Source organism: Equus przewalskii, chromosome 2 (genome assembly GCF_037783145.1).
Source record: "Equus przewalskii isolate Varuska chromosome 2, EquPr2, whole genome shotgun sequence".
In the NCBI taxonomy this organism is placed as follows: Eukaryota; Metazoa; Chordata; class Mammalia; order Perissodactyla; family Equidae; genus Equus; species Equus przewalskii.
In genome coordinates, this window is record NC_091832.1 from 22,222,467 (window position 1) to 22,363,927 (window position 141,461).

The 141,461-nt window shown below is 49.1% G+C and overlaps 4 protein-coding genes and 1 long non-coding RNA gene across 11 annotated transcripts; all 5 read right to left on the bottom strand.

Annotated features, from left to right (window-relative positions):
- Positions 1-24,847: 24,847 nt before the first annotated feature.
- Positions 24,848-27,554, bottom strand: GJA4 (gap junction protein alpha 4). Of its 2 annotated transcripts, none has more exons than XM_008533440.2 (2): positions 27,443-27,554; positions 24,848-26,395 (listed from the first exon to the last, which is right to left on the bottom strand). In XM_008533440.2, the coding sequence occupies exon 2, from the start codon at positions 26,376-26,378 to the stop codon at positions 25,377-25,379; it is 1,002 nt and encodes a 333-aa protein (XP_008531662.1). In that variant the 5' UTR covers positions 26,379-26,395; positions 27,443-27,554; the 3' UTR covers positions 24,848-25,376. The 2 variants fall into 2 exon arrangements, with proteins under 2 accessions (XP_008531662.1, XP_070451054.1); XM_070594953.1 differs by having other exon boundaries at positions 27,439-27,554.
- A 7,410-nt stretch (positions 27,555-34,964) lies between these two features.
- On the bottom strand, positions 34,965-46,348 carry GJB3 (gap junction protein beta 3). 2 transcript variants are annotated; one of them, XM_070610366.1, is made up of 3 exons: positions 46,059-46,348; positions 38,861-39,145; positions 34,965-35,936 (listed from the first exon to the last, which is right to left on the bottom strand). In XM_070610366.1, exon 3 carries the CDS (start codon positions 35,899-35,901, stop codon positions 35,086-35,088), a length of 816 nt encoding a protein of 271 aa, XP_070466467.1. In that variant the 5' UTR covers positions 35,902-35,936; positions 38,861-39,145; positions 46,059-46,348; the 3' UTR covers positions 34,965-35,085. The 2 variants fall into 2 exon arrangements, with proteins under 2 accessions (XP_070466467.1, XP_008531661.1); XM_008533439.2 differs by lacking the exon at positions 46,059-46,348 and having other exon boundaries at positions 38,861-40,843.
- A 10,270-nt stretch (positions 46,349-56,618) lies between these two features.
- Positions 56,619-60,694, bottom strand: GJB4 (gap junction protein beta 4). 2 transcript variants are annotated; one of them, XM_008533436.2, is made up of 2 exons: positions 60,488-60,694; positions 56,619-59,181 (listed from the first exon to the last, which is right to left on the bottom strand). In XM_008533436.2, exon 2 carries the CDS (start codon positions 59,092-59,094, stop codon positions 58,294-58,296), a length of 801 nt encoding a protein of 266 aa, XP_008531658.1. In that variant the 5' UTR covers positions 59,095-59,181; positions 60,488-60,694; the 3' UTR covers positions 56,619-58,293. The 2 variants fall into 2 exon arrangements, with proteins under 2 accessions (XP_008531658.1, XP_008531659.1); XM_008533437.2 differs by having other exon boundaries at positions 60,112-60,535.
- Positions 60,695-61,765: 1,071 nt separating this feature from the next.
- GJB5 (gap junction protein beta 5) lies at positions 61,766-65,390 on the bottom strand. 4 transcript variants are annotated; one of them, XM_070610362.1, is made up of 3 exons: positions 64,988-65,294; positions 63,915-64,153; positions 61,766-62,929 (listed from the first exon to the last, which is right to left on the bottom strand). In XM_070610362.1, exon 3 carries the CDS (start codon positions 62,903-62,905, stop codon positions 62,084-62,086), a length of 822 nt encoding a protein of 273 aa, XP_070466463.1. In that variant the 5' UTR covers positions 62,906-62,929; positions 63,915-64,153; positions 64,988-65,294; the 3' UTR covers positions 61,766-62,083. The 4 variants fall into 4 exon arrangements, with proteins under 4 accessions (XP_070466463.1, XP_070466464.1, XP_008531657.2 ...); XM_070610363.1 differs by having other exon boundaries at positions 64,556-65,124; XM_008533435.2 differs by lacking the exon at positions 63,915-64,153 and having other exon boundaries at positions 64,988-65,390.
- Positions 65,391-65,564: 174 nt separating this feature from the next.
- LOC139081942 (uncharacterized) lies at positions 65,565-79,294 on the bottom strand. Its single transcript, XR_011537472.1, has 4 exons — positions 79,192-79,294; positions 74,246-74,317; positions 71,843-72,022; positions 65,565-65,645 (listed from the first exon to the last, which is right to left on the bottom strand). It is a non-coding gene; the product is annotated as an uncharacterized lncRNA (long non-coding RNA).
- Between the last annotated feature and the right edge of the window lie 62,167 nt (positions 79,295-141,461).

Genomic DNA, 141,461 nt, shown 5'->3' on the forward strand with positions numbered 1-141,461 from the left:
ACATAATAAGCCCAACAGATTGTAACTAATGTTAATACAAGATTGTTGCCATTGGTATTATTGTCAATGTGTGATTTAGAGGAGGTTGTCACAAGATTAGTAGTAAGAGGTCTATAGTTTTGCCTCCGTGGGTGCAGGAAGAGAGGCTGAGCAGATGCTATCCCTCCAGGAGTGCCTCACCCCCCCCCCCCCCCACTCACAGCCTCTGCATTATGGGTTGGCTCCTGGGAGCCTGGTCAGCTGTGGTAGCCCCTCGGGCTAAGGAAAGCAGTTTTGGGTCTCCTGAGGGACTTGTGTATCGGGCCATGCCGGCCCTTGCCATCCATCACCTAGTTTAATCTTCACAACAACCCTGTGAAGAAGACATTATTACCCCCATCTTACAGAAGGGGGCACTGAGGCTCAGAGAGAGAGAGTCACATGGTCAAGGTCACGTGGCTGGTAATTTATAGAGAAGTTTGGATCCAGGTCGTAGAAATGCCAATTGTGTTCATTCTGTTGTGCCTCACTGCCTAGAAATAAAGATGTGCTAGTTAAAACCTTGAACTGTTGGTGAGATTTGGTTTATCAGTGACTTTGGAAGTCAGGGTGGAGGTTTGAGCATAGAGCTAGAGATGGAGACGGAAGAGCTGAGCCCAGCATGAACTAGGGCTCTTGGTGGGCTGTGTTCAGAGTAACAACAATACCAACAACAGGAAACCACCCATGGGGCCCACCCTGTGGCCGAGTGCTTAAGTTCGTGTGGTCTGCTTCAGCGGCCCAGGGTTCGCCAGTTTGGATCCTGGGCGCGGACCTAGCACCGCTTATAAAGCCATGCTGGGGTGGTGTCCCACGGAGTAGCACTAGAAGGACCTACAGCTAGAATGTATAATACAACCTTGTACTGGAGGGCTATGGGGAGAAGGAAAAAAAAAAAAGATTGGCAACAGATGTTAGCTCAGGGAAATCTCTAAAAAAATACCAGACAGACAAAACCCACCCAGCTCTCTAAGGCTTAGTACACTACAGGTTTATTTTTTGTTTATTTCATAGTCCAGCCCAGTGGCCAGGGGGGAGCTCTGTTCTATGCAGTCATTCAGGGACCCGGGCTCCCTCCAGGTTGTGGTTCCATCATCTTCTCAGGTCTCAGAGTCCTCCACTGGATCCTCTCCACCCTCCAGCAAACAGAGAGAGCAGGGAGAAGGCAACCCACTCTTAACCGCCTTGTCCAGAAGTAACTCATATCACTTTCATCCACTTGCTATTGGTGAGAACTAGCTGCATGGTCCTACCTAGATACAAGGAAGCTAAAAATGGGGTCTAGCAGTGTGTCCAGAAGAAGAGGACAACATGATATGGGTGAGCCCTAGCAGGCTCTGCTACAAAAATGTTGATAATTTAAAAAATATAGCTAACAATTATTGAACTCTTTCCATGTGCAAGATATTGTGCTTAGTTCCCTGTAGAGGTTATCTCATTTAATTCTCACTTAATCCTTGCAACAGCCCTGTGAGGTAGGTATTAACAGAGATGACTCCCCACTTTACAGCTCAGGAAACAGGCAAGCATTAGTGTGCTTTCTGTCACTGAGGTTTTGTCTTTTCTAGAATTCCACATAAATGGCATCATATAGTGTGTATTTTATGTTTGGTATTTTCCACTTAGCATGTTTTTGAGATTCACCCAGGTTGTTGGTATGAGCCGTGTTTTTCATTTAGCTTTTCTAGTGGGTTTTATGGTGGTATTTCATTATGGTTTTAATTTGCATTTCCTTAATTACTAATATTGTTGAGATATTTTCATGTATTTCAGTTATTACTTTTGATGAAGTCACATTTATCAATTTTTTCTTCTATGGTTTGTGCATTTTTTGTTCTATCTAAGAAATCTTTACTTAAGCCAAATTCACAAATCTTTCCCTAACCCAAGAATTTCTCTTCTTTTTACTTCTAGAAGATTTATATGATTAGCTCTCATTTAGGTTTTTGACCTATTTTGGGTTAATTTTTGTGTATGGTGTGAGGTAAGGGGTCAGGTTCCTTTTTTCTTCCTCCATATCCAATTGTTTCAGTACCATTTGATGAAAAAACTATCCTTTTCCCACTTATTTACCTTGGCCTCTTTGTAAAAAATCAACTGACCACACATGTGGGGTGTTTTTCTGGACTTTCTGTTCTGTTCTGTTGGGCAATGTGTCTATTCTTATACTGATACCACACCTTTTTGATTATAGTAGTTTTATAGTCAGTCTGAAAAACAGGTAGTGTATGGTCTCCAACCTAGTTCTTTTTCTAGGTATGTTGCATTTTTATATTAGTTTAGAATCAGCTAGTCAATTTCTACCCAAAAAGCCTGCCAGGATGTTGATTGTGATGACATTTAATCTATATGATATTTAACTTATGCTGTATTTAATCTATAAATCAATTTCAGGGGTATTGACATCTTACAAACAATGAGTCATTATCTGTGAACATGGTATACCTTTTGTTTACTTAGATCTTCTTGAATTTCTCTCCACAAAATGTGGTCGTTTTCAGGGTACAGATCTTGCACATTTTGTTCAATTGATCCCTAGTTTTTCATAGTTTTGATGCTATTGCAAATGGTACTTTAAAAATTCCAATTCCAATTAGGCTTTGTGAATCTAAAAATAAAGTTGATTATTGTATATTGACTTTGTAAGTTGAGATCTCATTAAATTCACTTTTTAGTTCTAGTATCTCCTCTTTGGGCAGATTCCTTAGGATTTTATAAACAATCATGTCATCTGAGAATAAAGACAATCTGACTTTATTGACAAACATGTATCTCTTTTGCTTTTTCTTTCTTGTCTCATCGCGTTGGCCAATAAAATGTTGAATAGAAGTGGTGAGATCAGACATCCTTGCCTAATTCACCATTAAGTATGATGTTAGCCGTAGATTTTTTTTTTTTTTGAGGACGATTAGCCCTGAGCTAACTACTGCCAATCCTCCTCTTTCTGCTGAGGAAGACTGGCCCTGAGCTAACATCCATATGCCCATCTTCCTCTCCTTTATATGTGGGATGCCTACCACAGCATGGCTTTTGCCAAGCAGTGTCATGTCTGCACCTGGGATCCGAACCAGTGAACCCAGGGCCTCCAAGAAGCAGAACGTGAGAACTTAACCGCTGCGCCACTGGGCTGGCCCCACCTATAGATTTTTTGTAGACACTCTTAATCAGATTGAAGAAGTGCTCTTCTATTCTTAGATTACTGAGAGTTTTAAATTATGATTACATACTAAATTTTGTTTTTTTGGTGAGGAAGATTGGCTGTGAGCCAACATCTGTTGCCAATCTTCCTCTTTTTTTTTTTTTGGCTTGAGGAAGATGATCACTGAGCTAACATCTGTGTCAATCTTCCTCTACTTTATGTGGGATGCTGCCACAGCATAGCTCGATGAGCAGTGTTAGGTCCATGCCCATGATCTGAACCTGCAAACCCTGGGCTGCACGAAGCAGATCACGTGAACTTAACCACCATGCTACTGGGCCAGCCCCCACATGTTGAATTTTATTAAATGCTTTTCTTATGTCTGTTAAATGTTCACGTGGTTTTGATTTTCTAATGTTACACCAAACTTGGATTTCTGGGATAATGCCCACTTAGGCATATTGTTCTTTCTATATGTTCCTAAACTTTTGTTAGGGACTTTTGTGTCTATGTTCATGAAGGGTATTGGTCTAGCCTTTCTTTCTTTCTTTTCTTCTTTCCTTCTTTCCTCCCTTCCTTCCTTCCTGAATGGTTTTATCCATTATTTTTATCAGGGTAATTTTTGCTTCATAAATTGAGCTGGGATATATTCTCTCCTTCTCTGTTTTCTGGAATGTTTGTGTAGAATTGTTAATATTTTTTCCTTATGTGTTTGGTAAAATTTACCAGTGATGTCATCTGGGCCTGGAGTTTTCTTTGTGGGAAAGTTTGAAACTACAAATTCTATTTCTTTAATAAATATAAGGCTGTTCATGTTCTCTCTTTCTTCTTGAGTATGTTTTGGTTGTTTGTGTCTTTCAAGGAACCTGCCCATTTTATCTAAATTGTTGAATTTGTTGACACAAATTAGTTCATAATATTCCCTTATCATTCTTTTAATGTCTGTAGGATCTCTGGTGGGGGCCACTCTTTCATATTGGTAATTTCTGTCTTCCTCTTTGTCTTGATCAATCTGGCTGATGGTTTATCAATTTTATATGTCTTTCAAAGAACCAGTTTGATTTCATTGATTTTCTCTATTGTTACTCTATTTTCTATTTCATGGACTTCTGATCTTATCTTTATTATTTCTTTTCTTTAATTTAGGTGCAATCTGACTGTTTCCAGCTTCGTAAAGTGGAAGCTTAGATTATTGATTTTAGAACTTTTTCTTTTCTAAAAGAAACATTTAAAGCTACAAATTTCTGTCTAAACATTGCTTAAGCTTCACCACACAGATTTTATATTGCATTTTCATTTTCATTCAGTTAAAAATATTTTAAAAAATTCCTTGTGACTTCTTTGACCCTTGGCTTATTTATAAGTGTGTTATTTTCCAAATATTTTGGGTTTTTCCAGATATCTTTCTATTGTTGTTGTCAAGCTCAATTCTATTGTGGTCAAATAACTTATTTAGTATGATTTCAATCCTTTAAAATTTATTAGGATTGGTTTTATGGTCCAATATATGGTCTATCTTGGTGATGTTCCATGTGCACTTAGAGTGTGTATCCTGCTCTTGTTAGGTGGAGAGTTGTATAAATGTCAGTTGGATCAAACTGGTAGATATATTGTTAAAGGCTTTTATATGCTTACTAATTTTTTGGTCTATTCTGTTAATTACTGAAAGAGAAAGATTGAAATCTTCAGCTATAATTACAGATTTATCTAATTCTCCCTTGTTAACAAACAACCTTCAACTGAGTAAATTTTAAAGATCTTATTGGCTTTATTTAACAATTCATGAGTTGGGCAGCATCCAGTCTAGCAGATAAAAAGGAGCTCAGAGGAGCTGTACAAAATGAAAGACTTTTATAAGCAGAAGGGAGCAGGAACAAGGAAGTTATACCGGGCAAAAGAGCAGGTTGTTTATTGCAAGATTTCTTTTCTTTAGCGGATGACAGGGGTCTACCAGGCAGATTACCTAACTAGTGCTGATCAGGCGATTCCTGATCGACTGGCTTAAGATTCCATTTCTGGAAGAACTGAAACTTTAATTAAGTTAAGTCTCAGTTTGGTGATGTGGGGCTCAACCTAAGTTACTCCATCTTGGGCCTGTTGTCTTGTTTTTAACACCCTTCAATTCTATCAATTTTTGCTTCGTGTATTTTGACTCTGTTACTAGGTGCATGCATACCCATTTAGGATTGATGTATCTTCTTGAATTGGTGCCTTTATATTATAAGATTCCCCTCTTATCCCTAGTCATATTCCTTGTTCTAAAGTATATCTTGTTTGATATTAATTTAGCCAGTCACTCTCTGTTAGTATTTGCATGGTATATTTTTGCCATCCTTTTTAAAAATATAGACTTTATTTTTTATAGCAGTTTTAAGTTCAAAGCAAAATTGTGCAGAAAGTACAGAGAGTTCCCCTATGCCCCCTGCCTCCTCCTCTGCTCCCACTATCAACATCCAGTACTGGAGAGGTACATTTGCTATAATCGATGAACCTACATTGCTACATTGTCATCACCCAAAGCCAGTGGTTTGCATTGGGGTTCATTCTTGGTGTTGTACATTCTGTGGGTTTTGACAGTTGTATAAGGACATGTATCCACCATTATAGATCATACAGAATAGTTTCAGTGCCCTAAAATCATCTATACTCTGCCTTTTCATCCCTCTCTCCTCTCTAACTCCTGGCAACCACTGATTTTTTTATTGTCGCCATAGTTTTGCCTTTTCCAGAATATCATATAGTTGGAATCATACAGTATGCAGCTTTTTAAGGTTGAGTTCATTTACTAAGTAATATGCATTTAAGGTTCCTCCAGGCCTTTCCATGGCTTAATAGCTCATTTCTTTTTAGTGCTGAGCCATATTCAATTGTCTAGATGTCCCACAGTTTATGTATCCATTCACCTACTGAAGAACATCTTAATTGTCTCCAAGTTTTGGAAATTATGAATAAAGCTGCAATAAACATCTATGTGCAAATTTTTGCGAACATAATTTTCAACTCCTTTGAGTATGACATTGAAAAGGTGTGGTAAGGGGACATCCTTGCCTTGTTCTTAATCTTAATGGGAAAGCTTCTAGTTTCTCACCACTAAGTATGATATTAGCTGTAGGGTTTTTGCAGACATTCTTTATCAAGTTAAGGAAGTTCCTCTCCGTTTCGAGTTTACTGAGAACTTTTATCATGAATGGGTGTTGGATTTTGTCAAATATTTTTCTGTGTCTATTAATATGATCATGTAATTTTTCTTCTTTAGCCTGTTGATGTGATGGATTATATTAATTGATTTTTGAATGTTGAACCAGCCTTGCATACACCTAGGATAAATTCCATTTGGTCATGGTGTATACTTTTTTTAATACATTGTTGGATTTAATCTGCTAATATATGTTGAGGATTATTGCATTTATGTTCATGAGAGATTTTGGTCAGTAATTTTCTTTTCTTATATAATGTCCTTGTCTGGTTTTGGTCTTAGGGTAACGCTGGCGTCATAGAATGAGTTAGCAAGTATTTCCTCTGTTTTTATCTTCTGAAGGAAACTGTAGAGAGTTGGTATAATTTCTTCCTTAAGTGTTTGGAATAACTTACCAGTGAGCTCATCTGGGCCTGGTGTTTTCTGTTTTCTGTTTTGAAAGTTTGGTGTTTTCTGTGTTGATTCAATTTCTTTTATAGACATAGGCCGTTCAGATCATCTATTTCTTCTTGTGTGAGTTCTAGCAGATTGTATCTTTCAAGGAATTGGTTTATTTCATCTAGGTTATCAAATTTATGGGCATAGACTTGTTCATAGTATTCTTTTATTATCCTTTTAATGTCTGTGTAATCTGTATTGATGTCCTGTCTTTCATTTATGATATTAGTAATTTGTGTTCTCTCTCTTTTTTTCTTAGTCTGGTTAGAGGCCTATTGATTTTAGTTAACTTTTCAAAGAACCAGTTTTTGTTTTGTTGATTTTTCTCTCTTGATGTCTTGTTTTCAATTTCATTGATTTTTTTTTTTGCTCCAATTTTTTATTATCTCATTTCTTCCGTTTACTTTGGATTTAAATTGCTCTTCTTTTTCTAGTTTCCTTATGTGGAAGCTTAGGTGATTGGTTTTAGATCTTTCTTCTTTTCCAATAAGGCACTCAATGTTATAAATGTCTCTCTAAGTGCTGCTTTTGTGACATCCCACAAATTTTGGTAAGTTGTGTTTTTGTGTAGTTCAAGATATTCTTACATTTCTCTTGAGATTTCTTTGACTCATATATTATTTAGAAGTGTGTGTTTAATCTCCAGGTATTTTGGGATTTTCCAGCTATCTTTCTATTGTTGGTTTCTAGTTTAACTCCATTGTGTCTGAGAGCAGAAATCTTATGATTTCTATTATTTTAAATTTGTTAAGCTATATTTTATGGCCCAGAATGTGATCTATCTTGATGAATGTTCCATGTGAACTTGAGAAGAATGTGTTGTTCATCTACTGTTGTTGAATGAAGTAGTCTATAGATATCAGTTATATCCAATTGATCGATGGTGTTGTTGAGTTCAACTATGTCTTTACTGATTTTCTGCCTGCTGGATCTGTTCATTTCTTTTTCTTTTCTTTTCTTTTTTTTTTTTTTGAGGAAGATTAGCCCTGAGCTAACTGCTGCCAATCCTCCTCTTTTTTCTGAGGAAGACTCATCCTGAGCTAACATCCGTGCCCATCTTCCTCTACTTTATATGTGGAACGCCTACCACAGCAGGATGTGCCAAGCGGTGCCATGTCTGCACCCGGGATCCGAACCGGCAAACCCCGGGCCGCCAAAGCAGAACGTGTGCACCCCACCGCTGTGCCACTGGGCTGGTCCCTGGATCTGTTCATTTCTGAGAGAGGGGTGTTGAAGTTTCCAACTGTAATAATGGATTCGTCTTTCTCTCTTTGCGCTTCTATCAGTTTTTGCCTCGTGTATTTTGATTCTCTGTTGTTAGGTGCTTACACGTTGAGGATTGTTGTTTTCTTGGAGAATTGGCCCCTTTATTGTCATGTAATGCTTCTCTTTATTCCTCATAACTTTCCTTGCTCTGAAGTCTTCCCTCTATGAAATTAATATAGCTACTCCTACTTTGTTTTGATTAGTGTTAGCATGGTGTTTCTTTCTCCATCCATTTACTTTCAATCTATGTGTGTCTTTTTACTTAAAGTGGGTTTCTTATAGACAACATATAGTTGGGTCTCATTTTTTATCCACTCAGACAATCTCTGTCCTCTAATTGATGTATTTACACCATTGATGTTTAAAGTGATTATTGATATAGTTAGGTTAATATCTTCCATATTTGTTGCTCTTTTCTATTTGTTGCCCTTGTTCTTTTCCTTATTTTTGTCTTCCACTATTTTTCTGCCTTTTGTGGTTTTAACTGAACATTTTGTATGATTCCATTTTCTTCCCTTTCTTAGCATATCAGTTATGTTTCTTAAAAATATTTTTAGTGGTTTTTCTAGAGTTTGCAACATACATTTACAACTAATACAAATCCACTTTCATTGCTTTCGCTCATTTCACTTATACATAAGTGCACACACTCACACACCTCAAATATATATTTGCTATTATTTTTGAACGAACTATCTGTTAGATCAACTAAGAATAAGAAAAGTAAAGGTTTTAATTTTGTCTTCATTTATTCCTTCTCCGATTCTCGTCCTTTCTTTGTGTAGGTCTGAGTTTCTGATATATATCATTTTCCTTCTCTCTGAAGAACTTCTTTTAACATTTCTTGCAAGGCAGGTCTACTGGCAACAAATTTCCTCAATTTTTGTTTGTGTGAAAAATTCTTTTCTCCTTCACTTCTGAAGAACAATTTTTGTAGGTACAGACTTCTAGGTTGGTGACATTTTTCTCTCAACACTTTAAATATTTCACTCTACTCTCTTTTTGCTTGCATAGTTTCTGAGGAGGAGTTAGATGTAATTCTTATCTTTGTTCTGCTACAGGTAAGATGTTTTTTACCTCTGACTTCTTTCAGGATTTTTTCTTTATTTTTTATTTTGTGTGATTTGAATATGATATGCTTAGGTGTAGGTTTTTTTTTTTGGCATTTATTGTGCTTGGAATTCTCTGAGCTTCCTAGATCTGTGGTTTGGTGTCTGACACTAATTTTGGGGAGATTCTGAGACATTATTACTTCAAATATTCCTTATGCTCCTTTCTCTCTCTCTTCTAGTATTTCTGTACGTGTATGTTATACTTTTTATAGTTGTCCCCCAGTTCTTGTATATTCTGTTCTGGTTTTTCTCATTCTTTTTTCTTTTCAGTTTTGGAAGTTTCTGTTGAAATATCTTCATGTTCAGAGATTCTTTCTTCAGCTATGGCCAGTCTACTAATAAGCCCATGAAAGGCATTCTTCATTTCTATTAGAGTGTTTTTCATCTCTAATATTTCTTTTTGATTCTTTCTTAGAATTTCCGTCTCTTTACTTACATTGCCCATCCATTCTTGCATCCTGTCTACTTTATCCATTAGAGCCCATAGCAATTTAAATTCCTAGGCTAAATCCAACATCCCTGCCATATCTGTGTCTAGTTCTGATGTTTCCTCTGTCTCTTCAGACTGTGTTTTTGTCCTGTAGTATGCCTTGTAGTTTTTTCTTGATAGCTGGTCATGATGTACTAGGTAAAAGGACCTGCTGTAAATAAGTCTTTGGTTTTGTGGTGGTAAGGTGTGGGGCAAGGGAAATGTTTGATAGTCCTATGATTAGTCTCAGCATTTTAATGAGCCTGTGTCTCTGTACTGTGAGCTTCACAAGTGCTTTTCAGGTTTTTCTCCCCTCCCCAACTTAGGTGGGACAAGTTGGCTATAGTGGGCTGGAGTTGAGTATTTCCCTTCCCCCAGGTCAGTTAGGCTCTGATAAAACTTTAGCAGGTTAGGCTATGGTTAAATAGTTTCTCCTGAGGACAGACGTTGCTAAGAAGGTCAGAATGCTGAGATGTATTTAAAAATGGCTACTTTCCCCCTCCCCCTGCTGGAAGCACGAGGGGATTTTCCTCTGATATTCACTGTGAGAACCTAGTTGAACTCCTGAAGGTAAAACTCACATAACTGTGAGGACCTCCCTATGACTGGATTCCCCTGGAGTGTTCAACTCTCAGACTTGCCCCTTCTGAGACTCCAGGGGTTCACCAATTACAGTTTAGGTTTTCCTACCCCAGCACTGGTTCTCTCAGAGGTTTCAGCTCACGGGTCCAGTATGTCGTGATTTTCTATACTCGCCTGTTGGTCTCTCGTTTTTGGGGGGCCGTGGTTTGCTCTGTGACCTCACTTCTCTTACAGATCCAAGAAGAGTAGTTGGTTTTTCAGTTTGTTCAGTTTTTACTTGTTGTTTGGATGGAGTGGCACCCTAAGGTCCTTACACACTAGACTGGAAACTGGAAGTCTCACTTTCATTTTTGAAATATATTTTCCCTGGGTTTAGAAAACATCAAAAATATTGCTCTATTTTGTTTCCACTTGCTTAGTTTTTTTTTTTTTTTTGAGGAAGATTAGCCCTGAGCTAACATCTGCTGCCAATCCTCCTCTTTTTTTGCTGAGGAAGACTGGCCCTGAACTAACATCCATGCCCATCTTCCTCTACTTTATATGTGGGATGCCTGCCACAGCATGGCTTGCCAAGTGGTGCCATGTCCACACCCAGGATCTGAACTGGCGAACCCTGGGCCACCATAGCGGAATGTGCACGCTTAACTGCTGCACCACCGGGCTGGCCGCTCACTTGCTTAGTTTTTGATGAGACGTTTTCTCTCCTTCTTTCTTCCTCTATATGTAATACTTTTTCTTCTTCTTTTTTTTTTTTTTCGGTAAGGAAGATTGGCACTGAGCTAACATCTGTTGCCAATCTTCCTCTTTTTTTTCCTCTCCAAAGCCCCAGTACATAGTTGTATATCCTAGTTGTAAGTTATTCTACTTCTTCTACATGGGATGCTGCCACAGCCTGGCTTGATGAGCAGTGCGTAGGTCTGTGCCCAGGATCTGAACTGCTGAACCCCAGGTTACTGAAGTGGAGCATGTGAACTTAACCACTTGGCCACAGGGCGGCCCCTGTAATGCTCCTTTTTATTCTGGATGCTATTAAGATTTTCTCTGTATCTCTGTTTTTCAACTGTTTGATTAATGTGTACCTTGGTGTGATTATATTTACTTTTCTTGAGTTTCATTGAGCTTTATCATTGAGATTCTGTGAGTTGATGTTTTTCATCAAATTTGAAATTTTTTCAGCCATTTCTTTTTTAAAATATTTTTTCTGTCCTCTCTTTTATCTTACTACTTCTGATATTTTCCCATTCATTTCTTAGACTATCTGATATTGTTTCATAGGTCAATGATGCTTTGCTCATTTTTTTTTCAGTTTTTCTTTTTGCACTTTGTTTTGGATAGTTTCTCTCGGTATATCTTCAACTTTACTCATAATCTTTACTACAATGTCTAATCTGATGTAAATCTCACCCAGTGCATTTTTAAATTTCAGATATTGCATTTTTCTCTGTGTAAGTTCCATTTATCTTTGACCATAATTTTTTAATATATAAAATAACTTTTTAAACTTACTTTTTTGCTAATTTCATCATCTCTATCATTTTGGGGTCTGTTTCTATTTGTTAAATTTTCTCCTGGTTATGGGTTACATTTTCCTGCTTCTTTGCGTGCCTGGTAATTTCTACTGAGTGTTGGACATTGTGAGTTGTACATTTTGGATGGTGGATTTTGTTGTATTCCTAAATGTTTGAATTCTTCTAGCATGTAACTAAATTACTTGGGATTGGTTGGGCCCTCTTGAGGCCAGCTTTCAAGTTTTGTTAGGGTGAGTCAGAGGATCCTGTAGCGTGTGGCCAGTTTAACCTCACCGCTACATGATACTGTTGTCAGGACTTTATTCACTGCCCATGTCTTATGTGGTTTCTCCACTCTGGCAGGTGGGCACGTGAACTATTCCCAGACCTCTGGAGCTCTGGGATTTTTTTGGTTTATAGTTTTCCAATGATTCTTGCCATGTCTTCCTGGAGTTTCACTGTGGACTGAAGGGGACTCTTCTGAGGATCTCTGGAGCCTTTTCTCTGTGCAGTTCTATCTTCTGTGGCACTCTGCCCCAGAAAGACTGGTTTTCTTGGCCTCCTTGAATTCTGATCTCTTTCTCTTCAATTCAGCAAGACTTCTGGTCTCTGTTTGGGTTCCTTCCCTGCTCTGCAAACTTGAAACTGTTTCCACACAGTAAACTGGGGCAATTGTAGTGCTCACCTAGTTTATTTCCCTTCTCTCAGGGATCATAGTCCTTCAGTGCCTATTATGCAATGTCCAAAAGGTGTTGTTTCATATATTTTTTCTTGTTGTTTATGATGGGAGGGAATTTTTCATAGCAGTTAATCCTTTGTGACTAGAAGCACAATTCTCCATTATTTTTTTAATGTCAATAACTTCTAAAAAATTTCTAGAAGTTCTATTTAGTTCTCTTTCTAAAGTGCATGGACCTTTATTTCTTAATAATAGATTTTTTTCTCACCTTCGATTTGCTTTTTTTTTCTGAATCATTTTAAGTATACTTTTTCGTATCGGTTAACTAGTCCCATAATAATATTGTGTAGCAAATCACCCCAAAATATAGTGCCCTAATACAAAAATCACTTACTCTTATGCATCAGTTGATTGGCTGGGGCAGCTCTGTGGAACGAAGTTAGGCTCAGTTGGGAGTCTCTGTTTAAAACTGTGGCAGCTGGTGTGGCTCCACTTCTCACTGGAGATCTGTGGTCTGCTGGGACAGTTCTGCTTCTAGACTGTTCATTCAGATCCCCAGCCAAAAGGGCAGCAGTCAGTCAGGGTTCAAGATCTTCTCAGGATGACTGCAGAAACACAAAAGAGCAAACAGAAGCACTTGAGACTTCTTAAGGCTTAGTCTGGGAACGAATCCATGGTCACTTCCTCCCCATGCCACTGGTCAGTGCAAGGCATCTAGCCACGCTCTAGGTGAAGGGATGTGAAGTACACTCTGCCTGTGCTGAGGCCATGGGTGTGGCCTCATCATAGGGAGTGGATGCAAGGAAGGATAAGGTTTGTGGTCCAGGAAGTTAATCTATCACAATTCAATCTACTGAACCTATCCAATGGTTCAATGATTTGAAGTTTTTTGAGGTCAAATTCTTCTGTGTTTTGTTTTGCTTACTCTCTTTCATGGTGCGTTTCCTTATGTGTTTTGTAATTTTGGATTGTGTGTTCGTATATGGTGGGGCCTTTTCTGCGGGACTCCCAGACTTTCAGTTTCTTTCAGGTGCCCTAAGGTTCACGTTAGCTAAGGACTACTTATTACGTTAATTTCTTAGCTTGAGGGTACCTGGACATTGCAAGGAGCAGAAATTCAAGCCCCATACTCATGTGAGAACAAGTCTGTGATTACTAAATCTCAAGGGGGGCATTTTCTTTTTCCTACCAGCACCAGGGCTGAGAGACAGAGTACTGGCTTTCTGCAGGAGTCTAGTTCAAACTCTCTTCCGCAAGTGGGCCCAAAGCCTTGTCTCTTATTCCCATACCATCATTAAAAGCCAATCTCCTGTTACCAAAAGCAGGACAACCAAAAGCATCGGTACCCACATACTCACTTTGGTTTTTCATTTCCTCTTTAATTTTGCTGTCTCTTCTCAGATCAACTATCCACTTGAAAAGTTGTTTGTAAAAACAAAAATTCTGTTTTGTAGAGGGACGTCTTTCAGATCCTTGCATTAACTATATTGCCATTTTGTACATGCTTTTCTCTTTTCCTGGATTCCTCCTTTCCCCCTTCCTCAAATCCTTTGGCTAATACCCTTTTATCCCTCAGGGTTCATTTCTTCTGAAACCTCCAGTAAATAAGGTATCCTTGTTATTCTTCCTTACTAGAAAGTTATTTTCCTTTATAGCATTTACAACAACTTATAATCCTATTGCTATATTCTGTATTTAATTTGTCTTCTCCATTAGACTGCAAGTTCCCCGTGGACAGAAACTAGATCTATTTTATTTTCACTGATCCTAGAGCTTAGTATAACGGTTAGAATACAGCAGGCCCTGGATGAATATTTGTTGAATGGATGGCCACAGTATTTGGAATACCCTAGGTCATTTACGTTGTACATGTGATATTACGTTAGTCAAAATAATTTCCAGAATGTTAACCAAGTGTGGTTTCCCAAAGCCTGAGAATGTGAATGAGGGAGGGTTTCAGTCAGGGCTCTGCCCTAGACTGTTCTGGTCAATGTCTTAACCAGTGATTGGAGGATGACATCTATGGAGTGTGTCAGAGAATATTATACCGGCTTTGTCAAGACTCTTGGTTGAAAGCAACAGAAATAGACTCTGGTTAATTGAAACAGAAAAGGAATTTAATGAGAAAGGTATTAGACAGCTCATAGACTTGACCCAGAGGCTGAGAACTGGGCTTGAATGGGAACTAAGAAAGGCAAAGCCTAGCCAAGATCCCAGCATGGAAATGGATAGGACCTCCCGGCTGGGCATGTTGTCAGTGGACACATCCTATCATGTTCTTGAATTCTGTGGTCCTTGGGAACACACCATCTGCTAAGGACTGAATGTCTATGTCTCCCCAGAATTCATAAGTTGAAACCTTAATCCCTAAAATGATGATATTCAGAGATTTGGCCTTGGGAGGTGATTAGGTTGTGAGAGTAGAGCCCTCGTCATGGGATTAGTGCCCTTATAAGAAGAGATGGGAGAGAGCCTGCTTACCCCTGCTCCCCCTCTCTCTGCCGTGCGAAGAAGCCAGGAAGAGGCTTCTCACCAGCATCCGACTATGCTGGCACTCTGACCTCCAACTTCCAGCCTCCAGAACTGTGAGAAATAAATGTTTGTTGTTTAAGCCACCCAGCTTATGGTATTTTTGTTCTAGCAGCCTGAGCTAAGACACCATCATACCACTGGGCTCATCTCTAACTGTCCTGTGTCTTGGCAGCACTTCCTGGAGAGTCCTGGGTAGAAGCATCTGATTGGCTGAACTTAAGCCATGGGCCCAAGGCCTGGTTGCAGGGCTCCAGGGAAAAGGTACCATCTCCTTATTGCAGCTTCCATAATGGGAGGTAGACCCTGCCTTCAGTTTATCTTAGGATCCCCTCCCCACTGAGAAGGGGTTCACATGCCCGCTCAGAGACAGTTGCTAACCCCAGAGAGGGGACTTCTCTTCTCTGCCCGGGTCTCTGTGTGCCCCATGTGCCCCACCCCTGCCTCGAGCTCCGGGGACGTAGCTTCGTTTCCTTTCCTTCTGTGACACTCACCTGTCTTCCATGCCATATTTTGGAATTCTCTTCTCCTAAATTGGTTTTGGACAGGGTAAGTCTCCCCGGCTCTCTTCTTCATATTCTGCAAATAAGCTCGTGGACTTTACTCTTTTGCAAGTATTCCCTGCTGAGCCCTGTCAGTATCTCTGAGTTCAGGTCAATTAAATTCTACAAGCTTTAATGAACGCATTTTTCTGGTTCAGAAAATGGTGGCCCTTTGTAGGATTTCCCGGTTCTGGGTGTTGGGGATGTGCAGCCCAGGCCCTCAGGAACTCGTGGTCTAGTGGGGGAGACCTAGAAACCCAGACTATCAATATCAAAATTCTTGGTCCAGGTTTCTGACTCTTTTACAAGCCTTTCACATGTTGAAACGCTTGGGCTGCTTTCATTTTTTGAGGCTCTTGCTATATTAAATAATGAAGAATTGTATAGACAGAGTTACAAAAATTGTGGTATGTTTCAAATATGTGAATATTAGATGCTTTTAAACACACACGTGCAAAAAACAATTGTATGTGTAACCTCATTTGGAAATAGTGTCAAAACTCTGTTGATGTTGCTGCTGGATTGGTAGAATTCTTGGTCTTGGTCTGTCCCTTCGTTCTCTCTACTCCAGGTATGTCCGGCTCTGATACACCCTGTCTTTCTCCTCAGTGTCTCTAGAGCCAATCCTGGGAAGCCATCCAGGCTCCCTGGCTTACCGTGTTCTGTTCTCGGGAGGATCTGACTACTGTAAGGCTAAGAATGGTTCTTGCCATGGATAAAGCTTGGCTTGTGCCCATACTGTCTTAACCGAATGAATGCGCACCTCATTTTGGGAAGTTGTTGGGCCCTGTGCTGGGCTTGGCTTCCTGTGTCTGCCTCTCATATCCCTTTCCAGGAATCCACCCCCCGCCTCTCCACCCTCGAGTTCCTGTTTCTGGTTTTAGAGATCCCTCTGGGTCACAGCTGAACTGGACTGACGAGGTTGCCTGAGCTCAGGGCATGGCCTAGGCAATCTGGTCCCTTCACACCTTCAGGTTCTCTGTGACACTTGCTCTGCGGCCTCCCCTCCAGTGGAGTGGCGTGGAAGAAGGCATATGGCCTTTAGAAAGAGTGTTTGGCACTTAACAAAGACCCTGAACAGGCAGACTGGGAAAGAAACATTGTCTCCACTAGGGAAGACCATTTAATTGCATTAAACTCAGATTTATCGGATAAGGATAAATCCAATTTATTGAAGCTAGCAGTGCTAATACTGTGGACGACAGAATCCAGATTTAAGAGGATGGTTCTTGTCAGTTGGAACAATGGGCTAAAGTGGACATGATGGCATTTCACTGGTGCAGATGTCAGATTTGTCACTTTTATTGCTCCAATTCCCAATTACATAAGCTCATGCTTAGTAATAGCTTAGTTGCAGCCCACATGTAAAAGGCTCAGGGATTTTAGCTGCAAAGCTTTCCAATTGCTTTTACCAAATGAGCGTAACTCTGTTTACAAAACGTCTCCACATGGCACACAAAGAGGCCCAGGGGCAGTTTAATTTAGGGCTTTTCTTTGAAGTGTAAGCAAAGTGAGACTATACGGTGTGATGACATGTAAGGCTGCCACACTTAATTCAAATAGGCAATTTTTTTTAGTAAGATTCGTGAAGAAGAAAATTTGAGTAGACAAATCGTTGCTGAAGACAGTGAAAAAGATTTTGAATAATGACATAAAAAAGGCACCGAGTCTAGATGGCTTTACAGGCAAGTTTGTTGAAACCTTCAAGGAATCATGCTCTTAAAACAATTGCAGAGTGTGTAGTCTACCCTCCCACTTTAATTGGTCATCGGCCTGGGTATACAATTCCAGGTTGAAAGTCACTTTGCTCGGAGTTTTGAAGGTGTTGCTCCAGTGTCTTTAGCTCCCGGTGTTGTTGCTGCACAGCGTGATGCTGTTCTGATTCTTGAGACCGTCTATGGAGCTGTGTTCTCCCTCTGGAAACTTGTGGGCTCATCTCTTTGTCTCCTGTGTTCTGAAAACTTTCAGTTGTTTGAATCCACATTTGTCGGTTGGGCCGGGCACTCAGTGGCCCTCTCAGTCTGGATTTTTTCTGACTATATCCACTCCCGTTCTTTCTCCTCCCTTTTCTAGAACTCCTGTTACTTGGACCTCTTGGACCAGTCCTCTAATTTTTTTTTAACCTTTTTCTGATATCTACACTTTTGTCTTTTACTCTGTTTTCAGGGCAGTTGCCTAGCTATCTTCCAAACTTTTTTTTTCATATTTTAATTATTTTATTGAGGTCACATTGGTTTACGACATTGTGTAAATTTCAGGTGTACGTTCTCATATTTCAGCTGCTGTATAGTCTGCATTGTTTCCGGCACCAATAGTCTAATTTTTATTCATCACTATGCATACATGCCCCTTCACCTCTTTCACTCTCCCCTTACCCCTAGCCCCTCTGGTATCCATTACCTTACACCATACACAAAAATTAACTCAAAATGGGTTAAAGACTTGAAGGTAAGACCTGAAACCATAAAACTCCTAGAAGAAAACGGAGGCAGTGCATTCTTTGACATCCATCTTAGCAGTATCTTTTAAAATACCATGTCTCCTCAGGCAAGGGAAACAAAAGAAAAAATAAACAAATGGGAGTAAGCAAAAAGCTTCTGCACGGCAAAGGAAACCATCAACAAAACAAAAAGACAACCCACCTACTGGGCGAAAATATTTGCAAATCATGTATCTGACAAGGGGCTAATTTCCAAACTTTTTATTGAAGTTTTCAATTCTGCTATCACGTTTTTCTTTTCCAAGTCCTTGGTTTTGTTGTTGTTCTTTGCATATTTCTTTCTTAGAGCATCATTTTATTTCATAGATACAATCCTCATTTTTATCTTTCTGAAGAAAGCAGTAATAGTTTTAAAAAATGTTTTATTCTCCGTATGTAACCTCTATTTCCTCTAGAAAGCTTTAGTCTGTTTGATTCAGGCTCTTTCACAGAAGGTACTTTCCTCAAGTGCCCGGGGTCCTTGGCCGTGTGCTCATATGTGAGAGTGGGTCCCTAAAAAGCTGTTATGCTCTGAGTGGGTGGGTGGGGCTCCTGACTGGTCTTCAGTGTGTGGCCATCTCGCTGTCTATGTCCTTGGGGAGCCCCTTGGTGCCCATATCTTTAGGTATTTCCTTTTGGGTCTGTCAGATTCCACTGAGAAGACTCTTTCAAACACCTGCCTAGAAAATGTAGACCTGGCTTCCAGAATTCTCAAAAAAAGTAAAAATAATAAGGGAGAATGTATTCACAGGATAGTAAAATGTGTTACAAAGCTACACTACTGAAGAGTGATGGTATCCTATAAATCGGTAGATCAATGGGATAGACTTTTAGATAGCCCAAAAATAGACTGTTTTATGCGTAAAAATGTAGTATATGGTCAAGCTGATATCATGAACTAGTGTAGGAAGGATTATTCAATAAGTGGAATCATTAGTTTTGGGGAAAAAAGCATTTCACCTTACATTATATACTAAAATTAATTTATTTGCTCATTCTTTTCTTTAGTCACAATTATTTGTCTCCTGTTATGTTTGAGACAGATTAAAGTATTGAATATATAAGATGAAAAATAATCTTAGAAAGGGAGAAACAGTAAAGGCATAAAATGATTGGAAAAGAAAAAATCGACAAATTTGAGTACATAGAAATTAAAAAAGACAAGATAACACACTGAGAATCTTTTTTTTTTTTGGTCAGGAAGATTGGCCGTGAGCTAACATCTGCTGCCAATCTTTCTTTATTTTTTGCTTGAGTAAGATTGTCTCTGAGCTAACATCTGTGCCAATCTTCCTCTAGTTTTTGTACATGGGGTGCCACCACAGCATGGCTTGATGAGTGGTGTGTAGGTCTGCACCTGGGATCCGAACCTGTGAACCCTGGGCTACCAAAGTGGAGTGCGCGAACTTAACCACTATGGCACCAGGCCAGACCCTGAGAATTCTTTTTTATAACAAATAGGCCATTTAAAGAGTTTTATCTTTATGGAGAGATAAAAGAGCTCTATAAAGAGCTTATACAAATTGATCAGAAAACACAAAAACCTGAGGAAAAAATGGGCAAAAAGAAAAGTACAAAAGAAACATAAGTGCTGAGGAAGTATATGTTAAAATGTCTAGCCTCATTAGTAATCAAGGCTTATTCCTTGAAAGGTGATACCATATTTTTTGCCTGCTTAATAATTAATAAACAGAGGAATTTAAAATGTTTAATAATACTAGTGTATTATGAGTATAATAGTGCCTTCAAATGGGCACTTTCATACAATGCTGTTGAACATACGAGTAATTTTTTCTGGAAAGCAACTTGTAGTTCATATCAAGAGCAACCCTGAGCAATGAATACATTAAGTCTCTTCCCTTCTTCTTCAAAGCCTTGGAGGATGCTGATCCTTCTGCCTGGATGCTCTTCCATCTCTTCCCTGGAGCATTCCTCCTCAGTTTTCAGGTGCCGAAGTTCACATCCTCAAGGCAACCTTCCACGGCCTACAGTCTAGATCAGATCTTCTTTTTGTGGCCTCGTCTATCAACCAGCATTGTGGGAGCCACTTAGGGGGAGAAGGTTGAGGGTGTCGCTGTTCAGTATGTGAACTTCACTCCACTCCTCTGTGTTCTTTTTGGTTCTCCCACCGTCTGCTCTGTGTGGCATTTCCCCATCCATCTCTGTTGGATCCTCTCTAGAGAATAAGCTCCGTCCGTCCACAGGGTGGGGGAAGGGTGGCCACCTGGCTGCGCAGAATGGAGAAGGGGATCCGTGGCCAACGGCGTCCGGTCAGCTCTCCTGTTTTCAGCTCCACGTTCTCTCTCACTGTCAGAGGCAGCTGGTGCCTTCACTTCTTGTCATTTGCTTTTGCTTTTTTCCATTTCTAGATCATCCACAGTGAATAACTTTCACAATCAGAAAAAAAACCCCTAACTTTTTAAAAATTGAGCATTTCATACCTTTTGACCCAGTAACTTCACTTCTTGTAATGTCTTTCTTTTAAGGCAATCGGCAATTTGGAAAATATTTATGTACAGGCATCTATACCACAGTACAATTTATAACAGAGGATAATTAGTTGCAAACAATCTAAAAATTCAATATCAGGGTCATGTTTAAGTAGATAATGATAAACTCTTATGATAAAGCCATTAAGTGATGTTTCCAAAGATATTTGATGACATGGGGAAAAGGCTTATGATATAATGTAAAATGAAAAAAGCAGACTATGAAATCATAGGTACACCTTTACTCAGATTTTACTTAAACATATGCATGGAAGAGGCTGGAAGGAATTACTTTTGAATATCAACAGTTGTTACCCTGGGATAGTGGGATCTCATTGCCTACAATGATCATCCATGAACTTTATAATCCAGAAAAAATTTCTGTATATGGAAAAGAAAATAAAATAGAAAAGTTAATGTAATCCTAGGTTGCTGTAATGGAGGTGGAAGTTTTGAGGAAGAGAGGTGATAATCTGGATTCTGATCCCCTGGAGTATCGTGTCTAGGAGTATCACGTCTAGCTCCCAGGGGAGGTTGACCCATGTTAAAAGGAAAGGAGATGAACTCCGGGTTGGCCAGAGGCTTCTGGAAATCAGAGTCAGCTGGAGGAATGGCAGAAGAGCAGGCTCAGGGCCGGCCTGGTGGCTGTCTGGATGTGGCTGCAGTGCTGGCATGGGAAGGACAGAAGAGTTGAGCCTCGTGCGGCCCTTGGGGTCAGAGCCAGGGCTAGTGCGAGAGGCTGTAACAGGGAGAAAGACGTTCCAACAGTCCTGTGATGGATACCTCTTCCTGCAAATGTCAACGGTCATGCTGAGGTTAGGGTGAGGGGGAAATGAAGGACTCCCAGGCAAGGCCCTAGAGGTCAGTGGTAGAATCATGAGGTCAGCAACCCAGTGGTCAGGGAGCCAGCACGTTAGATTGGGAAGAAGTTTTGACATCACTCAGCCTGACAGCTCTCTGCCTTGTTTATATGTGGCTCATGATGTCCACATGCTCCCATGGGTCACAGATAAGATGACCTCAGTTTATGCAGAATTCCCACTGCACTCCACATAACCCCATCCGTTTCTTTCCTACTCAGAAAGGCAATGTGAATTCAAGGATCGGGGATCGGCCTCATTCTAGAAATAATGTTCACTCCGTTCTGATTCACGAAAAACAGCCCATCACTTATGAGCTTCAGATCGGTGATTAGTGATGTTACTCCGTGACGTCACTCCACGACGTCATACCTAATTGACACCTAATTACTGGTGACGTTACATACCTAATTGCCACAAATCTGTTTCTCATCCGACCTTTTCATTTCACAGTGGGGAAACTGAGGCCCAGAGAGGGGAAGGACAATAGCCAAGTGAGTGGGAGGGGTGGGAGGCAAGAGTCAGGCCTCCCGTGGCTCCGTGTGTGATGAGAATTGCCTGTTGCCGACTTGGATTTCGGTGGTGGTGAGGGATAGATTGAGGGGAGGAAGAAGGAGGCGGGAGAAGTGAGATGTCAGTCTGCTGTCTTCCATCCAGGCCACGTCACCAAGGAGATGCCCCGGTCCCACATATACTTAACGTTTTCCTTGGCCTCCCCAAACCAGTGATGGAGGTGAGGTGGGGCCAGTAGGGTGGTGGTATGGGTTGAATTGTGTCCCCTCAAAAAGGTATGCTGAAATCCTAGCCCCCAGTACCTCCGCATGTGACCTTATTTGGACATAGAGTCCTTACAGAGGTGATCAGGTGAAAATGACATCATTAGGGTGGCCCTAATCCAATGTGACTGGTGTCTTTATAAAAAGTGGAAATTTGGACAGGAAGACAGACATGCACACGGGGAGAACGCCGTGTGAAGATAAAGGCAGAGAAGGGGGTGAAGCTCCCGTAAGCCAAGGAATGCCAAAGGTCGCCAGCAACCCACCAGAAGCCAGGAGAGAGGCCTGGGACAGTCGCGCTTACAGCCCTCAGAAGGAGCCAGCCCTGCAGACCCCTGGATCTCAGACTTCCAGCCTCCAGACCCGTGGGCCAGTGACTTTCTGAAGACACTTAGCTTGTGGTTCTCTGTTCTGACAGCCCCAGGAAGTGAAAGCAGGCGGGATGGAGCTCACAGCCCTCTTCACTGCACAAATCTTTACCCTACCCCACTGCCCCCACCCCACTCTGTGTGGTCCCGTCCCCACGACTCTATTCTCACCCTTAAACCCCCAGCCCATGTACCCTTGTGTTTGTGTGGCCACCACTCTAGGACCCAGCCTTGCCAAAGTCAAGGCTCTGGGCCCTGGCCTGCCCCAGCCCCAACACCAAGCTCAGAGCAGGTGGGCTTTGAGGGAGGCGAAGGATGCCTCCTCACTCCGCTAATCCTGTCTCCTCCTACCTTTCCAAGCGAGGGCAGGTAGGGAACACCAGAAACTCAGGCTCCCAGGGCCTTCAGGTTGGGCTGGCTCTAGGAGACCAACTTCTAACCCCCAGGTCTGGCCTCTCACCCTGGCTGGGGAAGAATCCCTTGAAAGAGGACCTCAGCCTCCTAGAGTTACGCTCCTCCAATGCGTGGACAGCCTACTTTCTACCCAGTCTAACTCAATCCCTCATTTCATAGCTAAGTGAATGCAGGGCTAGGCCCATGGGGAATAAAAGTGTCTCCTTGGCGATCCTTAGAGACTCCCTGGGGAGATGAAATAGGCTCATACCTAGCAGTGGTCCAGATTCCTAAGAGGTAGAGATCACTACTGGAGACTCGCTGGACAAGTCAGGGAGGGCTTCCCGGAGGAGGAAGGACCTATGACAACCTTGCTGGAGAGGGCGAGCTGAATTTCGTTACGTGACTACGAGGAGCCAGGCACACTCAAATACTTTCTCTTATTTTTATTTCTTGTCACTTGTGAGACAGACGATGTTATCTGCATTTTATAGATGAGAAAACCGAGACTCAGAGGAGTGAAATGTTTGCCTGAAGACCACATGACTTTGTATGTGTTAGAGGCAGCCTTTACATTGAGGGCCCTCTGGTGTCGAAGCTCGTCTGACTCTTTCTTGGCACTCAAGCTCCGCCTTTTCCAAGGTGCAGTTCTCTTTAAAGGACCGGTGGGGTTTGGGAGGTTGGGGGAAGGGCACTCCCTCACCCAGCTCCTTCCAGGCTGGCAAAGGAGCAGGGTGAGAACACAGCAGGTGACCTTGGGGAGCCAGGAGGAGGCTGGTCTGACTGGATCTCAGGGATTCAGAGGGAACCCCGGGAACCAAGGCTGGTCAAGTCAGAGGGCTGTGACTTGTCAGGCTGAGCATCCAGACCTGATGGGCATGGAGTGAGTGAGTGAGTGAGTCCTGGGATGCAGGCTACAGTGCTGGTGTTTTAAAGGTCGGTCCTGATGGGAGAGGGGCCAGGTTGCCCACGTGCCGTAAAGGCTCTTAAGGAGACGCATGTGGCCACGTGACATGGACCTATTCCCTCCCCCAGCCCCAGCCCCAGGTAGCCCTGGGTAGGGGAGGACAACCAGCTGGCCTCTGAGGGCCACTCCCTGAGTGCTCCCTCCACTTGGAGCACGTTTCACACGGAAAATCAACTCTGCCAACCCTGGGCTCATCCTCGGCCAAAACTCCCACATCCTAGATGGCTCATCAGGCCCTAAGCACCCCCTCAACCCCCTGACCGTTCCCTTCCTCCATACCTTTGCACGAAGAGTTTTCTTTGCCTGAAAACCTGTCTTCTTCCACTCTAGAGCGAACTCCTATTCATTTGTCAGGATCCAGTTCAACTGTTCCTTTTTTTTCTGCAAACTTTGTGACTCAGAGACAAGATTTGGTCCCTCCACTGGACCCTAACTGTCCCTTCCACCTCTCTATACTGCCAGTCTGTTCTCACTGTATGAGTTTTAGGTGCATGGCGGGGAGACAGGATGCAGGCACTTGAGTTACTCCTTCTGGTGGGCAGACTACAAAGGGCCAGGGTAGGAGAGGGTAAGTGATCTAGACCTGCCTCCCCAAATACCAAGGGGTCCAGGACGAGGTGGGATGGGGTGGACTCTGAAGGGCTTGGCTGGCAGGCAGGCTTGGGGAGCAGAGCATCCAGAAAGGAAGCCCACTGCAGGGGGCAGCGTGGCCGGGGCACTGGATGGCCGTGGGGCAGGAGGGGGACAGACACTGCCTTGGCCACTGATTAGTGGGCAGGTCGAGGGGGCTGGGGCAGTGTGGAGGGAAAGAAGAGGGCCATGCCTGAGGCATTTAAAGAGGCGGAGTGCTCAGGACCCAGGGCTGCTGAAAGGCAGCATGTATGGGTTTGAGGGTTTAAGGTGCTGGCTGGAGTTGGGGTTGCAGAGGCCAATGAGAGAGGACGCACGACTGAAAAGAGGAGCAAACCCAGGCAAAGCACCTGCACCCCCACCCCCCGGCCCGAGGCACATCATTACAGCATGAGGACACACCTAGCTGGTGATCAAGTCCTATTTATTTTAAAGCATAAAGAGTGGAACTAGCCAGAAGTGATGACAAGACGACACCAGTCCCCTTGACAGGGCCAGATCCAGCACAGGCTCTGTCTGGGTGTGTGATCAAGGCCAACCCAGCAGCCCCCACCAGCCTTTTCCTGTGAGGACAGGGTGTGAGGACACCGTGGGTGGAGGTTAATCTTCCACGAATGTGGGATGGGGCAAGTTGTCTCTGGGTCCCTCTGAACCAGGTGAAACAGGCAAGAGGGTGCACAACACTCTTGGCCCATAGCACCGCGAGCTGGCTCTCTCTGTGCCTGGGGCAAAGCTGTGTTCTGGAAGGGAAACTGTGGTTCCCTCTGGCCACTAGGAAGACTCCAGGTGTTCAAGATCAACCTGAAATGAGGCCCTCTGGCCAGCAAGCACCCATTCTCCCACCCCAGTCATCTCTGCAGAGCCTTCGAGGAGAGTGCATCCGAGGCAGCCCGACTTCCCGGGGCCCCACTGTTGGCTGACACAAGCCCCAAGTCCCTACACATACTGCTTCTTGGAAGCAGAGCTGTCGGGGCGTCTGGGGGATTTCTGGCCACTCTGCGGGGATGGGTCCAGGAAGAGGGGGGGCCCGGAAGAAGCCAGCCCCTCCTCCGTAGTCAGGTTGGCCCAGATCTGTTCATCGGACGAGAGCCCGTTGTAGGTGGGGCATGGGGGGGACGATGGCCCCTCGCCCATGGGGAGGTAGAAGAAGACCTGGTCTGCATAAGGCTCCGAGGAGGTGCCCTGGGCTGGGGGGGCGTCCTGGCCCTCCCTGGCCTTCATCCTCTGGCTGAGGGAGCGGCACAGCAGGTGCGCCAGCTCCAGCACGTTGAGCACCAGGGAGATGCATCCGACAACCAGCATGAAGATGATGAAGACAGTCTTCTCTGTGGGGCGCGAGACGAAGCAGTCTACGAGGTGGGGGCAGGGTGGGCGCTGACACACAAACACGGGCTCCATGGTCCAGCCATAGAGACGCCACTGGCCATACAGGAAGCCGGCTTCTAGCACACTCTTGCAGAGCACGCTGGCCACATACGTGCCCATCAGCGCGCCACGGATCCTCACGCGACCATCCTCCGCCACTGAGATCTTGGTCATCTGATGCTCGACAGCTGCCAGCGCCCGCTGCACACGCGGGTCCTTGGCTGACAGCGCCCGCAGCTCCCCCTCCTTCTGCCGCAGCCGCTCCTCGCGATGAGACAGGTAAATGACGTGGCCCAGGTAGACCAGGGTGGGCGTGCTGACGAAAAGGAACTGCAACACCCAGTAGCGGATGTGGGAGATGGGGAAGGCCTGGTCATAGCAGACATTGGTGCAGCCGGGCTGGGCCGTGTTACACTCGAAATCCGACTGCTCGTCGTCCCACACCAACTCGCCGGCCGTGCTCAGGACGAGGAAGCGGAAGATGAAAAGCACCGTCAGCCAGATCTTGCCCACCACAGTCGAGTGCTCCTGGACCTGGTGCAGCAGCTTCTCGAGGAAGCCCCAGTCGCCCATGGCTCCCGGGCCTCCGTCTGCAGGGAGAGAGAGGACACTGTCAACGTGGCATCCTTATCGGCTGTCCTAACAACAAGTGCAGAGAGGGTGGTCACGCCCATTTTACCTACAGAGAAACTGAGGCTCAAGGATGGAAAGGACTGGCTTGCGGGCTCACACCCAGCAGAGTGGTCAGGGCTAAAAGCAGATCTTTGGATAATGGCTGCTAAGCTTTGGCAAGGTTACAGGTAGGGTCCCCGTCTAGTCACACATCTGTGTCCCTCTTGTTCCCAGTCAGAGTCTCAGGATGACCACAGCCCAAGGAGATCTGGATCAAGTTGAGGCTCCTGAGCCCACGGGAACAGAGGTTCCACAGTTGTGCCATGGCCCTCCTCCCTTTTGCCCACGATAGGCTGTCCCCAGACAGTGGGGGTGGTGGTATCTTCAGCTTCTCAGGGGGCCCAAAGCCTCAGGTCCCTGCTCCCCTCCACATCATATCTCACCCAGCTGGCCTCACTCTAACCTCTGAGCTTTTGGTAGGGGTGGGTGGGAGGGTGTGAGGCGCCAAAGGCAGCAACCTGCACTAGCTTCACGTGTCAGCAATAGTGACCACCTGCAACTTAAGTACAGACACTTGACCCTGTCCCTTTTCACCATCCCTTGCAGCCAAAGCGGTTGCTGCCAAATTCTAGATTTTTAAAAGGACTAGTCACAGCAGGGTGAAGGCACAGGCCACTAAGTTCCCAGAACATCTGCCCGGGGGTCAGAGGAGGTAGGGGAAGGGGGAGGGGAGGAAAGCTGTTTAGAGCCAGGCTCTGGAACCAGACCTGGGTTCAAATCCTGACTCTCTCTCACTAACTGAGACCTGGGATAAGTGATGACCTCTTAGCACCCCAGTCTCCTCGCCTGTAAAATGGAAATAATAATATTCCTATCTCCTACGGTTATAAGGATACAACCAAAGAAGGTAGGAACCTCGCTTAGCATCAAGCCACTAGCAAACCTCAGCCCCTGGAGACTGGACCGTGTGCCCTCCCATCTCGTCGGCTGGCAGGTGGCGCCCCGCCCCACCAAGCCCAACTCACCGCCTGCCTGCCTGCCTGCCTGCCTGCCTGCCTGCCTGCCGGGCGGCCCAGGTGGCAGTGGGGACGCACGATGTCCGAGCGGCGCCGACTGAACGGCACCCCGCCGCCTTAAATAGCGCTAAGGGGCGGGGAGGTGGCAGGAAATGGATGGGAGGGCGGCGGGCGCTGGTCAGAGGGGGGCGGGGATGGGAGCTGAGGCTCCCCAGACCGCCTCTCAAGGAAGGGCCCGGGAGGTGGCCCTGGGAGCTGGGGGTACAGGGGACAGAGAAGCCCCCTGCCTTCCCCTCCTTCGCTCCCTGCCTGCTATTCCAGCCGGTAGACTCTCCCAGCCTTAGTTTCTTCAGCTATGGAACAGCAGTTCTCCAAGGCCACGTTTTTTCAGGGCAGCTGGATTTGAAAGGATTACAGGAAGAACTTGCTGATCACGGCAACTGGGCTGAGGGGCTGTGAGGGATGGGCAGATGGGGATGAGGGTATGCGGGTCTCCAGAGAAAGGCCTTTCCTTGACCTGGGGGGGGGTCTACTGCCCTTGGCGAGAAGAAAGAACCACGCTGTGCCCCACGCTGTGCCCGGACTTGGCAATCAAGGCTCATTAGGACATGGGGAATCACACAGAGAGAGAGGGGTTGTAATCTGCCCTCCCTAGAGTCTGGGGTGGAGGTGGGGGTCTCAACCCAGCTGGGATGCAGAAGTCTCAGACATCTGCACGCCTGGGCGGGCTACACAATCAGAGGTCACTCAGCAGCTCCCACCCACCACTTGAGACAGGCCATGGGGGACTCTCTCCACCTTTAGCTTGGATCTCATTCTCATGCTTCTAAATGGGGGGAGGGGGAGGAAGGCATCCAAAGGAATTAAGGGGGTGGGCAGAGCCCGCCGTTGTTCATTCAGGCATCACCCCTTCAATGAACATCAGTGAGAGTCACTGCGCGGCAGGCATTGTGTGTGGAGCTGGGGGCTGACCATAAACCAGCCACATGTGGTCTCTGGCCTCCAGCTCTCACTGGCTGGTGCAGGAGGCAGGAATCAAGCATTTTGGCCCTTGGGTAAGAGTAAAATTATAATGCGGAAAGTTCTCCTGAGAAGTACAGGTGACTCCCAGGAGACTGGATTAGGAGGGTTTCCTAGAGGACACTGCATTAGCCAGCCGGGCGGCAGCATGATATAGGCAGGAGGAATAGTGTGAGCAAAGGCCCCAGGACCTGGGCTGCGAGGCCTTGAGACCTTGGCCGCTGCCCCCAGGGTGCTGAGACTTCACTGCCTTGATGGGCGGGCACGGCAGAGCCCAGAAGTTGAGACTTTGCTGTTGACCCCTGTGTCCTTAGGCAAGTTGCTTAAACCCCTGTGCCTCAGTTTCTTCGTCTATAGAGTGAGATAGTAACAGTTCCTACTGTGTAGGGTTAATGGGAGATCCAGTCAAAGCACATAGCAGCATATTGGTACACAGGAAGTTTTTAAGTGAGTGGTGGCTAAGAACATTGAGACTTGGGCTGGCCTGGTGGTGTAGTGGTTAAGTTCGTGGGCTCTGCTTCAGCAGCCCAGGGTTCACAGGTTCTGATCCTGGGTGCAGACGTACGTACCAGTCATCAAGCCATGCTGTGGCAGTGTCCCACATACAAAATAGAGGAAGATGGGCACAGATGTTAGCTCATGGACAATCTTCCTCACCAAAAAAAAAAAAAACCCACAACAAAACAAAAAACAAAACCAAAAATAAAAATACTGAGACAAAACATTTATGACAAAAAGGGTCTGTGGGGGGTCTTGGTGGGAGCAGAAAGGGCTGAGGGGGAGGAAGCTCAGGGGCCTAGTGTGGGTGGAGGGATGGGGCAGTAAGGAAAGGGAGGGTAGCAGGTGGGGGCCAAGGCCTGGGGTTGGTGGCATAAGGTCCCTGTTTGTCCACAACAGGATTCAGTCCTTGGACTCCCAGTGGCCCCAGGCGGGGTCCCTGAGGGTCCTGCCTTCAGCCCTAGCGGGAGGACGTCTGGGGCAGTGAGTGTGGTAGGCTCGACTCAGACCTCAGAGCTTCAGGATCAGGCTGAGCCGGCTTCCCCTTCCAGGCCTGTCCCTCAAGGCCGGCTCAGCTTCCTGGATTTCTGAAGCTGACAACTGGGCCCCCTCAGTTCTGACCCTGAGGGCCTGAGACTGGAAGTCCCTAGGGACAGCTTCTCACCACACCCCCAGGCTCTCCCAAAGCCTTTCTGATCCCCTCTGCTGGGAAGAGGGGAGGAGCCGGTGCCGACGTCAAGGCTGCCGTCACCCTGCTCTCTCGCCTTCCTCAGGGCCTCCGGAGGCCAGCGTCTGAATGACCCGGCCCCTTCCCAGGAGAAGGAGAAGCCGGATCAGCCACATCCTGGCCATTCCACCTGGGACTCAGCCCCAGAGCCCCACACCTCCCTCCATTCCCCTTGCCCTGACCCAGATTAGGCAACCCTCTCAGTGGCCTCCCAGCTGGTCTCCTGGCCTCCAGCCCCACCCCTCCAACCCAGCCTCCACCCTTCCCCAGAAATAGGACCACAACACTACTCTGCCTAAACCCTTCCATGGCTCCCCATTGCCTCCTGGCCTCGGCCACTTCTCCAGCCTCATCCCTCTCCCCCTTCACTCCATGATCCAGCCACACTTAATAACTGTGGTTCCCTGTGCACTCGGCCTTTGTCATGCTGTCCCCTCGGCCTGGAGCACCCTCACCCTTCGAGGTGTTCAGGAGTTTGCTCCATGTGGCCTTCTCCCGGAAGTTCCCTTGCTGCCTCCACTGGGTTAGGTGGGCCTTTGTGCTCTCAGCCCCTCAGGCTGCCCCTGGGCGTGTTGCTTTTCAGTTTTATTTTTAATTGTGGTGGGGAAAAACACATGACATAAAATTTACCATCTTAACCATTTTTAAGTGTAGCATTGAGTAGTGTTAAGTACATTCACATTGTTGTGCATCAGATCTCCAGAACTTTTTTATTTTGCAAAACTGACACTATAGCAATTAAGCAACTCCCACTTCCCCTCCCTGACCTCGGGTGCGTCATTTACTTGTCTTTTCCCCTCGCCCATTAGACTGAGATCCTCTCGAGGGCAGGCAGGTGGGTCTGGTTTCCATGTCCAGCGCCCAGCAGGGCACCAGGGCCGTGTATGAATTTACTATTTAGTGAGCACCCCCGGCACTGTGGAGCTGTCCTGGATGCTGGAGCTGAAGCAGGAACAACAGAAATCCCCGTCCTCGTGGATTTTACATTCCAGCTGGAGGGAGACAGATGGAACAAAAGATGGACCCTGTTGGGTGGTGATAAATGCCATGTGGGAAGTAGGAAGGGAGAACTGAGGGCGCAGGGGCTGGCAGTCTCAACTCTGACTAGAAGAGAAGAGCATTTCTCACTAAGCAGTTGACATTTGCCACAAGTCCTGAAGGAAGGGAGGGAGCCTGGTGGCTCTCTGGGGGAAAGAGCATTCCAGACAGAGGGAGACAGTGCAAAGGCCCTGAGGGAGGAACTGTGCCTGCTGTTTCCTGCTTGGGGAATAGCAAGGAGGTCAGTGTGGCGGGAGTGAAGTGAGCAAGGAGAAGAGATGAGTTCAGAGAGGGAAGGGAACAGATGGGGTAAGGGGTGGGGCTGGTCTTGTAGGCCCCTGAAGGCCTGTGTGAGATGCATTTGGAAGTTGTGGGCAGAGATGTGACATGGCCTGACTTAGGTTTTACAGGGTCACCCTGGCTCCTGTGTTGGGAATAGACTGTGGGGTGGGTGGCACACCTAGACGCCCCTCTGCCATGCAGGACTTGCTGCTCAGCTGTGCAGAGTCTGGTCAGCTTACAGCCTCCAGCGGTCAGGTCTGCTGCAGCCGTCCAGGTGGCCAAGCTCTGCTGGGGTGGCTCCAGGTGACGACTGAGCCAAGTGGTGGTCAAGGGCCCCGCCATTTCCACCCAATGGGACTCCTCTAATGGACAGTCTTTGTCTAAGGGACACAGAGCTCCCTGCAATGGTCTTGTCACTCAGCCCTCCTTCCTCTTCTTCCCATTCACCTGTGTTACTCCCCAGTGCACCCTGTGCGCTCTCAGCTCTTCCTCGGCGTCTGCTCCCCAGCGTGGGGGCAGCCAGCAGGGAGACAGACGCAGCAATCCAGGTGACAGGTGATGGGGGTGTATTAGTCAGCTCGGGCTGCTATAACAGAATACTACAGATGGGGTGGCTCACACGGTAGACATTGATTTCTCACAGTTCTGGAGGCTGGAAGTCCAAGATCAGGGTGCCAGCCTGGTCAGGCTCTGAGTGGGGGCCCTCTTCCTGGTTTACACAGGGCTGTTTTCTCATTGTGTCCTCACAAGGTGGGGAGAGAAAGATCGTCCCTCACGTTTCTTCTTATAAGGGCGCTAATCCCATTCATGAGGGCTCCACCCTCATGACCTAATCACCCCCAAAGGCCCCACCTCCTAATACCATCACATCAGGGGTTAGGATTTCCACATAGGAATCTGGGGGGACACAAACATTCAATCTATAAGAGGGGGCTTGGACCAGGGTGACGAGTACAAAATCTGCTGTTGACCTTGGGCTGCAGGGTGGCTGTTACATCACACAGGAGATGTGGACTTGAAGGCTGTGGATTTGACATCTAAATCTATCCTATGCGTGATTGAAGGAAGCTTACAGTGAATCCTTGCGCGATGGGGGAGGAGGCAGAGCCTGTGCTCTGAGAAGAGAGGGTTAAGGGATATGAGAGCCACCTTGTGGTGACAGTGATGTGCACTAGGGACTCTGGGTGGTGAACAGTGGCCTAACACATACAGGGTGAGAACGGTGAGCTGCACTGCTCAGAACAGCTCTGGGCCAAAGGTGGGACACAAAGGGCTGGAACATTCCCTCATTCATGGTCCTGACCCCCAGCCTGGAGAATTGGGGCCAGGATTAGACACCCAGTCCGTGCTGGGATAGCTGACGACATGCTCTGCTCGCCCTGACCTCTAAGCCACCCTGGACCAGGCAGCGGAACCACCCTGGAAGATGCAGGCACGCGTGGTAGCAAAGTAGATGGAGACCACCCCTCCCTGGGACCTTCACAACCATCTGGTCCAAGCTGGGCTGGGGTGCAATGTGCCTGGGCAGCAGGCAGGGGCTTTCCTAGGCACGGCTGTGCCTGGATATTGTGGGACACATTAGCACTGTACTAATGTGTTACCCACAGCATCTCCTTTGATCTCTGTAACCATCCTGGGAGGAGGCACTGTCCTGAGTGTTGGGTGAATTTGTTCCCTTTGTCCCTCAGATTTCCTCTCCACAGTGCTCTGTGCCCTGGGAGGCTGCCCCCTACCGACTGCCTCAACAGGCTGCCTCGGCCTCTGGCTTCTGGTGGGGTTAGGTCACTGGGACCACTGGCAGGCAAGCAGGAGAGGGAGAGTGAAGTTGGGGTGTTCCTTTGGTCACTGTGGTCGGATGCATCCTTGCAGCTGCTGTGTGGCAACCCTGTCCACTGCTGCCCTGGTACCAGCCCCTGGGGACTGCAGCGCCCTTTGTGGGTGTCCTTAGTCATGCCCGTATCTTTTCAAACAGTTCCTTGAGGAAACTCTTTAAAGTTACTCGGTTCGAGTGTGCCATCTGTTTCCTGCCAGGATCCTGGTTGATATAGTTCCCGTTGTACTGATGACAGGGCTGAGGTTCTGAAAGCTTGCCCACGGTGCAGTGTGGTGGAGCTGTCATGAAGTGGTTAAGCTGTGATTCAGACCTGGGGGGTGGTGTCATGAAGTGGTCAAGCTGTGATTCAGACCTGGGGGGTGGTGTCATGAAGTGGTCAAGCTGTGATTCAGACCTGGGGGGTGGTGTCAGCCCAGCCCTGGGCCCTTTAAACTTGGCTGGCTTATTCACCCTGCTAATGGCCGCACGAGAGAGCAAAGGTGAGTTTGAGCAAAGTCACAACCTGTTCTGACTCCACGGTGACCCGACCTCTCCCTGCCTGCACTGGCTCTTGGCTCTCTGCCTCCTGCATTCTGGCTCCTGGCCTTAGCTTGGACAGTCATTAAATGTTCCTCTGGGTCAGGAGAGCCTTGCACCTCCTTTTGTTTTTCATTCCAGTCTGGCTTGGATGTTTGTGTCCCCGAAATTTCAGGTCACCGCACGGTGCCGGGAGTGGGGCTGTGAGCCAGGGGTTGGTTAGTCTTCTAACCAACAGAAGTTAGTGATTCTGTTCCCCCAGGCTCTGAGCGCTTCGGGCTCAGCTCCTGCTCCCCTACGTGGTCCCAGCCTCCTGCCAGGGGCCTGGTGTGGAGAAGAGGCTCAGGGAAAGTGGAAGGAGCTGAATAAGGCTCGGGCGAGGCTGGGACTGTGTGCCTTTACACGAGACGCTGGCCTGTGACGAGCACACGAGGAATGAGAGTATGAATAATGGGTTTTGTGTACACAGGGTGGGGACGCAGGTTGTAGATGACTAGGTTACAAAGGAGGAGGGAGTGTGGTTTGTCTACAATGTGAGGATAGTGTGTGTGTGCGCACAGGGCAGGGTCTCCCCGTAAACAGCTGGGAGCGCTGTTGTAGCGGGAACACAGCGCCCTCTTGTGACCTCATCTAGAATCACAACCTTATCTAGACTCCAGATCTAGAATCTCAACCTATCTGTAGGGTCCACCTCCTGCCTCCACTTCCAAGCCCGCCCCAGCTCCCACCTTGGTCAACCCCAGCCCCCACCTAATTCAGGTCCAGCCTAAGTCACAGCCCCCACCCTCGCTTCACCCTCAGCTGTGGAGCTCTTTCACCTCCCGAGGGCTACCCTCCCTGCCCTCAGGGTCTTGCGGGTGGCAGTGTGGGAGGACAGAGGACGGTCAACCTGTAACAACACAGTCCCCTACCCTGGACCCCCGTCTCTCCATCCTTCGGCCAAGGGGACTGCTGGAACCATCTCCCGCGGTCCCCCATCCTTCCCTTCTGAGCTGCTCTCACAGACCCTATCAGCACATCCACCCCGAGTCCCTGGGAGCTGGCACCCCAGCACATTTGGGGGAAGAAGATGGAAGCAACGCTGCCTGAGGCTGGGGGAGTAGGGCTTGGGGGTGGGGGGGCCTTCCCCTGAGGGCAGTGGTGACCCACAAGATCCCTGGGTGTCCTGAGCAGGGGCTGGTGTCACCAGAGCCTCCTTCTCCTCTTCCCAAGCTCGCTCTCAGGCTCCAGACCTCCCTCCCACTGCTGGGAGAGTACTTCCTCCCCACCCGAGGACTCCTGAGGGAACGAAGATTTCCTTGGGTCTGGTGCCCCCAGCCCAGGGCAAGCATCTCTCTTTTTGTGGCCTCTAGGCTTCCACACCTGATGTTTTTTTTCTGCTAGGAAGCACTTCTCACCTCAGTTGAACATTATTTCCTAAGGGAAGCCTTGCCTGTCACCCCCTCCCGGGTTCGGGCGAAGCCCTGCTATGAGCCCCCTAAGGGTCCCCCTGCATGCGGAAGTTAATTTGTTTGTTTCAATGTCTGTCTCACCCGCTGGCTGGCGCTGGGCCTGTGGTGTGCCCTATACCCAGGTAGACAGCACAGTGCCCAGCGCTCAAAAAATATCTGCCAAAATGAAACTGGATAGTTTAGTGAATTTAAAGTGGTGGCGCCCAGTACCTCTAGGACCCTCCACCAGCATGATACCGCCCCGCCTGTCTCCACTGGCAGCCCAGTCTTGCTCCCCAGCCCGTGGTCAGATGGGGGTCATGCTGGGTGCTGAAGCACACGGCTTGTCACTGCCGGGGTCCAGTTCCAGCTCCCCAGCCTCCACCAGCAGCTTGTGGTGGCGGTGGCAGGTGGAGGCCTGGCTGGTGGAGGACGCAGGGCTGTGGCCCCCTGGGGGCCTGTTCTTGCTCCTGCCTCGCAGGATCCTGTGGAAGATGAGGTAGCAAATCTCGCAGATGGTGAGCACGATGCAGACGGCAGAGGCGCCCACCATGAAGTAGGTGAGGACCTTCTTCTCAGTGGGCCGGGCGATGTAGCAGTCCACAGTGTTGGGGCAGGGGGCCACGTTGGTGCACTGCACCAGGCGTGGCATGCCGAAGCCGTACCAGAGAGTGTGCAGCAGGTAGAGGAAGAGGAATTCGATGATGAGCTTGAAGATCAGGCTGAACAGGTAGGTCCACCACAGGCCGCCGTGCTTCTTGCCTGTATTGTCGTACAGCTTGGCGCACTGGTCACCGTGTTTCAGGCGGTGCTTCCTCTCGCGCTCCTCGCGGTAGGCCACATGCAGGATGACCAGCAGTGAGGGACATGTGACGAAGATGAGCTGCAGGGCCCAGAGGCGGATGTTGGAGATGGGGAAGAAGTGGTCGTAGCAGACGTTGGTGCAGCCCGGCTGCTTGGTGTTGCAGTCAAAGTCCTTCTGCTCGTCCCGCCACACGCGCTCCGCGGCCACCACGTACACTAGCACACGGAAGACGAACACCACCGACAGCCAGATGCGCCCGAATGCCGTGGAGTACTTGTTCACACCACTCAGTAGGGCCTGAAATGTCTTCCAGTCCATGGTGCCTGGTGGGGGGGGCCGGGCGCCGTGCCCACCTGACACAACAATAGGAAAAACCAGGTTATTGAATCGGTGACATTTACTGAGGATTTACTATGTACCAGGCATTGTTCTGAGTTCTTTATGTGGATGGATTTGTTTGATCATCACAACAGTTTTACCAGCTCAGAACTATTCTTCTTCCTAAGCTACCGATAGGAAACTGAAGCACAGAGAGGTTAAGTAACCTGCCCAAAGTCACAGAGCTAGTATGCTGGAGGGAAGGGACTGTGCATTTGCTGATAATAACAATGAGCGTTTATTGAGCATTTCCTATGAGCCAGGCACGGAGCTGAAGACTTTATGTGCAGGATCTCATTTAATCCTTATAACAGGCCCAGGAGGTAGACACTATTATGTTCCCCATTTACAGATGCAGAAACTGATAATCAAATGAGATAATGGTTGCCATGGAGTACACACTAAGTGCTCAATAAATGGTTGCCGCTCTCTGGGAAATTTAGAGGTCAAGGCACTCATCTAAAACTAGAGTTGCATTTGAGGCCAGGCTGTCAGGTCCAGGCCTGTGCTCTCTTCTACCTCCTCTCCCCTTCTCTGCTGGATGCCTGCCCCAGCAGGTTCTTGCGTTGATGCCTCGTTGATCCTGTGAGGTTGGGCCCATGAGCCCCATTCTATAGAGAGGAAAATGAGGCCAGGAGAGAAGAAATGACCTCCCCCAGGTCTCACGGCCAGCGGGTGGTGAAGCCGGGAGACCAATTCAGATTGGGGGTGTCTGGCAGGGTAATGGTCTGGCTCCTGGGGACACCAGATCCAGGGAAAATCTAGGGACAACTCCCCCCTCCCTGTGCCAGGGCCTGGGGGGAGCCCCAGCCACCCCAGCCATGCTGGGTGCCAGGGCTTTTTGGTGGGGAGACAGGCTTTGCTTAGGCTCTGGACTCCCGCATCTTCCTGACCGTCTCGGAGTGACTCAGAGGGTGTGGACGGGTGGGTCTGCCTGAGTGTACCTAGTGCCGGCACACTGCCCTGGGTGTGGGAGCCTGCACCTCTCCACGTGCATGTGTGGGCCTGCGGGCACATGTGGGTGCTCCTGGAGCTGGGGTTGTGACTCGGAGCATGCAGGAGCCTGCGGGGCCACCCCCTGCACCACCGCTTCTCACCCCTCCACTGCCACCACCCTGGTCCAAGCCCCCGTCGCTGCTGCCTGTACTATTGCCACGGCCTCCTCAGTGGCCTTTCCCCGCCAGGTCCTGCACCTCGAGAGTCCATTACATCGGATCATGTCACTCCCTTGTTTAAAACTCTACTCACTTCTCATTACGCTTAGACTTAAACCAGATGAATGAAATTAAACCAGCTTAAACTAGATTCTTCCTTCTCACCCTCCTCTCTTACACTCTCACCCTACTGCTCTCTGCTCCAGCCACCCTGGGGGCCTCCGGTGCTTTGTAAGTATTCCTGTTGCCTGGAATGCTCTTCCTCCAGAACCTCCCATGTCTGGATCCTTCTCACCATTCAGGCTTCTGCTCAAATATCTCTCAGGTCTCCCCAGATAAACCGGAATCTGGGAGCCCCTGCCCTCTCAGTCACTCTGCTTCTGTCCCCTTTATTTCCTTTATAGCATTTAATCACCATTTGAAATTAAAGTATCCGTTTATTTTTTTGTTCTTATTTATCGTCACTAGAATGTCAACTCTGTCGTGCTTACTGCTTTATAGTCAGTGTCTAGTGCTTGGCACACAGGAGGTACTCAATAAATGTTGAACGAACAAATAAATGAATGCGGAATCCAAGAGGCAGCTTGGAGGGAGGGGCTCTGAGGTGCCCCCAGGAGCCCCAGGGGGCCGTCTGGACCAGCCTGCTTGGGGGAAAGACTCAGCAGCTCTGGAGAGAGGGAGAAGGTGTCGTTCCTTTTCAGCATCTCAGCCCTCCTGATGCCTCTTCTCTAGGAATCTAGGACAGGCTGGGGTGACAGAGGAAGACCCCGTCCCTGGAGACCCTCCTCTTCTCCCCGACTCGGCTCCTCCTAAGACCTGGCCTTGGGGAGCCGTAGTGAATGTGCAGTGAGCGTGCAGTGGCATCTGGATTCACACCGCGGCTATGCACTTAGTAGCTGGGTGAATACCAAAAGTCCCTCCTCTCCTTGACTTCTTTTCTTTATTTATAAAGGGAAATAATTCCTACTTTCTTGAGCTGTTGTAAGAATCTTAAGAGGCCATTCCCTCCCCAGCCGGCCACTCACCTGGTGAGGGTTCAAGAACACTGGAGGGGAGATTGGAGCCCTGCCCACTAGCCCCGAGGAGGAGGGGAGGGACCCTAAAGTGTGCTTCCACGTCCCACGGCAGCCCACCTGGGTGCAGCCCCCTCTTGGGCCCCCGCCTTCCACCTTGCAGTCCTGTCGGCTCAGGCCTGTGTGACACACCCCTGGGACGCGACTCACCGGCAAAGAATTCCCTGCAAGACCAGCCCGGGACTGGTGGAGCCGGTTCTGGGTCCCCCTGGAGTCTCCCAGCACCAGCTCCCAGCCATCCGCTTTTTCCCAGCCCCGGGACCACGCCGCGCCCAGCTTTCACTCCCACTTCCAAATGCACCTCCTGGCCCCGCAGGACAGAAGTCCTCTTCCTCCTTTCCGTGTCCCCCCGCCGCCACTTAGTTTCCCTGCATTCCAGGCAGCTCCGGAGCTTGCAGACGTGGGGAGGGGGGTAGGGGTCCGGGAAGCTTCCAGTAGTTGGAGCTCCCACCCTGCCCAGAATCGAGGGGCGAGAGGCAGTGGTGGGGTTGGTGGCGGAGGTCCCTCCACCCTCTCCCTTCCCCGCGCCACCCATCCTCAGCCTGGAGGGGCAGGCGGGATCAAGCACCGGCCCCGCCGCCGTGGGTCGCCCGGGAGCGCTCAGCGTCCGGGGAGCCCACCCCGCCCTCGCCCTTGTCCCTGCCCCTCTCCCCGTCCCCGCCCGGTGCTTACCTGCAGCGGCGCGGCCAGCGCGGGGCCGGGACCCCGCGTCCCTGAGGCCCGCGGCGGTGGCGAGCGAGGCGGGAGCGGAGCTCCGCGGTGGCGGCGAGGCGCTCCCCGGGGGCGGTGAGGAGGAGGGTCGGGGGAGGAGCTCGAGACCCCGCCGGCGGCCGAGGGTCGGCTTCTAGGCCCCACGCAGCCACGGGTTCCCGGGGCCGCTGGTGGAGGGGCTCGTCGCTCGTCTCAGCCTCCGTGTCTTCAGGTGTGAAATGAGGGCATCGGTGGCCATGGGCAGGGCTGTGGCAAAGTCTCCAATGAGATTAGGGGCGTGAAGGGCTCTAAACTGTTAAGTGCCGTCGCCGAGGGCCGGACTGCAATCATGAAACTGCCTACACTCGTTACCACGGAGCCCGTGTCCGCGCCCTGCCCGTCCGGTCCCCGCCTGCAGCCCGGCCTGGACCCCGCAGAGGGGCGCTCCGGGGGGTCTGCCCTTCCGCACGAAGGGCCGTCGATGGCGGTGCCATCGGCTCCAGCATGGGCTCGGGCACTGCATGCGTCCTCCAAGGAGGCGTGTGCCCTTTGGAGAATCTTGTGTCCACAGAGGGAAGGGGCACGTTGAAACTTGTCATTAGAAAGGAGATGGAGGGGATCCTTTGTCCGCGGGTCGGGGCAGGATGCGGGGAGGTCGTGGCCTCGTGTTACTACAAGGTGCAGATCCCGGGGGAGGGATTTGAGGGAGGGTGTTGCGAGGGTGGGGGAGGTGGGGGGGGAACCCCTAGAACCCCTGCGAGGGGAGGTGGGCCTGCGGCTGGCCCGGTTGTGGGGACAAGGACGAGTGCGCCATGACTAGGAACCTCATGAGAGCCCCTGGTGCTCCAGCCTTGTCGGGAAACCCCAGGGTTTCCCATCTCCCTGGGAGTGCCAGGATCTTAGTCACCACAGGGCCTGAGCCCGGGCTGTCTGGACCGAGACGATGTGCTCACGCAAGGGTGACTATACGTTGCATTTTCCCAGGACTGTGCCAGTTTACCCCTGGGGCCCTGATATAATGAACAGCACCCCCTTTTACTCTCAAAAGTGGCCCCAAGCTTGGGAAGATCAAGTCACCCTGTCACCCTACCTGCTATTCGTGGTAGAGAGCTGACACTGCTTTGGGAGCTTGGGGACGTCTTTGTGCCAGAGACTGTTCCACGGGCTTTATTTCATCTCACAGCCCAGATGAGGAAGGTATGACCCTTCCTGCTTTTATGAATGAGGAAACTGAGGCACAGAGACATTACGTGACTTGCCCAGGGTCACACAGATAATAAGTAGCAGGGCCAGCTCTGGAGGCCTCAGCCATGTTGACTTTCTGGATGGGGCAAAGCCAGAGGGCAGATGCCGTCTTATACTCGCTGGGTCATGGCCCTTGAAAATCGTTGCTGAGACTCAACAGCACTGGGGTTGTCCGGGTGCTTCTGTGCATGTGTTGACGTGTGAGTATGACAGTGTCTTGTGTATGGGGGGGGGTCCACGAGTCTGCCACCTGCTCCCTACCACCTGCCGCTCTGCTGCATTTCAGAGCAACACCCGCTCCTTGCTTCCTCACCTCCTAGTCACTCTTCCACCCATTTGAACAATGTTTCTGTTCCTCCCATATCACTAAAGATGGCCCTGTCAAGGTCACTACCGGTCTTCCTGACGCTCAATCCAACAGTCTGTCCCCATCCTCCTGCCCCTTCAGAAGCACCTGACACAGCTGACCACTCCGTCTTTCTCAAAACACTTTCTTCCTTTGGCTTCCTTGACACCGCACTCCTAGGTTCTTTGTACCTGGGACGCCGCACGTCATCATCTCTGGTGTGGGCGTGTCCCAGGGCTCAGCCTCTTCCCTCCTGGGTGAGGTCATCCTGTCCTGGGCCTTCCAAGACCATCTGTTCACGGATGTGTCCGCATATCTGGTGCCGATCCTGACTTCTCGCTGAACACCACCAGGTTTCAGTGACTTGCTGTTCCTTCCTGAGATCAACTGCTTCTTCGACCATGTAGATATTCTTCTTTCTGCGTGTACCCTATGGAGTGTGCTATGCACACGGTTCTGCGCTTTGCTCTTTTCATTTAACAAAACATAGGACATTTTCCTCTATCAGTAGATATAGAGCCATCTCATGTTTTTAAAGCCAGATGTATGTATTCCATTTTCCCCAAGTAGTAGATGTAGAGTTTGCTTTAAAAAACAAACAACCCCAGCTGAATAGTATACATACTATAATATATTTAGTCAGTTCCATATTGATAAGAATTAAGGCTGTTTCCAATCTTGTATTTTTTTTCCCTATTAAAAGCATCATTGCAATGAATATCCTTGGACACATTTTATGTTATGTCTATAGGATATATTCTTTTTTCTTTTTTTAAAGATTGGCTCTGAGCTAACATCTGTTGCCAATCTTCCTTTTTTTCCTTCTTTTTCTTCTTCTCCTCAAAGCGCCCAGTACATAGCGGTGTATTTTAGTTGTAAGTCCTTCTAGTTCTGTTATGTGGGACGCCACCGCAGCATGGCTAGACGAGTGGTGCTAGGTCTTTGCCCAGGATCCAAACCGGGGAACCTTGGGCCACCAAAGTGGAGTGCATGAACTTAACCACATGGCCATGGGGCCAGGCCCAGGATATAGTCTTAGAGGTGGAATTTTTGGGTTAAGATTGTATACTCATTTAAAATTTTGATAGATGTTGCCAAATTCCCTCCATAGATGTGTTAGTTTACACTACCATGAGACATGAGAATGCTTGTTTCCCCATATACTCACCAATATAGAGAGTTATCAAACTGTATGATCTTTGCCAGTGGTATCTCATTAAACTTTTATTTTGCATTTCTCTTATTATGAGTGAGATTGAGCATCTTTTCGTATATGTAAGGGCCACTTGTATTTCTTTTTCTGTGGACTGTCCTTTGTTTTTGCTCATTTTTCTATTGGATGGTTGCCTTTTTTTATTATTTATTTATTTATTGAGTTATTGAGTTATTGATAGGTTACAATCTTGTGAAATTTCAGTTGTACGTTAATGTTTGTCAGTCATGTTGTAGGTGCACCACTTCACTCTTTGTGCCCATCCCCCACCCCACCTTTCCCGTGGTATCCACTAAACTGTTCTTGGTCCATAATTTTAAATTCCTCACATGAGTGGAGTCATACACAGATTATCCTTCTCTCGCTGGCTTATTTCACTTAACATAATTCTCTCAAGGTCCATCCATGTTATTGCAAATGGAATGATTTTGTTCTGTTTTGCAGCTGAGTAGTATTCCATTGTATATATGTACCACATCTTCTTTATCCATTCGTCTGTTGCTGGACACTTAGGTTGCTTCCACGTCTTGGCTATTGTAAACAGTGCTGCAATAAACATTGGGGTGCACAGGACTTTTGGGATTGCTGACTTCAGGCTCTTTGGATAAATACCCAGTAGTGGGATGGCTGGATCGTATGGTACTTCTATTTTTAGTCTTTTGAGGAATCTCCATACAGTTTTCCATAGTGGCTGCACCAGTTTGCATTCCCACCAGCAGTGTATGAGGGTTCCTTTTTCTCCACAACCTCTCCAACATTTGTTGCTATTAGTTTTAGATATTTTTGTCATTCTAACGGGTGTAAGGTGATATCTTAGTGTAGCTTTGATTTGCATTTCCCTGATGATCAGCGATGATGAGCTATTATTAATTTCTTAGGAGCTCTTTACGTATTAAAGAAATAAGCCCTCTATGATACAAATAGAAAAGATTCCCCCACACGCCAAATGACATTTGTATTTTGACTTTGTACATGGGTTTTTTGCCATGTAGAATTAAACATTTTTTAGGTAGTCAAGTGTATCAATCTTATCTTTTATGGTGTCTTGGTTTGGTCATAATTAGAAACGACTTCCCTACTTTGAGAATTGAAAAAAATTTGTCTCCCATGGTTTTTTCTAGCTGAAGTAGTGCCTTAATGATGTAAATCAGATCATGTCACTCCCTATTAAAACCCTGCGTGACTTGTCATTACCTTTATATCAACACCCACTCTCCTGACATTGGCCTACAAAGCCCCAAATGACCTAGTCCTGCCTTAGCTCCTATCACATGTCCCCTTGATCACACTGTCCAGTCACACTGGCCTTCATTCTGCTCCACAAACAAGCCACGATCTGTCCAGCCTCCTGGCCTTTGTATTTGCTGTTCCCTCCGCGTGGACTGCTCTTCACCTGGCAGGTCCCTCCTCCTTATTCAGGTCTCACCTTCTTACAGAGAAGCTCTCTGCTCACCCCATCTGAAGTTTCCTCAACCCCTTCCTCAGCGGTTACTCTTTGGAACATTCTCTGAAATTATCTCCAGGAGAGCAGAGAGCTCGCCCGTGGTGCTCCTGCTGTATCTTCAGGTCATGGAATGGAGCAGATGCCTGGTCACTATTTGTAAAGTAAACGTTGGGTGTCCCTAAGGTTGTGTGTGAGAACTGTCTGTTTGTATGTGAGGCTGGGTAGTTGTGTGTTGCGGGGGCAGTGCGGGGAGTGTATGTGTGTGTGTGTTGTGAGTGTGTGTGATTGCAGAGGTGGCTGGGAGGGTTTTGTGAGGTTGTGTGCGTGTGTGGTTGTGTGTGAGGTGGTGGCGCGTGGTGGTGTCTGTGTGAGGTTCGATTAGTCTACTCTGATGACCAGGCGATTTTCTTGCCTAGCTCCAATCATTCTGACCCCGACAGATACTGCCTCCTCACTCCTAATATCTGGCAGTGCCCCCAACCGCTGGCCTTTGCTTTTTCTGGAATGGGCTGGAAGAGTCTCCATTCCAGAAGGAGGCTCTGAGGACGTCAGGGCCTTGCTCTCCCAGCGCAAAGTTCTGCTCCCCGAGCAGGGGAATGTGTGGGAGGCCATCTAGGCCATTCCCCTGCCTCAGGGCGAGGCTGTGTTGTCTCAGGGCTTGGCAGCTGCCCAGGCAACCCCCTCTCCCCTCAGGGCCTACACCTGGTCTGGCGGGACGGACCCTAAGTCTGCCATGTATAGTGTTCCAGCCCAGGCCTTGGCCCAGTCTGCTCTGGCTCCCAGGCCGCCCCCTCTGTCTGAAACTCTGCTCAGGCCTCAGGCAGGGGCTTCCTGGAAAGGGGTGGGGCCTTCCCTCTCCATCTGGGATTGTCCTCGTGTTTGTGCGTGTGGCAGGGCCCTGGGCCCTCTCCTGGGCCCGAAGGCCCTTTCGTCCCTTGAGCAGACAGGTGGGGCAGGCAGAACCGTGGGAAAGCCGGTCAGGGGGAAGGATGGGAGCTTTCCAGCCCTGCTCCAGCGTGTCTGCGGCTGTGGTTCGGGAGGGAGAGATGTCCCAGGACCCAGGCTAGAATGTTGCTTTCCTTCCAAGACACCCACAATGACTTGGAACCTCTGCCCGCACAACTTCATCCTCAATGGAGGTAAAACACGGCGAGTTGCTGTCAAGATTCAACCATCCACACGTGTACTGGACCCCACTTCTTCTCGCCCAGCCCAGGCCCTCACTCCGCCTCCTCTCTGTCTCCTCTGTCATCACTTTTTGCTCTTTACTGGATCTTGCCCATTACAGTAAACGTGCTGGTATTTCTCCATCTTAACAAACAAACTAACCTCCCTTGACTCCACTTCTTCCAGCATCTGCCTCATTTCTTTCCATGCCTTGATAGTAAAACTCCTCAAAAGAGTCACCTTGATTCATTCTCTCATTTTTTCTCTCTCTACCCTCTCTTGAATCACTGTACTCAGGCTTGTGCTCCCCACACTGCACCCGACCACTCTTGCCCAGGTTCCCAGAGCTGACGTTCAACCCTCATCTTTCCCTGTACTCCCAGGACATTCGGCTGCCAGGGCGTCAGCCTCTCCTGATGTTTCTCCTTCCTTTCTGGCTTCTCTTTCTCAGTCTCCCTCGCTGGTTCCTCCAGATCTCCCTGACTTCTAAATCCTGAGGTGCCCTGGGGCTCAGTCCTGGGCTCCTTCTCTTCTCTGTCCTCAGTCACTCTCTTGGTAACATCATCCAGTCTCAGGATTTAAAATATCAAAATTGGCTGACAGCTCCCAGATACTTCTCTCCAGCCCGGACTGTTCCCCTGAATCCAGACCCATAAATGCCGCTGCTTCTTGACCCCTCCCTGTGGATGTCTGGTAGCTATCACAAACTGATCACATCCCAAATTACTTATTAATAAGTGATGCTAACTTAGGATTGCCAGATTTAGGAACAAAGCCAAACAAAAACAAAAACAAACCCCGCAAACCAGCTGCTCAGTTAAATTGGAATTTCAGATAGTGCATGCGGCACACTTATACTAAAAAAAAGTTATTGGTCGTTTATGTGCAACTCAAATTTAACTGAGTGTCCTGTACTCTCTCTGGCAAACTACTCCTTATGTTCCTCTCCAGTCTTCTCTTCCCATTCTTCAAGTAAATGGCGGTTTTACTCATCTACTTGTTCAGGCCCCAAACCTTAAAGTCATTTTTGATTCTCTTTCCTCATACCCCACATTTGATGTCAGTGAATCATTTTGGCAATACTTTGAAAATATTTTCGGAATCTAGCCACTGCTCGCAGACTCTGTTAATATTATCCTGTAACATTGAATCCATGGGTCATTTCTTTCCTGCATTTTGGCAGTAGCCTTATAACTGGGCTCCTCGCTTTATCCCTTGTCCCCAACCATCTGTTGCTAACACAGCCACCAAGAGGATCACGCTCCCTTTTGCTCAAAACGCTCCACTGGCTTCCTGCTCACTCAGAGTGACAGCCAAAGGCATCAGGATGGCCTGTAAGACCCTGTGTCAGCTGGTCCTCCTCTGGGTCATCTGAACGCGCTGGCCTCATTTTCCTGCCTTGGTGGCTTCCTTGCCATCCCGGGTGCACATGGGGTCTTCCTCAGCCTCAGCACCTGTGTACTTGCCCTTCTTTCTCTCTGGCACACTTTTGCCCCGGATCTCTGCCTGGCTTGCTCCCTCACTTTCCCCGGCCTCCCACCTACAGCTGCCATTCCCCTCCCAACACTCCCTACTCCGCTTCTTGCTATATTTTTCTCCTTAGCACTGTAGTCGTGTGACATATTTATGTTTTGCTTATTCTTCTTGTTAATTGTCTCCCCCATCACTAGACTCTGTGAGGACAGCCATTTTGGTCTGTTCTGTCCACTGCTTTATTCCCAGTGCCTAAAACAGTGCCCGGCACGTCATAGACAAAAGTACTTACCGAGTGAGCAAATGAAACGCTTCGAGCGCAATAAGCTCCTGTCCCAGGCCGGCACACAGCAGCTGTTTAATCAGTTCCCTTCTGGCTTAGCATTCCCCACTCCTACCCTCCAGAAATCCCTCCCTGACCACCTGCCTTCCTCCAGGAAGCCTTTACTGACCGAACCTCATCTGTTTCCCCTCCTTCCTGCCACCAGGACCAAACCCACGGTCCTCAAGGGTCAGGCGGGCTGGCTGTCTGGCTGAGTCTGTTTGTCCTCATCTGGCATCTGCTCTCCTTCTGGCTGGGAGGAGGCTTTTGGCTTGGGCTGTCCTTTGAGCTGCAAGGGTGTTGGCCTTCAAGGTGGCTGGGAAAGCCAGCCTGGGGTGAGGCATATGCAATATGTCTCATATCAGCTTGCCACCTGCAGTGTGGGAGCTTCTGGAGCCTTGAGCTCAGGTCGAGGAGGTGCTGGGCACTGGGCACATGGGAATAGAGCCTAGACTGGGATTGGGCTGCAAGGCTATGGTTCCTACATTCACTGTTCCTACAAATTGGGGACCTGAGTGAATGGTTTGCCACTAGCTGAGCTGGGAAACACAAGAAGAGGAGCAGGTTGGGAGAGGCAGAAGAAAATGATGGGGACAATGTGCCTGGAGTTTACTAAATGATATATGTGTTTGTAAATGAGATTCCAATGCAACCATTTTGACAAGGCCATTGGGACATTCTGACATGGCTTGTAAAACCTTTTCTTAGTATGATGCAAGTGCACAACAGACAATTTCGTCCCATCCCACACTCCATCCCTGAGCCTCACCTAATGCCCAATACTGAGCCCGTCGCAGAGCCTCAGAGGTGGAGGGTGGCTCAGAACCGGGTGTTTCATGCAGACAATTATCCTCTGTGTCCAAATGCCCTGTTGGGGTGGTCTGAGTTCCCTGTGGGACACATGTGTGTCGGTGTCCAGAGGCAGCTGGATGTATGGGACTGGGCCTCGGGAAAGAGGACAATGGGAACCCTTGTGCTTTGCTGGTATGAATGCAAAATGGTGCAGCCACTGTGGAAAACAGTTTGGTGATTCCTCCAAAAGTTAAGGTAGAATTATCATATGACCCAGCAAGTCCATGCCTAGGTATAGACCGGACAGATCTGAAAACAGAGACTCAGACCAATAGTTGTATGTGAATGTGCATAGAAGCGCTATTCACAACAGCCAAGACAAAAGTTTGGAAACAACCCAAATGTCTATAAAAGGAAGAATGGATAAATAAAATGTAGTATATTCATACAATAGAATATTACTCAGCCATAAAAAGGAGTCAAGTTCTGATGAATGCTACAATATAGATGAATCTTGAAAACATTATGCTAAGTGAAATAAGCCAGACACAAAAGGACAAATATTGCATTATTCCACTTATATGAAATATCTAGAATAGGTAAATTCATAGAGACAGTAAGTAGAGGTTACCAGAGGTTGGATGGAGGGGCGAGTTGGGGTTATTTTTTAATGGGTACAGAGTTTTTGTTAGAGGTGATGAAAAAGTTCTGGAAATAGTGATGATGGTTGTGCAACCTTGTGAATGTAATTGACGCTACTGAATTGTACATTTTAAAATGGTTACATTGGTAATTTCATGTTATGTACATTTTATTACAATTAAAAAATTAAGAAAAAAGATAAAAGGGATGGAAATACGGATTTGGGAGTGAACAGTGTCCGGATAGTAACAAAGGCCATGGAAGAGGACAAACTCACCCAGGGAAGGTGTGGGGACCGAGGAGAGTGGACGGCCTGTGACAGAGCCCTGAGGACCTCCCCAGTGCACGGGGGGTGGCTGTAGGAGATCCGGGCGGGGTTGTTGGAGTGGCAGAAAAACTGGAAGGTTGATTTCAAGAAGCCCGGGTGCGTTAGTCAGCCCTCTTGATTGCAAGTGACAGAAATCCAGCTTGAGTTAGTTTGGGCACAAAGGGGAATTGACTGGTTTGTAGAAACATGGGAAGGGAGAGGGGACCTTAGGGCCCCAGAAGTACCTGGCTGGATTCAGGTCTGGATGCATCTAGGACCTCCCTCCTGCTTGCCTCACCTCTGCTCCTCTCTGACCCTTTGCTTCCTTCTCTCCATGGACTGATGGGCTTTCGCACAAGGCTTTTACTCATGGTTAGCATGAGTGAGCCCAGCAGCTCATAAGGTGTCCGTGGCTCAGGCAAGAGGCTCAAGAAGGAAGGCCATCCACCCTGTTAAATGGCTCATGGCACCAGACAAGGACTGGTTAGCATTCACTGGGCTTAGTGACAAAGGAATCGTAGGTGTGCTTGGCAAGGCCAGGTGTTTGAGTTGGGTAGTGGGGCAGAGACTGGATCACAGCTGGTGGAGGGAGTGGGAGGCTGGGAAGTCGAGACAGTGAGACCTCTGTTTCAGGAGGCACAGTTGTGAAAGCCAAGAGAGAGATAAGGAGGCAGCTGCAGGAGTCCTGGGTTCAAGGGAGGGTTTTGTTTTTGCTGTTTGGATGGGAGAGATGTGAGCAAGCTTAAACGCTGAGACAGCCAGGAGGGAGGTGGAGGGTGAAGAAGCAGGAGAGAGTAGGAGGCGGGGAGAGAGGGGATCCTGAGCACAGGTGGGAGAGGAGCGCATTCACAGAAGTGAGTCAGGAGTGCTCACCCCTTGCACTGTGTGGGGGAAGGAGCGAGGACTGGTGTGGATACGTTGGTCTGTAGGTCTGGAGGCAATCAATAGGAGAGCATTCTTCTCAGATAGCATCTCCTTTCTCTGAGAGGTAGGATGAAAACAAGGTGGAACTGGCTAGGAGGTTCGAGGAGAGGTTAAGAAGGCTTCCACCTTGAACAACAGCAGAGAGACCAAAGCAGGGAAGAACGAGGATTGTCAGGCTGGGCTGGAGAACATGAATTTGTGGTGGCCTCACTCTGTTTGGTTCTTTGATTTACTCTGGCAGAGCCTAGCCCTGGTGCAGAGACGGGAAAGCACAGTTGGAATGATCTGGGCCTGGAGTATTGCTAAGCAGGAGGGGCAGAGGGACAATGGGAATGTTAGTAGGACAGCAATTCATTCAAGTCATTATCTCAATAGGTATTGATTACTGGGGCCGGCCCGGTGGCGCAGCAGTTAAGTTCGCATGTTCTGCTTTGGCGGCCGGGGGTTCGCCAGTTCCGATCCTGGGTGCGGACATAGCACCGCTTGGCAAGCCATGTTGTGGCAGGCGTCCCACATATAAAGTAGAGGAGGATGGGCATGGATGTTAGCTCAGGACCAGTCTTCCTCAGCAAAAAGGGGAGGATTGGCAGCAGTTAGCTCAGGGCTAATCTTCCTAAACTATATATATATATATATATATATTGATTACCCTTTTACTCCATGCCAGGCACGGCATAGGGCCTGACATTGGCAAAGCAGACACTGTTCCTGCCCTCAGAGAGCTTGCAGTCTGGGAGGGAGGGCAGACATCAATTTAGAAGCCCTCATGTGAGATGAAGGTGGTGGAGAGATGCTGTGGATCCCAAGCCGAGGCTGGATACAGAAGGAAGCCAATGTAGGAGGGGCTGGCAGATGGGAGAAGGTCACAGCGTCAGGTCTGAAGGTGCTTTTGAGGTCACCTGTTGATCTGTTGAACTGACACGAGCGGAAGTTGAAGGAGGAGCTAAGTGAGAGGGCTGGGGGAAGCTGTGGGCAGAGTGGGAGGACCCGCACCTGTCTCGCCGTTTCCTCCTTCCCTCCTGTTACAATGGCCAACTTGTCTTCTCCTGTTGAAGTCTGAGCCTCCCTCTGGGCTCTGCATCCCACTCTCTCTGGCTCTCTTGAGGGCCTTGACCTCCTTTCCCCTTTGCTGGATTCATCTCACCATTATTTAAATATTCTCAAGTCTCTCTCATTGAAAAAAGAAAAAATTTCTTGACCACCCTCCTTCTCTTGCAACTAACACTCTTTCATTTTCTATTCTTCTTGCAGCCACCATTTTCCAGTCAGTTGTCCACATTTGCTATCTCCATTTGCTTGGCCCTCACTGTTCTCTCACGTCACCGGGAACTGGTTTCTATGTCCTCTTCCCTACAGATGATACTCCTGCCTTGGGTACCAATGACCATCTTTGTCAATCTAATAAACACTTTTCAATCCTTATCTGATTTGACCCACGGTAGTGTTTGGTCCTGATGATCACTTTCTCCTCTAGAAACTCTTCAAGATTCTAGAAATTTCTAGGAGTTCTAAAAACTTCTCTAAAACACTTGTCTCGGTTTCTGTGACATCACCTTCCTCCTCTGTGACATCATATTCCCTTGGCTTCTATGATATAAATTTCCCCCATAGTCTCCTTCGCTGGCGTTCCCCCACTCTCTTTGGCCTTTAAGCCTCCATCCTAGGGCATCTTCTCCTCTCTTACCCCACAGTCTCTGTAAAGTATTAGCCTTAAGTTACCACCTACCATAGAGAACCAAATATAAGATAACTCCAAATAAAAATTAACCCCCTCTTGGGGCCGGCCCTTTGGTGCAGTGGTTAAGTGTGCACGTTTTGTTTCGCGGCCTGGGGTTCGCCGGTTCGGATCCCAGGTGCAGACATGGCACCACTTGGCATGCCATGCTGTGGTAGGTGTCCCACATATAAAGTGGAGGAAGATGGGCATGGATGTTAGCTCAGGGCCAGTCTTCCTCAGCAAAAAGAGGAGGATTGGCGGCAGTTAGCTCAGGGCTAATCTTCCTCAAAAAAAAAAAAAAAATTAACCCCGTCTATTCCCAACAAGGAGACCCTCCAAAATGTTTGGGTCTAATTTGAATACATAAACTTTTAGTGTGATTGAAATAATTACTTTATTAACTTAGTTTGCTATACATTTTTAAAATCACATATTTTACAAAACAATGTAGTAAGATGTATTATTTTTTTCCTCCCCTCATATTTTATGAAGCAATTTAAACTTTTAACATTTTTCTTTAACACCTAGGTCAACATCATTAGAGTTTTGTTTATCATTAACCTTTTACAGAACACACAAACTTTATTTTTGCTCAAGTTATCTGTGACATAGTGCCTTTTGATTCTGTATGCTGTTGGAAACTTTATTCTTTGGCACAGAAGCCTGAGTGCATAATATTTGGTTGCATAAATTAAAAAAAATCGTCTGGTAGGTGTGTATTTTTCATCTCCACAACACAAACACTTCTTTTATTGTTCTTAAAGTGATTTATTTTTTAAAAAAACTGGCTTGCTTAAAAAGACGGTGCTTGCAATTGTAAGGTCATATCCTCAGGAATAGTGAGTGAAATGTCTTTGCCTCGATTTTTTTCTGATTCTACCAAGTGGCGTCCATGAATATCCAAATCTTCAAATTGATTGAGGTTATTTCAGGCTAGTGAGTTTCCCCCAAAGAGAATTTTGTTGTTCAAAACACAGTAATTGAGAGCACGCCCCATAATGCGGGCAACCTTGTAAGGACTTGAATGTGAGATAAATCCTTGCTACCTGAGGGGGAATTTTGGAGCAAAATCTTATCTTAAATTCAGGCGTTTTGCCGACAACTCCCAAATCCCTATCTCCTGACCAGTCCTTTCCCCCACCCTCATATCCGCCAGCCTACTAGACCTTTCCATATGGGTGCCAATCACCCAGTCAGCTGACACATTTTATTGAGTACCTACTATGTATCAGGCACTGTTCTAGGTGCTGGTGGGTAAAGGGGTGAACCCAACAGAGTCCCTGTTCTCGAGGAGCTCATCCTAGTGGGATGAGGCAGAGAATAAACATGTAAACAAGCAAGAAAGTTTCATATATTAGTAAATGCTATGAAGAAGATAGAATGGGGTCTGTGGTTCGAGTGACTGTGTGTGGTGTGTGTGTTTCCTTTGGGGAAGGCAGGACAGTAATGGCCTCCTGGAAGAGGGGATGTTTGAGTTGAGATGTGAATGCCAAGGAGACAGTCAAGGAAAGCTCTGGGGGAAGAGCATTACCAGCAGAAGCCAGTGCAAAGCCCTGAGGTGGAAGAAGGCCACTGTGGGTGGGGCATGCAAGAAGGGAAGAGCCAGGGCCTAACCATGTAGGGTCTGCAGACCATGGCAGAGTTTGGTTTCTTTTCTTTTCTTTTCTTTTGAGGAAGATTAGCCCTGAGCTAACATGTGCGGCCAACCCTCCTCTTTTTGCTGAGGAAGACTGGTCCTGAGCTAACATCCATGCCCATCTTCCTCTACTTTATATGTGGGATGCCTGCCACAGCATGGCTTGCCAAGCGGTGCCATGTTCACACCTGGGATCTGAACTGGCGAACCCCAGGGTTGCTGAAACAGAACGTGCAAACTTAACTGCTGTGTGGTTTATTTTCATTTTTAGGGCCGTGATGGGAAGCTAGTTGGAGGGTTTTAAGCAGAGGAGTGACCTAACTGATCTGATTTACATGCTAGAAGGATCTCTCAGGCTGCCATGTGGAGGAGGAACAGCAGAGGCGATAGAGTGGAGGTAGGGAACCAGCTGCTGCAGGTATCCAGGTCTCCAGGTCTCCAGGTATTCAGTGAGATGCCTTGGCTTGGGATGGAAGCACTTGGAGATGGTAGGAAGGTAATGGACTTGAACGTATTTTGGAATTATATCCAACTTGACTTGCTAATGGTGTGGATGTGATTATGAGGAAAGAGAGACCTAGGTTTTGGAATGGAGCAGCTGCATGGATGGGGATGGCATCTTCCATGGTGGGGAAGACTGGGAGAGAACATAAACCTGTTCTCTGTTAAGGCAATCAGGAGTTTTCTATTTGGTTGACAAATAGGAAGTTGGATACATGACTCTAATACTCATGAGAGCGGTTAGGTCTGAACATATAAATGTGGGAGTCATCAGTTTAGAGATGGTTTTGTTGATGGTACTGAACCAGTCACTGAGGAGAAAATGCATACAAAGGAGAAAAGAGGGTAGAGAACTGGGCTGCAGGGCATCCTGCATTTAGAGATCAGCAAGAGGAAGAAGAGGCATCGATGGAGATCCAGAAAGACCCATCAGTGAGGTGGGAGGAAAGCCAGGAAGGGTGCTGCCTGGGAGCCAAGGGAGGACTGGGACCTGTTAAGGAGGGAGTTCTCAATGGCCAAATGTTGCTGAGGGAGTAAGAGGAGGAGGAAGACTTGACCACTGGATTTGGCAACTTGTTGGCCATTGGAGATCTTGACAAGAGCAGTCCCGACCGGAATGGGTTAGTGGGATGAGGATGTAGAGACAGCAAGCATAGACAACTTTTAGAGGATTTTGTTTTTTGTAAACAGGGTAGTAGCAGGAGGAGGAGGAGGTGTCAAGAGGAAATTAAAAGAAGAGAGAGAGGAAAACATGATAACATATTTATTGAAAGGGGATTGTGAGGTGATGACTGTGGACACCGTCCAGAGTAGGTCATAGGTCATAGGGTCCCGTGTCCCCGTGGAGGAGGGTGTACCAGGAGCGGGGACACTTCATCCACGTTACTGGGGAGAAGGCAGAGTGAACGACGCTCACACCATGACGTGGGCAGACGTGGTCGTGGGGAGATGAGCTGGCGCTTGCCTATGGCTTCTATTTCCCAGTGGTGTATAATGCCTGGCTATCAGCTGAAATGGAGGGTTAGGCGGATGGGGGCTGGAGGTTTGGGGAAAGAGGAGAAAGTACATAATCCTCTTGGAGAATAGGGTTAAAGTTTTAGGAAAATGTAGAGTTTCTTAGAGGTCCTGAGTACCCACTTGAAGTTTTGATTGAAACCAGTCAGTCCACTTGCATTGTTCTCCAGGTGCTCTGGAACAGGTGCCACAAGGAGAGTTAAGTTTAACTGGAGTTAGGGTCTTGCCAGGTGAGTAACCATAAAAACACGGAAAGGTAAGGGAGTGGAGGATATTTACGAATCAGTGACTACATGGTGGCCCACGGAGTTTAAGCTGGAAAGGAAGGAAGGGAGAATGGGAAGCTGGTAATGAATGGTGAAATAGTGGTGGGTCAATAGATGGGACAGAAGGGTGGCTAGAGAGGCAAGTAGAGTGAGTGAGCTAGCTAGATAGGAGATGCTGCAGCTCTTGGTACAGACAAGGCCTGGTGTGTGAGTGTGCATGTAGTTGGGTTTGATGGGTAGAGAAAAAGATAACTGGTGTTTCCAATTGTTAGGAGGTCAAGGAGGTGTTGGATGTGAAGTCACCAAGAATGATAAGTGTAGAAGTGGAGAGAAAGACAGCGAGCCAGGGGCTGAGATGGGCCACGAACCAGAGGGAATCACCAGGATATCTTACTGTATCTCAGACTCAGCATGTCAAAGTGATTGATGTCTCCCTCAAACCTGCTCCTCCACTGGGTAAATGGCACCACCACCCAGAGCCAGAAACCTGGGTGTCTCTCCACCGGTTCCCCACACCCAATCAAGTCACCAAAGCTTTCCGATCCTATCTCGTAAACATTTCTTCAATCCAGCTACTTCTTTCCATCCCCACTGCTCACACCCTACTTTGGGCCATTGTTGTTTGTCACTTGGACTATTGTGTCAGATTCCAGACAGGCAGCCCTGCCTTGGCCCCTCCGCATTGTAGCCAGAGACACTGCAAATTAGATCATGTCATTTCTGTGCTAAGTCTCTTCATTGTCCTTAGGATAAAGTCCAAAATCACGAACATGGCTTTACAAAGAAATCACTCCTGGATCCGGCCTCTGTCTATTGCAGCCTAACTCCTACCACGAGCCCCCTCGCCTGGCTCAAGCCCTCCTGGGTCACTTCCCGTCTTTGTCATCAGATTTACTCTCCTTTCTGGGCCTTTCATGTCCTGTCCCCTCTGCCTGGAATCCTATCCACCCTTTGCTTGACAAAATCCTCCTCTTTCTTTAGGTGTCAGCTTAAGAAGTCTCAGGGGACCTTTTCCTGGATGCCTCGGTATTGGCTCCACTGTCCCCTCCCCTGGCACCCGTGCTTCCTCAGCATGCCGGGAGTTTAGCAGCTGTCCTCATCAGAGAATGTAAGCTCCAGGAGCACAGGGACTGTGCCCGATTCTTCCCAGGTGACTCCTCAGCACCTAGCATGGGGCTCGTCACATAGAAGTGAACAATATGTATTTGTCGACTTAAATCAAATGGAAGATTCTGGAGGTGGAACAGTTCTGAGTGAAGACAAACTCCGGGGTGCGGTCCTGTGAGTGGGTAGCGAAGTGGAGTGGAGGAGGAGGTCACGGGGGATGAGGAGGGCATGGAATGAAGAGGACAGGGACACACAGGTGGTCCCCGTGGCCCTGAGTCATGAGAGAATACCAGAAGACTCTGAGTCATGTGCTCCAGTCTTTAATGAATGAGGAGCAGTGGGTGGCAGGAATAGGGGCGGGCAGAGGGTGGAAGAGAAAGACGGCAGGGGCCTAAGCTAAGCGAAGAATTTTCAAGAAGGTGGAGGCAAAGAGATCTGAGAGTGGTGGTGAGGGCCATGGAGGGGGCTCGAGAGTGTGGGTGGGACTGAGAATAAGATAGTGCCACGACTCAAGCATTTCCTAGAGGGTTATCCCAGCCTGATCCTGGGGCCTCAGGCTGGTCGGATGCTGTTCCGTCTCCATCTAGCTCAGTGGCTCAGCACTTGAGACCTCTGGGAACAGCACCCATGAAGACAGCTGCCACGGGACTAGTCAGGTCCAGGATATCTCACCTCATGCTGGCCCAGCAGCATCCCCTGGAATGGGGAATCTGCAATCTCAGGGGGAGTTGACCATGGCTGCTCCCCGGCCCTGCACATGGAGCTACCTCAGATATGAGCAGTGCACGGCCATCTGGTTCCGAACTGGTGGAGAGTGCCCCCTGTTCTCTGGGACTGGGCAGTCACACCTCTGGTCTGGATTGGAGGAGGGGGCGCCCTTGTTTCCTGGGGTCAGGATCAGTAGATGGCGTTGGTGCCCTGCCCCTGTCCCCTTTACTGGGGGATGCCCATTTCCCAGCTGCTGTGAATACTGGCCACTCACGGCTTGTAGCTGCCCCTGGAGAAGGGACCTTGACTGAGTGGGAGGCACTACCCCTTCCTCCCAACCCTCCTGCCCTCTGGGTGGCCTGGGGCCAATGACTGACTGATATGAGAGTTCCAAAGCCAGGTGCCTTTTCCTCCAGTGGGAACAACTCTGTGGCGGGAATTATGGTCCAAAGGCCCCTCCCTCTACAGGGGTCAGGCCGAGGCTAACTTGCCCTGAGCCCATACCCTGCTCAGCTCAGCCCCCAGCTCAACCCCGTCCCCCCATCCCACTGCCCTTGCTCCGCCTTCACATGCTCACGAATTCCTGCCACTGGCTCAGCTCAGGGACCCTGACCTAGGGAGAGGGGACCCTCTCATCTTGTCCCATAATCAGGGGTAGGCATGGAGGCTCTCCATGGACCACAGGGGAAACAGCCCCCCAGGCTCAGCTCATCTGTGTGGCCTTGGAAATTCCCCTCCCCTCTCCAGAGCAAAGTCTCCTCACCTGTAAATGAGACCTTTAGGCTGGATTTAGGTAAAACAACAACAAAACATATAAACAAACAAGAAAGCACTATGCTGAACTCCCTGGGCGAGGTGTGGTGGGGGATTCAGACAAACAAGACACAGTCACCTCCACCAAGCGGCTCACAGGCCATTTACTCATTTAACAAACATTTATTGAAGGCCCTGGCACCTGGATGACTCAGCATCCTGCCCCTATGGACTCACAAACTGATGGGGAGAATCAGCCACCCAGATTCGGGGAGATGGCAGAGGCATGGGCTAGGCTGGCACAAGCAGAAGGCAGTTAAGGCTGTCCTTGGGGTTCCAGGAAGGGTCCCAGAGGAGGGAGGAAGGGCATTCCAGGCAGAGGGAACAGCATCTTGTAGGCATGAGGCATGTCACAGCATGGTGTATCTGGTTGGGGAACCACGAGTCCTTTGGTATTGTCAGTGGGTGTAAGGAGGGAGGAAGTGGGAAGTGAGGTTGGGGAGGTCAGCAGGGGCCAGGCTGAGGGCGGTAGGGGTGGTGGTGGTGGTGGAAGAATTCTTAAGGCACAAGGAATGACATGTTCCAGATTCATTTATAGGAAAACCACTCTGTCCCCGCCGTAGTGGAGGGCAGACAGGAGAGGCCCAGTGAGAGGCAGGTGGTAAGGCTGTGGGGTGGAGATGAGGGGCAGACTCAGGAGGCATTTAGGGTGGGAATTAGTGGGATTTGGTGCTGCACTGAGATGTGGGGTGAGGGGCTGGGAGATGGGGAGGGGATGAGGATGTCAGGCCAGCTCCCAGCTTGGACCACTGACTGGATGGCAGTGCCATGGGGGTGGGGGTGGTGATCTGCGAGGAGGGCAGGTTTGGGGGAAGATGACGACGAGGTCAGCTTGGGAGTTGCTGAGTGGGAGACACCTAGGGGCCTCCTGGAGGGTTGTCCATGGGCAGCTGGTGGGGGCTCTGGGGCTCAGAGGCAAGTCCAGGCTGGAGGTTGGTTTTGGGAGTTGCCGAGGTCTGAGTGGTAGGGGGAGGGGAGGGTGAGGGAATGTGTAAAGAGAAGGGCAATTCCTCAGACTTGAGGATCTTTGAGTGACTCTTCAGCTTGGACACTCTCAATGGGTCCCTTGCGCATGGGGATATGCCTCCTAAACACCCTGGCAGAACCCCCATCCTGGACCTGCTCTCAGCAAGCCTTCCCCTCCCACCCCCAGAGAGGACCTGTGCTGGGCAGGGTGAGGGAATGGGGGAGGCAGGGGCCTCTTGAGCCACACACATCCATCTGAGGGACACTCGCTGGGAACTGACTTGCACAGGGCTCAGGGGCTCCTGGGGTCCCTCTCCTCTTGCCTTGACAGCTGGTTGCAGCTCCAGAGACCTCTGGAGCAGCCTCAGGTCATTCCCCACCATGTCCCGGGGACACACTGTGTGTGTGAATGTGTGTGTGTGTGTGTGTGATGGGTGAACCTGGATCTGATGTTCTGGAGCTCAGGTGCCCGCCAAGTGACCTTGGCCTCCTCTCTGAGGTCCATCGTGAAGCCCCCTGCTTTCCACTCCACCCCTCCCCACCTGGTCTGCAAAGTTCTGGCAAAATCATATTTATTAAGGGTTTTGGCCTACTCTATTGCCACATATAAAATCCTCACTAGCCATCAACTTCCCTGTCCTAAGGCTCAGGACCTAGAGACGGAACAGTTCCCCCACTGGCCCCTGGGTGGACTTCCTGAGCCCCACAACTACCCTCCTCACCTGACCTGCCACAGAAAAGATGCCACTGCCCTGCCGTGGCCTTAGGGAGCAGGCGGGGGGTCGCATGGTCCCAGCTGCCCGCTTCACAGGTTATGGATACACAGCTGCGTCCACTGTGGCGGAGCCGGCCTTCATTAGGACAGAGGTCCCGTCTTGGTGGGGCTCTCCCTGGGAGAGGGCATATGGTGGGCATGTATCTGGTAGGTGACCGTGGCGCCGAGACTTCTGATGCCTGGGGCCGAGGGTCTCCAGGCACCTCTTGCCCACGAGGTAGGTGACCTCACTGAGGTTGAGCAGGATGCAGATCACAGCTGTGGCCACCATGAAGTAGGTGAAGACCTTCTTCTCTGTGGGTCGGGAGATGTAGCAGTCCACTGTGTGGGGGCAGGGCGACTCAGAGCAGGCCACCACACGGGGCATGTCGTAATTCTGGTAGAGGCGGTGGAAGATGTAGAGGAAGCCAGAGTCCACGGCGGCCTTGAAGATGAGACTCAGTAAGTACGTCCACCAGAGCCCGCCACGCTTCTTGCTCGGGTTGTCGTACAGGGATGGGGCGTTGGGCCCGTGTTTCAGGCGGTGCTTCCGCTCGCGCTCCTCGCGGTAGGCCACGTGCATGACCACGAGCAGCGAGGGGCACGTGACCAGGATGAGCTGCAGGGCCCAGAGGCGCACGTGGGACACGGGGAAGAACTCATCGTAGCAGACGTTGGGGCAGCCCGGCTGCTTGGTGTTGCAGATGAAGTCCTTCTGTTCATCGTCCCATACCTCCTCAGCGGCCACCACGTACACCAGCACGCGGAAGATGAACACCACCGACAGCCAGATGCGGCCCAGCGCCGTGGAGTACTTGTTGACCCCGCTCAGGAGGCCCTGCAGGAATGCCCAGTTCATGCTGATCGTGTCCCTGGCTCCTCACGTGGCCGATCTACACCTGTGAGCACCCACTCAGGGCCTGGGGGCCACGGGGCCTGGGAGAACCTGGAAATGGGTGCCATTTATTAAAGGCATCATTGGCAAAGCCACTTCACAACCACTGAGTCATCATGTCCTCACTCAAAATGACTAGGTGGGCTAGAGACTGCCATTACCCCACTTCATAGGAGAGTAAGCTAAGCCCAGAGAGGTACGCACCCAAGGCCCCAAAGCTGCAAGTGGCAGCACTGGTCTTGAACTTTCACCTTCCAGTTCCAAAATCAGAATATTTTATTCTATAAAGTAATAGATAAATGTGAAGGATAATTGTCTTGCATGGATGTGCCCACCAACCTCATTGACCCCAAGTTTCAACTTTGTGGGTCATACGAGTTTTAAAGAGATAGTAAGAAGGTGTGGATTGAATGACCCACTCTCCCATCAGCTGCCAGGGCTGGACCAGGGTGGGAGGGGCGGAATGTGTATCTTTATCCACCAACTTCTTCTAACTTTTACTGAGCGCCAACACGAGCCAGGCCCTGTGCTGGGTGCATTCACATCAGCCTCTTGGGCAGACCCCCGAACGATCTCCATCCTCATCCCTCCTCTCTGGCCCCAGGACTCCCCAGCCCTGACATTGCCTCCCAACTAAACATGCTCTTTGGAACTCTGGCAGGTTGGCATCATCCCACCATCCCCATGCTGGGCCCAAGGGCTGAGCGTCCTGACCACTGTGGGTTCCTCTGGAATTCCAACCATTCCAGCTATAGGGAGGGACCGGGGAAGGGACACAGGTAGGATTCTGGCAGGGTCCTCCCCCCAGCATTTATTTTCTTTCTTAAGGGCACCTCCCTTGTCTGTCATCTCAGAGGCTATTTGCTAGCCGCGACTCCCATTATTTCCATGCAGGCCCCTGTCCTGTGTGCTCCATCCTCCACACCACCTTATCTGGAGTGCCATCACATTCCATCTCCAACTCAGCCCCTCTCCTCTCACCTGGTGCCCTAGGGACATTTTCTGAGCAGCCTCCTCATCTTTGGTGGCAGGCTGGATCACCAGGACTGAAATGGTCTGTTTACTTGTCTGGAGAGCAGCCTCTACATCTCATGCGTCTGCTTCCCAAGACCCTGCTAAACTGAATTGGAAGCCCAGGTCTTCATCCTTCTTCCTGCCTCTTCTCTGGTCCTCCATCCTCCCTTGGGTCTGGCAGGACATTCCTTCCCCTCCTGGGGGCTTCCCTGGGGTTTCTCCAGGGATCCTCTGTCTCCTCTGTTCCTCCCTGAAGCCCCGCCCACAGCCTGAGGTCCCCTGGGGATCCTCAGCTCATCTGGTCCCTGCTTCCCAGCCCAGTCTCCTCCGACTTGGTCCTCACCTTTCTTGGGTCTAGTAGCCACTCTCCTGTCCCTGGGCTTGTTCGTCTGCCTGAGGACCTCCTGGAGGCAGCTTTTGTTTCTCACACCCCTGCTGGGTGGGGCTTTCTAAGCCAATAAGCCCAGGGAGAGTGAGCCGGTGGGTGGGCAGGCGGGCAGGCGGACTTCTCCGGGCACATATTCAGAGTAAACACCTGCGGCTCTCTCCTGGCCCACGCCTTCTCTCCAGCCTGGCAGGGCAAGGCTGGGTCTGGCTCCCTGGGCTGGCAGGTATGTGGGTGAGACTGCAGTGAAGGGGGGGTGGGTGCCTGGTATCCTCATGCCCGGGCCTAGGTCAGCACCAGCGGCATCACCCTACCTCCTTCTCGTTGCCTTATTCCTACCTTCTGCCAACCCCAGGCCTCTCTCCTGTCCTTTGCTCTGGAAGCCTGGTTCTGAGGTCCTCCGCAGCTGACATCTATGAAATGGGGCACCCTTGATTCAGCCCAGGATCGCATCCTACCCTGGTGGGGACATTTCTGGGGACCAGAACTTGGGTTGCTGGTGAGTTATGTAGTGGAAGGGAGGGGCTGGCTGTGGTTCTTCTGCATAAGGACACTCACTGCCCTGGTGGAGACAAGGAATGCAGATCAGCAACATGAATTTCCCCAGTTGGCATGGGGCCAGGAACAGCCTTACTGTCCGTGCTCTATGGGGACAGCCTCCGAGGAAGTTGGAGCGTGACGCAGTGGGGGCTGCAGAGGGGCCTTGCACCTGCATCCCGGAGGCTGGGACAGCGAACGTTGCTGTGCAGCCAGGGAGGGGTTCCTCTGCCTCATTTCCCACGAGCATTTATGGAGCACTTCCTAATGCCAGTGATTACCATTTATGTGGCCTTTTACAGCCGGCTAATCCCATCCACAGCCGTGAGCTCATCCAGGCCTCACAACAACCCCACAGGCAAGGGATTATTAACCCATTTTGGAGAGGAGCCGGGGTCACTTTCCCAGAGTCCCGGCGGAACTGGGGTTCGAGGGCAAGTGTCCGACTCCAAAGTCCGTGAAGTTTCTGCTGCAACATGCAGCTCCCCACGTACTGAGCTCCATTCTCCTCACAGACAAAATTGCAACTCGGGGTAAAAGCTAGACTTGAGCGTGAGCAAGCTTGACCCCTGGGAGTGCTGGGGACCCTTTCCTGGGAGAAAGAATGGCCCCTCACCTGCAGGGTTTTGCAGGGGCAGAGAAGTTGACTCAATGACCAGATAAGGGTCACACGGCCGAAGGACCAAAGGGCACCTGGAATCAGTGGATGAGTTGAATTTTATTAAGCCCTGACTGTGGGCCCCACACACTGAAGGCACATGCACATCCATCCTCTTATCAACCCTCCCCCGCGACAGCAACAGCCCTGTGAAGGAAACTGAGGTGGAGAGCAGAGAGGTCAGTTTCCCAAGGCCACACAGCTGGGACAGGTGGCAGGGGCTGTGGAAGAGGGACTGGATCCCGGGCCTCTGATGCTCCCTCTTGCCCGCCCCCACTTTTGGCTCTGCTCCCTTGCCCCAGTGCTGCACCTATGGGAGATGCTGGGAACTTCCAACCCAGGCCTGAGCAGGCCGCCCCTCACAGGATGGTTTTCTTCACGTGGCCTCGAGGGCGGTTGGGTAAAAGAGGAGGGTGAGCCTCTGAGCCCAGAAAGATGAGGTCGTCTGAGAGGAGGTCGTCCTGTTTGCGGAAAGAGGTGGCACAGTCCTGGCGATGGCCCACGCCTGCGCCCTGGGTTTTCCTCGCTGCCAGGCACTCTCGGCACCTCTTGCTCACCAGGTAGGCCAGCTCCACGAGGTTGAGCAGGATGCAGATGGCGGCCGTGATGATCATGAACAGCGTGAAGATGTTCTTCTCCGAGGGCTTGGAGATGAAGCAGTCCACCGAATTGGGACACGGAGCTGCGTGGCACTTGACCACGGGAGGGAGGGTGTATTTGGGGTAGAACGAGTGGAACACGTAGAGGAAGGTGGCATCCACACTGGCCTTGAACACCAGGCTGCAGACGTACGTCCACCAGAGCCCACCCTGCTTCTTGCCGGGGTTCAGGTAGAGTCGCCCCCCATCCTGCCCCACTGCCTCTCGGTGCTTCTTCTCCCGAGCCTCACGGTAAGCCACGTGCATGACCACGAGCAGCGAGGGGCACGTGACCAGGATGAGCTGCAGGGCCCACAGGCGCACATGGGACACGGGGAAGAACTCATCGAAGCAGACGTTGGAACAGCCCGGCTGGCGGGTGTTGCAGTCGAAATCCTTGTGGTCGTCACTCCACACATGCTCAGCCGTCACCAGGTACACCAGCACACGGAAGATGAAGACCAGAGACAGCCAGATGCGCCCAAAGGCTGTGGAGTACTTGTTGACCCCGCTGAGGAGCCCCTCGAAGCTCCCCCAGTTCATAGTGGACCCAGGTGTCGGCTGCTACTGCAGGGAAATGATAATAATAATTTCCCACATTTATAGAATACGCAGTCTGAGCATTTTACAGAAATATGTCATTGTGTTTAATCCTTACAGCCACAGATGAGCTAGGTTCTGTTATTGTCCCCATCTTACAGATGAAGGCAACTGAGGTTTGGCGGGGTTATACAGGGTTACACACTGTTAGGTGCGGAGCTGGGATCTGAGCAGAGGTAATTAAGTCCAGACCCAACTCTCACCCATAAAAGTGGGTGAAGTGGGTCTGGGGAGCCACCTATGCCCCCGGGGCCTGTGGCCCTGGTCTTGCAGAGTGAAGGCTTAAGGAGGTGGGACTTACCGCTCTCTCCTCTGTTCCCACCCTGGTCCTCCTCCTCAGGGGACTGAGCCTTGGGGTGACTTCTTTCCTTTCTGAGCACTGCTCTCTCCCCTTACACAGCCCCCTCCCAAGGGGAACTCGTCCTTTGCTCTGTCCTTGGCATGGGGGATGGAGCTCCAGAGGAGGCTGGAATCTTGTCCCCCAACTCCCACCTGGTCTAATATTCCACGAATACCCAGGCAGTGTCCCACTCAGGAAGGCCAATGGCAATCCCGCTGAAAGATAAGGTCCAGAGCAATGGTTCTCTTTCCACAACAGGCTCTTAGAGCAACCTGCCATTCCAGTGTTTCCCAAACTGGCCCTCCATGGAACCCTGTTCAAAGGCTGACGATGGAAACAGTGAGAGCAAAGGATTCTGGGTTCAGAAAGGTGGGTTGACACCGTGCTCAGCAGTGTTGAATAGGTCCCTTTACTTGACCATGCTGATAAATTCACATTATGAAACTCTAAAGGGGGACAGAATATGTAGCATTGCCCGAACTCCTTTGACCACAGAACCGTTTTTTATCATCTTGTGGAATGGTCCTGTCAAGACACCAAAATGGGAAATGCTGCTCTGGTCAAATTCTGCTGGCGAGTTTGGTGTGATGAAGACACAGGAATCAGATTTACCTCCGTTTAAGGAATGTGACTACTGTTCAGAGTGACGGATGCCCTCTTCCTCGCTTGGAATCCCTCTGCCTGTTTCCTGGGGGGTCCGCTGAGAGCCACACACCACGGTCTCACCCCGCGGGGCCCCCCGGGATGCCAGGATGTCTATCTACACAGCCTTTTGCTAGAACGGGTTCCTGATGCCCTTCCAAGTGCAGTCCAGGTTCAGGTCACCACGCTGTCTCGACCCTCTGCGTGATCTGCGGCAGATGAGCAGGGTTTTGAGAAGAGCCAGCGTTTATCGCGTGTTTCTGCAGCACCCTGATCTGAGCACTTGGCAGGAAACAACACGGCCACTGTATGAAGGGGTATGATATTTTTTATTCCCAATTTGCAGATGAGGAAAGTGGAGCACAGAGGTGTTAATTAATTTGCTCACAGTCACACAGCTAGTAAGTGGCAGAGCTGGGATTTGAACCCAGGCAGGCTGGTTCCAGAGCCCACACTCTGGGCCTGTGCCCCTTTCCTTAAGCTCCGGGAAGCTGCCTGCCTGTCTGCTCTGTGCCCACTTCCTCCTGTACCTGGCGGATCCCGGGGGAGGGAGGCTGGGGCTGTCTCTGCTCCTTACGCTGTCTGGCCACTGACCCGTCTACACCACCTACCACTTGGACCTGGGGCTCCTCCTCTGAATCATCAGCTTGTCTTTGCTCAGTCCTGCCGAAGGTGGGCGGAATCTTGGCAGCTTCTCAGGGAACACTGGGGAAGCTCCGGCTCCTAGTCCCGAGGGGATCTTGGTCCGGCCCACTTGGGGTGGGGCAGGGCGGGGCTTTGCATGCCCAGGCAGAGCTGCTCTGCCTGCTCAGTTCCTGGTCCCCCGTGAGCCCCTCTCCCACTCAGTCCCTGGCTCCCACCTCTGCTCGCTGCAGAGAGCAGGAAGAGCTCAGAGCAGAGGAGGAAGGAGCCCTTCACTCCTCCACATAGGGGCCCAGGGTGGCGGACGAAGCTGGGCCACCTCTCCTGACTCTCCACCACAGAAGGCTCCCTCCGCCAGGTATGCCGAGGGGCAGGGCACATCTGGACACAGATGACCTTACCTGAGTGGCTGCTTCTCAGGGCCCTCCGGGTACCAGCAGTTAGCCTCAGCAGGCAGCCAGAACTCATACCAGAACCAGGGAGCGTGTCTGGGGAAGCCTCTTCCTGGGACGGAGCCCGTGGAGTCGGCAGGCAGCCTGGGTGTGCCACCGGCCTAGGAGGAGGAGGAGCTGTGCCAGGCACTACCATTGGCTGGGCCCCAGCCTCCCCAGACTGCCTCTGATGAGGCCCGGGAAACTTAGGGGTCCACATCTCCGAGGATGCTGAGCCCAGAATCCTGGCATCCTCTCAGGGGAGAACAACAGGTCCACTCTGACCCCTGCTTGTCTCCCCATCCCTGGGCTGGGGTGGGAGGAGCTGCGGCCTGTCCTGCCTCCTCATCCTTCTCAGGAGATTCCCTACTGCTACTTCCTGGGCCTCTGCGAGCTGCTCTCAGACTCTCCTCTCTCGCAGGTCCTCAATGGCCTTCTGTTCTCACGGCTTTAGTCGCCTTTGGAAATGCCTTGACTAGCAAACTTGATCTCCAGCCCAAATGCTTTTGCCCCATCAATTGCCCCCACCTGGATGCCCTTCCCTCACCTTTTGCCTGCACTGATCCAGGTGGCTCAGGGCCCCCCTCTCTGGGCTTCCATGGCGCCAAGCTTCCACATCATCGTCAGACTGTATGGGGAAATTCGATCTTAACTGAGCTTGTTCCAAGTAGGACCCGTTTGTTGAATGAACAAATCAGTCCACACCAACAGACATTTTTAGAGACTTGTTATGATATAAAGTGGACCAGCCCCCGACCCCAGGAACTCACCAACTTGGCCTTGATTACCAGCTGATAAGTCTAGTACCAGCTGCACAGGCTCTCATGACTGCAAAGAGGCCATGGACCAGGTTTCTGGGTCCAGCCTCCCCATTTCCCCACCATCCTATTGCTACCGGAATCTAGTTCAGTCTTTGCAGCCCAATACCGAATGCATGGGGTGTTGCACGGAGAGCCATCCTTTCTGCTGCATGCACAGCCCCCGACTCCCCAAACTCCCACATGAGCCCCTCCCCAACCACTGCGCCCCCTGCACGGATGACTGCCTCCCCTCAACCCCAACACCTCAAGACCTCATGCACGGGCCTTTCCACGACCCTTGTTTTAAATTCAAGAATCACGGCTGAGACACTGCTGCGTGCCAGGTGCTGTGTTTGTGCTGGGCTACACGGACAAAGAGAGGATCAGAGGAGCGGGGCAGGGTCTCCCCACCCGGACAAGCACGCAGATGGGGCCCAGAGTCACACTGACATAAGAATTACCTTGGGGTGAGCTCTAGCGGGAAGGGGCTGGGACTGGGCAAGCCCTGTCCAGAGCATGTGCCTCCCTGATTGATGAGGGAGGCATTTCAGGGAAGTGCCCTAAGGTACGGAACCTTCCATCTGGGCCCCACACCCCTGCACCTGGACCCCACACCCCTGCACCTGAGCCCCACACCCTGCATCTGGAGCCCATACCTCTGAATCTGGGCCCACAGTCCTGGATCGGGGCCTCATGCCCCTGCATCTGGGCCCTCCACCCCTGCCCTTGGACCCCATACCCCTGCATCTGAGCCTCACACCCCTGCATCTTGGCCTCCACATCTCTGCATCTGTAGCCCTCTGAATCTCACACCCCTGCATCTGGGCCTCACTCTCCCGCATCTGGGCCCGATACCCTTGCCTCTGGGCCTCCACATCTCTGCATCCGGAGCCTTCTGGGAATCTGGGTCCACACCCCTGCGTCTGGGCCCCAGATACATCTCTGTATCTGGGCCCACACCCGTGCATCTGAAGCCCAAACACCCCTACATCTGGAGCCCATACACCTCAACACCCGGAACCCACACATCCCTGCGTCTGGAGCCCATACCCCTGCATCTGGTCTCCACATCCCTGTGTCTGGGCCCACACCCTTGTGTCTGAAGCCCAAACATCCCTACATCTGGAGCCCACACACCCCTGCATCTGGAGTCCCTCACCCCTTGCATCTGGGCCCACACCCCGCACCCACCTGGCATCTCATGCCCCTGGATTTGAGTCTCATCTTTGCCACTTTTAGGTCTGGGCAGTTTCCCTATTGCTCCCGCTTCAGTGCCACCCCTGGGGGCCAAGTGAAACAGCAAAATCACCTTCCAAACCCGCAAAAAATGCAAAAAAGTGGCAATAAATTGACCTCAAACAGGACATTTGTTCATTTGTTTGAAACAAATTTGTTTGAATTGTTTTTTCAGTGTTGGAGCTGAAAAAAGAAGGCGGAGTGTCCCCTTGTTTAACCTTAGCCAGGAACACGCACGCCAGGCGGCTCAGAGATTTCTCTGCTCTGTGCACATCTACAAATGACTGTGAAATGATTTCGGGGTTCAACAAATAAATTTTGGCGAGTAGACGAACTCACAAATATGGAATCCGTGAATAATGAGGATCAGATGTATGTTTAGAAAGCTCCCTCCATTCTGTTTGAGAGGAGAGGCGTGCAAGACCAGTAAAAGAGTCATTGCAATGACTTAGGCAAGAGAGGAGCCAGATGGGATGGATCTGTGCACAGCTGGGAAGTACAAGCGGCAGCATTTGGGGTCTGACTGGATGCGGCAGGGGAGGTAGGAGGATGGTTCCCAGGTTGCTAGTTTTGGTGATTTGGCAGGTGGTGGGTCTACTGGTAGAAGTAAGGATGCAGGAGGAAATGCAGGCTCTTTGGGAGAGAGGGGAAGGCAATGTATAGGTTCTTCCCGGATGTTTGGGAGTTAGTGGGTCCAGTGTTCCATGTGCCGAATGGGATGGTGTGGAGGACAGCCAGCAGTTGGCAGCAATGGCCAGAGACAGACATACTTTGGGAGTCCTCAGCCCCGAGGGGGTGGGATCCACTGGACTGGACGGGGGCCCTGGGGAGAGCGCGCTGAGTGAGAAGAGAGGAGGCTCCAGGCAGAGCCCCAACATTTTAGGAAGCAGGCAAGACAGAGCTGCCCGTGGAGGAGAAAGAACAGCGAGGGACAGAGAGACCGGGGCAGGCAGGTGAGGGGAGAATGTCGTGAAAGAGCATCCAGGAGAGTCCCCTGCGGAGAGGCCCAGTGGGTCCCTGGTGACTTTCGCCAGAGTAATTTCAGCAGTGCGGTGGGGCCAGAAGCTAGAGGGCAGAGGGCGGAGGAAGTACAGATCGCGCCTTTTCAGGAAGCCTGAGAGGGAGGGAGGAAGGGAGGGCAGAGGGCGGTAGGCAGAGGGATGAGGGCTGAAGAAGAGTTTGCTTCTTCCGGGAAGATGGGAACAGACACGCGGATGGCAGGGAGGAGCCTCTGCAGAGCCGTTTCACTCTACACCCGGCATCCTTTCCCCTCCCTACTGCTTTCCCTGGTGCTCTGGCCTTGCTTGGCTCTCTGTGTCCCCCAACCCTTAGCCAGGCATTCCTGACTCTTCCCATCACGGTTGACGTGTTCTTCTGGCTCAGACTGACCCCTACTCAGCCTCAGCTTCCTAGATGGTCCTGGCCTCCCCGCCGGGCCAGCTCTGCTGGGTTCCCCGGTCCATGGGTGTGGAGTGGGTGGGAGGGGACTCTCTTCTGGAGAGCAGCCACCCCCCCAGGCTCCCTTCTGAATGTAGCAGACAGAGGGCAGGACAGCTATGTGGCCTGATACCCCACCAGTTAACCATCACACCTACTGTTCTCAAAGGAGAGTGAGCTTTTGGTTCTGGGGGAGCAAGATAGGTTGGCCTGTGGGGCCAAGGTGGCGCCCAGCCACATGACTCAGGAGAGGAGGAAAAGCTGGAAAAGGGGGTAATAATCACGTCAGCTTTATTATTGAGCGCCTCATCTGTGCCAGAAACTAGGCCAAATGCTCTACACGCATCATACATGTAACAACTCCCTGTTCACTTTGCCCCTCTCCAATTAGTGGTCCACACACAGCAGTCATCTTTGGAAAATGCAAATCATATTTTAAAAAAATCTGCTCAAGGCCTTTTAATGGCTCCCCATTGTTTTGAAATAAAATCTCCCATTGCTAATATGGTCTATAAAGTCCTGCACGATCCCACTTCTGCCACCCTTTGTTCTCAGCCTCTTCCCTTCCATCTTTGTGCTCCAGCTGCAGTGACCTTCTTTCACTTTCTAAAACAGAGGAATCTCTTTCCTACCTCAGGGCCTTTGCACATGCCTTAATGTTCTTTCCTCATTTTTTCTGAGCTAGCATCAACTCAAGTTCCAGAACTCCATTTAAATGTAACTCTCAGAAAAGCCTTCCTTGACTGCTGAAATAGGTCAGCTTCTTAGCTTCTTTGTTATGTATTCTCTCGGCATGTGCTTCTTCGTTGTAACCCTATCATGACTGCATTCGTAGAGTTACGGGTGTGCTGGTGTGTTTAATGTCCTCTCCTCCTTTAGACTGGAGTCATCAAGGGGACCAGGCCCCTGGGAATCATGCTCGCTGCTCCATCTCCACCATCTGGCACAGTGCCTGGCATACAGTAGGTGCCTAATGAGTGATTGATGCTGAATGAATGATTCTGTCTATCAAGAGTAAAGGAGCCAAAAGCCTTGCCAATCCTTGGGCACGAAGGTGTTGAAGCAATATTGTTTCAAGAGCACGGGCTCTGGAGCTGTGCTCACTGAATTCCAGTCCCAGCTCTCCTACTTACTGGTTGTGCAACCCTGAGCAAGTTTCTTAGCCTGTCTGTGCCTCGGTTTCTTCATCTGGAATGTGGAGACCACTATAGTACCTTCCTCATAGCATTATTGTGAAGGTTAGATGAATAAAAAGATATAAAACACGGAAGCCTGGCCCATACTAAACACCTAATGCATGCTAGCTGCTGTTATTCTCAGCTAGGACCAATTTCTGGCGGTGAGGCTGAGTTGATGCTGCTTTGTGGTTTCTTACCCTCGGTATTTGGTGACAGTCTTTGGGAGAGCCTGTCTTGGCTCTGCTAGGGGAAACGGGGGAGAGATGAATGACCTGTGGGCCTGAGCAGCCCAATCTTTCACCATCACAGGAAGGATCCACGGATGCTGCAGATCTGGTTCCTGCACTCTAGTCGCTTATGACCCAGAGGGGCGTGGAGGAGACCCGGTCCCGTAGGTCCTGGGGGGAGAGCAGGGCCCAGCCCCTGGGAGAGCTTCCTTGGCTGCTCATCTGTGTTTTAGTGAGGCCTTGGCCACTTTAGCTGGGAAGCCTGCTCCTTCCGGGGAGAAGGAAGCTTTGCTCCTGGAAACGAAGAGTTTCGAGTTCCCATCCCCCGGTGAGACTTCGCGGACTGTTCCTTTTGCAAAAGGAGGGGAGCCGTGGGATGGCAGGAGTCTAGGAAGGAGGTGGGGTCGGGAGGGTGGGAGGCAGGCCCGGCAGAGAAGAGGCAGCGCTGGGAAGGGCGGAGAGCCGTGCGGCAGACAGAACCCACACAGGTGGGGGTTCAAACCCCGCTCCTACTCCCTAGCCATGTGGCCTTGGTCGAATCGCTTCTCCTTTCGGAGCCTTAGTTTCCTTTCTGTAGGACGGGGGTGACAGAGTTGTCGTGGGGGTGATGGGGGAGGATCTGGGGAAAGCATCTGTGCCACGGTTGGGGTGCCCACTGCCCCTCATTTGCTTCCCCGCTCTGCAGGCTGCTGCTCTCTGATTGGCAGGGTGGACATTCCTGTTTTAGTTCCCTGGGGCCCCAGGTGGCTACTCATAGGTTCTTCCTCTATGACCTACTTCTTTTCTGGGTCCCCTAGTCCCACCCCACCAGTTCTGCCAGTTCTCTCTGTGCTCCCGAGCTCAGCCTGAGGGGCCGGAGCTGGCTTCACCCCTGGGTCTCTCTCCTCTCTTTCTGGGTGGCTCGGGTTGTGGCAGCAGTAAGACCTACCATCCTCGAGACGGGGGGCCTCACGCTTTCCTGCCTCCTCATCCCTCCAGCCAGGCCCACAGTCAGGCAGAATCGATGGTCCCAGTCACCTAGTGCCCTGCTGTCTGGGGGCAGCAGAGGTCCCCGTGGGGCCCCTTTTCACAGGATTGAGAGGCTGAAGTGCCGTTCTTGTAGCTTTGGCCACAGGCCACTGCATTCCCCCTGCTGGCATTCCAGGACCAGGGACCTCCCTTTGGGCCTTGCCCTGGATGCTCAGAACCTCTGCTCAGTCCTGGTCTAGGGTGGAGACCACATGGCTTAGTGAAAACGATCAGACAGATCTGGCTTTGAAACCTTGTTCCATCAGGTGGTCAGCACACGCAGTCGATGCTGTCAGCACTCAGCCCGTGTGTCCTCGGCCTGCTCCATTCTGGTGACTGAGAGGACCTCGGTAAAGCATGGTGATGTACGGTAGGCAGGCCCAACGTCCAATGGCCGGCACCTGCCACTCTGCCTGGGCTCTCTGCGCTTCTGGGGCCTCTGCCTGCGCATGGGGTAGGTTGAAAGTACCAGTGAATTGATGCCTCCCTGGGAGCAGGCCTCAACCAATGAGGGAAGGAGGTTAGGGGACAAACCCTCCAGCCTCCTCACCCTTCAGTAGAGATCATCGTCAAGCCCACATCCTTCTGTTTCCCAGACTCCCCAGCAGGATGAAGCTCAGCTGCCCACGGAGGTAACACACTCAATTACACATGCTTCATCCGCTTCCTTCCCTTCTCTGCCTCACTTCCCATTCCCGTGCTGGGAGATTCCGGGGTCACCTCCCAAATAAACAACTTGCATGCAAATCCTGTCCCAGGCTAGGTGTTTGGGAGCAACCTAAGGCATCTCTCGTGTGAGCAGACAGCAAGCTTGTTTCCCGCGGAATTCTCGCCGCCTTACTCTCACCAGCCGCGTCTCACAGAGCTGGCTCCCTTGTGGACTGTGCATTGGCCCCGGGGTGGGACTGGCCCCAAACTGAGCTAACCGGCCATTCTTACCTTGCTCAGTCGATTGGCCCAAGGTGACAGCGTCACCCGCACTGACCTACTAAGGGTCCTTCCTTGGGACTTGAACATGGGACAGGGAGTGTGTCCGTCCAAACGTAAACACGGCGGGACTCTGGACCTGCTGGTGGCCTGCTGTTGCGAAATGCTGTCCTGCTGGATGAGATGACAATTCTGGGACAGAAAGGGGAGCCTAAACAAGAGAGGACCAAGCGAGTGCTTGGAAGACATTTGTGTCCATGGCTCCGTTTATCTTTGGGACCCAGTGACATTGTTTTCCTTCCTGCCTGCACGTAAGCCACTGCATCGTCCCTTTGCCTGAGCCTGTGGAATTTAGATTTCTGTCACTTGCACCCACGAATACCCTGTGTGACCTTGGGTTTGCCATTCAACAGAGCCTGGTGCATAGTAGGTGTTTAATAAGTATCTGTTGACTGACTTACGCCCTCTGGACCTCACTTCCCTCACTGGTGGGTTGGGGTCAATAGTAACTACCGTATAGGCTGTTGGAAAGATAAGTGAGAAAATGAAAGGGAGAGAGCCTTGCCAGCTGGGAAGTGTCAGATCCAAGCAAAGAGCTCCCTCTGTCCAGTCAGAGGGCAGGGCATCTTGGGTGAGGTCTGTGAATGGACAGCACCTGGTGGCTGCTGGCCACTGGGGGCTGCAGGAAGGTGACGATGATGGGGGTAGATTGAGAGGAATGGCTTGGAGAGACTTTTTTTTTGAGAGAATCAATAAGAAGGGTGGAGAAGGGAATTAATGTTTATCGACTCTGTTAGGAACGTGCACCGGACCCAACTCCTTGCATACATCAGAGAGCACAAACTGGCGACCTGGAGGCAAATGTTTTGTTTGGCCCTCATGGTGCTAAAGAAGCATTTCAATTAATTGCCAACATTTACAAATCTGGAGATTCCACATGAAAACATGCTAGGGGGCTGCTCTTGAAAAATTGGAAGTTCTGGCAACACGGGGCTCATAATCCCCCTGGCATCAACAGCTGGAGTGATAAACAGCTGCCCGTTTTGATGGGGCAGCCCGGCTCCAGTTTGCCACGGGCGCCCCCAGGCCTCTTCACTCGTGCGTGGTGCTTGCCTGGCCCTGAAGTCATTTGAGGTTGTAATTCTGGACGTTCTCAACCGATCTTCCCAACAGCCCTGCAAGTGGGGACCCTTGGTCCCATTTTATAGATGGTAAAACTGAGGGTCAGAGGTGAAGTGATGTGCTCCAGGTCAGACAGTTAGAGAATGATGGAGCTGGGATGGTAGCTCGGTTCTTCCCAACCCGGAAGTCCATTCCCCTGCCTCAGACCAGGTTGGTTGGCTGTGTGTAGGGGGAGAAGGGGGAGGTGTAGGATTTGCATCAGTGATTGGGAAGTGGGGTGCCACAGATAGAGGCAGGGAGATGGGCGGGAAGATGACATGGTCAGACGGGGGCGTTGCGAGTTTGAAGGGACCACAGACTGTCCCGGGGAAGGGGTCTGCTCCCAGGTAACTTAAGCTGGTCCTGGTGGTCCGAGGTAAACAGAGAAATAGATGGTTGTGGCAGATTAGCCGAGGGGAGTGGGGCGAGAATGATGACAGGTGCCTTGCTGAGAGCCTGGGTGGCTGGTGCTTCAGGAGATCAGGACGGGTGGCGGGAGGAGGAGGAAGGTAGCGATGGGGGAAGCAGGCTTGGTAGGGGAGTTGGTGTGTCCAGGTTTGGAGGTGGTGGGTTCAAGGGCCCGTGGGACGTACACGGGCAGATGTCCCGGGAAGAGCTGGCTGAACGAGGCTGGAGCCCAGGAGAGCTCCTGGCTGGAGACGATAGTCCAGAGATTAAGCTGTGGCGTCCAGTACAGACACGGGGCCCAGGCCTCGGGTGTCAGGGCCCCAGTGTTTGGTGGAGGTTGGAGGAATGCCCCCCGCTCGCTTTCTCTGACCTTCTCCCAGGTAACCAGGACCCCCAGCCCTGCTCCCCCGGTGGGTCCCTCCATAATCGGCTTCCCTGGGGATGTTTGAGCGAAATGGATGAGAGTGAGGCGGTAAAGAACGAGGCAGGGAGAACTGGTTACTACTTCCCCTCGGCTCCAGATGGATGATCACACAGCTCTCCGACCCCCAGGACTGGGCCAGGCGGCAATCCGCACAGACAGCCTCTCAAAATTAATGGGACTCCAAGGAGTTTGGGGCAGGGGGAGGGCCGCGGCTGAGGCGAGGTGAACTAGAGACAGGAGAGCACTGTGCCTGACAGAAAGGGCCCAAGATGCAGTGTCTGAAACAGAGAGGGAAAGAGATGGAGGGAAAGAGCAAGGACACTGAAGCCCAGAGAGGTTAAGTCATCTGCTCAGAGGCACACAGCAGCGAAGCTGGGGTTTGGCTCATCTATCTGCCTCCAGAGTGCCGGGTCTTAACTCACCTTGTGGTTCGGCCTCTGTCTTCACTGAGAAGTCCCTGGGAAATGGGCCTGCGGTAAAGCCTGGGCTGGTACCTGGGAAAGAGCATTGACTTCTGGAGACGGTGAAGGAGAAAAAGCGAGCAGGGTCTGCTCGTGCTCCGTGGCTCAGCTCAGCCTGGGACCCTCCCTACTGGGACTAAGGGCTCCCTACTTCTTCTGTGTCTGCAGTGCCCTGTCCCAAATCTTCACGAGGTCAGTGTATAAGTGCTCTCTCGCCGTGTAACAAATTACCCCTAAATTTAGTAGCTTGAAATAGCAAATACTTATTATCTCAAAGTTCCTGTGGTTCAGGAATTCAAGAGCAGCTTCAGGACCACATTATGACTTTCATATGACCTAGACACCTTTACCCTCGGTGGCCCCTTCCTTCTTAAAGGAATATTAAAAGCTATATTTTACGATTGTGTTGGTATAAAGATGGATATATTAATATTATATATTAAAACATTTTCTTTGACCTAAAATTTCTTTTTAAAAAATTTTGGTTTTTATAGCCATGTGTATAGTTAAATAAATTTCAGAAAAGATTTCCCTTTAATCTGATCACTGGAGCACACAAATTCCCTTTACTTTTTTTTGTTTAAATTATAAAGCATTTTTATCCGTTTCTCTCCCCCCCATCCCTTGCCTCTGGCAACCGCTAATCTGTTCTCTGCATCTATGAGCTTGCTTTTGCTTTTTTTAGTTTCCACATGTAAGAGAGATCATGTGGTATTTGTCTTTCTCTGTCTGACATTTCATTTAGCATAATGCCCTCATGGTCCATCCTTGTTGTTGCAAATGGCAAGATTTCATTCTTTTTTATGGCTGAATAATATTCCATTGTATGTATATGTATATATACATCACAACTTCTTTATCCATTCATCCATTCATAGACACTTAGGTTGTTTCCAGGCCTTGCTTATTGTAAATAAAGCTGCAGTGCACAGGGGGCTGCACATACCTTTTCAAGTCGGTGTTTTCATTTTCTTGAGATAAAGCTTCAGGAGTGAAATTGCTGGGTCATGTGATAGTTCTATTTTTGATCTTTTGAGGGGCCTCCATAGTGTTTTCCACAGTGGCTGCACCAGTTTGCATCCCCACCAACAGTGCATGAGGGTTCCCTTTTCTCCACAGCCTCTCCAACATTCATCACTTGTCTTTTTGATAATAAGCCATTCGATCCGGTGCACGGTGATGTCTCCTTGTGGTTTGGATTTGCGTTTCCCCGAGGATTAGTGATGTTGAACGTCTTTTCATGTACCCGTTACCCATCTTTATGGCTTCTTTGGAAAAATTATTCAGATCTTGTACCCATTTTTTAACCTGATTGTTTTCTTTGCTATTGAGTTGTATGAGTTCTTTACATGTTTTGGATATTCACCCTTTATCAGATATATAATTTGCAAATATTTTCTCTCATTCTGTAGGCTGCCTTTTCATTTTGTTGATGGTTTCCTTTGCTGGGCAGAAGCTGTTTAGTTTGATGTAGTCCCACTTGTTGATTTTTGCTTTTGTTGCCTTTGCTTTTGGAATCAGAGCCAAAAAATCATCGCTAAGATCCACGTCAAGGAGCTACCGCCCATGTTTTCTTCTAGGAGTTGTGTGGTTGCAGGTCTTGTGTTCAAGACTTTAATCCATTTTGAGTTAAGTTTTGGATATGGTGTAAGACAGTGGTCCAGTTTCACTCCTGGGCATGTGGCTGTCCAGTTTTCCCAACACCATTTATTGAAGAGACTGTTCTCTCCCCATTGAATATTCTTGGCTCCTTCTTGTAAATTAATTGACTGTCCATGTGTGGGTTTATTTCTGGGCTCTCAGTTCTGTTCCACTGATCTATATGTCTGTTTCTATGGCACCCATACTGTTTTAATTACGATAGCTTTGTAATATAATTTAAAATCTGGGAGCATGATGCCTCCAGCTTTGTTCTTCCTTCTCATGATTGCTTTGGCTATTCAGAGTCTCTTGTGGTTCCATACAAGATTTAGGATTGTTTGTTCTAGTTCTGTGAAAAATGCCATTGGATTTTGATTGGGATTGCACTGAATCTGTAGGCTGTTTTGGGTCGTAGGGACATTTGAACAGTATTGATTCTTCTAATCCATGAGCACGGGATCTCTTTCCATTTATTTGTATCTTCTTCAATTCTTTCACTAATGTCTTGTAGATTTCAACATACAGGGCTTTCACCTCCTTGGTTAAATTTATTCTGAAATATTTTATTCTTTTTGATGTCATTGTAAACGGGATTATTTTCTTAATTTCTCTTTCTTGATAGTTCATTATTAGTGAACAGGAATGCAATAGATTTTTGTGTGTTGATTTTGTATCCTGCAACTTTACTGAATTCATTTATTAGTTCTAACAGTTTTTTTGATGGTGTCCTTAGGGTTTTCTATGTAGAATACCATGCCATCTGCAAATAGTGAGAGTTTTACTTCTTCCTTTCCAATTTGGATGCATTTTATTTCTTTTTCTTGCCTGATTGCTCTGGCTAGGACATCCAATACTGTGTTGAATAAAAGTGGTGAGGGGGGCATCCTTGTCTTGTTCCTGATCTTAGAGGAAAACTTTCAACTTTTCCCCACTGAGTATACTGTTAGCTGTGGGCTTGTCATATATGACCTTTATTATGTTGAGGTACATTCCTTCTCTACCCACTTTGTTGAGAGTTTTTATCATAAATGGATGTGAATTTTCTCACAAGCTTCTTCTGCATCTACTGAGATAACCATATGATTCTTCTCCTTCATTTCATTAATGTGGTGCATCACATTGATTGATTTGTGGATGTTGAACCATCCCTGCATCCCTGGAATAAATCCCACTTGATCATGCTGTATGATCCTTTTCATGGATTGTTGAATTTACTTTGCTAATATTGGGGATTTTTGCGTCTATGTTAATCAGGGATATTGGCCTTTAATTTTCTTTTCTTGTTGTGACCTTGTCTGGTTTTGGTATCAGGGTAATGCTGGCTTCATAAAATGAGTTTAAAGGAGTTACCTCCTTTTCTGTTTTTTGGAAGAGTTTGAGAAGGATTGGTGCTAATTCTTTCAATGTTTGGTAGAATTCACCCAGGAAGCCATCTGGTCCTGGACTTTTGTTTGTTGGCAGATTTTTGATTACTGATTCAATTTCCTTAATAGTAACTGGCCTGTTCAGATTTTCTATTTCCTCATGATTGAGTCTTAGTAGATTGTATATTTCCAGGAATTTATCCATTTCTTCTCATATGTCAGATTTGTTGGCGTGTAATTGTTCATAGTATTCTCTTATGATCCTTTGTATTTCTGTGATATCAGTTGTAACATTTCCTCTTTCATTTCTGATTATATTTCTTTGAGTCCTCTCCTTTTTTCTTGCTGAATCTATCTAAAGGCTTGCCAATTTTGTTTTTTCTTTTCAAAGAACCAGCTCTTAGTTTCATTGATCTTCTCTCTTGCCTTTTTAGTCTCTATTTCATTTATTTCTGCTTTAATCCTTGTTATTTCCTTCCTTCTATGAACTTTGGGCTTCATATGTTCTTCTTCTAGTTGCTCGAGGTGTAAATTTAGGTTGTTTGAGACAGGCATTTATCACTATGAACTTCCCTCTTAGAACTGCTTTTACTGCATCCCACAAACTTTGGTATATTTCCATTTATGTTTGCCTCAAGGTATTTTTGGATTTCTCTTTTGCTTTCTTCTTTGACCTACTGGTTGTTCCGTAGCATATTGTTTAATCTCCACATATTTGTGATAAAATTTCTTTCTTTCTCCTAATTTTAACAGAAAGTAAAACATTTTCATGGGTCCTAAAAGTACTGTGGGCCCTGGGCAGTGTGCCTTCTGTGTCTAGTGGATGGCTTGGCCCTGAGTGGCGTAGGCAGGTAGTTCTGGTTCAGGGGCTCTCAGGTGGCTGCACTCAGGATGTTGGCATGAGCTGCAGTCATCCGAAGGCTTGGCTGAGACTGGAGGAGCCACTTCCAAGATGGCACACTCACATGGATGTTGGCAGGAGGCCTCCGTTCTCAGCTATGTGGGCCTCTCCACAAGGCTGCTTGAGCATCTTCATGACATGGAAGCTGCCTTCCCCCTCAGTGAGTGATCCAAAATGACACGGAGAGCCTGGAAGAATCCACAGTGCCTTTGATGCCCTATCTTGGAAGTCATATATGGTCAATACACCATTATTTCTACCACATTCTTTACGTTAGAAGTGAGTTGCCAAGTATAGCCCGCGCTTATGGGGCTTATGGGGAAGAAAGTTAGATTCCACTTTTTCAAGGCAGTGGACGTATTTTAAAGCCATTACACCTGGCTTCAGAGACGCGTTTCCTGACCACCGATTTCTCTCCCCGCTGCCACCCTCCTAGCGCTCTCTAACACACGGCTCAGTGTATCACTACCTCAAATTACCTTGGTCATTTATCTGATTGTCTGCCTGCCTCAACTAGAAGGTACCTGCCTGAGAGGGGGAACCCTGTCTGTCTGTTCACAGCTATAACCCCAGAGTCTAGCCTATAGCCAGGCACCTACCAGCTCTCAGTAAGTATTTGGTGAATGAATGAATGAATGAGCAAACAAACATGGTGGTGGGGGAGAAGCAAGAACTCCCTCGGCAGGTGGTGGAGGGTGTGTGTGGAGACGCTGAAGCTGCCCTGGAGTTGGTTGTCCTGGGATGGTTACCCAGGACCCAGGGGTTTGGGAAGAGGAGGGGAGAGCCTTAAGGGGTTGAGAGGCTGGAGAGGCTGGCTGACCAGAGGGCATGGGATTATTCTGTGAGCCTATAGGGTCTAGCAAGGAGCCAGACGTAGGAACAGGTAAATTACAAAGTATTATGACAGATGCATAATAGAACTGTGTTTAGGACCCATTAGGCTGGATCCTGACGCTATCACTCCTTGCTTTTGGCGCCGCCCTTGACGGAACCTCGCTCACCATGGCGAGTCCCCGGGGAGAGGAGCTCCGCCTCCGGGTTGCGGCAAGACTTGCTCGGCCGCCTGTGCTGCTCCGTTCAGCCTCTGGGTGGCAGCAGAGGCCCAGGTGCGGCTGGGCGCCCCAGCTCCTGCAGCCTCCGCCGTCACAGAGGCCTGCTCTGCTGCCAGCTCCCGCTCCAGCCCCTCGCGGGGCGGAGGCTGCTGGGTGGGGTGCGGGGGCGCTCAGGCCAAAGGTTTGGGGTGTTCCGGCTTGTGCTCCTGCTTCTGAATGCCTCCTCCCACTCTTTCCCTAACCTTCTCTGCGAGCCTTCTTTCTGGAAGATGAGAGCGGGGGCGGGTGGGGGGGGGGGGACCCAGAACTTGTCCGACTTTTATGCAGGACCTTGATTACCCTAAGGGCCATGGGGAGTTCACTGAAATGCGTGAAGCAGGGAAGCAACACCATCAGACTTGTGTTTTTAGAAAGGTCACTCTCGATGTGGGAGCAAGGATGAGCAAAACACAAAGTCCAGACAGGAAGCTGTGGCAATAATCTAGGTGGGAGAAAGCCAGGGTCTGCCAGGAACAATCTAGGCAGACGGTGAGAGGCATCCTGGGGAACAGGTGGGCTGAGCATAGTGGGGGAGGTGCGGACCCCAGAACCAGCATGCCACTGCCACGGTGGCAGAGGGTTCAGGACACATGCTGTCTCAGGCAGGAGGGAGGCAGCCCCCAATCCCACATGGACCGGCTTGCCCGGAAGGATGTCATGGCTGAGCATCAGGAACAGGGGCCACGGGCTCACAACTGGAGCGCAAGGTGAGGTGTTGACCTTGGCACCAGGTGGAATCTCTGACGAGACCCGGGCTCACAGGGCAGAGGGCCCTGTATACCTAAGGGCTGTTCCCCATGCCCATGTGTCCCCAAAATGCTGTGGCCAGACATCAGGGAAGATGTGGGGAAGCCCTAGAGGATTCGTTCGGGCTTGGCCTGGATCTAGAGTCGACCACAATCCTATGCTTTCCCACCCAGGGCTGAATCTATGCGTCCTGCCAGCCCTCACCCCACCTGGCTCCGGGGTCTCCTTCAGGGCCGGTGTTGAGCTAGAAGCTGGCTGCGTGGTGACAGGTGGCCTTGTGCCCAGAGACTGCAGTTGGGTGTGTCTGGCAGAGGGCCTGGCTGCCCCACAGGGCCGGGAAGTGGGCCTGCTCCTGCTTCGAGCCTGCAAGCTCTTGCTGCAGATGATGAAAGATTCATCTCTGAGCCTCTAGAAAGGCTGGGGTTTGTTTCCTTTCCCTCTTCACACGGGCTATTACCTATGTCTGGAACATTCTCCCACTGCTCTCTTTTACCTGGCCAACTCCTATTCATCTTTTATGTCTCACTTTAAATGTCACTTTCTTGGAAACAAATTTAGTATCCCATTATTCTTGCTCAGTGCATCCTTTGCTTTTTCTACAGTGCATTTATTACAAGTTATTGTCCTTTTATTTGTGGGTGTGTGTGTGTGCGCTAACATCTCGATCTTCTGAGTAGACTGGAAGCTCCCTGGAGGCAGCCAGCATTTCCCTTTTATTCATCATTATATCCCCAGACTCTAGCCTTACGCCTGGGATACCATAAGCATTCCAAAAATATTTGTTGAATGAGTGAATGAAAGAAAGAATGAATGCATTATGGACGTCCCTGAGGACACCCTCAGTGTGTTGGGAATTCATAAAGCTACAGAGTAAACGTGGCATCTGTCCAAATCATCATTTTTACTCCATGGTAAGGAATTAGCAGCATTATATTTACCTATTAATTGAATATTTTACATCACAAAAGTAATACATGTTCCTTGTCAAAATTCAATCAATAGGCATTTTTTTTCATTGAAACAAACTCTGACACATTGTGGAGTAGAATGCAAAATTCACCTGGCTTTTAAAGAGAAAATACAAGGCTTCAAAGATGGTTTGAGCTTAGAGGGGCCCGCAGCCCAGACCCCTGCAGGGCTGGGGTCCCTCCTACGGTGGAGGCGCTTCTGTGGTTGGGTCTGAGAGACTGCTGTGGGGCAGTCGTATGCTGTTGGTGTGGTGGCTGCGGAGCATGGGGCCCTGGCTCCGGCGGGGAGGCTGCGTCCGTCTGGACTCCGAGAGAAAGCAAACACCGGCCTTATGCAACGTGAAATTTGCTGGCCACATGCCACAGCGGGCGCCTGGAGAAGAGTGTTTACATGGAGTGGGGATGTGGGGAGGTATTCTGGGCGGTATCAGGAAGGAAACTTCCCTGGTGGGGAAATAACAAAAATCTTACAAGCTGTGCAAGGAAGAGAGTTCCCTTACTGGGAGGCATCCTGTGATAGGTCACCGGTTTCTGAGGTGCAGAGCTGGCGGCCCAGGGCCAGGGCCTTCCAAGCTGCAGAGAACTGGGGTGAAGTGGGAGGGGGTGCCATTGAGTTGGCTGGAGTGGGCAACGTACAGCCACTCTGGGAGACCAGAAGTGAGTGAGTGGTGGAGCATGACAGTGTTATGTGCAAAATGCACAGCACAGAGTGGAATAAAGAACGTGGACCAGAGCTCTGGTTCAAATCCTGGCTATGCCACTTTTAGTTATGTGACTTTGGTCAAGCTCTTTCCCTCGCTGAGCCTCAGTTTCTCCACCTGTAAAAGGGGGATCCTGATCTCCATCTTTAAGGGGGTTTTGAGGGTTACATTAGGACTTTACTCTCTGTGCATTAGAATCACCCAGGTAGTGTTTAAAAAATACTGATGCCCGGGCTTCAGCCCAGATCAACGGGATCAGACTCTCCGGGACTAGGTCTCAGCAGGTGGGATGCTCAGCAGGTAGGATGCTTTGAAAGCACCCAGGCGATTCTGGGTGCAGCCAGAGGGGAGAGCCCCTGTAACAGGTGACCAGACCACACCTTGTGATCGTCTCCAGCAGAGCCAGCAGTTGCTGTTTGCCAGTTAATCCACAGCAGCCTTCCTTCCCAGGCTTTGCAGTCAGTCAACAAGCTGCTCTGTGCTTCTGATTGGGCAGCTCCCCTTTTCTTAGCTGTCTGCTCTTCGTTTGTGTCCGAGCTGTTGGGGACAGGGGGCAGTGAGTGAAGCGCACCCCCGGGGATGCAGCTGCCTCCTGTCCAGTGGCCTCGGGTGTGAGAGACAGACCTGGACCTACAGGGAGAGTGACATAGTGACAGACGAGGCCGAGAGCCAGTGGCCCCCTTCCAGCACCCCCTCCCAGGAGAGCCAGAAAGAGAATGACTTGGTGCTTAAACTTGACCTGCATCAGAAGCCCCTGGACCCCTGGAGGGCTCATAGAAAACAGATTGCGGGGCCCCACTCTCAGAGTTTTGGATTCAGTCTGTCTGGGGTGTTAAAGAAAAAAACATTCAATGATGCTTAAAGCACAGAAGGCAGACTTTATTCAGGGGCAAGTGGGACCTGACAGCCCAGGAGCAGAGTGGGGGGTCAGTGGATGGAGAATTACTAAGAGGAGGCGTCAGGGGTCAGGGGGGATTGTAGCTAAACTGACCCCACAGGATTCTTGCTGGGGCAGGCCAGGTGATCAGACATCACCTGGGGGCGGGGGGTGGAGGATGAGGAGCCCAATCAGATATCAAAGGTGCGGAGTTCTGGTTAAAGGGACTTAGCAGGATTCATGCCACAATTAGACAATGCAGAGATGAACACAAATTGAGCCCTGATGGAAAAAGAGCTCAGAGGAGCCTGAGCAGAGTTGGTCGAGGAGAGGGTCTTTGTTGAGGGTGGGGCCAAGTGTGCGCATTTCTCCCAAACTCCCAAGGAATGCCACTGGCCCTAGGATGACACTTCAAGAATCACTGACTTAGAGAGAGGTCCGGAGAGAAGTGAGGCAGACAGGCAGACAGACAGAGAGACAGAACCTGAGACGCAGAGAACCAGATGTGCACCGCCCCCATTCACACACACTCAGAGCCAGAGAGAGAGACTCAGAGAGAGAACCAGGCCCAGGGAGGTGACAGACAGTCAAGCAGACCCACAGACGTGAGTGGAGACAGGTGTACTGAGGAGGCTGGGGGACCCAGACACACATAAGCAGAGCCGGGGAGAGACAGGGACCCCCAAATACAGAGCCTGGGAGGAGACCTCTCCCTGGCCCCTCAGTGCAGGTCAGAGAATGGCCAGATACCACAAGAAAGAGAGAGACTGACCCAAAGAAGACAGGAAGACGACAAAAATGCAGAGAAAGGGAGACTGAGGGAGGAGGAGGAGCAGGGGAATGTTCAGAGAGGGTGGGCGCCAGGGTCAGCTGACCTCGACCGTGGGGGCGTCCCTTCAGGACCTGCTGACGCCAGCTCGCAGTGGATGTTACAGATTCAGGAAATTTGCCTGGTATGAAATCCCTGGTGTTTGAAATTGGCCTTGGTGGGAGTGTCCACTGCATGTCATGACCCTTGGGGAGCCCGCTGTGGAGGGATTTATAAGCTGTGGCTCCTCTTCTCTGTTCTGGGTTTGCCTAGATGGGACCTTGCTCTTCCACTCAAAGGTTGGTGGTTCCTGTACCCTCCTACAGGAAGCCTTCCTGACTGCACCGCCCATGGGACTCTTGTCTCCTGGGAGTTCTGCAGCTCCAGCTTCTTGGGCCTTCTGTGGATCTCTCGGGCATTGGCTCCTTGTTTCTGGTGTGACACTGGGTTAAGTGCGACCTCCTTTCTGGCCCTCGGTTACTGTCCCCATGTGTGAAATGTGGTTGGGGGTTGGCCGAATAACCCCTAGGGCCTCTTCCATTCAAAATAACTTGTTTTACCTCCTTGCTCCTACCCTTTTTTGAATCATGTTCCCCTGTCCTTGAAACTTTCTTGAGGAATAAATATTCATTTATTTATAAAATATACACATCATAAGACATACATAAAATATAAATTTAAAAGGATGAGATAAAAATACAAATAGAAGTTACAATATGTATGTATTTTTTCTCCCCGGGGACCTCTGCTCTAGTTTGCAAGCTCCCTGAAGCCATCTCTCTCTCCTGTAGCCCACACAGGACTTTCTTGGACCCGGGGAAGCTGTTCTGTGATTTTTCAATAAAAAGTAATAGAATATTTACTCAGCCCTCGCTATGAGCTTGGTACTATGCTAAGCGCTTTCCATGAATTAACTCTTTTAAGCCCCATCACAACCCTCTGAGGCGGGTCCCATCATTATCTTTGCTTCCCAGGAAGGGAGACTGAGGCACACAGATGGCGAATAACTTGCCATTATCATACAGCCAATAAATAGAGTCCTTGGGATTTAAGCCCCCTGGGGCCGCCTGGTACCAAACTCTCCAGAGACTGCGGGTGTTTCTGCCTCTGCGGCTTGGCCCCTGAGCCTGCATGTTCCCAGAAGGCGGAGGTCGTGTCATCTGTTTTCATTAGAACCTTTACTACTGCTGCTAAATATTCTCGAAGAACTTCCCACGCCTGTGCCAGGAGCTGAACCCACGTCATCTCATTTGCTCCCTCCCAAACGCCCTGGAGGTCAGCATTACTGTTCTTAAAAAGCCTGAACCTGGGAGGCAGTCCCCTCCCCTGGGCCTGGCTTGGGGGGCTCTCTGGCCATCCTGGCTGAGCTGGAAGGCACGATTTATCCATAAACACATTAAGAGATGCACCAAGTTGCCCTAGAAACTAGACTCTAGTTAAGTGCCTGAAAAGTAATTATAAACTCCAGAGTATCTTTCAGCCGAGCAGGTGGCTGGAAAATTAGAAATCTAATTTTGAGACACCTTCTGCTTTCCAGAAAGGCTGAGGTTACGGTTCAGGCAGAGGCGAGCGCTCGTGGCCTCTGTGTAGTGTGTGCGCGCGTGTGCGCGCGCATGTGGATGGTGGGGGCGGGCGTGCGGGGCCCCAGCCAGGGGCGTCGGCAAGTCTGGGGGCGTAGCTGTCTCGCCAGCCCTTCCTTGGCGCTCCCTGCAGTGCGGAGGCGGCGAAGCGCCTCCTCTCCGGTGTCACCCATGAGAGCTGGGTTGCTAGGACACCGGAGCCGAGAATATGCCAGCTGATTTGCCGAACAATTTTTCTTCCAATTAGGAATAATTAGACAAAGGGAGAAAGTGTGTACTTGGATGGTGGCAAACAGGCTTGGAGCTCGGGGACCCCGAGGAGCCCTTAGGGCTTCGTGGCTGAAGATGGCCAGAAGCCTTGGTCCCCGAGAAGGAGCCTCTCTCTGGATCCAGAGCAGTCAGCTGGGGGAGGGGGAAAGAGAACTCACATTTATTAAGTGTCTACCACATGTCAGGCGTCACGCCTACTGCCTTAGAAGCACGATCCTCTTTCATGCTCGTGACAAGCCGGGAAGAGTGACGAGCATCTTATGCCATGATCCCTTCATTGCACGCAGCCGTGCTGGGCTCCTCGTTCCCAAACTTCCCGGGGTCCTTGTGCGTGCTCTGCCCTCTGCGTGGATGCTCTTGCTCCTCCTTTCTGCGTGGCCGGCTGCTTCTTAGCCTTCGGGTGACCACGCTTATCCAAAGTAGGTCCGCTCCCCTGCTTTTACCCCTCGGCCCCTTGTTAATTTCCTTCCTGGTGCTTGTTAGGCCTGGAAATTATTTTATTTGTGTATTCACTTGTTTTCTGGTCTATCATCCTAGCTAGAATGTCAGATTCGTGAAGACGGGGGACAGCGTCTGGCTCAGGGCACAGTTCCTGGCACACGGAAGACTCCATACCTATTTGCTGAGTGAAAGAATGGATGAACAGGGATCTCTGTGGGGCTGAGTGAGTCTAGGTCCTTCCATAACATCTGCAGCTGGGGAGCGGTGGCGTCAGGCCTTGGCCCATATTGATCTCACTCCCATGCTGGTTGTCTCACTGCAGCATCCTCTCCCAGGCTCTCCAGAGAGGGCTGCAGCATCTCGTGTGCCTCCCCCCACCAAAGGGAAGGCTGCAGGCTCTCCTGCCACCCTTAGATTTGGGGATTCCAAATGACGGCTGTATGGCAGTGTAGTGTAGTGGTCTCTGGAATCAACCTGCCTAGGTTAGAATTCCAGATCTGCCAATGACTAGCTTTATGACTCTGGGCCTCAGTGTTCCCCTCTGTGATATGGGGGCAACAACAGAACCTATTTCCTGAGGCAATTGTGAGGATGTGAGATAATACACGTGAAAAGTTTCAAAGGGTGCCTGGCACACAGGAAGCACCTCCTACAATCTGAGTTCTAGAAGCAGCAGGAGTGACAAACTGCCGGCTGATGTGTCTGTGATGCATCGGGGTCACATCATGCAGCCCTTTGGGTGCCTGGTCTAAATCATTCAGCCTGGCATCCGATGCCCCATATTCTTAGCTCCATGGCTGGGAAGAAGAGGGAAGCTAGCGGATGTGGAAGAGCCTGGTACAGTGTCTGGTGTCTGGTAGGTTCAGTAAATGGCAATTGAGTCACTCCTGAGAGCCAGGCTGAATATCGAACTGACTGTCGAAACTTGCCACCTGGGGGTGCCATAGGCCCCTCAAATGCAACAATGAAAATAGCTGCTGAGCAGTATGATGTGTCAGGCACTGAATTATTTATATCTATATCATTTTGCATTTGATTATAAGCTCCATGGAGGTACAGTCATTTGTAGTCCTTTTCAGGTACATAATTGGCATTCAATATACATTTGTTGAATGAATTAATGACTTCATTTAATCTTCCCAATAATTTTATAAGATAGATATTATCATCTCCATTTTATGGGAACTATGGTTAAGAAAAGATAGGTTACCTGCTCAAGATCACAAATTAGCAATGGCCACGGCCCATGCTTTTAATTGCCACTCTCTGTTGCTCCCCAAACGCTGCTAGTCTAAAACTGACCGATCATCTTCTCTTCCCCCACATCTTCCATCGCTCTCAAAAGATGAAAATTCAAACAACAGAAACCGAGCCCTGTGCCGCCTCATCGTTTCCTGCCTTAGTGAATGTTCCCATTGCAATAATCTGCTTCCAACCTTGCCCCTACCTTGGAATAAAATCTAAACTCTAGCATGGCTGACAAGCCCTCTACAATCTGGTAGCCACCTTCCTTTCTGACCTCATCCACCATTCTCCTCTTTGCTAACTTGCTCATTCTTCTCCAGCCCTGCTTCTGTCCTCAAGCTTACTGAGGTCATTCTCACCTTGGGGCTTTTGCAACTATAGTATTTTTGGTATATGTGGTGGATTAGAGATGACCACAGATCATTTGTCTCTCCTCCTACCGAGAGGTGGAGTCTGTTTCTTTGCCCCCTTGACTCTGGGCTGGCTTATGATTGCTTTAACCAAGAAAATGGGGTAGAAATGATGCTGTGCCAATTCTGGACTGGCAGCTTCTGTTTCCTCCCTTTTGGAACTCAGCCGCCATACTGCGAGGAAGCCCAAGCAGCCATGTGGAGGTCCAAGTGGAGGCTAATTTTCACGCTCAGACGACAGCCCCAGATGAGCTCCCAGCTGGCAGACAGAATAACTCGCTAGACCAAGTGAGTGAACTCTATTGAAAATATACCTGCCAACCCCAACTGGGCCATCCCAACTGATGCTACATGAAGCCGAGTTCTCAATGAGCTCTGCCAAAGTTGCAATATAGGGAGCAAATAAATGGCTGTTGCTATGAGCCGTTACGTTTTAGGTGGTTTGTTAGGAGCAAAGGTTAAACCATACAGTCTTAGATGCTCTTCTCCCACATCTTTACCTGGCTAGCTCTTTGTCGTTCTAGCCACCTCCTCCGAGAGCTTTCCCCTGACCTCTCAATCTGAGGCAGCCCCTCTGCACAACTAGTAACTTTCTATCACGTCACCCTTTCTTATTTTCTTCACGGACCATTTGAAGTTATCCCACCTGTTGACTCATTTATTGTCTCTTTTCCCACTAGTATGAGAAGCTCCAGGACAGAGGACTTTATCTGCTTCCCTGTGTGCCTAGAGCAGGGCCTGGCACATAGCAGGCCTTCCATAAATCTTTGTTGAATTAATCACCCTCATATCTGTTATGGATTCTGTATTCGTTTCCTGTTGTGACAAGAAACTTTTTAAGCCAAACTGTGTGGCTTAAAACAACAACAGATATCTTATCTTACAGTTCTAGAGGTCAGAGGCACAAGATGGTGAGCAGGCAGTGTTCCTTCTAGAGGCTCTGGGCCAGCATCTGTTTCCTTGCCTTTTGTAGCTTCTCCAGGCTTCCCATGGTCCTTGGCTTGTGGCCTTGCATCACCCCAACCTCTGCTTCCGTCATCTCGTCTCCTTCTCTGACTCTGACCCTCCTGCCTCCCTCTTATAAGGATCCTTGTGATTATCTGGGATAATCAGGATAATCTTCCCATCCCAAGACCCTTCATTTAATCACATCTGCAAAGTCTCTTCTGCCCTGAAAGATCTGCATGTGCAAATCCCAGGAATTAAACCATGGGTGTCTTTGAGGGCATTGTGCTGCCTCCCACAGGCCTGATGCTCCTCTGTCCTTTTCAATAATTTATTCTTTCATTCTTTCTCTCTGCTTCCTCTTCCTCCCTGCCCCCACTGCCCCACATCCCTGGTCCCAGGCTTCACTGAGGGGCTTGCCTCCGTGGACAAGCTATGGGTCCTCTTCCCAAAACAACTCTTGACCATGAAATTTGGGTATGATAAGGGGATTCGAAGACTTTACAAAATTTAATATTCTGGGGTTCTGGTACACGGCACTGTTGTTAAGCACTGAAACTCAGGCAATTTTGCTAGGGTACCAGTGTTATTTCAGTATTTAAAAAAATCGGAATCATGGATGTCTGGAGTCTACCCAGAGGGTTATGTGCCGCATTAAGATTTCCAACTGAACAAAGGTGCACTCATTCAGAAAGCGTTCTGAGCACCTCTCAGGCGTCTGTGAGACCTGTGCAAGATCTCTTGTTGCAGGTTTAATTGCTACACCCTGGATAATACAGTCACGTGTCACTTAATGGCGGGGATACGTTCGTTAGGTGTGTCATTAGGCGATTTTGTCGTTGTGCAAACATCATAGAGTATACGCAAATCTAGATGGTGGATAGCTTACCACACACCTAGGCTGTATGGTACTAATCTTGTGGGACCACTGTCGTATTCACAGTCTGTTTTTGACTGAAATGTCGTTATGTGGCACATGACTGTCATGAGGATGAGTGGCTGAGGGTCTTTCCCCATGTTTCTGACACTTGTATTTCCTTCAGAGCCACTTTGGGTCTCTGATGGAATCTGCCTAGAATCGGGGGAGAGAATGGTTGGGTGCAGAGGACTTTAGAGAAAATGGGAAGAAGGTTTGGTAAGGGGACGGAGGGAGGAGAGAGGGCAAAGGCATGGGAGGGTCCCTAGACCCAACTTTTAGCTGTCCTCCACCCTCATCACCAATTCATTCAACAAACCCTCACGTGGAACTTAACCCGTGCCAGGCTCCATTCTTAGCACTTTGTGAATATTAACTAATTTACTCTCTCAGAGAACCTACCGATGTAGGTATTATCATCTCTGCTTCACAGATAAGGGCGTAGAGAGGACAGGTAACTTGGTCAAGGCCACGCAGCCGTGGAGGAGCAGACTGGGACTGGACCGGGCGGTTTGGTGTCAGGTTCCCTGACTTGACGACCGCATGACACTGTATTTTGCCTGGTGGCGAGATTCCCTCTGATCTCCCCTCCATTCTCCTCCTGAGCCAGCTGCTTCCTCATGGGGCACCCTCCTTCCTTTCTGATCATTTATTTCGGCCAGGACCTTCTTTCCCCATCAGCCTACCTGGGGAGATTCAAGCCAGAAGGACTGAGGCAGCTCAGTCACGGACCCCGCTCTGTCTCAGGTGGAAGGACGCCTGAGGACCAGTGCGGGGTTCAGTGGTAATCGAGCTTGCTTTTAACAAAATATTGGTATCGGTAGCAGTCTTTCAATAGCATGTAAACTAATCACTGAGACACAGCCAGGGGTTGTTTTGTTCCAGAATTGCAGCCACTGGGCTAGGATCAGAGCCTGGTTACTCATGTGGTCATCTGGGCAGTGACCTGGAACATGCGTCTATAAAGAGTTTCAGACGTTGCTGGCAAAAACAGAGGTTTCCACACAGCGCTCTGCATATAGCAGGCAGGGTATAAATGAGTCCTGCTTCCACTAAGGGCGACGCCACCTTCCAAGGGAACCCTGTGCAGCATCTTCGACATCCATTCTATCTTTCACTGCTAATAGCAGTTCTGTGAAGTATGCGTTACGATGTGCATATTCCAGATGAGGAAACTGAGGCTCAGAGAGGTTCAACGAACTGCGAGTAAGTGGCCGGGCTGGGATGTGAACCTGGGATTGCCCGTGTCCAGGGTTGTGCTTTAAATGTAATTACTCTCCTGCCTCCAAAGAGATAGACAGAGGGCGCCTTGATGAGGACACGGCCCTGGACGCTTCCTCCTTTCTTCTCCTCTCAGCCGGGATGGGGTACAAGTGCCTGCGGTGAACTCAGGGCTGTGGTCAATAAGGACCCATTTGTCATAGACGTACAAGCTTTGAGCTGGGGGAATGGGGAGGAGAAGGGAGACAAGAAGCCTTCAAGAAAGGGGTGGCTTTTGAATCGGGTCTCTAATAGGTGGAAGGGCATAGTAACAGGAGAGTTCCTACTGTGTGCACGTGTGTGAGCTCATTCAGTAAATATTTCTTGAGCCCCTACCACGTGCCAGACACCATGCTGGGCACAGAGCACGTGTTGGTGAGTAGAGCAGCCGTAGCCCTGCTCTAAGCTGCAGACTAGAGAAACCCTATCAAGAGAACGTTCTGTGATGATGGAAATATTCATGCTGTGCGGTAGAGTAGCCACGAGCCACGTGCAGCTAATGACCACTCGAAATGTGACTAGGATGACTGAGGACTGAAGTTTTGGTTTTATTTAATTTTAGCTAATTTAAATTTAAATAGCCACCCGTGGCTACACTATTGGACAGTGCAGGCTTGGAGGGAAGGGCAGAGGATAAATATAAAGAAATTACTTATGGTGGTAAGTGCTCTGCAGGAAACAAGAGCCAGTGGATTGCGAATAAGGGTGAGTAGTCTGTGTGGACCAGATAATCAGGGAGACCTTTCTGAGAAGGTGACTTTTCAATAGAGACCTAGATGGTGAGTGTGGGCCCTAGGAAGAGCCAGGGAGAAAGCATCCCACTTGGAGGGAGCAGTATGTGCAAAGGGCCTGGAGGAGGAAGGGGTTGGCGTGCTTGAGAGCGTGAAAGGAGGCTGCGGAGGTGAGGTTGGGAAGGGGTGTGTGAGATGAGGTCAGGGCGCCGGACACAGAGGTCTGATCCTGCAGACTTACAGGCTTGGGTAAGGAGCCTGCATTTTGTTTAAAGTGCCATGGACGCCGCTGAAAGGTCTTTCCCTTCAGACTGCCCCATGGAGGACGGATTGTAAGCGGCAACAGTGGGAATGAGGACATCGGGGAGAGGGTTCTAGCAGTGGTGCAGATGAGAGAGGGTGTCCTGGAGTAGAATGATGGCTTCAGAGATGAGAGAAATGATTGGCTTTACAAACGGCCTCGAGCTGGAGGGGGAGGAAGATGGTGGAATCAAGGGCGACGCTCAGGTTTTTGGCTGAGCCACTGGGCAAACGGTGGCCCCATTTTCAGAGAAGGGAAGGTAGAGTCCATGCTGCCGGATGGCCACCCAGAAAGAACGCGGAATGTTTATTTGATTATGCTGCATCTCTGTGGGCTGCATGTGGATACACACTCCCTGTGGGCGGGTGTGCATTCATGTTTGCGCACATCTTTGCTTTGGGTAAAGTAAATGCATGCATTCGGAGTGGGATGAATGTGTATGCATATGAATGGCTATATTTTGAATGAGTTTATGTGAATGTACATCCTCGTAGATATGGGTTGGGGCAGTGTGTGTGAATGTGTACATCTGTGCATGTCTGTGTGCAGGGTGACAATGTCTGTCTGATCCAGGGTGAGTCTGGACTTAGGTTTGTCTCTTTGAGGTGTGTATAAATGAGGAAGTGTGTGTGTGTGTGTGTGTGTGTGTATGTATCTGTTTGTGTGCAGGGTGAAGATATGAGCATGTTTGTTGAGTGACTGTGTGCAAATCTGTGTGCGTGTGTGGGTGCAGCAGGTGCATATATTTATGCATAAGTATGGGTCTGAATGTAGTTGCACGTCTCTTCCTATATGAGTGTGCGTGTAGAGTCTGTGTATGCACATTTATTGGGGGGACCATGTGCACAGAACTGCGTGTGTCCGTCTGTGGGGAGAGTGCGTGCACATAGGTGCACAGGTGTGAAGGAGTATGTTCCAGGGATGGGTGTGTATGGGTGTGTGTGCCATCAGTGTGCAATGAACGTGCTTGCCTGTGCCCTTTGAGGCTCCCGTGTCCGCAAGTGACAGAGGCAGCAGCTTGCAGAGCGTGTTATGACATGTTTATAGGTCTCTCAACCTTAATGCATTTTAAATTTCCAACCCAAGGCAATCCCGCTGGATTGCAGAGCCATTTGTTTCTTGCTCGGCTTTAAAAAGAATGTTTCCAGAGTAAGATCCCTTCTGCCTCCAACTTGGGGGCCCCATCAGATTCTTCAGGACTCCTGCGGGAAGAAAGGTCAGACCTGGCTTCCAAAACTGTGGTTGCAGGCACTGAAAGCGAGCTGGGGAGAGGGGCTCTTTGAGTGTGGAGGGGAAGGAGTGGGGAGGGCCTTGGGTGGTGATGGGGACCATGAGGCGGGAAGAACTCAAACCCAGGCTCCCCATTAGCGCAGGCCCAGGGCATCGAGGATCATACATCCAGTCTCCTTGCATACCCTTTTCCTCCCTGTTGAAGTCTAAAGTGTCAGCTGTGTCCTCTGGCTGAAGGGGCCGAGACCCCTGTGTCACTGTGCATGCTGAGGGTCCCCAGGGGATGTTGCTGACTCAGCTGCTTGCAAGGACCCGTGGAAGTAGGAGAGAAACAGTTCTTCGAACTTCACCTTGTCTCAGGTCTTAGGCACGAGGCCACTGGGATTGTGCTGGGGCACCGGGTGACACCGCAGAGCTGTGCTCAGAATTGCTTCTACCCTCATCTTTGGACCAAGCTCTGGGCCTCCATTCTCCCTTCCCTTAGGATGCGTTTTCCCTAGAGATTCCTTTCACCCCTCAGGCCATAGCTCCTTGCGGGCTTGCCTCGTGCTCCTGCCAGCGCGCCTGAGTCCCAGGATACACAGAGATTGGACTCTGGCTGGGCCCCCTGCATCCTTTGACACCACCTATCTGGTGATGTCACTCTCCAGCCACTGAGGTCTCATTTGAAACAGATATTTATCATAATAAGTTTTTCTAGCCTCGAGTGGATCTCTTTCTTGACCTTTGGCTTGCCACAGCCTCGAAGGACCCCACACTCCTACCCAAGGGGATTAACCTCCCACTGGGTCTTCTTAACATCCCATTTGCACCACAGGGCTTTCTAGGGCAGACCTTGTCATGTCCCTTAGACCTCTCCCAGTAGGAATTCTGTTTGTACATTCTGCTGGGTAAAAGGGCAGGAAAATCCTCCACAAAGGCTCATGGATTCTTCTTCTAAAGACTTAGAGCTTCTTAAGCCCAATTGGTGACTTGAAAAAGAAAGGCTTTATTGTTTTTTAAAGAGTTTACTTTTTCCTTTTTTCTCCCCAAAGCCCCCCAGTACATAGTTGTATATTCTTCGTTGTGGGTCCTTCTAGTTGTGGCACATGGGATGCTGCCTCAGCGTGGTTTGATGAGCAGTGCCATGTCCACGCCCAGGATTCGAACCAACAAAACACTGGGCCGCCTGCAGCGCAGCGCGCGAACTTAACCACTCAGCCACGGGGCCAGCCCCGGCTTTATTGTTTTGGTAAAAGTGCTATGTCAAGTCACTGTGGAGTGGCAGGATCGCTTAATGGCTCAGAGCATGGACTCCAGAACCCACTACCTGAGTTTGGCTCTCGTCTTTGCCATTTACTGGTTGAGTGACTGGGCAAGCTGTTTGACCTCTATGTGCCTCAATATTCCTGTCCTTTGAAATGGAGATGTAACAGTTTCCTCTCCACAGGGTTGTTCTGAGGATAAGGTGGGTTAACATATGTAAGGAAATTTTACTACAGTCCCCAGCACATAGTAGGTATAATATAAGCTTCTTCATAATTGTTAAACATTTCAACAATGCAGAAGAAAGCAAAATTCACACCAACTGCTTCCACCCAGGGGACCTTCTTCCAACTATCCCTCTTTGGGCTGAAGCACACATAGTTTGATATAAATGTGATTAATGACATGTACTGTTCAAATACTTTTTTTTCACTTAACCGTATGTCTTGGCGATTTTTCCACATCGGTCCATATAGACCTACTTCATTCTTTGAAAATTAGTGTTAATGAGCTACAATTTATTTGCTTAATCTGTCACCAACTTGTGGACGTGAAGATTGTTTGCAATTTTTCACCGTTCTAAACAACACCGCGTGTACCTGCTTATGCATATGTCTTCTTGCATTTGGGCTGTTATCTCCTTGGGCTCAGTTCTAGAAGGGGGAGTGCTGGGTCAAAGGGTGCGCACATTTTACATTTGGATACATATGGCCAAGCTGCCCTTTGGAAAGGCTGTACCAATTTACACTCTCTCTATCGATGACGTCTTCTCGTTGAACCTTTTTCATTTTGATTCTGAGTCTCCCATCGATTCGCCCTATGCCCCGGGTGAGGCCACCCGAAGGCCGAAGGAAGCTGGGTGAACATGTCTTTTTTATTTGCCCATGAGATCATGAGCTGCTAGGAAGCCTTGTCACTGAGGGTGGCCACTGAGGTGTCGGCTGCAGCTGGTGCCCCTCCTCCTGAAGCAGAGAGGGCGAACCACGGAGCGTGAGGAAGCCTGTTGAAAAAGTGACTTTGATGAATGTTAAGCATTGTTCTCTCCAGCCTGCACATGGAAGCAGCCTGGTTGATTTGACCTGATTTTGCATGTGAGCAGAGGATCTGAGTGGTGGACTGCCCTTTGCAAAGATGGCCGCGGCACCGGCTCCCATTGCGTATACTTGTGTACGATGGGACCTTGATGTGCCCCGTCAAGAGGAGGAGTCTAATTCCTTTCCTCTTGAATCTGGGCAAACTTGGGACTACTTTGACCAATAGAGGCCAGCAGAAGCGACGCCCTCCCTGAATTCTTGAACCATAAATTTGGGGGCAAAATAAAATGGTGGTTGCTTTAAGTCACTAAATTTTGGGGTAATTTGTTCCACAGCCATGACGACTGGAACATTTAGCCACCGCTTGTTGGGGAGGACAGTCCAGCGAAGCGCAGCAATCTTCAACCTTAGGGTACATGAGGATCAGCCGGGGCTCTCATTAATGATGCAGATTCCTGGGCCCCAGCTCTAGAGGTTCTGATTTATTCGACTTGGTGTGGGGTTGGGGAATTTGCATTTTCAAATGAGCGGCCCAGGAAATTCTGACCTAGTTGGTACCGAGTCAAAAACTTTGGCGAATAGTTTAAGAGACTTGGCTTTGAGTTCTGGTCTGTGGCTCCTGTCTCTCTGTGCCTTCATTCTTCCTCTGTAAGTGGGGCAGCCATGCTTCCTACTTCATGGCGATTGAGGGATTCAATGAGATAATGCCTGTAGTGCTTATCACAGTCCTGACACATAATAAACAGAGGAAATCGTGACTGCCCTCAGAGCATCATGGAGCAGGATTCTTAAGCTGGGGTCTTTTTTCCCCTGCCCTTTGACATTAAATGAAAACTGTTGTGTTTTGGTGTATTTAACTAAGAATCGGGTCCATAGTTTTAACCAGATTCTCAAAGGCTCCTTTATCTAAAGGAGGTTGAGAACGCTCAAGGGAGATGTTCTTGTTTGACTTGGCTCCAGCGCCAGGAGCCTTTTTTCTTCCCAGGTGGAGCCTCTTGACCACACCCCATGGGTCAGCTCCATTCCAGAGCACGGAAGGAAGTCTTTAAGGCGTCCCAGTTTCACGCTCTGGAACTCAGTGAAAGGACAAGGTGGGTGGAACAGCATGGACAAAGCTCTAGAGGTGAGATTGGGCTGGAGTTCATAGCGGTAGTAAACTGATACTAAGAAAAAGAGGCAGTTTGGGGACTGATCACAAACTATTTAAAATACAGGTTAGAGAGTTAGGACTGAGGAAATAGGGAGCCAGGGCAAATTTCTGAGCAGGAACGTGGCAGGATCACCACTGTGACTCAGCAAGACGTCTCTGTGATGGTGACTAGGGAAGAAAGTGGTCTGCTTGTTAAGAGAAGGGAAGAACTCTGGGTTCAGGAGCAGGCTTGATGCAAGGGTGAGCTCTGCTGCTCCTGCCTGGGGTTCTTGAAGAGCTTGTTCTAGCTGACTGCTTCTGTCTGTCTCCTCTGTCCAGGTGTGCAGAGTGATGGAGGAGCAGGAGCCTTCATTCTTTAGGCTTGAATGCTGAGGCTGGGTGGCGGTGTAGCAGAGGGAAAACAAAACTCCTGGTATGTCCTTCTGTCTCAGCCTCAGTTTTCCCATTAGTAGATGAGGGCTTGGGAGTCCTGGGTCAGTTTGTGACCGCTTTGACCTGCTTCTTCGAGACCTGCTTTGAGACCATAGGATAGAGATGGCAAGCATGTTTTAACTCCTGTGCCAATGCTGCCTAGAGTGCTGTGAGTTGGATTCTGAGGTGCAATCTAGGCTCAGTGGGAAAGATCTAGGATAGATTAGCAATGTCTGCCCTGACTGTGTCATGGGCAGTGGCAGCAGGCACAATCACACGGAAATCTTTTATTCATATAGCATGACTTCAGACAGTCAAGTTAACACCATCCTAATTTTTGCTGTATCTATATGCTACCTTGATTATCAGCTTAATTTAAAATTGATTAATATTTCTTAAAAATTAATTTATTTTAAAATTATGTGGATTATTTACTTGATTGTAAGTTAAGCTTGTTAAAAAAAAAAAGACAGATGCAGAGAAGTCTAATTTTTATTTCTATTCCCTCCCTTCTTTTCTCACCCTTTCCCCTCAAGGTAATCATTTTAATTCATTTTTGGCTTATCTTTCTGTTGTTTCTTTTTGAAAGTTATGTAATGCATTATTACGTGTCTAAACTGTCTCTAGATCAACGAAAAGACCAAAATGTTATTTATTTACTTAAATTTCTTTTTTTAAGTACTCCTTTTTATTGCTGTGTAATGTATATACAGAAACACACAGATTGTAAGTGTACAGCTCCATGAACTGAAAATTTGGAAACTCAGAGTGAATGTGCCCATCTCGCCGCCTCTCACATTAAGAACGAGAAAATTGTCAGTTCCCCCCAAGCACCTCTCATATGTCATGTGTTTGTGAGATAATTGGGCATCTTCTTTTGTGAAGTGCCTGTTTAAGTCTTTGGCTCATTTTTCAATTGTTTGATCTGTCTTTTTACAATTGGTTTGTAGAGCTTCTTTATATATTCTGGAAGCAAGTCTATTATTGATTATAAATATTGCAACCATTTTCTACTCTGTCTCTCTCTTTTTTTTTTTTTTGACTCTCTCAGTGGTGTCCTTTGATAAACAGAAGTTCTTTTTTTTTTTTTTTTTAAAGATTTTACTTTTTCTTTTCTCCCCAAAGCCCCCTGGTACATAATTGTGTATTTTTAGTTGTGGGTCCTTCTAGTTGTGGCATGTGGGATGCCGCCTCAGTGTGGCCTGACGAGTGGTGCCATGTCCGCGCCCAGGATCCAAACCCGGAAAGCTTGGGCCGCTGAAGCGGAGCGCACAAACTTAACTTCTCGGCCATGGGGCCGGCCCCTGATAAACAGAAGTTCTTAATTTTAAAGTGATCTGGTTTTTCAGTCTTTTCCTGTATGATTAATAATTTTTTGGTCTGTTTAGGAAATCTTTGCACCTCAAAGTCACAAAATATTCTCCCGTGTTTAGCATCTAGAAGATTTAGTGTTTTATCTTCAACATTTAGGATACCTGGAACTGACTTTTGTGTATGATGAAGTAGGGGTCAAGTTACATTTTCTCCATTAGCTATGCTGCAGACCCGGCACCATTTATTGAAAAGTCAATCCTGTCCTCTGCACCGCAGGCATCTCATTAAAAACGTTTGAGTATCAATTGAATCATGGGTCTGACGTGCTAATTTAGTTTTCTCCTATGTTCTGTTCTGTTCTAGGAGTTTTATAGTTTTGCGTTTTACAGTTAGGTCCATTTTAACTTAATTTGTGAGAAAGGTATATGGTCCGTGTCTAGATTGATTTATTTTTTATTTGTGGTTGGCCAGTTGTTTCAGCACTGTTTGTTGAAACTATTTTATTTTCGTAATATATGTGAAAATCAACATATACTTGTGAAAATAGGAAATGCTTAATCTACGGGAAACCACCTAAAGTCATCTTGCATTTCATTCTTTAGGAAACTCCACAGTGAGATGTTGAGGTCATAGTACCAGATAAGGGAGAGTTTTCTGTAGGAGTAAGTTAAAAAAAAAATCCTTAAGAATTTATTATATGAGAAGTTTGTATTTGTTTTAGAAACAAGAGAAATACAGGTAAATATAAATAAAAGTCATCTAGGGGCGACCCTGTGGCCTAGCAGTTAAGTTCGGTGCACTCTGCTTTGGCAGCCCAGGTTAGATTCCAGGTGAGGACCCTCACCACTCATCAGCCATGCTGTGGTGGCAACCCCCATATAAAATAGAGGAAGATTGGCACAGATGTTAGCTCAGGGCAAATCTTCCTCAAGCAAAAAGAGGAAGATTGGCAACAGATGTTAGCTCAGGGCCAATCTTCCTCAGCAGGAAAAAAAAAAAAGTCATCTATAATCCTTCTACCCAGAGGTGGGCATTATTGCCATTTTGCTGTATTCTTTTCCAGCCATTTCTCCCCATACATGCATATAGATTGTAGTTATAAAAAGGGTGCAGTGAAATACATACTGTTTTGTACTCTTAATTTCTACTTAATATATTCTTAACAGCTCTTCATGTCAATAAATCATATATATATATATAATTTTTTTTTGTAGGGAAGGATTCTCCCTGAGCTAACATCTGTTGCCAATCTTCCTCTTTTTCTCCCCCTGCCCAAAGCCCCCCTGAGTACGTGGTTGTATATCCTAGTGGTGAGACCGTCTAGTTCTTCTGTGTGAGCTGCTGCCACAGCATGGCAACTGACAGACAGCTGGTGTGGTTCCATAATCGGGAAACGGACCTGGGCCACTGAAGCAGTGAGAGTGCCGAACTTTAACCACTAGACCATCATGGCTGGCACAAGAAATCAAATTTTTACAGTTATTTTAATGGCTGTTGAAGTATGTTATGCTAATTGCCCCTACTTCCTCCCTCTTCCTAAACACAGACTCTATCCTCCTCTTTGAGGCCCTGACTTCTAGACTCCCATTTTAATGGTAAACACCACCATGGCTTAAGAAATAAAACCAAAGTCCTCTGTGTTTCCTTTCCTAATTCCATTTCTTTTCCTGCCCCTGAGTAACCATTATTCTAGAGTTAGTGGTTCTCATTTCCATGCATGGATATGTTCCCATTGCTATCTCCAAATGTATCCATTAACAATGTATAGTATTGCTTTTAGGCTCTAAGACTTTATATATATAATGATATCCTACCATATACACGTCCTTTTCCAGATTGCTTTCTTCATTCAAAATGATGCTTCTAAGTTTTATCCATGTTGCCATATGTAACTTTCATTCATTCATTTTTAACTGCTGTCTAGTATTCTATTACACGAGTATACCACAAATGACTTATCCATTGCCTACAGATCATAAAAATAAAGAATGATGCTACCTTCTTGTGTAATCTGTAAGAGTTTCTTTAGAGTTCATTCCCAGAGCGAGAATTGCAGGCTCAAAGGGTGTATGTATGTCTAACTTTATTAGATATTGCCTGCCAAATTGCTCTCTAAAATGGTTGTATAAATTTATGATCCTATCAGCAATGTATAAAGTTTCCTGTTGCTTTACGTCTTAACTAACCCTTGGTATTGTTACATTTATAATTTTCTCCTTATCTGATGAGTGTGAAATGGCACCTATATCAGCCAGGACCCAGTTAGGAAATCAGACACCACACAAAGTATTTCCAACAAAGGGAATTTAATACAGTCAATTGGCTACATTGTTGTTGGGGAGCTGATAGAGCAAGAAAGGAAGGCAGGGAGAGCTCAGAGATAATAATGGCAGGAAGCAGGTACCACCTCGAGGGCTAGAGGAACGAGAGAAAAGATGGGGGGAGACGAGAACCTAGGAGCTCAGAGCAGGGGTTCTGCGGTGCTCAGACCTTGGAAGAAAGGAGGCCACCAGCTGCCGTCGGTATCTCAGAGGATGAGGAGGCTGGGTTTGGGAGTGCAGACAGCAAGTAAAGTCTGGAGCCAGTTGCCGCTGCTATGGAGTGGTGCTGGCAGGAAAGGAAGAAACAGGAACTCAGTCCCTTCTCTCCTCACCCTGCCTTCCAGTCTTCCTCGGTGCCTCCCACTGCGGGAACCTAACAGGAAGCCAGGTGGTTCTGGAGTCTGGGAAATGCAGTGTGCAGAGTCCTGGCCCCAGTAACAGAGCAGAATATGGAAGGGTGGATTCGGGCTGAGAGACATTCGGTAAATAACTCACATAGCATCTCCCAGTGTATATATTACCTCCAGGTTCTTTCCTTTTTTATGTGTAGCTATTTTAAACAGTGCTCCACAAACATCTTTGCACATGCATTTCCCTTAGAATAAGTTTCCGGAAGTAGAATTAGAGTCAAAGAAGATGCCTATTTTTAAGGCTTTTGATCCAGGCTGACAAAATCGCTGGAGGAGGAAGTTTTGAGGGAAAAGGAGTCCCTCCCATGGTGTATTCCTGGAAACCTCATCCTAGAGCAGCTGGCAACAGAGAGGATGTGTCTCTGTCTGTGCTGGAGTGCTGTGTTATCCAGGGGTTGCTTTCTGCCTAAGGAATGAATGCCAGGAGATTGTGGTTCTAACTATCCTATGCCAGAAAGAGAGAGAGAGACAGCCTTAAACTTCTGTATCATTTATACTAATTATATTAACCTGTTAATTCTATAAAAGAGATAGAAATATCCATTGCCCATTGACCACAGAGAAGCCACAGTGAATTATAAGTTGTACCCACACAGTTAGAACACACAAAAGTATAATTCCATAGTATCATTCATGCAATTTACCTCCAAATGATATGTCTCTGCGCTCAGTGCTCAGTATTCAATTAATTGTGGATTTGTTGACTTAATGGGGCTTTCAGGGGCCAAGAGTGTGTGCGGTGAGTCTAGGGGGCTGGAAAGCAGGGGCTAGAGGGGAGGGTAGCGAGGGAGATAAGATTCTGAGTTTAGGAGGGTGGAGGAAGTGGAGACCGGTTGGCACATTGGGAGTTCTTGAGAAGTACAGGGAACAGAATGTACAGTGGAAGGAGGGAAGTGTGGGGGAGAAGGGGGGCAGAGCTGCAGGAAAACCTCCCCTGCATCACAGGGGAGCTAAGACTGGTCTACCTGGCCCAGATTCTTTGGCCTGTGTCTCTGCTCAGCTCTGTTGAGAGCATGAATCCCTAATCAGATGAACAGAATCATGAGACTCCCCACCAGCAGGTAATCAAGAGGCCAGCGCCCTGTCCACAGGGCCAGGTATCCACCTCCAAGGGATCTGCCTCTGCCACACTCACCTTGCAGCAGGGACCTGCCAAAGGAAGCTGGATGAGGCAGTGGCTTTCATGATAAATGCTGGGTTGAACTCTGGTTCTTGAAGAAAGTTCCTGATGTCTCCACTTCTTGACACTTTCTGAAATGTATGTCTAGGGCAATTGAGAGAATGACTCTAAAACTTTCTCCAGCCCTGACTCCTCTCTGAATTGCCTCCTGAACATCTCTAGTTGGATGTTCCATAGGGACCTCAGCATCATCCTATCATCAGGCTGTACCTCCCATGAGGGTGAGAACTGTCAGTCTGGTACATCACGATATATGCAGAGCCCCGTGCAGTGCTTGGCATGGACACTGAAGATATACTGACCGGATGAAGGAATGGAGTTCTAAAACAAAACCTGTCACTTTCCACCTGGAAACAGTTCTATCTCTGGGCTGCCTTGTCTGTCACTGATATCACCATCATTGTTGTCAAATTGATCCTCTCTCTTCCTTCTTCTCACATCCTATTGGTCACCAAGTCCTCTATGTTCTACCCCAGCAATATCTCTTGAATCCACTCTCCTCTCTCCACTGCTACACACTGCCCTGGATTAGTCTCTTTCTGTACTTCGTGATCTAAACCATCCAGTGGTCCCCTCTTTCCTTCGGCATAAACCCAAACTTCTTAGCGTGACTTCCCACCACTGCCTCTACCCTCCTTCTGTGTGTATCATCCATTTCTCTTCTGCATGGCTCTTGTTGCTGCCCAGCTAGTCTTCTCCTTGTTTCTCAAACCTGTCTTGGGTTTACCTGACCTGGTATCCGGGCTCATATCCCTGTCTGTACTCTCCTCTTTTCATTGGTCGATCCTGGATTTGATAATCTCTCCTTCCGCTGAGCTGAGAATCAGACTGAACTCATAGCTTAAGATCTACTCTGTGTTGGCACTGCGTGTCAGGTGCTGGTGATAAAGCTGAGGCTCTGGTACGTACAGGGATGGTCAAGGTCACACATTGGTAATAGTAAGAGCTACCACTTATTGGTTGTCTCTCATGTTTCAGGTACTCTTCTGGGTGTTTTACCTGCTTTCTTTTCAATAAACTTGCAATAGGTCATTCAAATGAGGATACAGCATTAAAGGCATCCATACCAGCTGTGTCTGTTCCCAGGCAGGTCTTTTGGAGGGAACTGGCTCAGTGGATGGAGAAAGTTATGACTAGGAGAACAGAAGCTTAGAGTCCTGCTGAGGACACCAGGGGTCACCTCATGGATGCTGGGTTCCTGGGGAGGGCAAGAGGAAGGAAAGGGGAGAGGCAAGGGAAACATGCCCTCCATTAGCATCAAACTATTTCTCTCCTGACGGAAGGTGAGACAAAATCTGGAGGTTCAAATGGTGCTGTGGTTCAGCCTACACATAAGAAACACTTGAGTTGCTTTTTAAAGGTATTAATGCAGATTCTGACTTAGTGTGACTCAAGTGGGCCCTGGATTCTGCATTTCTAACAACTTCCAGGTGATGCCAGTGCTGCTGGGTCCTGCATCTATAGCAGTCTATGACTGGGTCTGAGATGATCTGTGGCCAGGGTCCAAGATCAGTCTGTGCTTGGGGAAGTGGGACAGTCCATAATGGGAGAATTGTGAAGTTGACCAGACTTTTGACTTTGACCAACACTGCATCTGTCCTCCAACCTTAGAGCCTTGAGTCATAATGAAAAGAGTGAAAGAGAACAAAGAGATTTTCCCTGAGGTAAAGGGGGGGGGGGTGCAGAGCAGCTGGGGGCAGGATTCCTGAGCCATCAGGCTTGGTTAGTTCTTGAGAAGTTGTCCTAGCTCCTGGGAAGTGTCTGGATAGGAGAATCAGCTCCTTTTCTGCTGAGATGATTTCTCTTCCCTCCTTTCCTGCTTTCCCGCTCTACCATCTGACATATGGTCTTGACAAGGAGATATAAGGTCAGTGCCACATCTGGGGGTCTTATCCTCAGGGCCCAATGGCCAAATACATATCGATTTGGGGCTGGGACAGCACAGAATGGAAAAAGGGAATGGTTGCTCTAGACTAGGACAGAAAAAAAGGAAGAAAAGGACACCGACATGTATTGAGCTTCTACTGTACATAAGGCGCTGTAGCAAGTGTTTCTATGTAACCCAGGCTTTGACCTTCCCACCAACCTGTAAAATATGCCACTTACCTTATTTTATAGATAAGAAAATGAAGGTCCATAAGCTAGGGCACAGATCCACGGTGACTCGAGTGTTAGAGCCAGGTCTGTAATCTCAGAACCGCTGCTGCCGCATGGGTCTTGGTAAGATGAATTCAGGTTTGGACAGAGCGCATTTGAGAGGCCCTGGTGCGGCTGGGGAAACGCTCAGGTGTGGCGGTTGGGGTCCTAGGGCGGCGACACGATTGGGTGCAGAGAGAGTAGAGGGCATGGCAGGGACTGCTCTCTTCTGCCTCCTCAGTAATCCGAATCCCCAAGTTTTAGCGAGGCGCAGCCACCTAGAATACAGACTCTACTTCCCAACCTCCCGGGAGGCTGGGTGTGGCCACGAGCTAAGTTGTGGTTGGTGAGGAGAAAGAGGAAGCGGTCCCTGCATGCCTTTACCACTCTTTGCTCCTTACTCCTTCCTGCTGGCTGAAACAAGGATGCGAAGCTCAAGTAGCCTTTTTGTGACATGAGGCGGTGGGAGCTTGAGTCCCTGATGCTTGTGGAGCCGCCAGCTCATCCAGACCGCTAGAGTCCACACCTACAACAGAGATGAGCTCTGTCTTATCTAAACCACTGTTAGTTCATTTCTTTTTCTATAAGCTGAAAATATTCTTAACAAACACAAAGGCCAAGGGCATATTCTTTATCCAGGGCTGTGCGTCTCAAACCAGCTGCATCTTAGAACTCTTGGGCTTCCCTAAGACCAACTGAGGGAGACTTGCTGGAGGGTGGGGCTGGGTGTTCCTCTTTTAGGCTCCCCAGATGATTCCAATGTGCAGCTGCTTTCTAATCTAGGAGAGTCAGACAGGATGGAGGGGCTGTTCATGAGGGTTGGAGGGGAACAGGAGAGTGAGCCAGGAAGCCTAGGGGGGAGAGAATTTGAGGAAAAAAGCAAGTGGGCATCAGCAACACGTGCCTTGAGGGGCATCTGGGAAGAAGCCATTGAGTTAAGTCACCTGGGGTCATTGGTGTCCTGGGTGAGAGGCGTGGGGACAAGGACGGATGAAATAGGCCAAGGGGGGGGGGTTTGAGTGCTCAGGAAACAGAAGTCTGCTGAGAAAGGAAGAAAAGAGACAGGCCATTAGCATGACGGGATAGTGAGGTAATATTATAATAAAGACGAAATGTCTTTGAGTAACGGAAGGGCAGGCATGGGCTAAGCCCTTTCTGGCCATCACCACCTCCACTCACAGCCATCCTGTCCCTGAGACACGGACCATAATTTCTGCGTTACAGGTATGGAAACTGAGATGCAGATATGAAATGACTGGCTTGAGGTCACGCCACTTGTAAGTGATGGAGGCTGACCTTGAATCCAGATCTGCCTGATACAAGCTGGGGCCATGCTGGGCAGGCCACCTTTAGCTTGGGCGGAGCTCCAGCCTGTTTGTGCTGGAGGACAAAGGAGACGTTCTGGGTGCAGATCCTTGAGGAGCTGTGAGGCGGTGGAAATTCGACTGCAGGGTTGGCCTTGGACGGGAGGAGGGAGCTTTTCTTCCTCGGAGATGGGATGAAGATGGGGACAGTTGTTGAGAAGGGGGAAATGGAGCCCTCCTGTGGCTCCTCCGTGTTTTCAGGAAGGGCTGCAGGGTTACAGCAGGGCGCAGCGGCAGCAGGAACTCACGACGCTGGAATTGCAGTGGTTTGTCCTCTCCAGAGGGCAGGGAAGTCGGCCTGTCTCTGACACGGTTTTGAGGCCCTGGGGCCTTGAGATAGAACCCAATTCAGGGCTCTGATAGTGCTAAGCCAAGCAGAACTGATTATTAAATGTCCAAGGACGCGGCTTCTGATAGAGACATAGGTGAGCCGCCCCCACTTCCCACCCCCAGGACAGCCTGCTAACAGGATTCTGTTGGGGCTGCAAATGAATTGGCCGTGATCTCTAACTCTTTGATTCAAGCAGCCATCCCCGGAGAGGAGCCCGTGGGGAGAGCATCCAGCCCGTCCAGATTCTCTGCAGAAAAGAGTAGGCTGACCGCTGCCTGGACCATCTCTCAAGTCTTCCCCGAATGATTAAGTCAACGACTGGGTGCTTAGAATGTCTCAAGTTCAAAGACTAGCAGGCGGAAACCAGACGTCTGAGGGACCTTCGTGCACCTTAGCGGGAGGAATATTAAGACGTGGCAGGCCGGGCTTATCGGGAGACTGGCTGGGGATCAGAAGGAAGACATTTTTATCCTGTGAACTGCAGAGCACGGGAGTTGTTCTTCTGACGTCAGGCCCATGGGTGGGTCTAACTTCTGTGCAAGTTTCCCGGCTGTGAGGCTTGGATAGGAGGGAGTGAAAAGCAGTGGTTTGGGCCTGTAGGAGCCCCAGGGGTCAGTGCGAGGTGGGTAGCTGGGTAGGTGAGTGGGGGCAAGGAGACGAGAGCAAGGGATCCTGTTCCCCCTGCTCTGCTTCAACAGGAGAAGCTCTGGTTTTAATTCTTTTATAAATTGGGGTTCCCATCAATGTCATATTTCATTCAAAGAAAAGAAATGGCTTTTATTGGTTTAAAAAAAGTCTTTGGGGCGGGCGCGTTGGTGCAACGGTTAAGTTCCCCACGTTCCGCTTTGCTGCCCAGGTTCGCCGGTTCAGATCCCGAGTGCAGACATGGCACTGCTCATCAAGCCATGCTGTGGCAGGCGTTCCACATGTAAAGTAGAGGAAGATGGGCATGGATGTTAGCTCAGGGCCAGTCTTCCTCAGCAAAAAGGGGAGGATTGGCAGCAGATGTTAGCTCAGGGTTGAGCTTCCTCAAAAAAATAAAAAAAAAACTTCAGTGTGGTGGCAAGTTTTTGGGGTGAGAAAAACTGGAGTTTGGGTCCTAGCTCTGACCCTGTGACTAGCCCTGTGACTTTGGCACACACTGGGGCACGTCACTTCACCACTTTGAGCTTGTTATCTGTAAAATGGGATAAGAAAGTCTCCCTAACGGGGATGTTGGGAAGACCAAATGAGAAGTTACGTGAAACTCCCAGAACTGGGTTTGGCGTGCAGATGCTTGTGATGGAGTAAGCCATTTGTTTTCAAAAGAGTTATTTCCAGAGAGAGGGATCGCCACCCAGAACTTGAGGACCTGATGTGGCAAGCCCTGATGGCGTGTTCACACTTACCTCAAGATGACCTCCTGAGAGCGCTTGAAGACTGTCCAGCCCCTTTCCAATTTCAGATGGACACAAGGCTCCCAGAGGCTATGTGCCTCGCCCAAGGCCTCACAGTTAACTCACGGCAGAAGTGGAATTCCAACAGAGAGAAAGGGTCATGGGTCAGGATCTCTTGGTGCCACTAACTCATTTATTTGTTTTTTCTGCAAATATTTATTGAGCCCCAGGTACGTGCCAGGCGTATTCTCGAACAGCGACTCGTCATTGGAGGTGTGTGCAGGAACTACTTAGCCTGACATTCCAGGTCTGTCCCAATCTGGTCCTGTCTTTCTAGGTCCTCTTCTGCCACCTCTCCCTCATACACAGTGATCTGGAGTCACGAAACTTCTCGTCGTCCTTTGGTTTCACGAGCCGTTAACCCACTGCTACTTCTGCTGGAAATGCTCGTACTTCCCCCCTCCACCTGGAAAACTCCTATTCATTTGTCAAGGCCTGAGGTCACCTTCTCTGGGAAGTCTTCCTTGCTCACCCCCTGACAAATTCCATTTTGTATTATTTGTGTAATTAAATTTCCATTACATTTCAGGAGTTCTGAGTGTCTAAATAATTTTCGCAAGTTCACACAGCTAGATACTGTCTGAGTCAAGATTTGAACTTGGGACTTTCTGACCCCGAAGCCAATGAACATAACCACTAGAACACGCGGCCACTAAGGTTAGCGGTTCCTTCTCTGGGCTCCCAGAGCACCCCTGCTCTGTCAGAGGGACTCCTCACACTTCATTGTGTCTATTTGCTGATGAGATTTCTAGGGGAAAGGACTGTGTGGGAGTCATTATGACTTTTCAGCAAAGAATCAACAGCATAGATGCTCGTGGGATAATAACAAAGGTAATTAATGTCCCTGGTTCTGGGCTAACCCCTCAATTTTCATTATATCATTTACTACTCACGACAATCCATGAGATGGTGATTATCATTATTCTTTCCATTTCCTATTCAGACCAACTGAGGCTTAGAGAGTTGAAACAACTTGTCCGAGTCCCATAGCTAGAAGAGGCAGAGTTGGGATGCAGACTCAGGTCTGGCTTGTTCCAGAGCCCTCTGTCTTACATGCTATATTACACGGCTTCTCCTGGGCATGTTCTGTAGGAACCAGGTGGTGTCTGTCCCCACCTGGGGTGGTGCTGGGGTACAGAGATGAGTGCCACACATTCCTACCCTCAAGGAACTCACAGTCAGGTGGGGAAGACAGACATCCTGGCATGAATAAGATAATCATAACACATGCTATGAAGCAGGTAGTCCAGGGGAAGGAATGAATAATTCATCAGACAGGGAGTGTGCTAGAGAAAGATTTCATAGAAAAGGGGATACCTGAACAGGGTTTTGAAGGTTAAGTAAGAGTTTTCTGGGAGACAAGAAGGTGGAAGGATATTCTAGGCCGAGAGAGTATCCTATACAAAGGCAGAGACAGAGATAGAGTGACTGGGTGGTAGGGGAGCTCTGAGTATGCTGAAATTTCACTCCACCTGTCTTTTCTCCCCACGGCGGACTCTGCCAGAAGATGCTAGAGTCGCGGCTGCACACAGCTGGTTGCGCCCTCCTTGCCGGGGTCCTCATTTCTGCTCTCACACCTGTCAGTTTAGAAAGGAGCAGGCGGGCTGTGACGCTCTGCAGGATTCTTCTCAGAGCCGGGATTAGAGGAGAAATGGTGGGACAGCCGCTCTGGGCCTCAGAACCCAGCACCTGCTCCCCACCCGTCTCGGCTGTGCAGCTGGGCTCCCAGCCTCCTCGCCGAGGGAGGGGAGACCAGGTGCCTTCGTGACCTGACCCTTCTAGCGGGGGTGGAGGGAGGGCCCTGAGGGCAGGTTCTGGCGGGGGCGCGGGGAGGGGGGGTTCTTCAGTTGTCTTCCTGGCAGCAGAGGGAATAACTGAGTCCAGGTCTAGCTGGCTCGAGGTTGGGTGTGTGTCCCCCAGTCTCCTCTGTTGCTGGAGCCTGCACGCCCTGCCCGCCGAGTCCCTGAGCTCACCCGACCCTGCTTGGCTCTGCGTGGGGGGCCGAGCACGGCAGTAGGGGGGCTGGCACAGTTGTGCTTCCCTGAATATAGGATCTGAGAGATAGGGATCCCTGGACACCCAGGGCCCACAAGCCCAGTTGCTGCCCTCACTGCAGGCGCCCAGGCCCCCGGCTGGTCCCAGCTTTACCTATTGTTCTCCACCGGAATACGGCCCTGACGTCCAGCTTCACCTTTGGGAGTAAGGCGTCTACTGGGCGTTGTTCCTGGTCCCTGATCCCTGCTGCAGACTGGGAGCCTGCTTCACCCAGGAGGGCCCCAACCCACCCCACCCCACCCAGAGGCTCCCCACTCCGCCTCTGCACTCGTGTCCAGAAGAGACTGTCAGGTGCAGACACGGGTTAGACTCAATTTGCCGCATCTCCTTGGATCTGTCTGGTAATTTGGGATCCAAGATGTCCCCTGCTTAGTCACCTGCAAAGCAGGGTCCATCTCCCAGCCCCGTTTTCCCTCTTCCTCAGTCTCATATGTGTGTGTCTGAGTCCACGTGTGGCTCAGGGATCATGGCGTAGGGCCTGGCTGGACGGGGTCAGCGTGCACGTATGCTCAGTAAGACTGTCATGTGTGGTTGTGCACTGTGTGCTGCAAGCAGCCTCACCCTGTGTCCCTCATGAACACGAACATGCCTGGTGTGGCTCGGGGGGCGCTCAGTATGCATGATATTCAAGTACACAGCTGTGCATCCATCCACACACACGTACAGCTCTCTCTAGTGTGTACGTGTTCATGTGCACTCACATGTGTGTATATGGCTCTCTAAGCGTGTGTCTGTACTTGTCCTTCTCTGAGATGGGCCTTCTGCCCATTCTGAAAGGAAAAAGGGCAGGGGTTCAGTCTCCATTCCTACAGTCGTTCTGGGGCCTGGGCTGGCTTGTGACCAAGGGAGTGGAGGTGAGTGGCTTCAGAGCGTCCTGGAATCTCTCTGCCTCCCACTCTGGGACTTCCCCAGCTCTCCCCTTGTCCTGTCGCCGCGGCTCTGAGTACTTTGAGATTATCTGCTGTCAGTTTCATTGATCTTTTCTATTGTCTTTTTAGTCTCTATTTCTTTATATCTGATAAGAGGTTAATATCCAAAATATATAAAGAAATCATACAACTCAACAACAAAAAAACCAAACAATCTGATTAAAAAATGGGCAGAGGGTCTGAACAGACATTTTTCCAAAGAAAATACACAGATGGCCAACAGGCACATGAAAAGATGTTCAACATCACTAATTATTAGGAAAATGCAAATCAAAACAACAATGAGATATCACCTCATGCTGGGCAGAATGGCTATATTAATAAGACAAGAAATAACAAGTGTTGGAGAGGATGTGGAAAGAAGAGAACCCTCATACACCACTGGTGGGAATGCAAACTGGTGCAGCCACTATGGAAAACAGTATGGAGATTCCTGAAAAAATTACGAATAGGACTACCATATGATCTAGCTATCCCACTTCTGGATATTTATCCAAAGAACACGAAACACTAATTCAACAAGATATATGCACCCCTATGTTCACTGCAACATTATTCACAATAGCCAATACTTGGAAACAACCTAAGTGCCCATTGATGGATGAATGGGTAAAGGTGTGGTGTATACAGACAATGGAATACTACTCAGCCATAAAAAAGGCGGAAATTTTGCCATTTGTGACAACGTGGATTGACCTTGAGAGTATTATGCTAAGACAGACGGAGAAAGACATATACCATATGGTTTCACTCATATGTGGAAGATAAACAAACACACACATGAATATGGAGAATAGATTGGTGGTTACCAGAGGGGAATGGGGTAGGGGGAGGGTGAAAGGGGTAAAGGGGCACATGTGTACAGTGATGGATGGAAACTAGACTTTTGGTGGGGAACACGATGCAGTCTACATAGAAGTTGAAATACAGTGATATACCCCTGAAATTTATATAATGTTATAAAACAATGTGACCTCAATTAAAAAAACAGATTATCTGGTGCCCAGCCCAGCCCCATCCCTTTCCTTCAGGAAGTGTGTACCTGCCAAAGGTACAACAGTCAGTCCTCCCCAGATTCAGTCTGGACAATGGTACCCACCATTCTGGAGTCACCCACTGTGGCCTGTGTAGGCCCTTCTCCTCCACAGCTAACGTCTGGGCTGTTCCCTCCGTGGGGCAGAGGGTCCCGAAGACAGGGTCCTGGCCTGGTGTGGCAGTTCCTGAGGCCCGGATTTGCCAGAGGCCTCAAGACTGTTTGGAGGCCCTCCCAAAGATGCTGGGCTGCATCTGAGTGCATGTCCAGAGCTTCCCCTTCCCAAGAAATCTCGGCCTGGGCTGGGCCAACACTCGTGGGGAAATTACCAATTTAAATAGGAAATGCAAGCAATTTGGATGGAACCCCAGGACGGCAGTTTGAGAGCTCATTCTCTGCCCCGTGGGGGTTTGATTACAACCAACTTGGCTGATAACGTGCAGAGAGGGCCAGAGAAATGGTTTCCAAGGAAACTCAGATCTTTCTAAGCCCCTTCTGGCTCAGGTGGGAGCCCGGGCTGGCCAGGAAGTCAGTGGTTGTGCTTGGTACCACTGGGCTGCCTGTTCCCTGTGAGCCTCCTGCACCCCACCCCCCAGCCCCTGCCTGCTCCTACTCCTACCCCTACATCTTAAATCTGGCCTGCACTTCCATTCCTGTCCACACCACAACAGAACAGTTCTCTCCTCGTCTGCTTGTTCCCTCAGTCTCCTTATTTATCTCAGCCTTTGTCCGCACGGACTTAAACACTTGAGAAAGTTGGCAAACAGTAAAAAAACATAACTACTGATGGCTACTATTCATATGGCACCTACTATGTTCCAGAAAGGTCACAGGATTTACCCCTATTATATCCATCTTCACAGTAACCCTGTGACAGAGAAGATACTATTTGTTCACCAGATCCACTTTCTTCTTTCTCCCAAAACTACATTTCCCAGCATCCCTTGCTACCAGGTCAAGTCATGTGACTGAGTTCTGGCCAATGGAATGTGGGTGGGAGTGATATATGCTGCTTTCCCGTCTGTCCCCTAAAAATATCACTCACAATCTTCTATACACTTGCTCACTGTTTTTCCTTGTGGTCTAGTTTCAAAATCCAGGGGAGGACTCTGAGCCTTAGGGGATGGCAGAGCCACTGGACCGTATTCTTGCATAATTTTGTGTAGTAGCCCCTGGGCCTCTGCTTACCTTCACTGGACTGTGACATCGTGTTTGTTAAGCCACTCGGGTTTTTAGGGTTGTTTATTAAGCAACTGCCTAGCCTGATAATACAAAGCCTGAAAGGGGGGTATTTGTATCTCAGTTTTTCCAGGGAGGAAATGGACTCAGAGATACTAAGTAACTTGCCAAGGTCACACAGCAAAAAAATGGCAAATCTGAGATTTGAGTCCAGGTTATGTCTTTTCCACTATACCAGGCTAGCGGGATGACTGACCCGTGTAGAAGTTGCATCGGCCTTTGACTTTTGAGGATTCACAGAAAGACAGACACAGAACAGGACCAGGACATGGAGAGGGAGGGAGCAGGTGGAGGGCAGGTGTGTGGAGTGGCATATCACAGCAGCCAAGAAAGGTAGCGTTTCAAGGAGGGGTGGTCAATCGTGTCTAATGAGACCCAGCCAAGTGGAGGAGGAAGCGGGCGGAGAGAAGACTGTTAAATTTAATGACCTCGCTGACAGTTTCAGCTGAGCGATGGGGCGGATGCCAGATGCAGGGGGCTCAGGAACAAGTTGGAGGCTGCATTGGCGAAGGGAAACAGAGAAATAAAGGGACAGCTTTAAGCAGGGGCCAAGGGAGGGAATTTTGAGGACAGAGTCAGTGGTTAGGAGGAAATTAAAAACGAAAAGGGGAATCATGACCTATATAACGCGTTCTGCCTGGTTCTGGTGTGCTTTCCCAGAGCGAAGCCGACGGGCTGGGAAGCAGGGAGGGGAGAGGGTTGGACACAGCCAGCAGGTCATGCAGCATTAACTGGCTCCAAGGCGGGCTCTTGAGTAGGGAAGGGGGTGGCAGCTGGAGTGTTGTGATGGAAGAGCCTGAAATTCTTCAGGGTTTTTTCTAAGACGATCCATTTTTTTTCCTCTGTATTAAAGTTTTTAAATTTTCTTTCTGTCCCCTCCAAGTTTTTTCCCCAGCTTTACTGAGGTATAAATGACAAATAAAACTGTCATATATTTAAAGTGTACAACGTGATGATTAGATACAGTATACATTGTGAAAGGATTCCCCACAATCGAGTTAATTAACAAATCCTTCACCTTACATGTTACCTTTTTTTGTGAGAACGCTTAAGGTCTAGTGTCTTAGCAAATTTTAATTATACAATACAGAATTATTAACTACAGTCATCATGCTGTACCTTAGATCCTCAGGCCTTATTCCTAAGATTATCCACTTGACTGGGTTAAGGTGTTAATGCAGATAAGCCTAGATGATAAACGTGAGGAGTAGAGGGAGTAATTGCATGTATAGTACCCACCACAACTTCCTAGAATCCAGTGCCAGAGCTTGCTAAGCATCCCCAAACATCCATTCTCTCCCAGCCTCCCTTGTAGCTAGGGGTGGCTGTGTACTCAGTTCTTGCCAAAAGGATATGTGCAACTTCCATCCAGATCACATCCACATATGGAAGCTGTTTGCACTGAACATTGACAATTTCCCCTTTTCCATGGGCTGGAACTTGAAAGGGCCAGTGATGAACTAGCTGTGGTTATCTGGACAAAGACAAGACCCTGTGGGATGGCTGGGCAACCAGACAGAAGGAACCGTGGTCCTCGAGACCTTGTGGAAAAAGATCTACCTACTGCTCTGAACCATCTTTCCTTCTGGACTGTCACTTGGGGGAGAAATGAATTTCCATTTTATTTAAGACACTGTATTCACGCGTCTTATTGTTAAAACAGCTTGGCTTCCCCCTAATTAATACTCCCCATTCATCGCTATCCATGTTTCTTTCCATAGTGTTCACTATTCTTTCCAAAGTTGCCCCATCCCTCCTCTCTCATTTCTTTCTTTATTTTTCTTCTCTCCCCACTTCTGTGGCCCTATTCTTTCAGTCTCTGCCCCACATCCAGGACTTCTCTTTCACTTCTCTCTACTCCTTTGTTTTCTTTAGAGCCCTCACAATTTAGTCCTCCCAATGTTAGCTTTCCCCAGGGGTCTGTCCCTGACCCTGCTCTTCTCTCCTCCCCACCTTCTATGTGCTTTCCTTGGTCAGTCTCATTTACTTTCTCAGTTTGCATCCCATCTGATGACCCTGGATCTGTATCTCCAGCTTGACTTCAGATTGAAGAGTTGCCTGCCTGATGGGTACCATTTCTTTAGGGTCCCACAGGTCCCCGTGGAGATGCTGCATCGCACAACTCCAGGGGGCTCCATGTGCTGGGTCACCTCAATTCAACAAATCCATATCAGTTAGAAGGCATGCAGCTGTATGTAGCAGAAAACCCAACTCAAAGTGGCTTAGGCAACATGGAAATGTTTTGGCTCACATAAGAGGGAAGGTTGAGCTTACAGGTGGCTTGATGCAGTGGCTCAATGAGTTAAGCCAGGGTCTAGGTTTTTCTATCTTTCTATTATCTCTTCCCCCAGAATTGCCTTATCCCCAGCCTTCTGCATGGGAGGAGTGCTGTCAGTAGCAATCAGGACTGCTTGTTTCCTTGTTCTTATCCGGAGAGAGCTCCTCTCCCAAAATCATTCCAGGAAGGAGCTTTCCTATGGTCTGAATGAGTCAACTTATGGCCGCTACACTAATCAAGTCACAAGGGGAGTGCTGTGTGCTCATTGGCTTGGACCTATGCTCCGTTCCAGTTACTGGCAAGGGATGGGCTTATCATGATTGGGTTACCTGGGTCAGGGCCCACCTTGAATCTGGAGTGACTTCCTCAGACTGCATTTCTGTGACAGATGGCAGAGGGGTTGAATAGATGTTGGGCAGTCAAGTACAATGTCAACCCCAGTATCAAAATCTAAATTCATCATGTCTACTCATTTCCTTCAGCCCAGACCTTCCTCCTGTAATTTCTGTTTTAGCTAATGATCCCACCATTAACTCAACTTCTTTAACCAGAACCCGGAGTCATCCTTCTTGACTTCTCTCTGTTGCCCCCACTCAATGATTTACTCAGTCACAACACCCACTACTTTTGTCATTTGTGACCCTCGTATCTACTCACATCCACTATCTCACATCTACTATTACCACGCTAACACCTTTCTAACTGGTTTCCTTTCCCCAGTCCTAACACTCTCCAATCTACACTCGCTGCTGCTACCAGAGGAGCTTTCTAAAATGCAAATCTGATCGCTTCTGTCACCCCCCTGGCTTCAACCCTTCACTGGCTTCCCATCGTTTACAGGATGAAATCCAACTTCTCCCCAGTGTCTGGAGGCTCAGCAGGATTTAGAGGGCTTTATCTCAGCCACAAAGGGAGCACAGCTAATGCCGACACACAGCGGTGTCAATAAGTGTTTGTTGAACTAAACGGAATGCTGTGTGGTGTGCTGGCGCGATGGTGGGTTATTTAGGCTGAGTCTGGGGACGGGGGGACTCGATATGAGGTAGCCTTAAGTTTGGTAAGGCTCAGAATGTATACTGGCAATGCTGGGTTCTTCTGTTTTTAATTGTAGTCTGGTGCTTAAAGAGCTTCGGTTTAGACATTAAACAGACTGGTTGGGTTTGAATCCTGACATTGCCCTTTGCCACCTTGGGCAAGCTGTTGACCTCCTTAGTCTCAGTACCTTCCTCTGCAAATGAAGGGAATCGTTTCACCCACCTCGAGAGATTCGTTGTGTGAATTTGATGAGCTGACGCTCATAAAGCACTTAGCACATGATAAACGTGTGATAAATGTGGGCTGTTATTGTTGTTTATTAATTGAAATCTAATATATACGACTAATATTTAAAATAGATTAAGAGATGTTTTGCTACCTGAAATTGGCCAGTCCAGACCAAAATGCACTGTCAGTGTAAAATACACGTGGGACTTCAAAGACTTGTGTAAGAGAAGAATGTGAAATCTCATTAGCAAGTTTTTATACTGATTACATGTTGAAATAAAATTTGAGCTATATTGGGTTAAATAAATACATTATTAATATTAATTTCACTTGTTTCTTTTTACTTTTTAAAACGGAGCTCCTAGCCGATTTGACAGTAGCTGTGTGCTCGCATTGTGTTTCTACTGAACAGGGCTGTGTAGCCTTTCTCTGGCGTTACTGCCTTCTCCACTCTGGAATTCACTGCCTCTCGTTCTGCTTCGCTCTCTTGAACTCGTTTCAAAGATCTGCAGCATCCGCTTTCTGCTCTGCGCATCTTGCGGTGACCTTTGGCCAGAGGGCTGCGATTCTGCTCCCGGGATCCGTGAGTTCTCAATTAGAACTTCCTCGGCCCATCTGCCGCCTCCCGTGGGTGGAGCTGAGACTCACCCTAGAGGCTTCATTAGGGCCAGTCCCTGGGTGGAGAACTCAGCAGAGGCTTCAGCTGAGCGGGGGTGGCTGGGGGCAGGGCAAAGCACACTTCCTGTGTCCCTGGGGGAGGGGGCTCGCCCAGGCACCTGCTCTTCGGTTTCTGCTCCCTGGTGGTGATCAGTGGGATGGTGGGCAATGGTGAGAACCAGGCTTTGGCGTCAGAGAGGTTCTCATCGCAGCTCCACCTTACTAGCCATGTGACGCTGGGCTTGTTTCTTGATCTTTGTGCCTCAGTTTCTTCTTCTGTGAAATGGGGAGGATACCAACCTCTGAGAATTATTGGTAGACTTAAGTGGAGTAATGCGTGTAAACTGCCTAGCCTGCGCCGGCATATGTGTCCGGGCTCAGTGACTCTTACGCCCTTCTTCTCCGCACCCCACCCTCCGTGCTTGGTGGAGAGTAGATTTTGGTAAAGGAGAAAGGGAGAGCAGGCGGATCGAAAGGGCTCAGAACAGAAAGGCTGAGGGCCCCAAAGGAAACGTCCGACTGCCCATTTTTGCCCAGGGCTAGCCCTGAGGGAGGAGCCAGGGCCGGGCTGCTCGGAGCTCCAGGTTAATGAAGAACCGGAGCCCACTCTGCGGCTGTCACCATTGATTTTTCGTTCCAGGCAGCTTGCAAGCTGCCCCAGGAATCAATGTCGGAAGGTGAAAACAAATTTCTAAAATTAGCCCGGAATATACTTAAAAACCTTTGGCACGACAAATTATAATGAAGCAAATACCGGAGGAAAGTATCATAATGAGGAACACAGGGGACAGGCAGCACCCAGAGCTCAGTGCCTCAGCCAGGGGGGACTTGGTCCCCGTAGGTAACAGTCCCGTCTGCCCAGAAATGCACGCCATCCATCAATACACAGACGCACACAGCACATTCTAGCACCTTGTGGGTCCTATTATGCGACTGTTAAACTAGCAAGAAAGGACGGCCATGCTAAGAGCTGACTTTGGGATGGTGGGTAAAGAGGGGCCTGCATTTGCACCCTGCTGGTGGTCTGTCTCACCTGAGGGCTTGTGAGTACCAGAAGCCATTTAGATTTTTGGCCGGGCGGCTGCCGGGCAGAGTCGGGTTTTACCGTTTGCACTGGGTTAGGAATCCCGGACATGCTCACTTTTCCTGACATTGTGTCTGAGGGCTATAAACCTTACGATGTGCAGTGAGTGCTCTCAGGGAAGCCCAAGTGTCTGCGTGTCTTATTTTGCAGTCTTCCCACATCCCCACCACTGACAAACTATAAGAAGAAAGGAAATAAACAATGAATTTCAGGAGGACCATTTTGTGCCAGGAGGCCTCCTCCTGGGACCCGTCTCCCAGACTGTGGTGGTGCAGCGGAAGGGCTCCAGGAAAGCGTGTGTGAAGGGGGAGGACGTTTATCTTGGCTCTTGGGACTCAGAGATGATAGAGGGGAGTTGAAGAACAACGCTGTGCATCGCCCATCCTAAGTAGTCTCTGGGATGTTCTGCTACAACCAAGCTCGGAGTCAGAAGATTCTTGGTCCATTGTCTGCTTGCTGCGGGATTGGGAAATCATTTCAATGCACAGCGGGTGGACGAACTCGAGTTTAAAGTCCCAAATCTGCCAGAGGAGCTAGTCACAGACTGGGCAAAGATGTCCAACTATTTCCTTTTGCAAAGTAGACTCCAAGGAAATAACCAAGAAGGAAAACAAACGAATATTTGAACACCCGTGTTTGTAGCTACCTACACTGTAAATGCAAAATATTAGAAATAACCAAATGCGCAACTGCTGGACCTTGGTAAAGTGGCCGGTGGCATTGTGGCATGGGGTGCAATGTGGGGCCTGAAGGCGAAGCAACTAGGGTGAGATGTTACGGACTGAAAGGGTTACAGGGCAATCTGCCCGCTGCGACTGCAGTTGGGTTAAATGAGGGCCATGGACATTGGAAGAAATGAGTCATGATGACAATAATCAGGACTTTATAGACATGGATTTTAAATTCCACAGGATCGTAGACTCATAATTCCAGTGGCAATCTGGTCTAACCCTTCATCTCACTAAATAATTAATTAAGTCAACAGATAGTTTTCTTGAGCATCTGCTATAATCCAGGTATGTGCTAAGGACCTGGGGCAGTAATGTTGAACAACCCAAAGTCCTGACCCTCATGATCTTCAAAGTTGAGGGCACAAATCCCTTTCCTGCTGCTTCTGACAACCAGTGAGAGTCCAGCATCCACTGGAATACCTGCCCCAGGGAGACCTCGGCTCTCTGAGGTCAGGGCTGCTCCCCTGCAGGGCGTCATCTGCTGGGAGCTGGAACGCGTCTTTCTTGTTCCTTCCCTATAAAAGCTGGCTCAGCCCTCTGTGTTCATACTGAACAGGTCTGTTTCTCCTGCAGACTAACCCGTGTGTTTTCCAGATGGGAGAGGGTCTTTAAAAGCCTTTGGCTGACAGATATGGGCTGGCACTCAAGGAGTCTCAGATCTTTTAGGCTGTTTAGTTCTTCATGAGAAGGAGTTGAAACCGAGTCCCCTGGAGGCTGGGCTGGGTGGAGGTGGGAGGCCATGACTAACTTTCTGGCATCACCCTGTGCTAACGTTCCCAGTTTCCCCCCAACTCAATCGCATGTGCTTTGAAAGTCGCGTGTTGAACTTTCTTCTCCTTCTATGAGAGAGGGTCTTTGTTCCAGAGTCTGGGGTTCTGACATTCAGTCCTGATGGCTCCACCATTCAGTCCCAATGGTGCCTTCCCCACTTCTCCCAAGAAGACTAGGGACCCTTAATCAATCAGAACCCCTGCTGGCCAGCCTTGACATTGGGGATTCCCAGTGTGGGTCTGCTGGTCAACTTTCATGCTGGGAAGAACTTGCGATATTTACAGGGAAGTTGCCTGTCTCCCTCGCAGTCTCCTTTTCCCGGGCCTAATGTCTCCAGCGAATCCTGGTGTGCTGTTCACTAACTGTGTGACCTTGGGCAAGTTCCTTGGCCTCTCTGAACCTCGTCCGTAAAATGGAGAAAACACTGGTATCTATCTCATCGGGAGCTATGAGATCATGGAACTACTGAATGAGATAACTGATTAGAAGAACTTAGCACACTTCCAGGCACACTGTAAGCCCTCAAAACGTTAGTTCTCACCATCTATCACTAAATTACCCTTCATTAAAGGGAGGCACCTGGAACTAGACTCAAGTCCCCAGGCTTGGTTGTGCCAAAGGACAGCAGAACTTCCTCCAATTTTTTAGACACTAGAATTCTATATGTCTGAGGATGGCATTAGCTTCCTAAAACCTTCAAAAACTTCACACGTTTACCGAGAACCTCCCTCATGTGCAAGTCACCCCTAATACCACCTGGAAGCTGCCAAGCTCACATTTTGGTGTGTATCTTTCCATAGCTTTTTTTTCAATCCTTTTTAAAAAAATCAAAATTGGCTCCAACTGCACATACTGCTTTGCAACCTACTGTTTTTCTTCCCATGTCATTTAATCTGTTCTTATCCCATTATTATTTTTAAGGGATATATAGTTGTCAGTTGCACAGATGACGATTGACTGGCCCATTAGATGGTTTCCAGTGTTACGCTCTTATAAACAATGCTGTGATGAACATCCTGGATTATTCTTTTAGCGTTATCGCCATGTTGACCGTATGACTAAAGTGTTGTTTTATTAAACCCTGCTGCTGCTAATTCCCATTACTATCCTGCCCACCGCAAGCCCGTCCTTAAGTAGTGATGCTTTTGAAGCCAAGTTTAGGACCAGACATTTATCTCTGTTTTATTTAGTCTTATGAGATTAAGCCCATGAGTCAAGCCTGTCTAGAGCCATCTGGATCCTGTCAATGTTTTTGCAATCTTCTCATCCTTTTTTCTTTTCCTTTTTTTTTCTTAAATCAACTACAAATTTGGTAAACAGGCCTTTTTCGTTTTCAACTAAGTCATTAATAAACTTGTTGTACCAGTCAAAGTTGAGCCCAGAATTCTGCGGCTGGCCACCAGAGACCTTCCAGGTTTGACCAGCACTCCCGGAGTTCAGCAAGTTACAAATTCTCCTCGTTGAACCAGCGTTCAGCTCCATCCTTCTGTAAGTTTATAATAAAGTTCATGAGACAAAGTTGGACCAGATGGTCTCAACATCCAGGCTCAGTCAGGGGGAACCGTCCTCAGAAGCAGAAGCTGAGGTTCCGGATGGAGAATGGGGCTCCCATGGTTTCTGTTTTAACTGGGGCCCTTGGCCAGCTGGTCTACTCACTGCTTTCTCAGTGACCCAGACTGAGAGCTCCCCGGGTTACTGTCTCCCCCATCAGTCAGTGGTGGCCCTGGGGAAATGGCTGACAATACCAGCTGAGCCCAAGTAGGAGTGAAATCCGATCCCCAGGGAACCCAGCTGGGGAGTAGCACCTCTCGGGCTGCCTCCGAGCTTCAGCCCTCACCCCACATGCAGCACCAAGTGACAGACACCACGGACATGGGAAACCAGCTATCCCAGGCTTTCACCATCAGGGGAGCAACCTGGCTTTGATAGGGTGGTTCAGGGCCCGACAGAAAGCACAGACTCCAGTTCTGGCACTTATCAGCTGTGTGACCGTGGGCAAGTTCCTTCCCTTCCTCCGAGTCTCAGTGTCCTTGTCCCTTAAATGGAGATGAATATTATTTACCTTTTAGGGGCTGGTATGTGAATTTAATGAAATAAAATAGAAATAGCAGTAAGGTACAGTGGGGGCAGACTGGTGATTAACGGGCTAGATTTGGCCAGAAAATGTGTTTGGTTTGGCCTCATAGCATTTTTTAAAAAATTTGAGTCAGGGAAACAATAGAAAGAATAAACAAATGGGACCTCATCAGACTAAAGAGCTTCTTTAAGGCAAGGGAAAACAGGATTGAGACAAAAGAACAGCCCACTAATTGGGAAAAATATTTACAAGTTATTTATCTGACAAAGGGTTAATCTCCATAATATATAAAGAACTCACACAGCTCAACAACAAAAAATCAAACAACCCAATCACAAAATGGGCAGGGGACATGAACAGACACTTCTCCAAAGAAGATATACGGATGGCCAATAGACACATGAAAAGATGCTCATCATCACTAATCATCAGGGAAATGCAAATCAAAACTACACTAAGATATCACCTTACACCTGTCGGGATGGCAAAAATATCCAAAACCAAGAGTGACAAATGTTGGAGAGGCTGTGGAGAAAAAGGAACCCTCATACACTGTTGGTGGGAATGCAAACTGGTGCAGCCACTATGGAAAACAGTATGGAGATTTCTCAAAAAAGTTAAAAATAGAAATACCTTATGACCCAGCCATCCCACTACTGGGTATCTATCCTAAGAACCTGAAATCAGCAATTCCAAAAGTCCCATGAACCCCTATGTTCATCGCAGCATTATTCACAATAGCCGTCATGGAACCAACCTAAGTGCCCAGCAACTGATGATTGGATAAAGAAGATATGGTATATATACACAAGGGAATACTACTCAGCCATAAAAAAGGACAAAGTCGTCCCATTCACAACAACATGGATAGACCTTGAGGGTATTATGTTGAGTGAAATAAGCCAGACAGAGAAAGACGACCTCTGTATGACTCCACTCATAGGTGGTAGTTAACATATAGACAAAGAGAACTGATTGGTGGTTACCAGGGGAAGGGGGGGGAGGGCACTAGGGGTGAAGTGATGTACCTACAACATGACTAATAATGATGTACAACTGTAATTTCACAAGGTTGTTAACTACCATAGTCTTAATTAAAAAAAAAATCCAAACCAAAAAAAAAAATTTGAGTCAGTTTCCAAAAATCAGGAGATTTCATTTAAAACTCCTGACTTCTCTTGAAAAGTTGGAAGATCTGGCAAGGTCAGGCCCACACCCCCAGCTTCCTGCACATGGCGGCGAGGTGGTGGACTGCTGGTGACACTGCCCTTAGACCAGGCATCCTTTCCACGTGCCAAGCCTATGCCTGGGCACTTCTGCCTGGCCAGCTTGACCTGCTCACCCTACAAGCCAGGGTTCTGGGGGCAGTTGAGCTCATCATCCTGGTGTGGTGTGGAAGAGGGCTCAGGAATCGAATTGCTTAGCCCTCATGGGACGTTCCAGCACCTTGAGTTCCTTTTGCGTCAAACTGGCATAATAATGGTTGTTATGAAGATTGCGCATGTTGCAACTCTTGGTTGGCACCTCATGGAGTGGTGCAGCCTGCATGGCCATTGCTGGCGGCCTCAGCTGGGAGACCAACAGGAAACTGGTGGGAGCTAAGGGAGTTCCAAAGTGCAGAGCAGCAGGAAGCACAGCAACTGTCCCATAGCTGCATCCTTCCATCAGAGGCCACGAGAAACCAGTCCAAGGAAAAGGGATGTCGACAGACAGCACTCTCCATAGATGAAGCTATGAAAGGAGTAGGAGAAGATGTCCTCTGTCACAGAGGCATCCTGTTCCTGTGTCACTGTGTCCTTCAATCGTCTTGGTCCACTTCCCTCCAAGAGTCCCCATGGGTCATGTCTTTTTTCCCTCTGTTCTTTCTCCTCGTCTCTTCAGTGTATTAGGGGCTCTTGTATGTGGATTTTCTGAGAGACCAGAACCACCCCCTGTGGACCTCAGAGGAGCAAAGAATTCTTGGAAAAGAGTGCAGCCTCACCGGGCCACAGGGAGCAAGCAGCTTGGAAACCAGAGCTCTTTGACTTTCAGCCTCAACACTTGCTGGAGCTACGGAGCAGCCCAGTGTGGCCTCGGTGGCGGTGGGTAGAGTTAGTCACCCTTCTGCCTGTCCAGGGATTCAAAAGGGTGGGGCTAGTGAACCAGCTGGTTTTTCTCTGTGAGGTTTTGGCCCAGAGATCTGGCCTGTTGTAGAAGTTTGTACCTAATTCCTCCTGGCGGTGTGTTATCAGCAGATTTTAAAGCTGCCTCCCATCTCCGCATTCCGGTCCCCCTAGAGACCTCCCTCCTCCATGCGAGGGGGCTGTTAATGAACCCCATTGGCACAGCTGTTGGAGCTGCTAGGATCTGATTGATGTCTGCCTGCCTGCCGTGCAAGCCTTTCTCTTTCGTGAGGCCACCAACTCTACACCTTCCGATTTACCCTCTTTTCTCTCTTTAGAGGGTGAAGGTCATCAGACTTGAGCTCCCTATTGCAACATTTCTCTGTAAATTTACCCAACACCCTCTTCGTCCCTCCTGCCTCAGGGTCCAAGAGTCAGGTCAGTGTTCTTGGCGCCTCTGCTACGTGCCTGCCTTGTGGGTGGCATTGCGTGGACCAGGGGTCCCTTCTTCTCTCCAGGTTTACCATCCCCGCTGCTCCTCCCTCAGCACCAGCTGCACCCTGAGCTCTAGATCAGAGCTTGGCAAATTACAGCCCAGGGCCAAATGCGGTCCGCCGTCTGATTTTGTAAATAAAGTTTTATTAGAACATGGCCACACTTACTGGTTTATGCATCGTCCATGCTGCTTTGGCTCCCCAATGGCAGTTGAGTAGTTGGGACAGAGACTACACAGCCTCCAAAGCTGAAAATATTTACTCTATGGCCTTTTACAGAAAAAGTTTGCAGATCCCTGATTTAGAGCCTGTGCCTTCCTGCCTCCTCCAGCCCCCAGGAACTCACACCGTGCATGACCCCTCTCTCTCCTGTGTCTTCAACCTCTCCATCTCCATGGACTCCTTGCTCTCTGGTCCAAGTGGCTTGTTGTATCCTATGAACTCTCCCTCTCTCCATTCTTTGGCAGATTCCGTGAAGGAGTTGTCTACACTCACTGCTCCACTGCCTCCCTGTGTTGACACCCAAGGGGTCTCTCTCCCTAGACACGGATGGCTGTTCTCTGGATGGAGAATGGGAGCAGTGGGAAGGGCCTGCTGAGACCCCTCCCTCCCTGTGGGGTTCCCAGCCCCCCCCACTCTCACTTCTAGTCACCTATGCTCACCGATGACGTGGGGAGCTGTGAAGGGAGCAGGATCATGAGGAGGGCAGAACACAGGCTGGGGTGTCAGACAAGTCTGGGGGACCTGTCACTTGCTAGACTATGACATTGTGTTGGTCCCTTCACCTCATCGACTCACTCAGTTTTCTCATCTCTACGACAGAAGTGAGATCACCTGCCTCTGGATCATTGTGATGATGAAAGTGCTCAGCACCCGGTACCTAGGAGCCCCCTAGCCCCCACCCCTTCATCAATCTCACTGAGGGGAGCCCTTCCCTGGGGCCTGCTGGAGACGACAGAGGCCAGGCCGTGGGGAGCAGAATGCTGCAGGAGCTCGGAGCAGAGGAGGCAGCAGCTCGGAGCAGAGGAGGCAGCAGCCTACGGCCTGGCCCATTTCTGGACTCTGAATTCATGCCACATGCCCCTCCCCAAGCTTGTCCTTTCTCCCCCGTGGATGGGGTTGGGGGCCGCGACTGAGTGTGCCCGGAGGACAGCAGGCTGCAGACGGCAGCAGCCACGAAGGCTGAGGGACTTTCGGAGGCACAGGTGCTGGGGCCTGGCAGAGGAGGCGAGGCCGGTTGCTATGGAGAGAGAAATGTTATGCAGTTAACTTGTTTGACTGGCGGCCTTGAGAAATACCCACGTCCCTCTGGGCCTCAGAGCCATCCATCACTCCAGAAAGGCTCCTTTCATGATGAGGGTTATCTATTTGGCTAATAAAACCACAATTGCAATCCCTTACAGACAGACAGCCCTTTCCTTTTCACACATTTTATGGAACCCCCGTCAGTTTATAAGGAGCCTGAGGCTTCATTCTATTCAGCTCTGGCTCTGCCACTGAGACAGGCATTCGGGGCGCCTACCGTGTGCCAGGCACAGAGGGGCGAGAGAGGAGCCAGCACAGCCCTTGCCTCGTAGGAGCTCCTGATCCCCTGCAGAATGAGCATGACCTCTGCCCTCTCCAGAGGAGGAAGTGAAGGAGCAACGTTCTGCATAGAGAGGGGGCGGAGGTGGCCTTGGACGGGATGGGGGACACCTTCCGAGATGAGAGGGAAGAGGCGAAGAAGGATGAAGCACAGGGTTAGAGTGAAGGGAGCTAACAAATTATGCACCTGCTTCGACACAGCCACTGCGCCAGGCTTTTGGCATCCATCAATTCATTTATCACGACAACAGAATTCTTCGGGTTGCGAGTGACAGAATCACAATGCAAACTGGCTTAGATGAAGAGAAGATGATTGGTGCTTTGATGATGGTGTCCAGAGGACAGGAAGGGCTGTGCTCACGAGGTATCACAAGTCTCTTTCCCATGGCATGTAGGAAAAGGCACCAGCTGCCCCCAGTCACCCCATTTTGTCTCTTAGGGGAAAGTTTGCTCTTTTCCTGGCTGCAGTTTTAAAGATCCCATGGAAGTACTCTGATTGGTTCAGGCCAAACCATGCGCCTACCGCCCCCCACCCCCCCCCCCGCCCCCCGACAATAGCTGTGGCCAAGGGGAGGGTCATGTCAGAAGGTGGCTGGCAGCTCCCATTCCACAATGTTGGAACTGGGATGTGAGGGTGGGTGTGACGGTTTCTCGAAGGAGTGGTGATGGTGGTATTGGTAGCACAGAATTGGCCCTATAGCCATCTTCAATTTTTTCTCTTATTCATTTAACAAAATTTGATGAATACCTGCTACCTGCCAGGCATTGTTTTACCACTGCAGATTACTATAACCAAGACACAGACTCTCCTCTCCTCGAGCTTACAGTTTTGTGAGGGAGACAGGCAATAAACAAGTAAACAAAGAAATATGATTTCTAGGAGTAAGTGATAAGTGAAACCAAGAAAAATAAAGAGATCAGAAAAGATGGGGGGAGGTGCTAGTTTAGATGGAATAATCAGGGAAGGCCTTTCTGAGGAGAACTGCCTGTGGGGGCATGAGTTATGCCAAGATCCTGTAGAAGGAACAGCATGTGCAAAGGCCCTGAGGTGGGGATGAGTTTGGTGTGTTCTGGGAATAGGCAACGTGGCTGGAGCAGCTCAGCCAGGGAGAGAAAGGCAGCAGATGGGGTTATAGTAAACACGGCCAGTTCCTGCAGGGCCACATTTGCTGGCCACGGTAAGGAGTTTGGAGCTTATTCTACGTGTGATAGGATGCCGTCTTGAAGTGATGAACATCCTCTCACAGATAGAGAAGGTGAGCTGCAGGGAGGTGAAGTGCACTTGCCCAGGAAGGAAGGTCTTACGTGGTGGAGCTATCTGGAGGCAAACCTTGTTTTCTTTCTTCCACACCATGTGCCTTCTTCTTGCTAGCTTTGGGAAAATTAGGAGGGAGCGAGGAAAGAAACTGGGCAACAGCTCACGACCTCTCCTTTCTCTGCGAGGTGGGACAGGTGGTCTTCTGAGAGTGGGGGGTAGGCGTGGGTCAGTGGGGCTGGCAGAGGATGGAAAGGATTGGCACGACCACTGAGCAGAGTGGGAAATGGCCTGGACTGGGAGTGGACAGGAGGACTGCAGGGCAGCGGAGAGCCCTGAGGAAGTTGGAGACCGTGAATTTGTAACGGAGTGGATCCGCACAGATTTGATTTTCTCTAGCAGTGCTTGGCAGACAGCCCGCCTGGGATGGGGGCAGAGAGGAAGGAAGGGCCCGTGAATCAAAAGTGGTGACTGGGACAGAAGGTCCAGGGGCAGTGGAGGATGCTGGTGAGGATGTGGTTGAAATGATAAATATATACGGCAACCATATCTTTTGCTTTTCCTAGGGCTGTTCTAATAGAATGTTATTTTTTAGTTTCAACAAAGGTGGTTACTTAAATTATTGATTTCTCGAGATTTAGGTTTCATACATTTGTAGCATCTCACATATACAAAACATCACTGTGACGGGCTGAGTTGTGTCCTCCCCAAATTTGATTGTAGAAGCCCTAACCTCTAGGACTTCTGAATGTGATGATAGTTGGAGAAAGGATCTTAAAAGAGGTGATTAAGTTAGAATGAGGTCATGAGGATGGGTCCTAAACCAATCTGACTGGCGTCCTTGTGAGAAGAGGGAATTTGGACACAGAGGAGGGACGTCAGGGGCCCATGTGGACAGAGGGACGAGCATGTGGAGGCCTCAAGAGGGCGGCCGTCTGCAAGCCGAGGAGAGAGGCCTCAGGAGGAAACCACCCTGCCAGCACCTTGGACTTCCAGACTCCAGAAACGTGGGGGAATCCATTGCAGTCATTTAAGCCACGCGGCTCGTGGTATGCTGTGGTATTTTGTTATGGCAGCTGCAGCAAACGAATGCAATCGTGAACCAGAAAGTTTTCTTTTGGTTTGACTGTATCCTAATTTGGCCTCTAAGGCTCTGCTTTGTCGGCCCAAACCTGCGTTTCCATCCTCGCCTCTCTCCCTTCCCTGATACCCCTCATTCTCCGTGTTCCTGCCACCCTGGCCTTAAACCCCCTTCTTTTCTCAGGGTCTTTGCATCTTCTGTTCCGTCTGCTTAGAACATTCTTCCTCCAGATAACTCATTCTTCAGATTTCAGCTCAAAGGTACCTTCTTTAGGAAAGCCTTCTGTGACCCTCACACCCCAACTCGCTGCCACCACTCCTCTAACTAGATCCATCCTCCTGTCTTGTGTTGTCTTAGGTGGGCTCCTTGGGAAGCAGACCCTGGGACAGAGAATTGTGTGCGGGAATTATTGGGGAGTGCCCATAGGATCAACACCCACGGCTGGGGGGCGGGGTGGTGGTGAAAGGAGTAGGAATGGGCAGGTGGAGGAGCTGAGCTTGAATCCATCAGAACAAGGCCGAAGTCAATCCCAGGAGGAGCTATGGAGCTGGGATGGTCCCTTCTGAGTTTCCACCTTGAGACAATAGGGTTGCAAGGACCAGTCCTGGGAGGGGGTTGCCCCCAGGGAAGGGACATGACCTTTGTCAAGGTGGCTCTTAAAGACTGAGGGCAATCCCTGGGAAAGACTCAAGGGAGAGTTGTCAGCATCCAGTACTCCTGGCAGCTGGGGGCTAAATGCCTCAGTCCTGAAGTGGGGACTGGGGGTGCACCACAGCATCCACTGTGTATGGTCTCACCTTTCCTGCGTAGCACTCGGCCGTTGCAAGTTGACACGTGTGTGTTTATTTTACTAAACTTGTTCCCCATTAGGTTTAGACCAGAGGGAAGCTCCTTGACAACAATAGTGACACTCTGGCAAAGAGGAAAGGAATATGATGGATGCATATATGGAGGGGAAATAGTTAGACCAGAGGAGGGAAGAGCATGATGTCAGAAAAATCTGGGAGGAAATGCTCGTGTGGCCGGACAGACTTGACATCGGTTGTTATCGTAGGAACAAAGGGAACGAGTGAGAGGCGAATGTTAGTTCATTTGCCACCTGCTGTGTGCCAGGCACTTTGCTATTTAATCCTTATAACAACCCTGGGACTAAGGATTGTTGTGTCTTGGAAAGGGTTGATGAGATGTCGGACGCCTCCAAGAGAAGGCTGAGTGGTTGGCTGCTAAGAGGCCTTGGAGACTGGCATCAACTTTGTGAATTTATCACGGAATAACTATGGCCAGCTTCTGGCTCTTGGGCTCCTGTTGTCTCTGCTCCAGGCTAAGCATGCTCTTTCTGCTCACACAATCTTTTGCCAACTGATTTAGTTAATTAGGTTTCTGCTTACTCAATTACCATCACCCCTCAGTCTTGTCTCCCTGCGACCATACCCAGCCCACCATGATTGGCGTTTGGGGTCTTCCCAAACTCTTCAGTCACCTTTTCAGGTCATCTTTTGGTCCCGCCAACAGATGGCATAGCTCATCCTTCAGCATGGATTTTGCTAAACTAACTCTCCGAGGGCATCCTTGTTTCCAGGTTCCACACTCACTCCCACGTGCTGCTGAAATATGTTATTATGGTTTTGCTGCAGCTCAGAGAGGGCATCTGGTCAGTAGGGCCAAGATTTGATGCCAGGCCTTCTGGCTCCCAAAGCAGGGAATGGAGGGGAGGATAAAGGGCGAGAGGGCCATGCGTCAGGTTGTACAACCTCAGGTTCCCTGGGGAGCTCTGGGCAAAGAATGTTTTGCGGGCTTGTTCTTAGGGTCTCCCAGGACTTGGTGGGGACCCTTGCAGCCAGTGTAGCAAATAGCCACTGGACACTTTGAGCTGTACTTGTGTTCGACCAGAGCTGAGCCTCTGCTCCAGGGATCTCTCAGAGCTGAGCCTACTATGGGGCCCAGCAGGAAGCTGACTGGCAGGGCTGCCTCTGGTTGGGTAGGTTGAGTCTGGGGGAGCGAGAGGGACTGGACTTTGCACCTTTGCACCCTGGCTGGAGGCTGCCATTGTCTACAGGAAGGAACACCTTCTTCCTACCATAGAGGGTACCATTTTGTAATTCTGCTACCTGGGGGGAGAATGTTTTGCTCATCTGCATAAAGCTTCCCTATGTACTAGGAACTCTCCAGTGGTGACGCCAGCTTACTTTCTGAGGTGTCAGCCCACATTCAGGTACCTAGCCATGCCCCTGCAGGGGTCAACACAGGCTCCCCAGGCATGTCCGTCGGCCCAGGAGTGTGCCGCCGTCACATCCAGAAGTCAGCCGAGAGGGTCGTGCCCAGCAAGGCATGAGCTCTGCAGACCCCGCGGGTGCCGCCAGCTTTCTGGAAAGCCCTCTAGGCAGCCAGCACAAGGTCAAACCCTTCCGCGCAGCCAGTCTCTGCAAGGGGCATTGGTTCCCAGAAGGGAATTACATTTCAATTTGATTTAATTCAATGAGAATGACACCAAATTGATCAGCTGGTAAAATGCCATTTGATGGGCAGATCTGCTCTTTCCAAGTCAATAGGAACCACCGGAAAAATTAGTCTTGCTTTTTCAGACAGAACTGAAAGTTTTACCCACTTCCTTTGCCTTTTAAAAAGGGCTCAAATTCCCTGAAGGTGGAGAGCATTTTCCTGGACAGCTCTGTTGAGCTGGGCAAAGTGATTAACCACTAGGCACCCAGGGAAGACAATACAAATCCCGTATCAGTATATATACAGACATTTAATTAACTACCTTGGCCTAGACTTTCGTGTGATCTTGAAAGATTTCTCAGATTCTTTGGGCCTCAGTTCTGTCATCTGTGAAATGGGCATGTGGCCTCCCTTGGTCCACCTCTGGGTGACTCTCTTTGGAAAAACAGTATGAACAATAACCACAGGGCCGCACTGCCATTGTCCCAACAACCACAATCGCTAACCTTACTCGTGAGCACTTACTAGGTGCTAGGCACCGCTGAAAGCTTCATCGGCATTTTATCACATAATTCTTGTAATAATTTCGTCAAGTAGGTGGGGTCATTTCTGCTATTGTAGTTATTTTGAAAATGTGAATCTGTGGCAGCGCCACCGATGTATTAGGGATCGATTTGAGCCTAATGTTAACTCTGCGTTTGTGTCTGTGGGATATTGTGTTGGAGACACAGTCGGCAAGCCCACTTCCACATCCAGTCCAACCAAGCCACGTAGGAGTAAACAGAATGCTCACAGGCGCACATCACAAACATCTCCCAGCCTCCTCAGTTCACAGCATACATCTGGTGCCAGAACTTTCCTTCTGGTTTCTGGTGACCTTCTTTCTACCCCTTCACAGTAATTCACAAGTTATATCCCTTCTGATATCTACTTCCACAAGCGAACTCAAGGTCATTTGCAAGGTAAAGTGTCATGCTTTTGTAGTATTTATCTGTGTCCTAACCATTTAACACGTGTAAAACTGTGCTACTATTTTTATTAGGTTGCTTTTCTTTCTTTCTTTCTTTCTTTCTTTCTTTCTTTCTTTCTTTCTTTCTTTCTTTCTTTGTTTTTTTTTGGTGAGGAAGACTGGCCCTGAGCTAACATCTGTTGCCAATCTTCCTCTTTTTGCTTGAGGAAGATTGTCACTGAGCTAACACCTGTGCCAATCTTCTTCCACTTTGTATGTGGGATGCTGCCATAGCATTGCTTGACAAGCCCTGTGTAGATCTGCGCCCAGGATCCTAACTGGGAAACCCCAGGCCGCCAAAGCAGAGCATGCAAACTTAACCACTATGCCACCAGGCCAGTCCCTAGCTTGCTTTTTGTTTTTCAAATGTGTCAGTGATGAAGCTTTTGAGTGTTGTACCCTGACTCCATGTTCCCACTGGTCCAGTGCTTTTTGCAAGGTGTGGTGATTTATTTTATTTAAAAGAAATTGTGATAATAGACACATAACACAAAATTGGCCATCTGAACCATTTTTAAGTATCCAGTTCACTGGTCTCAAGTGCATTCATATTGTTGTGTAACTGTCACCACCATCCATCCACGGAACTCTTTTCATCTTGCAGAACTGAAACTCTTCTCCCATTTAACAATAACTCTCCATTCTTCCTCCCCCAGCCCTTGGAACTACCATTCTACTTTCTGTCTCCACAAATTTGACTACTCTAGGTATCTCACAGGTGTGGAATCGTGCAGTATTTGCCCTTTTGCGACTGGCTTATTTTACTTAGCATGACGTGCTCACGGTCCATCCATGTTGTGGTGTGTGTCAGAATATCCTTCTTTTTTAAGGCTGAATGATATTCCATTGTATGGATAGACCACACTTTGTGTATCCATAGTCTGGAGTGTTCTCTGACACCAACGCCACATTCTCTGATTCTCTGGACACCAGCTGGGCGGCCAACAATTCCATTCCCTTCTGACATTAACCACCCGGAGTTAGCTCAGACCCACAGCTTGAGGGCTCAGTACCACGTGCCAGCCCCCACTTCAGACACCAGTCCCAGGTCCCTGGCTTCCCATACTCATGATGGACCTGCTATAAACTGGAGGTTCCCAGGACTCCCTTTTAAGGTTTGCCTGAATGACTTAATTTGCTAAAATGGCTCACAGAACTCAAGAAGGCACTTAACTTATGTTTGCTGGTTTATTATAAAGGGTATAACTCAAGAGACAGTCAAATGGAAGAGAGGCATAGGGCAAGGCATGGGGGGTGCTGGGGGCGCCGTGCTTCTGTGCCCTCCGGACGCACCACCCTCCCAGCACTTCCACGTGTTCACCAGCCCAGAAGCTCATCAGATCTCATTGTTCATGAGTTTTTTAGAGCTTAAGCTCCAGTTTCCCTCCCTTACCCAGAGGTTGGGCTGAAAGTTCCAACCCTCTCATCACTTGGTCTTTCTGGTGACCAGTCCCATCCTAAGGTTATCTAGGGGCCTCATTCTAAATCCCCTCAATAGCATAAACTCAGGTAAGATTGAAAGGGGCTTATAACAAAAAACCCTCCTGTGACTCAGGAAATTCCAAGGGTTTAGGAGCTCTGTGCCAGGAACCAGGGACAAAGACCTAACACATTTGTGTATTACACCACACATAGTGTGGTGGCGCTTTTTAGGAATGTGTGTTGCATTATAGTAGCACTGACTGTACTGTTATTTCTCCATTTTTCAAATGGGGAAACTGAGGCACGGAGAGGTTAGGGGACTTCCCCCAAAGCTTGCCAGGTAACAAATGGGAGATCCAGTCCTCATGACTCAAAGACTTTGTTACCCTGCTTCCTTTCTTCATGCATCGTCACCAATCCAGAGGACGATGACTGCAAGTCAGTTTGGTTATTAATTTCCTGTTGTTAACAGAAGCTATAGCGTCTGAGATCTCTGCTGCACCATCTGGAATTTTTAATAAAAACTCGAGGAACTTCCAGGGGTTTCTGTGCATTGCATCTGTGTAATAGCAAGGGACAAAACTGCTATTTAAAAACAGAAATGCCTCCAGCCACGTTTACACTCCAGGTGGGGGTGAGAGGGGTGCCTGACGGAAGGAAGGCTGCTCTTTTGTTTAAGAAAACACTGTAAATAGGCTTTTTTGATTATCCCAGGGAAGGTTCATCCCCACCCCCACCTCGCATTGTCTGGAAGCTCCATCAGAAGCTAAATTGCTCTGGGAAACAAACTAGTGGGAATCTGAGAACTGGCCACTGGCAGCTCAGAGGTAAGGAGTTTTCCCCGGGTCTTGCAGGACTCCCGGAAAAGAGGAGATTAAAGAAAGCTCGTGGCGGGGAAATTAAGTGCCCCCAACCAGGGCAGCAGGCTTCAGCCCCGGAAGAGACGACTCACGACAAATCCCGTGTGGGGCTGGTTGAGGAGCTCTGGGATGGTGACTATTCAATTTTAGATGTTTCTAGTTGTGTGCTATTTTGTAAGCTCCCTCGCCTTCCATAAAGCCAGCCGCTGGCAGCTGGCTCAGGGAAGTGACGCCTTAGGGCAGGAAGGCAGAGGGACTGGATTCCGAGAAGGAGAAAAGGTAGGGGACAGAAGGGCAGGGGTAGGAAATGCGGGGTGGGAGGGGCCTGAGAACTGGGTTGAGAGCAAGAAGTGATCAGGAGCGTGGATGCACCCCTGAAAATGTTGGGAAATACTGGGGAGAAGCCTGTTCCTCCCTCAGGGAGCCAGGACGGAGGCTGAGCTTATTTTTGTGGATAATAGAAGAAAGAAGGCTCTAGAAGACATCATACATTACCTTCTGGGGAGCTGGCCTGACCCGCCCAGATGGTGTACTCCACTTCTGCACCTTAAGGGTGTGTACTGCATAAGAACAAACACAGCTGGGACCACTTATGGTTATATTTTGCATGTCTCCAGCGTGCCCTTTGCACAGGTAGATGCCCTTCACAAATTGGTTCTCTTAAATTTGAAAATTTAGTATGACCATTTTCCAAAGATGGCAGGAAAGTGGCGTGAGGAAGGGACCACTTTGTCTAATGTGCCCAAAGTCATCATTTGGGCTTGTGGCAGGTCTACACAGCTGCTCTTTTTTTGCATACTTAATATGTGCCCTGCCCCCCATGCATATTACCTCTTTTTAAGTCCTTAAAACAACCCCATAAGGTTGGCTTTGTCCAGTTTTTCTGGAAGAGGAAAGAGAGGCTTAGAAAAGCTCAAGGTTACACAGCTAAGAGGTGGCAGGGCTGGACCGTGAACCAGGATTCATCTGTTTCTTAAACCTGTGCTTGGTGTGTGCCCACCATGGCTTCTATTTTTGTCCTTGGAAAAGACTGGTGGGTTTCTCAGATCCATCCTTCAGCCTAGAACTTTCCTCTGCAAGGCCAGGGGGTCTTACACTTGGGCTGCGTCAGAGTCACGAGGAGGGTTTGTTAAAGCAGATTGCTGGGCCCTACTCCCAGAGTCTCCAGGTGGTGTCTGAGAATTTGCATTCCTAACAAGTTCTCAGGTGACCAGAGAGCTGCTCTGAGGCCTAGAGTTGAAAAGCTCTGTGCTAGGCTGATCTAGCTTACTAGGTGACCTGGGCATGGTGCCCCAGTCCCATGGTGCCCTCTGCTGTAATTCTGCAGCCAAGGGGCCAGGCTGCACAGGACTCGATTTGTCATCCCCTCAGCCTGGGTTCTGGATGGCTGTCCTGTCATCCTGGCCAGCTCCCCAGCCCTGTCTGGACCTGCCTTGGTGATCTGGGGACTCTGCTTTCTACCCTGCGGGAGCATCCACGCCTTCTGTGCCTCTGGCTCAATGCTGCCGAGACCTGATGGGTTGGACAGGGAGGGAAGCAAGGCCTGGGAGCTGAAGAGGCCGGAGGACATTGGCCCCATCTGCTGCCTTCCTCTGAGAGCCAGTGTGGAACTTTGGGGGGTGTGCTGACTCTGGGGTTCTAATGGCCTGTGCAGCAGCTCAGTGGCTCCTGCCCTCCCCTGCCTTGCACAGACAGCCTTCACCTGGGAGACAGATAGGTTGGAATTCTAAGCAGAGAGAAAAACATCTTAATATATCAAGTGTCTTTCCGTGGTGGTTTAAAGGGCCCGAGAGACAGACTGTCAAATGCAGTCCCTGGGTACCCAGACCGATACGCCTCTGTGCCTGATGCCTGCCTCTTGCCTCCACAGCTGGAAGGGGAGTAGGATCATGCGATGTGTGAGTGTGTGCACGAGTGGGGAAGTAAGGAACGGGTGTAGAACTCCCGCCTGGTGTAAGGCTCTGTGGGGTAAGGGTGGGGGCAGGCAGACGAGGCACTGGGGTTGGAGGGACTCTCACAACAACCCCATGAGGTTGGGGACTAGCATTGTCCTCTGATTTTACAGAGTCAGAGGCACAGAGAGGTTACGTCACTTGCTTGAAGTAACACAGTTGCTAAGTGGCATGGATAAGATTTGAACACACATGTCACCAGAGAGGGTCTATGGATGGCAAATAAGCACATGAAAAGATGCTCAATGTGATTAGTCATCAGGGAAATGCAAATTAAAGCCACAATGAGATACCACTGCGCACCCACTAGAACGGCTAACATGAAAAAAAATTGGCCGTATCAAGCGTTGGCAAGGACAGGAAGGAACTGGAACTCTTAGGCACTGCTGGTGGAAAAGTCAAATGGGGCAGCCACTTTGGAAAACTATTTGGCAGTTTCTTAAAAAGTTACGTGTACACCTATCCTAGGACCTGCCATTCCACTCCTAGGTATTTACCCAAGAGAAAAGAAAGCCTAAGTCCGCACAAAGGCTTGCACATGAGCGTTCCCAGCAGCTTCATTGGTAATAGCCCCAAAGTGGAAACAACGGAAATGTCAGTCAACAGGTGGATTGATAAACAAATAGGGGCAACTCCACTAAACAATGGAATAATACTAAGCAATAAAGAGGAATGAACTATTGATATGTGCAACCATACGGATGCGTCTCAAAATGATTATGCTGTGAAAGAAGCCAGAAACAAAAGAGTGCATACTGTATGATTCCATTTATATACAATTCTGGAAAATACAAGCTAATCTATAGTGACAGGAAGAAGATCAGTGGTTGCCTGGAGATAGGGGAATGGGGAATGGGGAGGGGATTATAAAGGGCACGAGGAAATGTCTGGGGGGGATAGAGATGTTCATTATCTTGGTTGTGGTGGTGGTTTCAAGGGTGTATAAATATGTCTAAACTTATCAAGTGGTGCACTTTAAACATGTGGTGTTGATTGTATGTCAGTTATGCCTCCAGAAAGCTGTTGATAATAATAAAAACAAACCCAGGCAGCAGTCTGTCTGTAGAGCTGGCACTCTTATTTGTCCCCTGGTCTATGTGCAGCTGTGCATTCCAGAGCAGGGCTGGCTGTGTCTGTCCTAGGCAGATAATGATAGCAACCTAGTCTGTGCTGGATATTTTAGATCATTTCATCCTCCCACTTGTCGGTCCTCTTCACGCACGTCCTGTTTGATTATGTCCATTTAATGGATGTGGTATGGAGAAGTTAAGCGACATACTGAAGGTGACAGGGGTGGGACAAGGGAGGAGGGCGCAGCCCACACTCTTCACCACTTACGCTAGCGTCCTCCCAAGAAGGGAGACAAAGGGAGAAGCAAGCCCAGATGGCTTCCAGAGCCCTTGGTCAGGGTCCAAAGCAGGCCAACCAGGCTTGTAGATTTCTCCATTTCTGAAGGGGTTAAACCAGACCACTAAGAGTTCCTCTCGTGCTGGTGTCCAATGAGTCTGAGAAATGACCTTAAAGGTCCACGGATGTTGGCTTTCTTTTTTAGAGACTGACCTGGCCCTGCCATTTACCCAGCCAGTGACACTTCTCTGGGTCTCTATTTTCTCAGCTGTAGAATGGGAACAATTAGACCTAATTCCTAGTGTTTTAAAAAAAGTTTCAATAAGTTAAGGGATATAAAAGTGCTTTAGGCACTGATGGACCCCAAGAAAAGTTTGATTTTTTTGTCTTGGTATTTCATAGCTCACCACCTGTCCCAAATAGGATCTATTTTTTTTTCTAAAAAAATTCTGGTAAAATATACAAACAAAGAATTTACCATTTTCATCCTCTTTAAAGTGTACCTTTCAGTGGCATTGTGTACATTTGCAATGTTGCATGACCATCACCACTATCCATTTCTGGAACGTTTTTCTCCTCCCAAATAGAAACTCTGTACTCATTAAACACTAACTCTGCCTTTCCTCTCCCCCACTCCAGCCCCTCTATTGGGGGGTAACTGCTGTTCTATTCTCTGTCTCTATGAGTTTGCCTGTTCTAGGTACCGCACATAAGTGGAATCATATAATGCCCAGATGGGATCTTCAACCCCGCTTTAACTCCCACATTTTGTTTGTTTGTTTGTTTGTTTGTTTTGGGGTGCAGGGATGGAGGAGATGGAACTGCTTTGCAGATGGGGGGCCCACCGTTTCCAGAGTGGAAGATGGGGTGGTGGGGAGTCCTCTGCTGGGACAGGCCCAGGCTCTCTGTGAGGCTGGACTTGTCATTGGCTCCTGGCTGCACACAGGCTGTTTCCGTGCATCCTGTTGGACTGGATCAGCGGTTTCCAAATCATATTCAGCAGATGCCCCAGAAGTTCTGCAAATGATTGATTTGGATTTCATTTATTTTAAAATGGCTATAAACAGGTCCACTCAAATGTATCTCAAATTAACAGGTTGGCTGTGCAGAGCGTACAGATCTTAGAATGGAAGGCATCCTGACATCTCTGCTTAATTAAGGAGAGTCCTGAGATTGCAAGAACGCCGTTGGGAAAAGTCTCCCATTTGCAATAAGTTCCCTGTGTGATTAGAGGTTTCCCATAAAGTGTGGAAATTAATTGGCCATTGAGGTGGATGCCTGTGGCATACTGGGTTTTCCAAAGATGGCTACAGTACTATCTCCCATCCCACATGTTCTTCTTATAACATGACTGTCGTGGGTTGAATCCTGTCCCCTAAAATTCCCATGTTGAAGTCCTAAGCCCCAGGACCTCAGAATGTGACCTTATTTGGAAATAGGGTTGTTGCAGATGTAATTAGCTAAGATGAGGCTGTACTGGAAAAGGTGGGCCCCTAACCAATACGACTGGTGTCCATATTATAGGGTAAATTTAGACACAGAGAGAGAACACCAGGGGAAGACAAAGGCAGAGATGGGGGTGAAACTTCTATAAGCCAAGGAGTGCCGAAGATCGCCAGCAACGCACCAGAAGTTAGGAGAGAGGCCTGGAACAGATTCTCCCTCCAGCGTTCAGAAGGAGCCAGCCCTGCCCACCTCTTGATCTCGGACTTCTGGCCTCCAGAACTGTGAGACAATACACTTCTGTTGTTTGAGCCACCCAGTCAATGGTTTTTGTTATGGCAGCCCTAACAAATCAATACAGTGACCTTTACCCCAGTCTCATTTAGAGATGAGGTCTCTATCCCCTCCCCTTGAAATTGGGTGGTTTTGTGACTGTTTGGACAAGTAGAGTACAGCAGGAGTGACACTCTGTGACTTCTGAGGCTAGGCCATGCAAAGTAACAAAGCCTCTGCCCAGCCTAGTGGAACACTTGCTCCTGAAGCCTTCAGTCACCACCCATGACTGCCCTGTCTCCCATGGTTTACGGGTGTAGAGGGGGCAATGGGATCTCTGTAGACAGACAGGGGCATAGGAGTGGGGAGGCAGCCTGGGGCTGGCAGTAACAGGGCACACTCCAAAAGGCAAGAATGTGTTCTTGCTCTGTGAAAGCCTCGTTGAATCCAACTACAAGTTAATTACACACAGCACCTTTTCCAGATGAGAGTTCTGGCATCCGTGGTTAGGTGGCTGGTTCTCTTTTCCCACTAGGAAACTCTGAAGAAGGGTCAGGGTATGGGGCTCCATTCTTAGGCCAAACACCTCTGCTCCCCCACGTCTTCCCGTGTTAGCAGTACACGCATCGAACTGACATCGCTTACCCTCAGAATGGCTTTTTATTGAGTCCCTACTCTGTGCCAACCACTCCACCTGCATTATCTCATTCAATCCTTGCAAGGACTCTGCCAAACGGGTTTTATTGTCTTTCTCCTCTATCATTCACATCTCAGTAGGGATCAATTAAGCAAATTAATCCTATAAGCGAATCTCAGTAGCCCCATGAACATTTCAGGCAAAAGAATAGGCTTTAACTACTGCGGAGGAAGGCCAGCCCCTTTAAGGAAGAAGTGAATGCCACCAGAGTTTAAGTGGGTTGTAAAATGTTGAAATCTGCTGAGCTCTGGAATGGAAATTTCTTTCAATGTAGATTAGGCCTTGATTCAGAGGGATGGCGGGAGACTGGTACCTGTGGTTCCCTTGGCAACCGCCTTCTGATTGGAAGGAGCTGGCCTGCAGAGAAGGGAGCCCCTGGGAAGGCCTGAGTGACTCACCCATAAGTGGGCAGGAAACAGTTAAGAAGTAGTCACACAGTGAAGCTGTACAGGGGCAGGAGTCTTTCCTTTTCTTCGTTTTTTTTTTTTTTTTTTTTTTTTTTTAGCAACCTGTCAAGGTCTTGGGAGGGACCACTGTTACCAGGGAAATAGCGTAGAATGGCTGGCTTTTGGTTAGAAAGAAAGTTGTTCTCTTTCCACTAAAAGCTCAGAAGGCTTCTAAGTCCTCTCCTTCTGCAGCATCAAGGGAGAAGAAGTCAGACAAAGGTATCCCCAAGAGCTTGCAGACGGCCACACAGATTTAAGTGCAGAATTCTGAGCGGAGGCATAGGCGGCATTTACACGAACATCTTTCAGTAGTGAGAAGAATAAAAGGAGATGGGGCTGCAGAAATACCAGGGGTGAAGCCTTCATCTGAAAGTCCAACCTTTGATCAAGACTTGGTAGAGAGCCTGAGATTTGTACCAGTCCCGATTCAAGGCTGTCCAATCTGAGTAACGGGGACCAGAGCCAAAGCTCCTACAATGCTTGCTTCGTGCCAGGCTCTCTTCTAAGGGCTTCACGTACGTCTGCTCACTTTAATCCTCACCACAGTCATACGAGGTGAGTTTATTGTTAAACCCTTTTACAGATGGAGAAATTGAGGCACAGAGGAAACTGGACCACAGGCACAGAGCTTGGGAGCGCCAGAGCCAGGATTTGGACCCAGGCTTTCTCCCTGTGGACCAGCGTGGGATACAGAGGAGGATCAGCTGGAGAAGCAGGCCCTGGGGCGACAGAGAAGAGACCCTGGACAGTACGGGGCCAGAGACACTGTCCTCAGCCACACCTAAGCCACGTTTCCATAGACATGTTTCCTGGCAATCCCACAGCACCCAGAGAGCCTGCTCCTCAGAGTGGCTCCCACCCAGTCCCGAAACAAGTTGAGCGCTTTGCAAACACAGATCTGATCAGGGCACTCCCATCTGTGAAAACATCCCTGCCTGGATGATAAAGTACAGACTCCTTGGCCTGCCCTGTGAAACCTCCCTCTCAGACCCTGTTCTCCTTGCACCACTCTTCGCTGCATTGCTGTTTTTCAAAACCCTGCATGTCCCGAGTCTCGCTTTTCCTCTGGCAGAGTCAAGCGTCACGCAGCCCCTCTCCTTGGCGGTAGTTGTTACCCGGCGGAGCCAGCCCCGTGGTGAGCTGTCTTTAAAGAGAAGGGCGTCTCCTCCATGGGACCATCGATGATCCCAGATAGAACCAACACCAGAACATAAGGATGCAATAACCATAAACCGCGACAATAGTTTTAAAACAAGAAAGCAAGTGCTGAGTTCTAGAAAATAAGCACATGCACGTTAATTATACAACAAGCCCTCATGGACCATTAAGCGTGCGTGAAGCAAAAAACTCAACGACACCATAAGTTGGATCTAAAATGGATATGCAGGGAGGTGGAACGGTGCAGAGGAAAGTCAGGCCTCAGCTCTGCCTCCACTGGCTGTGTGACTTTGGGCAGACACTTCACCATGTCTCAGTTTCCTAAACGGGAAAGAGGAAATGGTAACAGCACCTAGGTCATGGCGGTGTCATGAGAATTGAACGAGATGACACGTGTAAGGCTCTTAGCAGAGTCCTTCGCCTTACCCTTCCTGACCAGTGGGAGATACTAAATAACAACTAACAGCAACTTTCCCAGAGCGATTTTTATGAGTTCTCTAGATGAGAAGCTGGATCTGAGGTCATCTTTCCCTGGGTGATGTTCAAACTCCTTCCACATTCTTAGAAGACGCTCTTTCTGTGTACTTAGAGACACTTAAAATATTTCCAGGAGCTTAGACTGAGGATTCTCCAGGTCTGGTCCTTGGCCCACACAGGGCGCCCTGATGGGGAGCAGACTGATCTAAAAATCAAAGTTCTTGGGGCGGCCCGGTGGTGCAGCGATTAACTGAGCACATTC

What these genes read in the sequence shown, in the direction of transcription:
- GJB3 (XM_070610366.1), bottom strand. Translation starts at nt 35,901, where the DNA reads ATGGACTGGAAGACATTTCAGGCCCTACTGAGTGGTGTGAACAAGTAC.
- GJB5 (XM_008533435.2), bottom strand. Translation starts at nt 62,905, where the DNA reads ATGAACTGGGGGAGCTTCGAGGGGCTCCTCAGCGGGGTCAACAAGTAC.
- GJB4 (XM_008533436.2), bottom strand. Translation starts at nt 59,094, where the DNA reads ATGAACTGGGCATTCCTGCAGGGCCTCCTGAGCGGGGTCAACAAGTAC.
- GJA4 (XM_008533440.2), bottom strand. Translation starts at nt 26,378, where the DNA reads ATGGGCGACTGGGGCTTCCTCGAGAAGCTGCTGCACCAGGTCCAGGAG.